Source organism: Nuphar pumila, chromosome 13 (genome assembly GCF_984573655.1).
Source record: "Nuphar pumila chromosome 13, dmNupPumi1.hap1.1, whole genome shotgun sequence".
NCBI lineage: Eukaryota > Viridiplantae > Streptophyta > Magnoliopsida > Nymphaeales > Nymphaeaceae > Nuphar > Nuphar pumila.
Genome location: NC_143261.1, coordinates 54,209,821 through 54,353,999, shown reverse-complemented (window position 1 = coordinate 54,353,999; position 144,179 = coordinate 54,209,821). Strand labels below are relative to the sequence as shown.

The following is a 144,179-nucleotide window of genomic DNA, read 5'->3' as shown; positions in this document are numbered from 1 at the left end:
TCACACCGGATATATATTTATAACATATAGCCTGTATATCTTTGGGTTTGCCACACAACTCATAGATGTGTATCTTCAATACATCATATACATTGTTAACTTGATATAAATACCATCCTTAGATGTGTTTATATGCATTTTTTTTCTTATGAGCATATCATTTACAATATATATATATATATATATATATATATATAATGTTTCACTTAGTATATCTACTTCTTACTTGACATGATCATTTTAGCTCAATTGTAACATCTCACATCCTCCTCTATATCTTGTATTTGGCTAACCAAGTGTTTTGCAGGAAATCCATGAAAATATCTATCTTCTTGGAGATTATTTCAATTTTTAATTAGATTCAAGTTGTAATCGCTAGATTTGAATAAGAATTTACATTTTCCTGTCTTAGGTAGAATGAATGAGCATTATAAATTTACAAAATTGCCTGTTTTCATGCATCTTTTCCTTTATTTTTCAAATTCTCACAAATGGTGAAACACGAATGGCACGTGCACCATTTCGTAAGAGATAATCGATCCTAAGTCGATGATCCACATCAATGGCCATAGTCAGGGTGTGGATAAAAACTTAGGATTTTTATCTTTTACGAAATAACACTGGATCCACACTGGATCCATTTTCAAAATTCATCATATTTCCTTAAATATTTCACCTTTTATCAGAGTCTAACTTAGAATTAATCCAATATATATACCAATGGCCATAGTCAGGGTATATTGAGAGTTAATTCCATTTTAAACTCTATAAAAGCACCAAATGTATTTTATTCTTTACCTGAATTTAAATATAGATTATTATATAATACATTCAATGACCATAGTCAATGATGTATTATATCTTCAATCTTGTTTTAATTCATCTAAAGAATGAAATAGCTTTTCAAAATCCAATTTCAAAAATTCTTCAAATTCATTCATCATATAGGATAGAATTGCATCATATTTTCAAAATTCTTTTTTTTAAAAAAATCCAAGTAATATTGAATATCTCTCTTCAATTTCTACTTCATCAAATTCTATCTCATCTTCAGAGTCCAATTTGACTTTGAAAATTCAAACTCATTTTATATTCAAAACTCCATTCAATTTCAAAGTTCAATTTAACTTTTGAGATTTCTTTCATCTTCTAAAATCCAAATTCAAAACTTCAAAATTCAAGGTCTAATTCAATTTTGAAATTCATTTTGTACACTCAAGATTCAAATTCTAAATTTTATTTTTCAAGTTCAATTCAAACTTGAAAGTTCTTGATTCATCTTCTAAAATTCCAAAATTCAAGTTTTCAAGTTCAAAGTCTAATTTGAATTTGAAATCCACTTATATGTTCAGAATTCAAAATCTCAAATCAAAATTCCAAGGATAGATCCTAATCTCAACTTGGATCCAGATTTCCAAGCATAAATCTCCACTCTTTGATCTCAGACTTCAGATCCAAATCTCTTTTAGGATCCAGACTCCAATTTCACTTTGGATCTCAGAATTCAGAACCAAATCCATGTTAGGATCCAGAGTCCAACTCTACATTGGATCTCAGACTTCAAAGATCCAAATCCCTCTTAGGATCCAGAACCAATTTCACCTTGGATCTCAAACTTCAGATCCAAAATCCATCTTAGGATCCGGAACCCAATTCTACTTTGGATCTTAAACTTCAGATCCAGTTCCAGGATCCAGAATTCGATCACGTATTGGATCTTAGACTTCAGATTCAAATCCACTCTAGGATCCAGAACCCAATTCTACATTTGGATCTTAGACTTCAGATCCAAGCCCATTATAGGATCCAGAACTCAAGTCCATCTGGGACTCCAAATCTCGGATCCCATTCCGTTTAGGATCCGAAATCCAATTCCAATTCTAGATTTTCATTCCATTTCCGGATCTAATCTGAATCTCTAAAATCTATTTCTATTCTTAAATACCATTTGATTTTCTCAGTCCTTTCCAATTTCAAACTTAAAAATCTAAATCCAATTCCATCTCAAGTATTCATTTCCTTTCCTAAATTCAAATTCAAATTCAAAGTCCATTTTTTTACTTTGAAACTTTATTTCCTTTTCATTTCAAAGCTTCAAGTCATTCTTTCTCATTTCTTCTTCCAATCCTGATTTACTTCAAAGACTTAGAACTTCTCTGATCTATCTCAAGTCCTAAGTTAGATGCAATTATTTCTTCACTCCTTTACCAAGTTCATCTCAGAATACTTGGAAATTTCCAAAACATTCTTTTCAAAAAGAGCATACATTTTTGCATTGCACAAGCATGATTCTTTGTGCATTCAGATCTTTTAGGATAAATTCTTAGATGATATTTAGGCAAAGCAAAAGGCATAGATTCGATCCTTGGTTCGATTACCCCTGGTAAAGGCGCCAGGAACGGTCGAACCTCGTACCGACAAGCGAATCCCGTCTCTCCATTTTTTTCCCGCAGTATTTTCAAAACGGAGGCGAGTAATTTTCTAAATATTTTCAAATCAAGGTCAAGTGAAAACCCGCAAAAAAATAATTCCTCTTCTCTCTCTCTCTCTTTGTTTTCTCTTCTCTTCTCTCTCTTTCTTTTTTTTTCTCTTCTCTCTCTCTTTTCTTTCTCCCTTCAAAAAGGAGGAAAATAGAGGTTAGAAAAGGAAGAAGAGAAGGAAGAGAGAGAAACCACAAGAGAGGAAAAATTTTGCGATGATCACAGTTTTGGCGACCGTGATGGGACACGTCTTTGTCCGGTTGGATCTATGCCTTTGCTTTGCTTTTATATAATCTAAGACTTTATTCTTCATATGTCAGCTACATTTCCATGCAAACCTTAGGAGCCTAGACTCTGTCCTAAGCTGACATCATTGCATATAGGATCTAAGTATGGTTTGGTAGGACCATATTGAGGAGATTATGTCCATGTTCACATTAGATTTAGGTTGAAATACAAACTCTCCTCAATTCTAGGGATTGAATGCAAAACAATGTATGCAAGTGTATGCTTATCTTTATTTAAATCTATCTCTTTAGGACTTGCATTAGAGACTTCTGGTTTTATTTGCATGTTGATCATGTTTTTGAAAACATCCCTACCTATATTGTCCTGGTCTTCACGTTGTTGGGCTATCTCACTGAACCATAGTTCGGGAGAGAGCCTCACAACTGGATCACTTATTTGGGTTCGCGCCCCTCTACCACGTACCTAAGGGCCATAGTCCGAGGTATATCGGTAGGTGCTCAAGGATGTTGGGAAGCCTTTACCTTAGAACCGAAGAGATATCTTATATGCCACGTACTTCGAGCTTCGGCTTGAGTATATCGGCATACCTTGATGGAAATCAGATGATCTAAATCTTAGAGTTAGGATTAAGATCCTATTTGCCATTTCAAATATTGCATATAGAGTCAGCTTTAGGGAGTGCTGTTTGCGCATCCTTGCTTGTATATCTATGATTGTATGATATTTTATATCTTCCTTATATTTTCTAAAACCCTGGGTATATATATTTCAAAAATTTTCTTTTGTTTCTAAAAAAACCAGGTGTATTTTCCCTTTTCTTCCTCTAAAAATTCTTCAAAATTCTTCTGATCCTGCCTGCAATTCTTCAAATTTTTTCTTTAAATATCCTCTTTCAAATTCTTTTGTGATAAAATAAATTTTTGTCAGGATATGTCCCTTTCAAAATTAAATATTTGTTTATCCTTTTTCAGAAAAACAATGTGGTTGTCACAAATTTTTGGGTAACAACCCAATCCCTCGTAATGGGATATTTTCATTATCATACTTTTATTTTCCTCCTTTATCATAATTTCCTCCAAAAAAAATTTTAAATATCCCATTATTACCTTCAGAGGGGACATTGACATTTCATCATGGTTCGGACGAGGACTGAAAAGGAAACAGTGCCACAGCAAAGTGACAGTGAAGGAGAGGAAATGAACTCCATCAGGTCATCCAAGCAGCAGGGCCAAGAAACAAATAGCAATGTTGATTCGGCTACATACAAGTTGTTTCAGAAAGTGATGGCAAAAATGATGTCTGAACAGGCTGAGGAAAACCCTGAGAAGATGTCTTTTAAAAGCAAAGCCAAGGGAAAAGTCAGCAAGAAGCAAGTTCAGTATGACAGCACTTCAGAGTCAGCAGAGGAGGATTCAGAGGAAGAGCAGCCGGCGTATTTTCACAATCCCTTGTATCGGTCCAAGAAAATAAACAAGAGGCATGAGTCAGCAAGCAAAGCCAAGTTTCAGATCCCAGCAGAAGATCCGATGCAGGAGCAAATGAGAGAAATGACTCGTGCGATCAAAGACTTACAAGCCCAGGACAAAGGCAAAAAGAGCTACACCGGTGCAGATTTTTATGACAGCCTAGAAGGAGAGGACAACTGGGAAGATCTTCCTCGTAAATTCATAAAATTTGATGGGACCGGCAACCCCAAGGCTCATTTGGCCACATTTTTCGCCGAGTGCAACTGATTCAGGAAGAACAATAGGGCTTTATTCTTATGCTTTCCCCGCAGTCTGGAGGGAGTTGCAACAAGATGGTATGCCGACCACATCAACCCAATTGAACTGTGAGAATTTGACAAAGTCATCAACTTGTTCATTGAAAGGTTTCTCTTCAATACTGAGGCTCCGCCTACCCTCAATCATCTTTTCAACCTAAAGCAAAATGACAATAAGAAGGCAAAAGATTTCATTCATAGATGGAGATCTACTTGCAACAGGATGAAGGATCCAATATCAGAGGGGCATGCACTCTCAATAATCTTGAACAATTTCTCTCAACCTCTGAAGGGTCTGATCTCCACTTCTCCATCTAAATCCTTCATCAAGTTAATAGAGCGAGTCGAATGGCTCGAAATGGGATTAGAGAATGGAACCTATCAGGGCCTCACCTTGGCAGGAGGCAGTCAGGATGTGAAAAAGAAAACCAACTTTACCTTTTCTACCAGTTCCTCCAACAACAATGGCAAAAACAAAAGAGGTGGCAGAAAGAACCACACTGGCGGGTCAGGCAGAGATGATTGCTTCGGTCAAAAGGATGAGATCAACAGGCAGAATAACATCACCCAGTTAGAATCAAAGCCTCAAGGGAAACCAAAGCACGACGGTTGGGGATATGACCGTGAGTTTACACCCTTAGAGCAAACACTTGAGGAAGTTCTTGAGTATATGACAACAAAAGAGATGGTTAAACTTCCCAAGGTAGCAGATCCTCCTGTGACTATGGGAAGGTTCAAGGATCAGTTCTGCAAATTTCATCGGGCGATGGGGCATGACATCGAGCACTGCTTTGTTTTAAAAAACATCGTCCAAGACTGCATTGATAAACAACTGCTGGTAGAAGATCAAGAAAAAGAGTAGCTACCGTCCTGGCCTAGCTTCCCGAACCATGTCAATATTTTTCCGCTTTCCCTCTTTTTCAGTCACCTAATAGGGGCAACTCAGTCCCAGTCTTTTGTGACCCTTGGACAACAAACTTGTAAATATTTTAGTCGTTGTTATCAATATTTCCTACCAATGAAATGCCAATTTTCTTCATATATGTTGAGATCAAATACTTCTATCCTTCGCCACGATGGGGCATTTATTTTGAAAAAGTTTATATTTTTCCCATTCTTTTCAAAATAAGGGACAATCCCAAAATATCATCATGAGAGAAATGATATTACCTATGAGGGATTTTCGAAATCATAAAAATTTTGAGAATTTCTGCAAAAACTTTTTTATGATCACCAAAAATTCAATATCTTGATTAAATCTTCTTCAAAATAAACTATCACATTGATTTTTCTTAAAATGGGTTTTTTTAAACCATTATCTTCAAAATTAACCCTCATGTTGATCTCTCATGATGATTCCTTTTCAAAAAAGGATCAGATCTCACACTGATCATTCTCCTTACAGTGAACTTTCTTCTCAAAAATGATTTTCACCTATCTTTTAAATAAACATTTTTTCCAGATCCCATATGCAGGCAGGATCAGAAAAATTCTTTTTTTCTCTTAAATCTTATAAATTTGATATTTTTTTTCCAATTTTATTCATATTTTTATCAAGTTTATATCAATTTTATCAAATTTTTATCAAGTTTATCGATATTTCCTCAATTCCATTAAAATTTTATCAAATCTTTACCCTTTCAGGTTAAGGGATAAACCTGATGCCTCTTTCCCATGAGGTATTTCCTTTATTTTTTACCCTTTCAGGTTAAGGGATAAACCTGATGCCTCTTTCCCATGAGGTATTTCCTTTATTCTTATTTTCTCCCTCAGGTTAAGGGATAAACCTGACCCTTGTTGTCCGAGGTGATCCCGCTCAGGTTAAGGGATAAACCTGACCCTCGTTGTCCGAGGTGTTCCCATTCAGGATAAGGGAAAATCTTGAGACCCCTTGTAGGAGCAATAACGCTACCTATGAGGATTCTTTTATAAATACAAGTTTCGTAAACCTTCATTTGATTTTCTAAAATTATATCAATTTTGCTTCATTTAATTTCCTTAAATTCTTTTTCCATTCAGGATAAGGGATAATCCTGAGACCCCTCGTAGGAGCAATAACGCTACCTATGAGGATTCTTTTTACAAGTTTCGTAAACCTTCATTTGATTTTCTAAAATTATATCAATTTTGCTTCATTTAATTTCCTTAAATTCTTTTCCCATTCAGGATAAGGGATAATCCTGAGACCCCTCGTAGGAGCAATAACGCTACCTATGAGAATTCTTTTGTAAATACACGTTTTGCCAATCTTTATTGATCCTTTGTAGATTCATATCAATTTTCCTTCATTTAATCTTCTTAAATTTTATGCTTTTTCCCATTCAAGGTAAGGGATAATCCTGATACCCCTCTTGGGAGCAACAATGCTACCCTGGAGAATTCTTTTTGCAAAAACAAGTTTTATCTATTCTTATTGATTTCTAAATTTATATCAATTTTTCTTTAAATTCTATTCCTTTTCTCATTCAGGATAAGGGATAATCCTGAAACCCCTCGTAGAAGCAATAACGCTACCTATGGGGATTCTTTTGTAAATACAAATTTTGTCAACCTTCATTGATTTTCTAAACTTATATCAATTTCTATTTATTAAAAATTCCTTAAATTCTTTTTTCCATCCAGGATAAGGGATAATCCTGAAACCTCTCGTAGGGGCAATAATGTTACCCATGAGAATTCTTTTTGCAAATACAAGTCTCATCAAATTGATTCTCTAAATTTGTTTTCTTAAATTCTATTCTTTCCCCTTTCAGGTTAAGGGATAAACCTGAACCTCGACATTCGAGGTATTCTTTCTTAGGACAAGGGATAATCCTGAGAAACTCATAGGAGCAACAAATGCTACTTGTGAAAGTTCTTTTACAAAGTAAATAAATTCCCTCAAAATTTTCTCCAGTGTTCATCAATATTTCATCAAAATTTTATTTTCCTTCTATCTGTTTAAATTTTATTCTTTTTCCCGCTCAGGACAAGGGGTTAATCCTGAAAATCGGACCGCATACAGCCAATTGTGCTGGTCCATCTAAATCCTAAATCATAAACCATAAATCATAAATCTGGTCATATCTCTTCTAAATTCAAGTCTCAAGTATATCCTAAAAAAAAAAAAAAAAATCTCCCTCTTCCCTTTCAGGTTAAGGGATAAATTTGAATCATTGTTTACTATATCCTAAATTCCCATCAAATGTCTATCAATTCATCAAATGTCTTTCATTATCAAGCCCTCGGGTTACCATTTTATCAATGTCTATCATCTTCAAGCCTTCAGGTCACAACTTCATCAAAGTATATCATTTTCAAACCTTCGAGTCACAATTTTATCTATATCTCAAGCCTTCGGGTTACAATCTCATTCATGTCTATCAAAATCTCAAACCTTCGAGTCACAATTTTATCTATATCTCAAGCCTTCGGGTTACAATCTCATTCATGTCTATCAAAATCTCAAACCTTCGAGTCACGATTTTATCTATATCTCAAGCCCTCGGGTTACAATCTCATTCATGTCTATCAAATCTCAAGCCTTCGGGTTACAATCTCGTTCATGTCTATCAAATCTCAAACCTTCGGGTTACAATCTCATTGCACATCTATCCTTTTCAAGCCTTCAGGTTACAAATTTGTCAATGTATATCAAAATTCAAACCTTCGGGTCACAACTCTATCAATATCAATCATTCTTACCAATCAAATCCTACTTTCGAGCTGGTCGGGCAAACAAATCCAGCTTTCGAGCTGGTCGGGCAATCAAATCCTGCTTTCGAGCTGGTCGGGCAAAAAAATCCTGCTTTCGAGCAGGTCGGTCAATCAAAATCCTGCTTTCGAGCTGGTCGGGCAAACAAATCCTGCTTTCGAGCTGGTACTTCCAAAAAATCCTGCTTTCGAGCTGGTCGGGCAAACAAATCCTGCTTTCGAGCTGGTACTTCCAAAAAATCCTGCTTTCGAGCAGGTCGGTCAATCAAAATCCTGCTTTCGAGCTGGTCGGGCAAACAAATCCTGCTTTCGAGCTGGTACTTCCAAAAAAATCCTGCTTTCGAGCTGGTCGGGCAAACAAATCCTACTTTCGAGCTGGTACTTCCAAAAAATCCTGCTTTCGAGCTGGTACTTCCAAAAAATCCTGCTTTCGAGCAGGTCGGTCAATCAAAATCCTGCTTTCTAGCTGGTCGGGCAAACAAATCCTGCTTTTGAGCTGGTACTTCCAAAAAAATCCTGCTTTCGAGCTGGTCGGGCAAACAAATCCTGCTTTCGAGCTGGTACTTCCAAAAAATCCTGCTTTCGAGCTGGTCGGTCAAGCAAATCCTGCTTTCGAGCTGGTCGGGCAATCAATCCTGCTTTCGAGCTGGTACTTCCATCAAATCCTGCTTTGGAGCTGGTAAATCCAAAAAATCCTGCTTTCGAGCTGGTCGGTCAAAACAAAAATCTAAATATTCCTTCCCAAGTCAAACTTAAGGTCGCATCAAAATCTATATTGAGTGATTATTTCACAAAGGATGCTCGAAAACCTTGCCAATTCGATAAAAATACTTGTTAATTCCAATATTCTTAAATGCACAAAAGAATTACCTTAGACTACCTCTAGTATTTCTTTCCAAAAAGGTGAAACCTTTTGCGAAAAGAGGTAAAATTCAAATCTTTTCCCTGTTTGATCAACCAAAAGGATGAAAGAAATATCCTCGGTATGATTGGCGAAAGAAATATTCGATGACATTAAAAAGCCGGAAGCGAATTGATATTGATCATAGCCATGGTGCATGTTTTAAAGACGATTTTCTGCCAATTAGGCAGTGGAAGTATCCTGAGCCATAAAAGAATCCACTTAATCCATATCTCCTTATCCAGTTTAAAGCTGCAATCAAATATCTGCAAAAGGGATCTCTCAATTGTCGCCAAGATGAAGGCGAATTAAGCGAGTAGACCCCTGGGGCCAAAGAAGATTTGGATCATCTACCGAGATGAAGGAGTTTGTGAAGGATCCTTCCAGGGAAAGTTCAGATCACCTTCGAGATGAAGGCGAGTGTGATGGACCTACCGACAAACCCTAAATGATATTTGATTTCTGCTATCATCTAAAGACCTTTGAGCCAATATCATATATAATCCCTGAGAAAAAGAAGGATCGGAACATCTCCGAGATGAAGGAGTTTGTGACGTACCCTTCTCTGAAAAAGAGAGAAAAGTCAGGACACATCCAAATGAAGGATGATGTAAAAGCCCGAAAAATCCCAAAAGAGTGCAAGGAGATCATCATGAGAAAACACTCAGATATCAAACTGCCTAAATTGCCAGAAGTCATCTTTTCTTATGCGAAATTCTTTTATCAATATCTCTTCACTACTTCCTTTTATGAAATTGAGAATATTTCTTCTCTTCTCATATCAAGGAAATGGATAGCTTCCTTAAAGAAAATCATCAGCGCTAAAATTTTGAATTTGACTCTTAAAACCGAGGAGTTAACCTCGTTGGAGGAAATACTCTAGGTAAAAGAGGGAATATCTTTACACATTTTCAAGCGTTGAAGTCAACTATAAATTTATCTTATTGGCAAAATTTTCTAGATATTCTAAAGAATGAAATAAATATTCAATAGCCATTTTGGTGCAACCTAGCGTTGTTTTCCAGAAGAGTTACCCCATTCAGTTGAAGTATCTCTCCTGTCCCATCACGGTTTCGAGAAATCCGTATGGTTGTACCCGCTCAGGTTAAGGGTCAAACCTGTACTTTCTGCGAGAGGTCATTAAATTCAAAAGCTATGCTTTAGGGAGCCCTGTTTTTCTCCTTTCGCAAACCCCTTTCGGATTTGTTCGTCCAAACTCCAAAGGTCCCATCATGGTTTCTTCGTTCGAGGATTCCATTTGGTCGTCCCCTTCAGGTTAAGGGTTAAGCCTGAACCTCGCCCCTCGAGGTTATCTTCCTTTTTCAGGTTTTGGTTAAACTTGAGTCTCGTTTCGAGGAGGTATTTTTTCTCCAATCCCATCATGGTTCTTCTCATCGAGGAATCCATGCTTTGTATATCCATCCAGAATAAGATCTCGCTTGAGCTTCATCTCATGAAGCATTCTCTCAAAATGTCCCTTCAAGGTCCTCATATATTCCTTTCCCCATCCAAGTTATCTTGATATATCTTCGTCCCATTCAGGCTAAGGGCTAAAACCTGCATCATTTCCAAGAAGCTGATCTCGCTTCACTCATGAGACTTAATCAAAATTCTTATCCTTCATCATTTTGGGATCTTCACCCAAAATCCCATCACGATTTTCTCATTTTCTACTCAGTCATATCACTTTCGAGGATTTCGTCTTCCAAAAGTCATTCACGGATAAAGACTTAAATCAGAAAAACCATGTCTTTTAAATCAAAATTCTTCCACACCCAGTTCAGATCTGCTGACTGGGGCATTTTTTTTTTCCAATTTTTTTTTTTTTCAAAATTTGGAGTGTTTTCTTTGCCACTAAGCTCGGCTTTCAACCGGCTTAGTAGCAAAGAGGGGCATCTGTGAACACCCCAAATTTTTCAAAATTTTTTAAATATTCCCTTTTTGCTCCTAAATTCATTTTTTGAGTAAATGGGTCATTTCAAATCTAAATTCCAGTTCATTTCTCAAGTTTTTTTGAAATTAAATTCATTTCACATATTTAAATTAATTTCGGATCTGGATCTATTGTCCAGATCCAAATCTGAGTCTCCTTGTTCAAATTTTAAATCAAAATTATAGAAAATACCCAAAATAGCCTTTAAATAGCTCGGATAGTCCATTCGACATCCGTTTGGATCCATCACATTGTATTTCTCGATTCGAGTGTCAAAACTCGAACATTTTCTCAAAACCTGGGTCAAAAACCCCTTTTTTCTGAAGAAATTCTCTTGAAATGGATTAAAATTCTCAGAAAAATACTTTTGAAAATATTTCTCAGAAAAATACAAAAAAATTTAGTGTTTAAAATTTTGTTTCCTTTTAATCTTAGTTTCCTACTACAAAAATACAAAAAAATGGAAAAGCAATATAAAAATAAAAAAAAATTGAGGAAGGCAAATGGTTTTAAAACTTGAAAAATGAAATATTTGTCAAAAACCTCCTTTTAACCATTTTTTAGAATAGTTCTGGAAAAGAGCCCCTTCTTGGGAATCTGAGAAAAGTTTTAACAACCATCTCTCGCACTGCCCTCTGGAAGCACCCATCCTCCACTCATCCTAAACAACCTCTATCTCCTCTGCCCGAAACCCTCCATCGCCAACAACCTTTCTAGAACCCTCCTCCACCCTCTACATAAACCACCATCCTGAAACCAAATATCCACCCGTTATCACCCCAGCACCCCTCTTTCACAGCCGTCCTCTACCCCTCCCTTTTGCCTTCATCGCATCCGTCTCTTACCTCTCCAGGTGCCTCTTCTTATTCACGACGATCAGTCCTCACCCCTCCTGGTTTTAAGCATTGTCTGGCCTTCATTTTCGAATCTGTTTTCACTATTTTCTTCATTTTTCCTCTCCCTTCCTTCTTCTTCTCGTTTCCTTGGAGTCCTTCCACCTGACTGAAGGGAGTCGACCGCTCTGAAGCATCCAGGACTACAAAATTCCTACGAATGGTAGTGGAAAGACCTCCATGGCATAACAAAAGGAGGGCTACGCCTCTCGCTTCAATCCTACAAAATCACGGTAGGTGTTCATCTCCCTTATCATTTTGGGTTTTATTTGGTTTTTCCTGTCGTCGACCCCCCTTTTTTTTGTGCAATAGCATATGTAAATTTTCGATTCCAACATTAATCCTCAGATTTATGAATTTGCTTTTTTTTTTGAGTTGCGTGGGAGTAAATTTCTGTTTGTGCCATCTTTCTAAGTTCGATTCCTTTTTGCAAATTCTACATATCAATTTTCCTCTTGTTATTTTCTATTTTGTATATTTCATATTCCTGTGGTCCTGTGAATGTTCCTTCTCCCCTTCACTATTTCTGATTTTATTTTAGTTTTCTCGTTTTGGCTTCATTTACGCACCATGGTGGTGTCGAATTGCTTGTGCAATCTCGACCCACCTATTGCAACATCAATGGAATCTATCGATTCCCACATCTTCTTTCCTTTCTATAATCTATTTCTAATTACCTCTGACTTTCGCATGTTTCGAACATTTGCTCACGATTGATATTCCGTGTCCATCTTGAATATCGGTTATGCACAATTTCTTACCCATTTCCCATTTTTTTTTTCTTCTTCTTCTCTCTCACTACTGCAAAACGCCCTGTCATTGCTTCCCATTAGCATTCAATCACCCACTAATGTCACAGTGGCTACCAATCGGTTTTCACCTCCCCATCGTCTCTCTCCTTCTCTGAATCGTCCTTTCTTCCCTCCCTTTCTCTGTTCCATCTTTCACTCAGTGGCTGAAGGGAATCGATCCATCGGGCAGTGGCACAGAGGAAGAATCTCTCTTCCCCCTAAACTGAGCTCTTTTAGTTCGTTGTTGATTTCTACATCATCTCAATTGCATCATCTCTACGATGAATGGTAGCCACATATAGCCCGATTCAGGTAGAATCTGCCAATCTTGCAAGTTTACAAGATAAAATGTTAAAGCAGGAAGGACCTAAGAACCCAAAGGCAGTCTTAAAAAGCCATGGTATTCCTCCGTTAATTGGTTAAAGGAGAAATTTGCAAAGCTCCATTCCTGGAAAAGAACAGATCATTTAGCAGAGGGAAATCAACTTTTCTTGGCAAACAGAATTTTCCCAAAAATCAAAGCTTCTTTCGATGTAGCATCAGACTCCTTGTCAATGGAAAGATCGGATGACCATAGTATGATGTTGACATGGATATTTGTAAGAAAACCCCTGCATCTCCATTTTGCATCAGGTTCCTGTTTGATTTCTTGATACTCATTATAATTTACTTACAACGTAGCATGCTCATCTGTGTTTGTATTTTTTTTTGTGGCGTATCTCATTTTCACTGATGGTATTTCTAAATTTCGATTTGTACCCATGTTGTAATACTGTCCTCATCTCTTATATCCCATGGTATGTACATATGCCTCGTGTACCTGTTCCTTATCATATATACCCTTAAATTTGGCAATCGATAGTGTATTTTCACAAGGCTTAGTGGAGAAGACATACCCCAAGCTTCCTTCATTGGTTACGTTGGCACCTAATCCATCCCAGCACCTGACTTAAGCATACAGGTAAGACCATTTGTGGAGCCCTGCATATCTGCTGTCAGTATAATATTGATTTATCTGGAAATTTCCCATCTAGACTTTATTACTAAAGTTTGTTCATTCTCTAATTAAAGGGATAATCTGTTCAACTTAGGAAGATGTATTACTGATGTAAAATAGCTTGTCAGAGTTTGTTTGTTTTGGGAATTTAGCGTCGAAATCATCTCGTTGGAAGAGTGCATGCAGGGGTAGATCAGGTAACCCCTTCATTAGGGTTGTTCCTCAGCACTCTTGCTAGACATCTTGGGGTTCGTTGGTATATCAAGCTCAGGCTTTATGCCTTGGGGTGACGGAGTGTGAAGAGACCTTCTTATAAAGACGATCCCTCATCCTTGACATAATCTAGCAAGAATACCCTTTTTGATCCAAAAGGTAAGAAACAACCTCTTTAGAGCTTCTTTTATCATCTGTCATATGGGTCTATTCCAGATAGTTGTTATTTTCGTCAAGAAAAGGTTCTCTAAAGTGTGCTTTTTTTTCCTGTACAAAGTACCTAGGCGAGTAGTGTAATATACTCAACTACTTACACTGTATTATATACATCTGCCATGTCGTGGTCATATTCACTTAGATAAGATATCTCTTTCATACTTCCACTGTCATGTTGCACATAAATTAGATCCCCTGTAAAGTGTATTATTCACCATTGCTCACTGCATCACATTCGTCACGACCACATCTCACCTACCAATTTAGTAGCTAAACTTCCAGCCCCTTTGCAGCATTACAATAGTTTCATATACATCCACTTTGCACTATCACCTTCATAATTTTCGATTCCCAGCAAGCACCTTCTGTATGTGATGATCAGCGTGTACCTGCAATCAAAATTTTTCATAAGATTGGTTGATATTTCCTGTGGGTCTGTGATATTAAGGCTATTTTTTTTCTAAAGGATCTCTTCACCAATGCAGTCTTCAGCAACAGTAGGGGTCATCGATGGATGTTCTGTTAAGCATATACATGGTAACTGTATTTAGGCAGTTATGCTATCACTAGCACATTAGCAGATACATTGGCCCTTTACATGGGATTTCACTTCCTTTTCTCCTATTGCAGCCTACCCAACATAAATATTACTACCTGAAGCCCATTTGTTGAGGATTCATCACACCGGATATATATTTATAACATATAGCCTGTATATCTTTGGGTTTGCCACACAACTCATAGATGTGTATCTTCAATACATCATATACATTGTTAACTTGATATAAATACCATCCTTAGATGTGTTTATATGCATTTTTTTTCTTATGAGCATATCATTTACAATATATATATATATATATATATATATATATATATATATATATATATATATATATATATATATATATATATATAATGTTTCACTTAGTATATCTACTTCTTACTTGACATGATCATTTTAGCTCAATTGTAACATCTCACATCCTCCTCTATATCTTGTATTTGGCTAACCAAGTGTTTTGCAGGAAATCCATGAAAATATCTATCTTCTTGGAGATTATTTCAATTTTTAATTAGATTCAAGTTGTAATCGCTAGATTTGAATAAGAATTTACATTTTCCTGTCTTAGGTAGAATGAATGAGCATTATAAATTTACAAAATTGCCTGTTTTCATGCATCTTTTCCTTTATTTTTCAAATTCTCACAAATGGTGAAACACGAATGGCACGTGCACCATTTCGTAAGAGATAATCGATCCTAAGTCGATGATCCACATCAATGGCCATAGTCAGGGTGTGGATAAAAACTTAGGATTTTTATCTTTTACGAAATAACACTGGATCCACATTGGATCCATTTTCAAAATTCATCATATTTCCTTAAATATTTCACCTTTTATCAGAGTCTAACTTAGAATTAATCCAATATATATACCAATGGCCATAGTCAGGGTATATTGAGAGTTAATTCCATTTTAAACTCTATAAAAGCACCAAATGTATTTTATTCTTTACCTGAATTTAAATATAGATTATTATATAATACATTCAATGACCATAGTCAAGGATGTATTATATCTTCAATCTTGTTTTAATTCATCTAAACAATGAAATAGCTTTTCAAAATCCAATTTCAAAAATTCTTCAAATTCATTCATCATATAGGATAGAATTGCATCATATTTTCAAAATTCTTTTTTTAAAAAAATCCAAGTAATATTGAATATCTCTCTTCAATTTCTACTTCATCAAATTCTATCTCATCTTCAGAGTCCAATTTGACTTTGAAAATTCAAACTCATTTTATATTCAAAACTCCATTCAATTTCAAAGTTCAATTTAACTTTTGAGATTTCTTTCATCTTCTAAAATCCAAATTCAAAACTTCAAAATTCAAGGTCTAATTCAATTTTGAAATTCATTTTGTACACTCAAGATTCAAATTCTAAATTTTATTTTTCAAGTTCAATTCAAACTTGGAAGTTCTTGATTCATCTTCTAAAATTTCAAAATTCAAGTTTTCAAGTTCAAAGTCTAATTTGACTTTGAAATCCACATATATGTTCAGAATTCAAAATCTCAAATCAAAATTCCGAAGATAGATCCTAATCTCAACTTGGATCCAAATTTCCAAGCATAAATCTCCACTCTTTGATCTCAGACTTCAGATCCAAATCTCTTTTAGGATCCAGACTCCAATTTCACTTTGGATCTCAGAATTCAGATCCAAATCCATGTTAGGATCCAGAGTCCAACTCTACATTGGATCTCAGACTTCAAGATCCAAATCCCTCTTAGGATCCAGAACCAATTTCACCTTGGATCTCAAACTTCAGATCCAAAATCCGTCTTTGGATCCGGAACCCAATTCTACTTCGGATCTTAGACTTCAGATCCAGTTCCAGGATCCAGAATTCGATCACGTATTGGATCTTAGACTTCAGATTCAAATCCACTCTAGGATCCAGAACCCAATTCTACATTTGGATCTTAGACTTCAGATCCAAGCCCATTATAGGATCCAGAACTCAAGTCCATCTGGGACTCCAAATCTCGGATCCCATTACGTTTAGGATCCGAAATCCAATTCCAATTCTAGATTTTCATTCCATTTCCGGATCTAATCTGAATCTCTAAAATCTATTTCTATTCTTAAATACCATTTGATTTTCTCAGTCCTTTCCAATTTCAAACTTAAAAATCTAAATCCAATTCCATCTCAAGTATTCATTTCCTTTCCTAAATTCAAATTCAAATTCAAAGTCCATTTTTTTACTTTGAAACTTCATTTCCTTTTCATTTCAAAGCTTCAAGTCATTCTTTCTCATTTCTTCTTCCAATCCTGATTTACTTCAAAGACTTAGAACTTCTCTGATCTATCTCAAGTCCTAAGTTAGATGCAATTATTTCTTCACTCCTTTACCAAGTTCATCTCAGAATACTTGGAAATTTCCAAAACATTCTTTTCAAAAAGAGCATACATTTTTGCATTGCACAAGCATGATTCTTTGTGCATTCAGATCTTTTAGGATAAATTCTTAGATGATATTTAGGCAAAGCAAAAGGCATAGATTCGATCCTTGGTTCGATTACCCCTAGTAAAGGCGCCAGGAACGGTCGAACCTCGTACCGACGAGCGAATCCCGTCTCTCCATTTTTTTCCCGCAGTATTTTCAAAACGGAGGCGAGTAATTTTCTAAATATTTTCAAATCAAGGTCAAGTGAAAACCCGCAAAAAAAGAATTCCTCTTCTCTCTCTCTTTCTTTTCTTTTCTCTTCTCTCTCTCTTTTCTTTCTCCCTTCAAAAAGGAGGAAAATAGAGGTTAGGAAAGGAAGAAGAGAAGGAAGAGAGAGAAACCACAAGAGAGGAAAAATTTTGCGATGATCACATGTGGCTGACTGACTGTTGCTCGTATCCGAGTCGTGTTGATGTGGTAGGTGTTAAATCTGTAGTGCTTGCTGTCGTTGGAATCAGATTTGCTCGTATCAGAGTCGTGTTGATGTGGTAGGCGTTAAATCTGTAGTGCTTGCTGTTGTTGGAATCAGATTTAATCAGATCTGATTAATTTTTGTTGAAGTTCAGATGTGAAATCAATTTTTGTCATCTAAAATTAATTTTTATAGTGGTGATCAGATTTATTATCTTGCTGGTGGCGTGTGTGATATATATATATATATATATATATATATATATATATATATATATATATATATTGCAAGACAAGGATTTTATTTCAGCTGGAATCTATTTCTTTACTATCAGTTTGCTCGTGATTACTTTCTGGTTATTATTATTATCCGGCTCATTAGCTAGCTACTGTTAGCAGTGAAATACCATGGCTGAAATAAAGTCCAGTGATGGTGAACAAAGGTTTGAAGTGTCTGCAGAGTACAAAGCTTTTGCTAATCCCTTCTCTTATGGGTCGTCCATAAAGCTGGACGACAATAATTATAAAAGGTGGTCGAGGACTTTTATGATGTCTGTGTCAGGACATCGTCGAAAACATATTTTGTTAAAAAAGGAACCAACAGAGAAAACTGGGAAATATGCCACACGGCAGGAAGATAATGACATTGTTATGTCTTGGATTATGAACAGTGTTCAGCCACATATTGCAGACGGCTTAATTTACTATTCTACTGCAAAGGAGATGTGGGATTCATTACGTGACACGTACTCTCAAGACAAAAATGTCAATAGAATTTTGTAAGTTGAGCAAGAGATATTTCAGTTGCAGCAGGGTAATCAGAATCTTTCCCAATATTATGCATCAGTTAAATCAACCTATAAAAGGCTCAACTCTGTTCGTCCTCCCTGCTGCACTAATCATAAAACCCATCAGGAGTAGACTATGGTGGCTCGTTTTCTATCAGGATTATCTCCAGATTACTCAGTAGCCAAGGTGCAAATGCTTACTAGCTCAGAGATCCCTACTCTAGCTGATGCCTACAACCGGTTAAGTCGTCTTGTTGTTACCCTTCCTCCGCCTCATGGAGACTCTCAGACTTCAGCTCTTGTTGTCACTGGTGGAGGAGGGCATGGTTTACCTAGTTCTTCCAGAGGCAGAGGTCGTGGAAGAGGCAGTGGAGGTCGTAGCAGGCTTCAGTGTACATATTGTGGCAAGCAAGGGCACCTTGAGGATCGTTGTTGGGATAAGAACCCTAGAAGTCGCCCTCAGAGCTCATTATCGTTCCCCAAAGCAACAACTCCGGTTGTCTCTTCCATCACTGAACCTGTGCCTACTTCTTCAACCAATACGATTACTCTCAGTCGTGCAGAATATGATCAGCTTCTTTCTCAGAGTTCTGCATTTGTGTTTGCCTCTATTGTAGTGACTGATGTGGCATGCTCTGCGGGTACTCAGTTAGATGATTGAGGTAAGATCTGGATTATTGATTCTGGCGCCTTTCAACACTTTTGTGGAGATTCACATAGTTTCTCTACACTGGTTCATACATCTTTCCCTCGTCATGTTAAATTGGCAGATGGTAGATTATCCCCAATGGTGGGGCAAGGAGATGTGCATTTTACCCCTACATTACGGATTCAATATGTTCTCCATGCTCCACAGTTTCCTAAGAATTTATTATCCGTAAGCCAGCTTACAAAAGAACTAAATTGTCGAGTTATATTTGACCCGGGTTCTTGTGTATTTCAGGATTTGCTGTCTGGGAAGAAGATTGGTGGAGGCCATGAGGAGGGAGGTGTTTATATCTTACACAACCTGTTGGAGTAGCAACTTCGTGTGTGGAATCGAGTTCTAATTCCTACCAATGGCATCTCAGATTGGGTCATCCTTCTCTTTCCAAGCTTCAAAGAGTCATTCCACAGGTCTCTCCTACAGCGTCCTTTCAGTGTGAAGCATGTCAGTTGGGCAAGCATCATCGTAGTTCTTTTTCTTTAAGTCAGAGTTGTACTAGTCAAAGTCCTTTTGATCTAATTCATGTTGATGTTTGGGGGCCTAGTCGGGTTCCTAATAGGTTTCAGTCCAAGTATTACCTTGTCATTGTTGATGACTACTCTAGAGTGTCTTGGGTCTTTTTAATAAAGGAGAGATCTGAAGTCTTGTGTATTCTCCAATCTTTTATTCTTGAAATAAATACTCAATTTGGTTCCATTGTTAAAATTGTTCGCATTGATAATGCTCTTGAATTCAAATCTAGCAAACTATTACAATTTTATCGGGATAATGGGATTTGCCCTCAATTTTCATGTGCCCATACGTCCCAGCAAAATGGGGTAGCTGAAAGAAAACACCGACACCTTTTGAAAGTAACTCGAACCCTTATGATTCAAACAAACATGCCAGCTTCTTTTTGGGGAGATGATGCCCTTCTTACTTCTTGTTACCTTATTAACAGAATGCCTTCTACTGCTCTTAATGACCAAATTCCTATCAGACAACTTTATCCTGATTGTTCTTTGTTCAAAGTTTCTTCTAAGGTATTTAGTTGTGTTTGTTTTGTGCAAAAACTTGGACCTACTAGGGACAAACTAGCTGCACAGGCAACTAAGTGTGTCTTCCTTGGGTATCCAAAAAACCAAAAAGGGTACAAATGTCTTGACCCCATTGCTCGTAAAGAGTATATCAGTGCGGATGTCACATTCTTTGAGACCATTCCTTACTTCTCGTCGTGCGCGTCTCGTGTGAATCCTGATATGTCCACATCATTTCCCTTACCCATTCCTCCCATTCCTTTGAAGTCAGTTCCTTTATTGCCTTCATTATGTTCTGATCCCTCTTCAACTCGGTTCCATGATCCTCCACTGGTGTATACTCGTCGTCAAGCCTCCTCTCGTGGCCCTTCATCGTCTTCTTCTCCTGCAGTCAGTGATTCTGATTATGTTGATGATTCTATTGCTTATCCTGATGATCGTAGAGCAGATCCTGAGATTAAAAATGATTTTCCCATAGCCCTGAGGAAAGGCATGTGTCAGTGTACTCTGCACCCAATTTCAAAGTTTGTGTCCACAGACAAGATTGGAAAGAGCATGCAAAACTTTCTATCTGCTTTATCTGCCATCTCCAGTCCTATCAATCATCAACAGGCTTTATTAGATCCTCAATGGAAACTAGCAATGCAAGAAAAAATGGACGCCTTGATTTCTCAAGGGACTTGGGAGCTTGTCGATCCTCCTTCTGATGTAGGCATTGTTGGTTGTAAGTGGGTGTACACTATTAAATATCATTTTGATGGCACTCTGGAGAGACACAAAGATCGTCTAGTCGCCAAAGGCTACACCCAAACATATGAGGTGGACTTCTTTGAGACTTTCTCTCCCGTAGCCAGAATGGGCACTATACGCTTAGTTACTTCTGTGGTTGTTCATCATGGGTGGAGTATGACTCAGCTTGATGTGAAGAATGCTTTTCTGTATGAGGATCTATCTGAGACGGTCTACATGCAACAACCGCCTGGCTTCGAACGACAGGGAGAGTGTGGCAAAGTGTGCAAACTAAAAAAGGCAATATATGGCCTAAAGCAAAGCCCGCGTGCATGGTTTCACAAATTGTTTGAGGTGATGTCTAAATTTGGTTTCCAGAGGTCACCATCAAATCATTTTTTGTTCATAAAGAATAGCTCTAAGGGTTTTGTGACTATGGTTGTTTATGTTGATATAATTTTAACTGGAGATAATGAGCAGGAGATTTCAAGCACCAAGGCATATCTGCAGAAATACTTTATTACAAAGGATCTGGGTCCTCTCAAGTACTTGTTGGGAATCGAAGTAGCAAGAAATAGAGAAGGTATGGTTCTTTCTCAGAGTAAATATGTGCTTGATCTTTTACAGGAGATAGGGATGCTTGGTGCAAAACCAGCCACTATTCCCATGAATCCTAAATTGTTCTTGTATGACGAGCAATCTGAGGCAGTTGATAGTAAGTCCTATAGGACTCTCATTGGTAAACTTCTCTATGTTACTGTAACTAGGCTTGACATATCATTTGTTGTTGGCAAATTGAGTCAATTCATGGATAAACCAAGAAAAGTTCATTGGGAGGCAGCTATGATGGTTCTTAAATACCTGAAGACATCTCCAGGAAAAGGTCTATTGTTTACAAAAGAGGCAAATCTTGATGTGGTTGCGTATACTAATGTTGATTATGCAGGGTCGGTTGATGATAGAAAGTCTACTACAGGGTTCTGTGTTTTTGTTGGTGGCAACTTAGTTTCATGGAGAAGCAAGAAACAAGCTGTAGTAGCAAGATCAAGTGTTGAGTCAGAATATAGGGTCATGGCACAAACTGCTGCTGAAATGATTTGGATAAAATCTATGCTTACCGGATTGAGCATAAAGGTTTCTCTGCCTATTAAGATGATGTGTTTCATGAGAGGACTAAGCATATTGAGATAGATTGTCATTATATTCGGGATATGGTTCAAGTGGGAAATATATCAACTTTTCATGTTTCTTTAGAAGATCAAGTAGCAGATGTTTTTACCAAACCCCTTCCTATCACAGAATTCTCAAAGTGTTGTAACAAGCTGAGCATGATTGATATCTATGCTCCAGCTTGAGGGGGAGTGTTGAGAGTTATTATCGTGAGGGGTTTATTGGGTGGTCTTGTTTATATTTTAACTTTCAATGGTCTCTAGTGTAATTTTCTTTATTGACCCTAATCACTACTTAAAGGTGATTAGGGCTAATCGTGAAGGTACTTTTCTATCTTTTCTCAAACCAAGTTTCAACATATACTTTAATTATATGTAATTTGATTTTTTTATAGTAGATTGGTGGATTTCTTTTGCCATTGGTTGTCTCCAGCTCCAGACCTTTGTTGTTCAAGTCTTAGTTCTCGCATGCATTACATTCAGTTGTGAACGTGATTGAAGTACTTTTGAAGCAGTAAAATATTATTTACTACTAATTACTAAATAATATTTGTCAGTTTGTATATATTTTAACTTTATATATATTTTTATAGATTCATACAAAGAAAAGAAACTGACTTTTGCACAAAAAGTTAAATGGTTTGTTTTTTGTGCAATATAATCATAAATTGAAACGAAGGTATGAGGAGAGAAAGAAAAAAAGGAGATCTCGACCCCATTGTCTTAAGAGAAGTCAATGATAATCTTTAAAAATGACACATCACTTACATGAGATCTTGTTGATAAGGCATCCAGAGCGTTAAGGCATAGGGTGGGGGTAAAAATACGTGTAACTAATGTCCTAAGAAAGAAAATGTTTGACAAAGGAAAGAAGGTGGTGAGGGTGGAAGAAGAAGAGGAATAAGCTAACTCTGCAAATAAAACTGAAGAAGAAGAGCAATATATCAATGAAGATGATGATAGACTTTCAAGTTCATCTAAGGATTAAATTTAAGTTGTTATTATAAACTTATTGGGTTTTTTTTACTATTTTATACTTAAATACAGTTAAAGTTAATTATGTTATGTGTGTAGATTTGTTAAATGTCTGTATGCTTATATTTTTATTTGGTGATTAATTGGTTATGTTTTAATTTTTTGCATTGGTTATCAGTTGCATGGTTTATTTATTCCATTGTTCTTTGTTTCATTTTTTAACATGGTTATCAGTTACATTATTTTACATCTTTGTAGTGATTAGATTTATTAATTCGTGTTCTAGTAAGTCGATGGAGGGAAGAGGTCTTGGAGGATGCCTCTCAAAGAAACCTGCATTGAAATATTGTACAATATTGACTTAGAGATGCCAAAGAAATAGTGAAGTGTAATTTTTGTGATTTTATAATGCATGAAGGATTGTATAGATTTAAATATCATGTTGTGGGACATATTAACTCCACTGTGAAATTATGTAAACATAGCATTCCTTCTGATATTTGTGTTGAGCTTCTTACTAGTCTTATAAAAGATGATGAGAGAAAGGCACAAGTACCTGCAACATTTGTGGGACAGAAATTGTATGAAGATGATCTGCCATCATCATCTCAAGCCACTAAAAGATGCAATAAATGAAGGAAATCGTTGAAATGAAGTTTGATACTACTGAAGAATGAAGATGACTTTTATATATAGACATATGTTTCAGAATTCTATGTTTAGTTAAATGTATTGTGTTGTTAAATGTTTTGTGTTGGACAATGTATTCAGCAGGTTATTTAATATAATTATCTTATAGTGTTTGACGACATATTTTGTTTTGTCTAATGCTTATTGTTGTTTGATTTTATGTTGTATACATATTTGTTATTAATTTTAGTAGTTTGTTTACATATTTGTATATATTTTTTTTGTTTTTTTATTTGGGGTACTGCCTAGGCTTTTTAGGGGCTCACCGCCTACGCTCCGCCTAGCGCCTATGACAACTAAGAACAAAACCACCTAAATGCACTGCAAAGTTATCAAAAAATGATGAGAAGAACGTTAAAATTGGGTGATCTAATCAATGGATTGGTCCAACCAGACACTTGCCACTTTATACTAATCTGACTCAACTTGACTCTAAAATTGATTCCCACTGGTATGGATAATCTATGGAATCAATCAGGATTGGTTAGTTGGACCCAATCTGGCCTGATTTGAGCACACCAATCTGGAATAGACACACACCAGAAAAAAAAACAAAAGAAAAAGGGTGAAGGAAAAAAGAACAGAGAAGAGTAGGCTTGATAACATGACTACCGACATGACATACAACCTAAGAAGACAACCATTTATGGCATCAGAATTTTTTAATATCAATAGGAGTCCTACCAATGATAAAATGATAATAGAATGTCGAAAGCCAGTACAATGATGGCCATGTGGAAACTGGAAAGTGATGGACGTCTTACTTTTTCTTCATTGCTTGCAGCTTGAAGCTCCAAACTATGCTTTTCCAGAAACTCACCAAAATTTGGGTCCTGGTGAAACAATGAAGCAAACATAACCTTATTAATATTTCAAGCATCCAGAAATAATGCCGTACTGAAAGAAGTATGAAGAGTTGTCTATATCACAAAAGATGCACTTGTTTTCTTTTTATGAGCAAACACAAAAGCAAAAATAAAAAACAAAAAGCACTTTTATTGCTTTAAATATGCTCTTCATACTTAAGAATACAACATTTCAAGGGTCATAACATGAAAATCTTTCTGAGCATTTGCCAGGGCAGTAAACTGGAAATATTCAGTTGAGATCTAGGTCTTAGCGAATCTGACCTATCCGGATCTAGCTTAATCAAATTTAGAGTTGGATGGATGTTATCATCGCAAAATTGTTCCCCTCCCTTGCGAAAGAGAAACGAGTTTCGCGAGTCAAACTCGACCAAAGTTTTGAAATTGGTTTTGAAAGTTACTCGCCTCCGTTTTGAAAATTTGCGGGAAAATTCCGTAGAATGGGATCCGCCTGTCGGTACGAGGTTCAACCGTTTCTGGCGCCTTTACCAGGGGTAATTGAACCAAGGATCAATTACGTGCTTTAATTTGACTCAAATAGCTAAATTATGCTCTATTTTCCTAGAATGCACAAAGAATCAGGCTTGTGCTATGAAATTTTGAAAATAATGCAAGTTTGAGAAAATATGATGTTTGCTTTGAAAAATTGAAATGCATTTGGAAAATGATTGGAAAAGTGCTTGAAATTGGAGTTTTTGGGAGAATCATTGAATTTCATTGGAAATCAGAAATTTGCATTGAAAAGTGATTTCTCAGGAAAACTTGAAAAACTGAGAAAATTGGTTTTGAGATTGGAAACTTGGAATTGCTTTTATGAGAAAATGGATTTGAGAATCTTGAGAAAATCTAAGAAATTTATTGGAAAATGACTTTTGAAATGGAAAATGAATTCTCAGGAAAACTGGAAAATATGAGAAAATCGATTTCTGAAAACTTGGGATTTTGAAATTTGAGAATTTGAAAACATAGGAAAATCTTGATTTGAACTTGGGAAATGCTTTGAAATGTCATTTGAAAACTTAGGATTTTGAGAAAATCAGATCCTGAGAAAGACTTGGAAATTCTTGAGAAAATTGAATTTTCTGAAATTGAAATTGGAAAATGAGTTTGAAAATAATGCAATTTGAATGATATGAATGAATGAATATGAATTTGAAAAGGGAATTTCATTGAGGAATTGGAAAATCCTTTTAAAACTTTGAAAAATGCAGTGCATTTTGAAGTTAGCCTAAATGTGTAGGCTGAATGTGGCTAATACGAAGATCATAAATCTTGGTTTTTTTCGTATTCTGACTATGGCCATAAATACGAATCCCACCGAGTTTATAAACTCCATAAAAGCTTGTGCACGTGCCATTCATGTAAACCATAGTGGATTTGAAATAAATGCACATGAATCATACATCAAATATCAAAATTTGCATAAATTAAACTATATGCAATGCAGCCCTATTCTAAGCAGAAAAGTAACTCTTATTCCAAATTATTACATTTGAGATTACATTGAATTGAAATAAATAAAATAAAATCTAAGTCTTCTTTCTTGAATGTTCCTGCAAAACTAGAAAACAAGGTTAGCACAAAAATGTAGGTTTTTCTGAATTTATCCGAAAATATGGGAAATTATCGGATATTATTCAGATATAAACCCAAAATCATACCCCCCCCTTTGATATAAACATAATAAATAATGAATAAATTTGGAAAATAAACATGAAAATTCGAAATTGGGGTTCAAAATGACCAAAATACCCCTGATGACCTTGAAATCAGGGTTTTATGAAAGAATTTTTATAAATTTTGGAATTTTGAAAATCAAATGAAATAAATCAAACATAATATGATAAAATATGATGATATGCATGAAATTTTGGAGAATTAGAAATTGAAATTTCGAAATTTAGGTCAAAATGACCAAAATACCCCCAATAACAAGACTATGGCCTTGAAACCAGGGTTTTCTGAAATAAATTTTGCAAAATAGAAAAATATGAAATGCAAATGAGATTAAAATTAACCCTAATATGATTCTACATGCTTATGTACATGATAAAAACCCTAAAATGGCGAAAATATCATAAAATATCAAATTTAACCTGATTTTCGCTTGATTTTCGCTTATGAATTTAAAGATAAACTAACACATGGAGCAAATGAACTTGGAATTAAACCAAATTTGGCATGGACACCTACAATAACCCTAAAAACAGAATGGAGCTCGAAAATCTAATTTTTTTGTATTTTTAAATATGGAAATTCAAATAAAAACCCTAAATTTCATGATTTTTGCCTAAAATATTAATTCTAAAGGAGATTTAGGATATCAAACTTCCATAAAACTTTCCCAAATTTTATGGGATGACAGAGGACAGTAAGTCAAACATTTTTTCCTTTTACACTTTCTGGTTTTGACCTATGGTCGGAGCTGTACTACTCCGGCAAGTCGGATCGGAATCCGGCGACTCTAGTAAATGAAGGAAACAGACAGGTTTCGGTAGAAAATGTGGTAAAAATGGCATACAGATGGGAAAATGGCTTAAATTGTGGGAAAATGTCCCTGACAAACAGAGAAAGATTTGATATTTTGTCACCATTGGGATTTGAGTTACGGTTTGGAAAAGACCACACTATTATCAGAGACCTAAATCTCTGGAATTTCTGGACATTGGAATCTGTTAGACAGAAAAGGAAAATCCTGGAAAAATAATGAAACAGATCTAAAAATTCCCAAATTTTGGGAAATGACAGGAAATTATGTTAAACAAAACTTTCATGTTGAAAGTTTTTGCAGACGGGTTACAGATTTGGCGGACTTGATGCATTAAGGTCTGTCTATACCCTGACGAAAGAAAATCGATATTTTCCCAGGGGTCTGAGAAATCCGATTTTTTTAAGAGGGAAAAACTACTTGGAAAAACATAAAAATTTCCAGATCACTAGTAGATTCAATTATGAATCCACTGTGATTTTTAGAGAATGATTCGAATCCCACACAATGGTGAATCCGAAGGTGTTTTTTCTGCTAAAGCAGGAATTGAAATTTCTGGATGACAGAAAACCCGATTTAGAATTTGATTTGTTTGATAGGGTTCCAAAACCCAAACGAACCTGGGTTTTTGGCAGAAAAACAAAGACATGTAAAACTAATTATTCTAAAATTTACAGAATTTACTGGTGCAATAACTCACATGACATAACGTATAGACTTTGTACAAAACTGAAATTCTATGGATTCTACATCAACTACTAATGAATCTATATAAAATGAATAAAATGCATAATGAAAATGCAATTTTTTAATATGAAATTATATAAAATATGAAAATCAAAACCATCACGAGGGGGTACATGAACTCTTATGTTTGATGTTGCTGTGAAAAGGGAAGATCCAGTCCATTCATTGGACAGATTCCCTACTCCATGTAGCCTTAAGCATGAAAATAAAGGAAATAAAAGAGTAAAAAAAAAAAAATGAAGATCTTACCTTGGGTTGGCTGAAGGTAAGCTATGGCAATGGTGTTGCTGCTAACTTGAAGAAGATGAAGGTTTTTCTGTCGTGAATGGAGGTGTTGTGGCTTGGAGGATGTTGCTGCTACCAAATACTCAAACGTTTGGGAGAGAGGAGAAGTGGTGCTGCCTTGTTGCCAAGAAGGGTGGCTGACGTGAAGGAAGTGGCTGAAGCTGTATGAAGGTGGCTGCAGCTTGGTGCTCCCCTTTGGTGGCTGCCTTGATGCTGGAGATGGGCTGCAATGGAGGCTGTCAAGGAAGGGAGGCTGCCTTGGTTGGGCGATGATGGAGATGCTTCAACGTGGATAGATCGGCTGGAAGTGGTGGTGCTGGAGCAAAGGTGGCTGCACCGGCTGAAGGTGGCTGTGCTGCTAGGTGTGGAGGAGGAGCCTGCTGTGGTGGCTGAAGGTTGAAGATGGTCTGCAGCTGCTAAGGAGAGAAGAAGGGAGGTGAAGAGAGAGAGAGAGTGAGATGGGGGCAGCCGTATGGCTCCCCTCTTTTCCTTTCTTTCTTTTTTTTTTAGTAACTTAGGTTTTAATAGGGCCTCTACTTAGGGTTTAATGAAAATGGGAAAGGGGGAGAGAACCCTTTACGTGAATGGCTGGGCAAGAGGGAAAAGAAGGGAGGAAGGAAGGGAAGAAGGAAAGAAGGAAGAAGGAAAAGAAGAAAGGAAAGAAAAGGGAAAAAGAAAGGAAAGAAAGAAAAGGAGGGAAAAAGGAAAAGGGAAAGAAAAAATAAAAAAAAATAAAAAAATGGAAAGTGGGGCTGGAGGTTTGGGTGACCACCTTGTGGGTCCCACCTTAGGAAGAATAAAATACTAATAAATAAAATAAAATAAACAACAAAAAATAAAGAAAAAGATAAATTTTTTTTCTTTTCTTATAAATTAAAACAAGAGAATGCAAATGGATGGGCCATCTCAGAGCGGGTCCAAATTTTGATTTTGAAATTCATTTTGACGATTAGAGGGGTAAAATAGTCTTTTTAGAAAGATTTCAGACGAAACGAGCTATTTTTGGCAGTTTTTGAAATGAGCTCAGATTTTGAAGTTCAATAGCTCGTTGCGAAGCCAATCTAGTGTAGAATTTGAAAATTTAATTTTGAAAGAAATCTAGATTGTTTTTCTCGAGAAAACATTTTCAAAATGAAACGAGCTATTTTTGGCAGTTTTTGAAATAAGCTCAGATTTTGAAGTTCAATACCCCGTTATGAAGCAAATCCATTGTAGAATTTGAAAATTTGAGTTTGAAATAAATCCAGATTGTTTTTCTCAAGAAAATATTTCCAAAATTAGAATCCCGGGGGTAAAAATGTTAATTTTGGAAACCCGAGGTTTGAAATTGATTTCTCAAAACTTTAAAAACTCAATCTGGATTGAAATTTATAAAACTGGAGTTCTGGACTTCGAAAATGAAATGAAATGTGATGAAATGTTATGAAATGCTGAGAAATGATATGAAATGATGAGAAATGACATGAAATGACATGCAAAATGCAGACCCTGAATGAAGAATTTTGGATGTTAGACCCCGATTGACAGTTGTACCAGTTCAAAAAGCATTAAAATTGATAAAATTTACAAAATAGCTCAAGAAATGGTTTTCGGGACTCTACTGGGTTAGAGTGACACTGAAAATTGAGGTTCGAGCTGGATTGAACTGAAATGAGCTAGATTGAGATGAGTTTTAGAGCTTTAGAACTCAAATGAACTCACCATGCACTGACTCAACTGACCTTTCCGACTGAATTTTCAAGAAAAGTTGCCAATTTTAGAGAAATGGTACGAAATGATCACTGGAGCGAAGTGAATTACGAACCTGAGCTGGGTTTGAGCTAAAACAAGGGTCAGTAATACTGACATGAACTAAAAATCAAAGCTTGAACACTAGCTCAATTGACTGAACTCAGTTCAATTTCAGCTGAAAGAGCTAAAATGGACTAAAATGGGCTCCTAGACACTTGGAAATGGTTTTGTACTGAAACTGGAGTGTTTGAACTTCTGGTGAGCTCAAGTTAGACTCTGGGAAACATGACTGACTGGGAATGACAGACTCGGAGACAATTGGTTTGGATTTGAGTGAGAAATGAACTCATTTCTGAAGAAATGATCCCATTTTGGCAGGAATGGTCAGAAATGAAAATGGTTTATTCATTATGAGCTCAGATGAGCTTGAGATGACTGCTATTCTAACTATCTTGAACTGACCAATGAGCTTGGTTGACTCCGACTGACTGGGGTCTGGGATGACCTAGGGGTAAAATGGTAATTTTCCTAATGAAAATGGGTAAAATGGTGATTTTCTGAAACTGACTCGGGGTTTGACTCCTACACTGACCTAACAGGGTTGGCACTACACGAGGAGGGTTGTTTGAGAATGGATGTGGAAAATTTGGGGTGTTTACAATGGAAAAGGCAATATTGAACCTGTACTCGGTTAGCTAATCAGATATATTTTATAAGGAATTGGGTTGGATTACCCTTGGATCCAGATTCAAATGAAAATCTAAAAACTGCATCCGAATCTGATTATTAATCAGATTCATTTGCTATACCGATTCAACTAATCAGATTTGTACTTTTCAGATACCTGACTCAAACGTGATCGATTAACATCCCTAGCATTAGTTCATTTTGGGTAAAACTAAGTGCATTATAATGATGAATGTGAGCCATCAATTTTTTTGTCTTCAAAATAGGAGAGAAAATTTTTAAAACAAACCCTACATGTTTATATTAGTTAGACATACCATCATGTTGAGCTTCATATCTATGGTCATTTCAAGGTCTTAATTAAGTACAAGGTCGTTCTTACCTTTTTCTTCAACCGATCTAACTTACTTTTCTGCTTCACGAGTTCCACCTGAATTGTCTTGTTCTGCTCAGATAGAGCAGTATGGTAACTTTCATCTACAGCAACAGCAATTATATTGAAAAATATCCTCTTGCGATTTTACTAAAACAAAAATTTAGGATATTTCAAACACCAAATTTCACTGTTGTAATTATGTTCCAACCTGAATTATCATCACTTCCATCTTTAACAAGATAAGAACCATTCAAATCCTGAAACCAATATCATAATTCAGAACTCTTTCATAAATAAATAAGGAATTAGAAAAAGATGAGGCCGGATTTTTAGAAGAGCATGACATTACCTCAGAAAGAAGACCATCACTTTCCGAATCTGAATCTATAACTGAATCATTGTCAACATCATTACCAAAAGTATCTGCAAAAATGTCGTCGAGCGCCTGATTTACAATACCTTCAGGATATCTGACAACAATGATGAGCATAACTATATATGAACATAAACACTTGCATTTCAAGTTAAATCGTTAATTAATTGCCTCACCTTAAGACAACTATACAAAATGGAACAAATGTATGCGCACAGATAATTCCATAATACATTGAAAGATATTACGCCCATAATCTAGCTAGAATCTCAGTAAAAAAAATTTGCTACTTTCTGAAAACTGAAAAAGCATCACTACCTCCTGAATAATCATGTCATATAAACTTGCAATATATGACTCAGACTATTTGGAAAACTCAATTGCATTTAACAATTAACCAATGGAAACAATGAAGCTCCTGAATAACATACATGAATCAGGAAAGAACTTAGTAAATTGTGAAATGCTTGACAATTAATCAGTGGGAGAAAGTGAAATTGTGTGATGCTCTCCAAAGTCGAGCATCGGTATCTTTACGATCAAGAATAATACCCACTCCACTAGAATCAACACAAAATTTTAACTGATACACTAGAAATTATTCTAAAAAGAATATCGGCATCGATTATGTCATTTAATCAACACCTAGGAAGAAGAAAATGGTTTGAATTACTCATGCAAGCAGGAATTATGTTAACAATGACCTCCTAAGGCTCCTAAGAAGCGCACCCCCAGAATCATTTTATCATTGAACATAATAGACCTTGTGAAAATTTTTAAAAAGGGAAGATAAGGGCAAATTGGCAACACACATTAGTCTTGTACTAGATTCTCTATGCTGATCCTAGTATGCTCTAAAATGCATAATAGCAGCATAGCACTAAATATTTACTCTTACAAGAACATCTCTTCTGGAAACATTGAGCTGTAATAGAGACTCGCAAATTTTTGTGTATGCATGTGTGCACATGTATGTGTGTGGGTTTTAACAAGAATATATATTGACATCAATCCGATTGCAACAGTCCCTAACAAGGCCCAAGCAATCATTTTTCTCAAGTAATAAAGAAAATAAGCACAAAAAACAGCATATAGGAATTAAGTGCATAGGATTAATTTAAGACCTCAAAAATAAAAAACAATGTCATCCTACTCTGTGTTGTCTAACTAGGGATTGGCTCTGGGAGGATTAGGCGAACACAAGTAGGGTAGGCAGTACCAGTTGACTAGGTAACCACGTATCACTTTTGACAACATAGTTTGCAACTAAACAAAAGTTAGCAGCTATCAATGGTGATTACATGTATGTAAGGATAAAACTCAAGTAATGCAGCTGTTTTTCATAAAAACATAAAATTGAATTTTGCAATAAAAGAAAACTAAGGCAATGGAAGAAGGTATAAGCACAGTCACAAATATCATGATATTTTAAAAAAATATTATGATATCTTTTCATCAGTTCTAACATTTAAAATATCACGATATTTTTCAAAATGTTGTGATAATTTAAAATTAAAATATCATAATTTATGTTTCATAAATGATTTTAAAAAACTTTGGCTAATAATCCTATTTTATCATTCACATCTCTCTCAATCTTTTTCTCCTAACTAATTAATGGCAATAAATACTGAATGTAACTTAATCCTAAGCAAGAAAGTATTTATTTCGGCCTCTGGACTCTCCCATCTTTCATTTCTTTTTCATTTTTAAAACAATGGATGAGACATATTTATTGCTTTTGGCATTTGAGTAATTTTTTTACATATTTTTAACTTCAGTTTATAAATTTTTAAAAAATTATTCATTTTGCCAAGATTTTTTCAATAAAAGTGTGGGAGAACACAGATTATCAATATATGCCATTTACCATTTAATGACAGATTTTATTTTGAAAATATAAACAGAAGGTAATAAATTAATATACCCAAGTTACACAATAGCACAGAGAAAACACAAGAATACAACCGCTACACGACAAAAATGAACAAGAAGCCACAGACAACAGAAGCAAAAGAATAAATGTTATAAAAGTTTTAGTTTGTCTCCTTTCAAAGAGGAGCTTAAGACAGTTTTCAAATGTATATAAAATGAGGCTAATTGGATGCTATTGACAACAAACAGAAAAAGCAGCCATGATCTAGGTGGGGGATTCCTTGTAAATCAACTGGAAAAAAAAGCACCTACCTATATATATATATATATATATATATATATATATATATATATATATATATATATATATATATATACAAAGAGAAGGATACATATTCTTCGTAAAATAATTGTATTGTCCTTGTAAAAATGGCACATTTTTCAAAATGTCCCCTAATTTACTTAAATCCCCTCACATCCAAAATCTTTTTCCCAGTTTTTTTAATAATATTTTTGTCCTTTTGTAAATATAGTACATTGCAAATCATGTGCGAGAATGTCACAAAAAATGTGTGAACTTTCTTTAAGTAAATATTTCTTATGTATGTCTACAAATCCAGTACGACTTTCGCATATACTTTTAAGAGGATTAAGAAGAAAATAAGGAGTGGAAGTGCTTAGACCAAGGTTGTTAAATGCGATGAGGCGAAGCGAGGCGTTGAGCCTGTGCTTCGCCTCTGAGGCGTACGCCTCTCACAACATAAGAATGACTGAATTTGTGATAACTTTTCTCCCAAATTTATTTCCAAGCATACATTGTTAAATGATAATGCCGATTGAATTTAATGCGTATTCGACTGCATCAGAACGACCTTTGTTTAATGCTCAATCAGTTTTTTTTTTATATTAGCTTTAAGCGCATCACAGCAACGCCTCAGTACCTTGAGCGTGCGCCTTGCCTCTGAGGCGTACGCTTCAGGTACTGAGGCGTACGCCTCTCACAACAGTGGTTTAGACCCATTCCTGATGCTGTCCCCATCCCCGTCTCAAAATAACTTTATTCCTATTTTAAGAGCATTAAGAAGAAAATAAGGAGAGGAAATGTTTAAGATTAGGAACATATGTATATATATGAAGATTTTATAATATATAAAGATATATTAATAATTTCATTAATGGGGATCGGTGATGGGGCGGGGGCAAGAGTAAGTCCATCCAGCCTTCATCTCTATACAAGTTTTGATTTTCACCTTCATCCCCGGTTCATTCCTCGTTTTATGTCCATCTCCAATCCAAACGGGGCAGGTTCAGTCGAATCCCATTTTTCCCCGTTCCACTGCCATCCCTAATTGTGTAGGCCTAGGTGGGGGATAATTAGGATACATGTGTGGTTGTGGGTAGGTTTGGTGTTCAAGAGGTTGATTTTGGGTTTGGGTGAGGTTCGGTTCATGGGTCGGATTTAAGTTTGGGTGGCAATGATATCAGGCTTGGAACCGGATCACAATCGAAAGAGGATATTGGATCGTCGAATTGGATTGGTATATGTCAGATATTGGATTGAGCTTTGAGGGTAAAAGGCCTAGTTAAGACCTGATCCATATCCAAAATTATATTGGGTGGTCTGAATTGGAACTAGAGCTCCATCCGAGACCAATTAGGTCTAGTTTTGGCTTGCATCTAATTATTTAGACTAAAATCAAGGTTTTGGGTCTAATCTAGAGGTATAATACCTTGGACTGGACTTACACTACCCGAAAGTAGGGCGTCTAGGGTCAAACCCGATGAAAACTGGCTATGATCTGAGGCCCAAATACCCGAAACCAAGTCCTGGGTGTTGAAATCCGTTATTGCCGTGACCCGGTTATGAGAACCGGTTCCTAGGATGAACTGGGTACCCTCCCACGAAACCCTATTCACATCAGGAACCCGTGTGAGGGGTTCCTATGAGCAGTCGGGCGCCGCTTGGGGGGCGGTGGCCCAGGGCCGTCTGTCGGTGGTTGCCCTCTGTCAGCCTACCCTATCCGGCGGCAACCCACCGAACAATGGCAATTTGACAATGGGGTGCCCCAGCACGATGGCTGCTGAGTCCATGGAGGGTCGAACGGTGAGTTGCAACCCACCGTCGAGCCCATCAGCCAGGGCGACGGGTACTTGTCAGTTCTCATCCACCGACAAGGAAGAGCTGAGTGTGTCGGGGCTGGTCCTCCAAGCGGTGATAAAGGTGGCCAAAAAGGGAGGGTGTGGAGTCGCCGTGAAGGGAGGAGCCAGAAAAGAAGGAGAGGGATGAGGCCCTCCTCTGTCATCGTTTTGTACCAAAGAGGAAGATTTGGCAGTCTCTCGAGCGTTTTCGCTGCTCATTAGTGGGATGTTACCAAGGGTCAAAACCTTTGTTTCATGGGTGTCTTCCCACGAATCACGTATAATCATCGCATGAACGCCTCAAACATAGTGTTTTTCTCCTAATTTGATTGAATTGTTCATCCCAGCATGGCAAGACTTTTGCTGATCTCCACCATAGTCGCTTTCAAGGATATTAGTTTCGTCGGCCAATCTGTTACTTTATCCTTTGCTTCAACCATGATTTCTGTCATTTTCTTTTCTTGAACACCTCATGACATTGTCACAAGATACCAACTGATGTAAATCAAGAGTGCTTGATTTTACCATAAAACTAGGTTACACTATTTATATGCACTGAAATTGAAAAAAGCAAAGAAAACTAAAAATTACATAAAACTCAAGAAAATAGCCATTTTTAATCATTCTAACTCCCCTTAATCCCTCTCTCATAACAAGTATTTATAAAAAACTAAAACCCCAACTCTACCATGAATTTTGGATAAGATTTGAAAGCAAACCCAAAACAGAAATTCAAATCTTAAATACTAACTACGGATCCAATTGAATCCTGGATCTCAATCTCATCACTTTTTCTTCTTTTTTGTTGGACTTGGATCTGATTCTGGATCCACAACTTCATCAGCCCCCAGCAAGATTGTTGTCATGGGGGCAGTAGGGACCAGCGGGTCTGCAAGGCTGTCAAGGCCATCGCTGAACAATGGCAGCCCCGCCTCAAGAATCAGTGGTTGGTTTGGCATCGAAAGGAAGCCGTTGTTGGTGCCAGTTCGTCTGGCCAAGAAAGCTCACCGATCGTCGAGTTGGTTCCCCTCCAGCAGTGGCAGGGGGAGGTGATTCCTCGTTCGCTGTGCTCATGCATTAAAGGCCAGGTGCAAAACAATTGGAGAATGGAAGAAGTATTTTTTTAAAATGGAAGGGGGGAAATCATGAGGGTGTGGGAACGGGAGGCATTCTTTTTTAAAATGGAAGGTAGATATGGTTTGGGGGCCGTTATTGCATTACTCATGGTAGTAGGTGGACATTGTTTGTATTTCGGAAACAAAGATGGAAATGTTTGAAGTCAGTTTCCTTGCACAAATTTGGCGAGGTTGTTCTTTTGATTTTATTTCCTCGATTGGCATATCAGGGGATATTTTGGTGGTTTGAAGGGAAGGTATTAGTGGTATGGTTATGGACAAAGGCCTATTTTGGATCATGGTGTATTTTGAACAGCTAAATTCAAGCATTTTTTTAATGCTCACATTAGTATATGCTCCAACTATATTTGCTTTAAAAAGAGCTTTTCAGGATGAGCTTAACTTGTTAGGGTAAAAGAGTTTTGGCAAATTGGTGCATAACTAAAAAATTTAATTTTCTACGTACCTATGAATCCAACCGAGAACAAAGATATACTAGCAGTATGCGGCAGTTTGTTGATTTTGTTGAGTTGGATATGGTGGATTTACAGATCTCGGGTGACTTTATAACTAGTCAGTCAGGAGAAGAGACCCTTGCATGCAGAAATTTGAAAGGTTCATTGTGAGTAGGGGTGGTGGGAGCGACTCCGTGATGGACGAGCCACCATGGGGCGGCGCCTATATCCATTTCGGATCACACGTCAATAATGCTCGAATGGGAGGTAAGATGGATGAGCAATCGAAGGTTCAAGTTTGAACTATGGTAGTTGAGGGACCCAAAGCTGGTTGAAAGCATAGAAGGATGGTGAGCAGGCTGTTCTTATATTCACAAAAAAATAAACCACATAAGAACTCGATTAATTGAGTGATCCAAAGGAGAAGGGGTTGTGAGATTCAAGCAGATAGAGGAACTGTGTTTAATGCAGAGGGAGATGGCAGCATGGCGGGGTGATGCACATGAGGTGGAGGGATTAAATGACAGGAAAAAGCTATTGATCGATGATATATCAGAATGAAGAGCAAGGCAGGAGATTAAATGGAAGCAAAGATCCAAAGTACATTAGATGTGTTGTGGCGATAAAAACACTAAGTTCTTTCGCTTCCTCTAGAAGAAATAACTTCACTTGGCCTTGTCAATTGGAGGGCATCTTTATGAGAATGATCAAATCTAAAGGGAGGCAACAAAATACGTTAGTGACTTTTTTTTACCTCCAATATGGGTGAGGACTCTCTTGACATAAGTGAGACCCCCATGGGTTGTTTTGATTCGAGGGTGCAAGACTTCGTGAACAGGGGTTTATTGGTAGATGAAGTCCAGCAAACAAAATGAAAACTCCTCAACAACAAGGCCCCGTAGGTGGACAGATTCCTTGTTGAATTTTTTAAGGTGGCTTGGCCAGCATGCCAGAGAGACTTTATGGCAGTGTTTAACGATCTTTATAGAAACTCATGTTTGCCAGGGAGATGGGGGTGAATCCCTCTTGGTCCTCTTTCCTAAATAACCTAGGAGATTGAGATTAAAAAGTTCAGACCAATTTCACTCTTAGGCACCCTGTTCAAAATTATAACCAGGGAGATAGCAAATTTTATGCAAATGTCCTCCCAAAATATGCAAACGGCGTTCTTTTATTTTACGATTTTCTCCCAAATATGTACTTTTGAAGCGGCACTAAAGGCAAAAGCTTTGCTAAAGGCTTTAGTGATACTTTTGAAGTGTTGCCAAATGCCCATCGTGCTTTTGGAGTGTCAGTTTTTTTCAACAAACTCTTTTTACTATAAATCACATAAGAGCACAAGCAGGAAGACATTTGGACATTCACATGTGAAGGTCAGAACATTCACAAATGTGAAAGCATGAGGACATTCGCAAATGTGTAAGAGAAAATTCATATATTTGGATATTTGAGAGGGAAGTTCACATATCAAAGGAAATTCACGTGTGAAGGGTGAAAAAGTCCTTTTACAACCGAAAAGTTGTGATTTTTGACATGGGCAGATTTTCAAAAAAAATAGTTTTTTTTTGGAAACACGTCATGTTTTGTTGTACAGTATGGACATTTTTCTATATAGAAACATATCCAATTAGTGAACTGGATTTGAATTTGATATTATTTTCTCCCATCCAAATCTGGATCTGAATCTGATCAGGTTAGATTCAATAATACCTCGACCCAACCTGAACTGACCCGATCCATTCTATTGAATGTGGATCTTATTAGCTTAAAAGGTGATCGGATATGTCTTTTACTAGTTATTGGTTTGGATTCAGATCCGGGTGAAAATGCTATACTGAATCCAAATCTGATTGTCAATTGGATGTGACTTTTTTCATCTAACCCAGCTGAGTGGGTTGGGTTTCAGTTGGATATCTGACCCAAGTCAAAACCATTGACATCCCTAACCCTCAACCAAGAAGCCTCGATGGGTTATGGATCTGGACATGAGAGTCGATACCCACGACCCAGACTAGCACACTGGGTGGGTCCAAGTTCATAGTAGGTTAGAATCTGAAAGTAAAATTTTAAACATCTAGATTGGTATATCTGTGTTGGGTCTAGAATCAATTTTTGTGTGGCAATACTTCAAAAGAAGGTTGGTAATAAGAGTTGTTCATGTAAACAAGGGGAAATAGATTGGATCCAAACAAAGCTTCAACGAAAAAGAATAATGGTCTAAACTCAACCCGATTCCAAATCCAGAAGTCTTGGAATTGTATTAATACATTATATCGGTTGCCAGCTATATTGATATATTTTTCTCTTTTTTATTCTTATGATGGTTGTACTTTGATTTTTGTTTTCTTAGTTTTATTCTTATGATGGTTGTACTTCGATTTTTGTATTCTTAGTTTTATTCTTATGACCACATGAATGCATTAGGCACGGCCGATTTATTAGAAAATGCACTTTGGATAGGGTAGTTTTCTTAATAGTGAAATTTTAACGCATTGTAAACCATTGAATTCTTAAACTCCAAGACAATCTGATTATTCACACCATTGATAAAACCTGTTCTGTACTAACCAAAACATATAGATCATATCCATATGGCTTGATTCATAAAAATATCAAGAAAAAGCTAAAGAATAGGTGATTTCTATTAGAGTATGGTATAATCTAAGATAGCCAATATTTTTCCCTTGTTTAATATTGTATGATTGAACAAGGTGGCCATGGGTTGTGTTGATTGGCTAATGTTGATAATAAATTGCGTCTACGTGTGCTCATTGGAGCTGATCTAATATTTTTTCAACTAGGTCATAGAGGCACGCCATGTTGGGTGTGTGTCTCTAGTAGGTTTGTCGATGGGTCAGGTTTGTACCAGGTACACAACTCGACCCAAACCCAAATAATATTTGGATCAATCTGAACCCAACCCAAAGAATATGCGGACTGGGTTTGGGTTATAATTTTTGCTAGGTATCCAACCTGACTTGAGTATTATATATACTTTTTTAGTACAAATATATTTCAGAAATTATGCGAGACTGGGCTTGGGATTTCATTTTTGTGAACCATCACAACTCTAACGTAACAATTTATTATATGGGCGGGTTTGGGTATACCCTGATGGGACAGGTACCTGACTCGTTGAAACCCTAGTCCCTGGTGACATGAGTGGGTATACTCAAGCAGATTGACATAGACACTGACACAAACTGACCTTATTTTATTATTTTTATGTTATTTAAGTAAAAATTATGTTTTTACTATCCAAATATCGAAAATAGTTTCAAAAAATGATTGTATTGTACCACAAAAATGATGTGTTTTTCTAAATGCCCTAAAATTGTTGAAATCCGCCCGCACTTCAAAATCGCAAATAGGCAAACGAAGTTTGCATGCTATATTGTTTCGCCCGCCGACTAAGGCAAAAACTCATTTAAATGTATATTCACATATATTTTTTTGTGATTCTCAAGTGTGCAAAATTATGTTATTTATGCATTCTTCTCTATTAATCGTAAAATCATAAATACCAAAAATCACATATTTTATACCAAAGTCATGGAAAACCATACAAACCTCCTTTCTCCTTTTTAGCTTTTTAGCTTTTCTTGTGTGTACTTTTCTTGTGTTTTATTAAATAGTTTTTGCGTGATTTACCATTTAGGGGTTTTTTGATATATATATATATATATATATATATATATATATATATATATATATATATATGTGTTGTAGAGGATTTATGTGTTTTTGCTTATTCTTTATTTAATTTTAAGTGTTTTTGTATTGGTGTAATGAGGCTAAGGTTGACTCTGTTGGTGTAATACGTATTAGTTTTTTGCCGATATAGTTAATGATGACCTCAATATTTGTTAAACTACACTAGCGTCTCATTGATGATCGTAGCTAGAGAGCTTTAGTAGTCTAAAAAATATTAGCTTTAAAGAACTCATGGCTATGTTGTCTCTTAAAATCGAATATAGTGAAGAGTTAGTTAGCCTCCAGTATACTTAAGAAACACTTAGAAGAGATGTAGAAGAAGATGTTGATAAATGCAATGATAAAAAACCTGTGGAGAATGTGCATTCATCTCATAGATTCATTTTCAAACATCAAATTGTTTCAAACAGTGAATGATGTTGATGTCCTAAACATGCAAGTCTTCCAAACAATTAATGATAGTAATGTTATACACGTGGAGGGCATGCAATTGCCTGAACCGATTAAGAATATAGATATTCGATGTGCAAACAATGCAAAACTTTTATGAACAATTAATGTATATGATTAGACAAAATATTCAGCGTTGCAGCTCAGTGCTAGTGATTATCATCGCAACAATGTGAATGACATTCAACCTTCTATAGCTAAAGACAAAGGTCGGTACACATTGAAATTTATATTTTAGATGTAAGTGTGACGATGGATGTGATATTTTTATGGTTAATTTTAAAAGTTGAAAATGCAAGATTGTTGCATGCGTGGAATCAAAGGATGAGATAATAAATTTTTATTAATTTATACGATCGAACAATCAATTAACGATGGTGTAGATGGTAGAAAATGATAATGACATATATAGTAGCAACAACTCTAATCATGACTATACCATATCTATTGAGCCAAACTCAGAAACGATAGGAGATGACCAAGACACTTATGGCTTGAGATAAATAATTGTTGCAAAAAATGATGCATTAAACATACATGGGAAGCTCAAACCTTGGTATGTTGTATTAACTATATGAGCATTTATTAAGAGGTATAATTGTTTTATGTTTTTATGCTAATGTTTAGGTTTTACTAAGTTCTCTGCAATGCCCCAAGATTTAAAACTTGAAAAAAAAACACACTTTTTTTACTCCGATTGAAAACCTCGGGCGAGTTATAAATTTGATCGATAACAATAATAAGACTAAATCCTTAACGCAGATAACATTTCTAAAATGATTCAGTTTTAGAAATCAGAGTATTTTCATTCCAAAATAAATCATAATGTCTTTACAAAAAAATAGTAGTAACAAGTACTCAATAGTCAGCTCTCGAGAAAGGAAAATGACTGATTCTCAACATCACCACAACTTTCTGCTACCGCTCCAGTAGACTATTCAGTACTTGTAATTTTGTAGAGTCAATATCCACAATCCCCCAGTAAGAATACAATAACAAAACATATTTGCATAGAAATAGACATACATCAAATTACAATTCTCATGTAAATAAGCAATTATCTGTACGAAACAAATAACTGTGACATAATAATTCAATATTATATGCAATAATTATACTTATGTATGATCATTCAATTCATGCATGACTTACCAATACAAGCGAAGTGTTCACAGTAGGCATGAATAACTTACAACTCTTCCATTTATATTTTATTTCTTAGATGATGCATGTTATACTTTACTATATGCACAATACACTTTTGTTTCTCTTTCACAATAATCTATGGGTACTACACAAACAATATCTGAATCAAAAGCTCGGCCCAAATAATACATTCAATCAATCTATGGCTTATTACCCTGGTCTTGATAATCTTTTTTTGTACTAAAGGTGGGACGACAGTGTCAAAAGAGAGCTCCCACCACCCTCAATCTGATATATCAAAATTTACTTTAAGCTAAAATAATCTTACTACCACTCTGCGACATCGGTGGCAACTATCTCCTATATTTGTGGCTGAGGAAGCAACCCTTCGTGCTTAACAATATCTCATGAAGCCAGAAGTGCTGCTTACCTTCTCATTGCAAGCCCACACGAGAATTATCACGCACACATTTCATTATTAATTCTCTTGACATACATGCTTAAACGATAAATTAATTTATTATAGATTCAATAGCCTCCAAAGAGCATAAATACGTATGATTTCATTTAACTCATCATAAGGTTTTTAATTACATATTTAAGGCACTTAATACATATCAATCAAGTTGATCGTGTACAAGGTCATGTGTCACTCATCTGAGCTTGAGTCTACCACACCACTCCCACTGCCATCACACCTCCACTATTGTCACCATCGACACCACCACCAGCCTCTTGTTGCCTCCACCATCATCCACAACCACCTTTGTTGGTTCGCCAGTCCCAGCCAACCGAACCACCCGACTACACCTTCCAACTGACATCCAAAATCTTCACCGGTTTCTGTCAATGCCAGCCTCAGCCATTGTTGTCCTGCCACCCGAACAACAGCTTTGTTGTTTTTTGTTGAACCAATGTCTGTTGTACGCAGACCTTCGGCAGCACCAGCCGGTGCCACCACCAACACACCAACCGGAGCTCAACAGAGCCTGTCGGTGCCCACTTTCACGTTTGGGGAACTGAACGTGGGTCGGTCCAGCTAACCCGCACTCAACCTAGCCAAGCTGAGTTGAGCACGAGTTTGACCTCGATGTCACCAAAAGCCATCACCTCCTTCAGCGAGGTCATTTCGCCAACCTTGACCCTATCGCTTGTGGTCGTCACCTTCGCCACAACCTTGTTCTTCACTACCATCATCGGACTGGAAACCGAGGTTAGCATACGTGTCCTCGCTCATAGTTGGATCGTCAATAAAATACGATCAATGTCATGCTAATCGAGGAGAATTCTCGAGGGCCTTTTTGAAATTTCTTTATTTCTCGTGAGACCACATGCATTACAAGGTAGGTTTATAATAACTTTAACATATATGTGTAGTTTTAGGTTTTTTGAAATGCTTGGGGTTTTCATAATTACATAGTTTATATATATATATATATATATATATATATATATATATATATATATATTCAAAAATTGTTTGTGTTGCATGCCTTTTGAGAAAATATATATTTAAGTAATATTTGTTTTTCATAAACAAGAATGTGCATATGTTAAAAAAGTATCAAAATTTTCCATATGTGAGTATTTTGAACATGTTTTCAATAAAAGACACATATATGTTCAGGTTTTACAAACATATTCTAACATATGTATTTTGGATTTTATGAATAGTTAAATACGAGTGTATTTCAAGATTTTATGAATAAATATATGTATATGGCTCATGTTTTTTGAATATGCATGTTTCTAAAATTATTACGTAGTTTTAAGCCTGTGTAAATGCTTATGATGAATGATAAAATGCATATCAAAGATGCTGCATAGTATCTATGATGAAAAGCATGTTATTCAATTGTTATTTTATGTGAGGCAAAACAGGGTGGTTCAACAAAGAGAGGAGGTTGTTCAGCAGGAGCGGCTGAGAGCAGTCACCAGGAGTCAGTGAAGGTGGCACTGGTGGGTGCCATCAGTGGCTGCCCAGTTGGTGGGAAGGAGAGAATCGGGTGACAATGGTATGGTGCAAGACGAAAATCAGGAGAGAGATGGGCAGTGGTGGTGGTGGTGGTGGACTGGTGGTGGTGGTGCTGGGTTTACACGAGAGAGGGGAGAGTGAAGGGTGAAGGGGAGCATGAGTGAAGTTTATGATACAGGTGAGAGGGAATGTAATGGGCAGAGGGGGCATGAGTAGAGTATTTATAGGAAGAAAAAAAGGAAAAAATCCAATTAGAAAGGGGGAAAACCTTTTTGATTTGAAAAAAAGTAGGGGGAAAAAACATTTTCAAAGGCAAGTGTGGAAAGAAAAACTTTAAATTAGAATTTGGTTTTGAATTTCTTTTTAGTTTTAAGTAGGAAAACAAGTGGGCTTGGATTTGGATTTTGGTGAGACCTATTTGGATCTCATTAAATCCAAATCCAACCTACTAATATATATATATATATATATATATATAATTAAATTCATTTGGGTCATAAGTGGACTTAAATCCTATTTATTTAAATGAGATTCATTTGGGTCTTAGGTGGATCCAAACAAATTTATTATACTTTAATAGGATCCATTTGAGTCACAAATGGATCTAAAATTTTATTTACTTGATGAGATCAAATTGGGTCTCCAAGTGGATCCAAAAGTCCTTTTCTTAGTGAGATCCATTTGGGTCATCTAAATATATCCAAATCTTATTTTACTTAGTAGAATTCATTTGGGTCTCTAAATAAATCTAAGACACTTTCTACTTTAAAGAAAGATCCAATTGTGTCTCAAATGGATCTAAATTTCTTCTATGCCTGATTTAAACCCCGATATAAATCAAAACCCTACCCAAATCTATTTCGGTTGACTGAAATCATTTGGAGATCCAATCCTAAATAACTTGAGATCGAGTGGATCTTATATGTTCATTCAAATAGTTCAAACTTGCGTTTGAGTTGGTTGATCCTCTTAGATCTATATTGAGGTCGAGATCCAAATACTTCATACAAAACCTCATAACTGCCCAATTAAATATCAAATAACTTCAATAAATGCCAAAATATTATCCATAAATAACTGCTAATTAATCAATCAATATTAGCTAAGTAATTTGCTAAAAAATGATATTTAATCAAAGTTAAATACCAAAATAATTCACAAAAAAAAATCTTTTATTTATTTAAAAATTTTGAGAAATTTATAAACTTTACATTATTGCTCAATGAATATTATTTCAATAAAGAGCAATTGGCAATCATTGATGTTAAGTCAATTTAGTTGTTTGAGCAACTGTGTAACAAAAGACTTAATGATATAGAACGATTTCAATGGCTATCAATATAGTCAAAAGATCGAGAAGTTGTTATCGACAAAAGGTTTAATAATCTTTAGCACTATCATAATTTTTTAAAGATCATGTGATAAGAAATAACTATAAAATAAAATTTATGAAAAACTGCAATAACAGAGTAACTGTAGTATGCATGAGAAATAACTTGCGGACTATGGTTCATTCCACTTGGAGGATCCATTGAACAAAGGTGCAGAAAACATCATTCTTTCAAGTGAAGAAGTATCAAAGTGAGCATACATGTGGTGGATCATTGGACAACGTAGTAGTGAAAAAAATATCTTTCAAGTGGATTTCAAGTGTTATTCTTGAACACTTACACGATAACCCAAAGTTAACTCTAAAAGAAATCTTAAATGACATTAGTCGCAAGGAAAGTATGAAGGTTACGTACAAACAAGCATGACATTAATGAGAAATGACTAAGGTGATCCTATATGGTTTATTCGAAGAGTTTTTCAAGATGCTTTTTGCCTATTGTCATTATTTGATGACGACTAACCGATGATCGACAATGTGCATTGAAACTGATAGACGACATAGATTTATGTACATGTTCGTATCTTTTCGTGCATGCATTGATCAGTTTTTTCATATCCAAGTGATCTCAAATCCATCGCGATTTCTCAATGGATTTGAAATCTAGTGTTTGAGAGAGATGGCAATAGAGAAAGAGGGATGGAGATAGACATGAACACTAAATTCATGAATTTCTGGCTCATCCCTGTTTGATCCTACCAGACATTCATTAATTTAGTATTACTTTTGGATATCAGATTCAAGGATTTGAGATTCCATGCTTGCAGAAAACATGAATATGGCACAGGCGTAATGCTAGGTTTAATAAGTGGATTACATTTAATTGCACCAAAATGGAACTCCCTATATGTCCTAACAATTCATGAGCTGGTGTCCTGTTGCATAGATGTAGCTAAACATGGGCAGGGGCTGGGTATCCAAATGGGTTCTCAGATACGAAGTTTAATTTGCTCTAACTGTAACAGTTCGGTTGCGCTCAAACCTGAGTGCAGTTCCTCTTAATAATATGTCAATTATACATCCAAGCGACTTTGAATGGATCATTACTAGGGGTGGCAATCGGGTCGGGTTGGCGGGTCTGATCGGCGGGTTGACGGGTCGGCATACCTCAACACGAACCCGACCCGTTTATTAAATGGGTCGGCTGTGGCAAACACGAGCCCGACCCATTTATTAAACGGGTAACCCGACACGACACGGTTAACCCGCTTAATAAATGGGTCAGGTCCAGTAAACGGGTTGGCGGATCGGGTTCGGGTAAACGGGTTGACCCGCTCGCCTAACCTGTTTATTAAACGGGTCAGCCGGGTTGGCGGGTTGGCATACCCCTAACACGAACCCGACCCGTTTAATAAACGGGTTAGGCGGGTCCCATTTGCGACACGAACCCGTTTAAGTCAAACCCGAACCCGGCTATGAAGCGGGTTGGTGGGTCCTGACAGATTTTTCCACCCCTAATCATTACCCACTTGGAGCAAGGCATATAACAAGTCCTTTTTTTATAATTAATTAAAAAAAAAAACCTCACTTTCACAAGCTCATTGGTGCAAAAACTCTAGGGCTCCGCGTAGTTGGTAGAAGTTGTCAGTACACGTCTCCTTGTGGTGGTACGTTGCATGTTCAAAATCTCAGTGGTATGTTGAATAATAACTGGTGGGAGTCGGACTAACCATAGCTTGCCTTGAGAAAAAAAAAGGTTGGAGGAGGATTATTAGCTATGTGAGCACACTTTCTGTGTACTGCTGCACCTGATCACCCTCCTATCTTTGGGATACATGCACCTATTAAAATTCATAATGTCCTGTCAGTTTGGTGAAATTTTACAAGTCGGACCTAATAGATAAATGGAGCCCTAGCGTGCTGCATAGGCCCAATCTTGAAAATGGGTAAGAATATTTCTCTAAGCTTGATTACCCAATGTGTCCAATCTACCGCAGCCAGCTGGACCCAGAGGGCCAGATATGAGCCAGCTGCTGCAATAACTCTTCATGACATACACCAAAACCATAGTCCAATAGAAGTAGAACCCTCTAGTCCATGAGACCTGACCACTGTGGTACACTCTTACAGTGAAACAAATACTTCATTTTGAGGGAATTTATACTTCTCTCTTATTAGCAAACATTTAGAACAAGCTTAATTGGGAAACTAGATTCTCCTACCCTTCATATGGTATGAACAGTACTGTTTTTTAATTTTCTAAGTTATGTTTTGCAAAATCAGCCTTTAGGAATGTATTCAGCATGTTTTACTTGATAAGAATCGATTGTTGGATCATGTTTTTCTGATAAAAAATATGATTTTATGAGTTTTAAAGTTTATAAAAGTTTTGAATCATCGATTTTCAAAACCTTATAAATACATGCTCACATAGTTAGATGATGCAAAAGTCGATTCCTACTAAACTAATCACCTGGATCACATCTAGAAGGTCATAATAGAAAAAAAAATGACAGATGAAAAAAATTTGAGAAATCAAAACTGTTCCTTCTCTCCTACCCGGGTAGGAGGAGCCCATCACCAGCTTAATTTACTGTATTTTTCTGATTCACAGAACAACGTGGAATCGTCTAACTGTTGCTGAGCAGTTATTAGATATTAAACCAACCCCTCAAAATGAAAATCTTACTGGTTGGATTCGTTACAGCACTTGCTGCTCCAGCTAATCACATCCACCAATTGCAAGATAAAGGCCGACGATTGGGCAAGGTGAGAGTTTGTACACCATTCTGACATAAATGGTCAGTTCTGCCACAATGGCTAGCTGTGAAACAAAGAAAACAATACTCCTAAGGGTGCGTTTGCAAGCACCTTGAAAGCTGTGAAAATGAATTGCAAGTACAAGAATGTGAATGACATGATTGTTTTTTCTTTTTTTTTTCACATAGGAACGGAAAACCACTCAAGAGGGGTGTAAACCCTGGTGCACCCCTTGACCCCAGGGAGCCACCAGCTTCGGCTTACGCAAGAAGAATAACGCCCGCAGGAATCGAACCCCGACTACCCGTCTGACAGTTGAGGCTGGTTCCAACCGGCATGATTGTCTTTCTTATTACACAACTTTCTCATGTTTGTAAAAGTGAGCTGTGAATCAAAATCCCAACAGCTAGGGTTTTCTATTTTGTGTCTAAGCATGCAAACAATTTGTGATATTTATCTTTTCAGTGAAACTAGTTTATTGGGTAATGTATTATTAATGGCGTGATTGCCTACAAATGCCTTTGGATGTCCTATCCCCAAGTTGTTTTGATCCAAACCGACCTCATGAATGGATTCAACATGTTCGAGATAGTGGGAACCATAGTGACAAATATGGCGAGATTTATGAAAATCTCGCGATAATATCACGAGAAATTGCCTGAAAGTTTAAAACGACAATTTCTCGCGAGATTTTGAAAATCTTGTAAGATTTATGAAAAAACATAAATACTATGATTTAAAAGTGATATTTACGTTTTAAACGGCTATTTATCATGAAAAAAATGTGTATTTTTATTTTTAAATATTTTTATTAATATTTTATTATAAAAAATATTTTTTTTATTTTTGTATTGCCAAGATTTTGCCGAAAAAAAATGTGAGATTTATGAAAAATTTTCAATTTCTCATGAGTTTTTGAAAAACGAAAAATTGCCCTATCACTATATATGGTGGGAACCAGTTTTTGGATCATGTTCCCAAGAAAGTAATGCACATTGTAAGCCATTGATTTTTGAAGCTTATAAAAACCTGCTTGCATGTTCCCACTAAACAAATACATAACTCACATCTGAAGGTTGTTTTCATGAAAAAACGATCAAAAAATAAATAAAAAAATTGATAAAAGGGGCTTTTGTATAGTTAATGGAGACAGTAGCAAATGCAGACCCTAGTTTAATACATAACAATACCTTGTTCTCCTGAAAATCTGGGTTAGTATGGTAACTTTGACACAAAAATAATTGCGACCCACCTCACATGAACTGGCTTTAGGGATGGCATTAAAGTTCAAACATTAATTCTAACACTAAACAGAAGGTGCTTGCAAGGGAAGATCTTTCCATTTTTTTCATGGACGAAAATGACCTTGATCCAACAACGGTAGTAAACGGGTTGGATATAAAACCACAGTTTCCTTGAACCCAGATGGACCATGTAAGAAGTGAACTGAATTTTGTATGGATTTGGATCAGGTGGAAAACTCCATATTGCTTATTACATGGGCCAAATACTTGATGGACCCACATGGATCTTGAACTGGTGGTACTTGCTGATCAGCTTATATGTGCATCTGGATCTGATTCTACCATCATCGACTGACTTCTTAGTTGGAATATATCAATCCAGACAGTATCTAAAGAAAATGGATACTAGACAACTCGGTCCACAATCCGTGCGTATATCTCACAGTCATACTCTACATTAGCCTCGGAAGCATGGAATTTTGAAACTTGTAGATTTTTTCATGGATACGCGATTCAGCATTATTGATGAGCTTATGAGTTCCAGTTGAACTCACCAAAGTTCTGCATCAGGCTCCATAGCCATTGTTGTCAGGCGCCTTCAAGCAAACTCAACTAAGCTCTAAGCTGATTTGAGTTGGTCTCGATCCAGATTAGACCTACCCGATCCCCGCCCTACTTATGGAGATGGTTATGGATCCAAATCCTGATCCCACAAAGTTCAGTGTAGAATTCAAACTTTTAGCATTGCCATTTTAGCGGGTCTATCTGATGTTACACATAAAAGAAGCGCTCTATTTTTTTTTTTTTTAAGCCCTCTGTTTTTCAAATTTAGATAATGAAAATCTTGTACATGCTCTTGATATTATGAATATTCTTAACTTTAATTTTAGCATAGCTCAATTGATTAAAGAGACGAAAAAGAACCCATAAAGTTGATCACATTTTACAAACACAAAGCTATTTTTGGGTGCAAAAAGTCATTTTCTCTTTTTAAATTGAATATTAAAATATACTTTGTCACTGTTTTAGAAAAGTGTTTGGCCTTTTGTTTTCTTTCAAAATAAAAGATTTAAATTATATTTAAAAATAATCATATTTTTTAAAAATGTCATTACTTTTGAAGGTATTTTGTTCAATTCAATCAGTTAAATGCTCGTGATATTAATATAATTAGCTTAAAGTTGTATAAATGCTCTTTAAATGAGTTTATACTATTCAGATTCCTGGGCTTGGGGCCTAGGATCAAGCAAGGTCATATCCAAAACCGAGACAAATAGGGAAAACACACAATCACAATAAAACCCAACAAAAAAGTAAACAACCACAAGACAAGGATTTACATGGTTTGAGAAAACCACCTGCATCCACAAGGGAAATACTAATAGCTTTAATTACAAATATCAAGTAGTGCACAAATACAAGGGAAAGCCAAAATAAAGAAAAGACCATCAAACCAATTATATCTTGAAACTCAGGCATCTTTAATCACCAAAGAACACACTGATGCATGCACTTCAATAACCGATCCATTAAACTCGTTCACCATGTTGGATCTATCTTCACCCTCTATACTCGAGAGATCATATTCTCTCAAACACAAGAAAAGCCCAAGAGAGTTACACCATCATTCTCTCTCAAAGCCCCAAGAGAATAATACGTACCACCTTCTCCTCCTCCAAGAGAAAACCTTTCTCTCCTCATTTAATGCTCCAAAAGAAAGCAACTCGCTATCTTTCTTTCTTTTTTTTCCTTTCCCTTAACACCCAATAAATTTTTTTATTTTTATCTTTTCAAACTTACCTTTATGGGTTACCAAAAGTTTACTCAGGAGTCCTATGTCTAATTTTACTGGCCTCTTTAAGCTCCATAACATTCTTCACCATGGCTTGAATTCTCTTTGATCAACTCTGAATGAACACCCCCTTTCTTTGGGGTTTGAGCAATCTAACTCGTAAAATGAACCAAGTTCAGCCAAGCCTTTAAACTTTACTTATTTCATTGTTTTTGCTCATTTTGCCCATAATAGATTCAACAAATTGAACATATTTGTCATATGCTGAAGTCATCTTTGCTATCAAAGTGCTCCACCATAAAGTGAACAGTACTCGTCATCTTTGAGGTCACCTCAAATCATTTTTCAAACCGCAACTCTAATATCACTTGTTGAGATTTTAGGAGCTTTATATATACATCGAAACCACCTTTGGCCGAGACGAATAAAGAACACACACAAACACAATAACCCCAATAAAAAAGTATACAATCACAAAACACAAAGATTTACATAGTTCGACAAAACTGCCTACATCCACAATGAGAATACTAAATGCCTTTATTACCAAAATCAAGTAGTGCACAAATACAAGAGAAAGCCAAAATAAACAAGAGAGCATCAAACCAACTATACTTTGAAACTCGATCGTCTTCAATCACCAAAGAGTATATCGATGCATGTAGTTTGATTATTGATCCATGGAATCTGTTCACCATTTTGAATCTATACTCAAGATAAAGCATATTCTCTCAGACCTAAGAGAGGTCCAAGATTGAACTTATCTTTCAACACCAAGAAAAACCAACAACCAAGAGAGCTACCTCTCTCTCGCCCTCTCCCTCTCTTTCCCCCACTTCTCTCAAACTCCCAATAGAACCATAATAACTTCCTTCTCCTCCTGTAAGAGAGAACCTTCTTCTCTCTCATCATCTAATTCTCCAAAAGATAGCAAACCAGTCTCTTTCCTTTTTCTTAAACACCAAAAGAATTTTCATATTCTTCCCTTTCTAAACATATCGTTATGGGTTACCAAAAGCTTACCTTAAGGAGAAGTCCTATATGGCAATCGAGTCCCACACAATAACCGGTTCAAACCACATAACTCAACATACACCAACCAAGACAAGCCAAGCACCCTTTCTTTGTGTTCAGCTTGGTAAGTTACATAAGCAGCTAGTGGCTACAAGCAAGGTTGTCAATAATGGGTCAGATCTACTGTGTAAGAGCGAATTCATGTTCGACTCTAAGGTGTATAAGGTACAGAACTGAGCCTGATTGGACTCAACATATGCAAATTCATACCTGGGTTCGGATGTGGTGCGTAGGTATAACATAAGCCAGAACTTAGAAAGTATTAACTTAAAAAAAGTCACATCGAAAAAGATGTGGATGTCAATGGCAACAAAAGATGGTATAAGCGATTGAGAGAGAGAGATTATTGGTTATAATAATATTTTGTAAGCTCGTAAATTATGCATATTATTGGTTACAAAAAACGTTTCATTTCATATGGACCCATACAACAATAAGCTTGACATTAGCATCAATGGTCCAAATCCACAAGTTGGAACAAAACATACAACTGTGCTCCAGTTAAATCCACCACCATGATGCTGCCCTGATCTGGGTCAGACCTGTCTTGGATAAAAAAAAACCTGAATGAGTCCTTGTGTTGCATCGGATCAGACTGGATTTGGACCTAGTCTTACAAATTCTGTCCAATTTAGGCTATGGGCGTAGATGACACATTCCTAAAAGAAAAATACATAAATATTGTTGTCAGCCCATGGTATTGATCCTTGTGATCAAATATTTTCGGTTGCATTTACGTTATAGATAACGAGTCGAATGAATCATGGGTGTAGTTTTTTTATGCATGTGAATACACAATTGAGACACTAATACAATGACATACCCAAAGTTAAAGTACAATTAACAGCTATCTCAAATAAGCACACAAAGCTACACAATATGTTCTCCCATACATGGCTAAATTGTCAGGTTGAATTTTACACAAAACACTACGAAAAACTTTTAACATAAATTTGGAATATCACTAGGTCAACTTTGGTAAAGCACAGCCAAAGCACTCACGAGACAAAAGTATAATTATTTTCTTAAAAAGATTCAGGAGCAAAGGGAAGATGCATACAAGTATGCAACTAAGGTCATAAAAGAAAAACATTAGGCTAACATATACTTTTCAACTAGAATGTACAAGCGCTTAACCTCTAATATAGTAAAGAGATTTAATGCGAGGATTCTCACAATACATGACAAGTCACTAAATCCTCTTATTGAAAAACTTTATCTCATGATGATGAAACTTTTTGAAAACCAAAAGAATAATACCCATAACATGTGTGGTGCCTAAAGTAAAAAAAAGTTGGACGATGGTAAGAAAGAAGCACGAAATCTATGTGTTCAAGTAGTGCATTGCCTTCATCGTCGATACAAAGCCTACAATCACTCTCACAATTGCAATGTTTATCTTAAAAAACAAACATGCTCTTGTAGAGAGTAACAGGTTAGCGAGATTTTGTGCAAACATATAATCACGTGCATTTTGTACGAAGACAAGTTATCAGAAGATTACTATGATAAGTTCTACACTATTAAATCGTATCAAGCTGCATATAATACTTATTCATTTTTTCTAATGACGGATAATATCTCACATCACTCCTCCAAACCTTATTCCAGTCTTACCACCTAAAGCGCATCCTAAAACAAGATACCTTAAGAAGAAACAAAAAACAGAACACAAAAATGTTGGGTAATACAAGTGCAATCATTTTTGATGAAATTGGCCACAACCGGCGAAAGCACAAATAACATTATATTAGAGTACAGATGGTTTACAAAATCTGTATTTATTAGAAGTTGTTTTATGAATTCTTTCTTTGTATTTACAATCTTTTTTAATTAATTATTCCAATGTCTTATATCTTTTATGTATATAAGGAGTTCACAATGAATAATTATAAACCAAAAAAAAACATGGTAGTAGAAAGCAGTTCAAACCCCGTCACCAACCCCAAACAAGGAAGCAATTGCGTTAATTATACAACACATTGACCATAATTATAAAGTGAAAATTGCCCAACTTCTGATAATTATTTGGTGCAATGAACTTTACACAATTTGGCTTTGAGGATACAACTGAGCTTGGCCTGCTCATGGAGTCTAATCTACAACGTGTTGTCCAACTAAACTGCCTGGCACAAATCACTTTAGATAGCACCTTTAATAAAATGAAAGGGACTCACACTAGGTTAAAAAATGATAGAGAGAGAGAGAGAGATGGATAACAGGAATAAAAGATAGGCTTCAGTTATTATAGACTCGATCCCAATAGCCAATAATTGAGTCAAACGGCATCTACGGCCTAAAAAGGAAATTAAATGGTCTAAACAATACTAAAAAACCTAAAAACATCTACAGAGGAGGTGACTAGTCAAACGATCAAATGAGAGGAAACAACTAGGCCAATCAATCTTGCATGAAGTACATATCCTTATGTTAAAATCGATGTGAATCGGCTGATATGAATTGAATCTCCTAATTGGAAACAGCAACACTTAAAAAGTCACTTGCTCATGCACAGATATCTTGATAAATTAGATCAGTCAATATCAAGCATGCACTAAACCTTTCAATGAATTGCCGTTTATCCAGATCTCCAGTGGAATTATTTCATCATATAAGCCCTCAAAACTTCGTCAGCATGTACAGGATTTAGATGACAAACTAAATAAAACTAATCCAGTTATTATCATTCAATATTAAACAATAATGAAAAACACGACGGTTAAAAAGGTATACGGAATGCACACTCATGTTCTATGTTTCTTCTTCTTACTCAGAGAATTTAAATTCAAGTTTCTTTTCCCTTTGCCTGACCTTTTCATTCCACTTACAAGCTCTGTAACTTCAATAGAATTTGAAGCCGGCTCTTCCAAAATGCTGTAATACGAAGTTGACAACCACCAGAGTAAGATGAATTTATTCAGCAAAAATTCTAGTTGGCAAGCAGAGAATTGCCTTTTTTTATATTTTTTGAGAGGAAACCCGAGTTCAGGTGGTGGGGCCCGGTAGAGATTGATGCTCTGCCGTATGGCCCACTCCCAAGCACATAAAATCCCTCCAGGGAGCTTGATGCTTGGGCTTAAAGCAAGGGATGCACACCCTGGGTATCACAGTTACAAATCTCATTCTCAGGTTAAAAAAGTGAGTTTTCCTCAGGAAAATCTCTGTAAGTTGAAAATTTATACATTCATTACTAATATAGAGCAATTCTAGGGTGCTCCCGGAGCATCTACTAGAAATCATATTTGTAGGTTGCATCTTCTCAATCAGATCTTATAGATGTACTTAAAACAGTGTATTTGATAGGAATCATGTTTTGGATCATGTTCAAAATAGGCTTTTTTAGTCATAAAATTTTGGTACCTTGTGAGCCATTGATTTTTGAAGATCTTAAAAAAAACTACATGTATGACATATTCACATGATCCAAACATTTTTTTCCACTAAATAAAAACTGTAGATCATATCTATAGGGTCTGATCAACGAAAAAAGCACTCAGATTTTGAAAATTTGAAGCTTCTACTAGGTGGCAGTAGGTGATCGGGGAACACCCTATCATTATTAATATAGAGTAATGCTCCGGGAACACCTACTCCCTCCTACTAGAAAGCAAAGTTGTAGATCATATCTATAGGGTCTGATCAACGAAAAAAACACTCAGATTCTGAAAATTTGAAGCTTCTATTAGGTGAGAGTAGGTGCTCTGGGAGCACCTTATATATATATATATATATATATATATAGAGAGAGAGAGAGAGAGAGAGATTTTGAAAATGAGGTAAGGGGCGTTTACAAAAATACTATACAACATAGGTTACTTTGAGCAATGGGGTGAAGGGCATTTACAAAATACCATATAATATAAGGTAGTTTCAGCAATGGGGTGAAGGAAGTTTAAATGATACGCAACATATAACACAGTTTCCCTTTAAAAAAATATGCATAAGTTGTTTAGAGTCTAATCGGCTACTTGAATAGTACCATACCAAATGTGTAGGGGAGGGAAGGCCCTCTCAGCTGCTATATAAAACGAGGGTGCCTCCCCTTCATTTAGTGAAAAGCCATTGCCATCGGTAGTCAGCATTCAATGCTGCCTGACATGCGCCATTCAATGCCAGCTCAGCTCAGCATTGAATGATTGCTGACAAAAAAAAAGTTCACACCATCAAAAGAAGCGGCATGATTTTTTTGTATATTTCAAAATCTTACAAAAAATCGTGAGGGTTTTAGCAGTATTTTTAAAATATCGCATTTTTTTTGGGTATATATCGTTTTGTGATTATATTGAAGCCTTTGTGAGCCAAGCAGAGAATTAATTAATTATTGGAGATTTCTAACAAAAATCCATCTATTACCTTGATTTCTTCTCAGCTTTTTTAGAAAGAGATCCCTCAACAATCCTTGCATGATACTTATGGAAAGGAGCACTCACTTTTCTCTTTTCATCCTAGAGATATTAGAACAGTTGGTGAGAGAAGATGGCTAGTAAACACAAAAAAAAAAGAGAAACACTAGCACACCTGGAGAAAAGATTCAAGTGATGCTTGGTCATTTGGAGAAAAAGCAATCTCATCCCTTTTTTTCTGTATAAATTCTATGTTCTGCTCAACCTATATCATAGGAAAAAGAAAAAGGTGAGAGAATTGCCAAATTAATTTGATACTTGAATGCTGAAGAGCACAGAAGATGGCAAGTCTTTAATTACAAGAAAAGCTCATTTTCATACTCTCCCGTAATTTAAGCTTGAATGAAAAAGAAAAAAGCAGACATCATCTCTTTTCATGAATATTTGATGTCAGATTATGATATCCAGAAACTTCAAGAGCATGATATTAATAAAAAAAAAATATGTGAAGATGATATGTCCATCACGAAATCCACTACTAGTGCATCCTGCTTACAAAGTTTGCATCTGTAGAATACCATTATATACTACAATATGAAACAGTCCTAAAATATTCACTGATGTCAACTAAAAACCAAGACTATGTTTTAGTTTAATTTTCTTTTCCTTATTTCATCAATTAGTTTAACATTGGTCACAAAGAGCACAACAGAGGATGTTTCAAAAATCATCCTGCTACTTTCATTTGGACATTATTTTGGGTGTTGCATGGAATCTGGTCCAGTCTAGGAAATGTCGCAGATAGCTGAAGTGTAAGTGCATATCACAAACACCAAAAGGGATTTGTTTTAATTTTATCAGCAACAAATACTTAAAATGATTTTGGGTAAGATGCTGGGAGCTGGCCCTGCAGCAGAGTGTGCATTTGGCCAACGGAGTGGGATTGAGGAGTGATGCTAATCCCACATCTCAAGATCAAAACCAACCATGTGCCTGTGTGCAAGCTGATGCAAGCGGTTGTAATGAAGTATGTGGAATTACAAAAGCAAAGTGCAAAAGCACATAAGTGGACAATTACAAAGAAGATAGACAAGCACAAAAGTGCATAGACAAAAGTCCACTAAAGGACAATACAAAGAGTCAATTAAAAATAAAATATTATTGAAAATGTGCTTTGGGAAGCCATGAAAAAATATAGGGGGAACACTCCCCTATTTATATACAAATACAAGAGGGAGACCATTTCGAGCTCCCTTTCATAGAGACGTTGGGGAGCTCCCTCGGTCATATTTTTTTACTGTTGGGGCCCCTATCGACTCTATAGAGTGGGGCCCAATGACATGATAAAATAGAAATAAAAAAAGAAAATGACGACAAAAATAAGAAAACGAAAACATAGTTGTTTCTAATAAACAACTATAATTACATACAAAAAGACAAAAATGCCCTTATTGGGCAAACTGTTTTTATATATCTATATATATATATATATATATATATATATACACTCCCCTTCAAACTTTACGAGAAAATAATCGAAAGTTTGCTGAGAAAGAGAAATCGAGGAGCAGAAAGAGCTTTGATGAAGAAATTTGTCAACTGGTACGGCAACATAATAGTTCCTCTTAGATATTCATCACAAACATAGTGACAATCCATCTTAATATGTTTGATTCGCTCATGGAAGGTATGGTTGCTCGCAATGTAGATTACACTCTTATTGTCAAAACACTCTTCGAAGGTGTTGAGATGATGATTTCCATATCACTGAGAAGACTTTTAAGCTACACAAGCTCCATTGTTGTCATAGTCATTACCTGATATTCGGCTTCAGCTGAAGATAAAGATATTTTTTGTCGTTTCTTACACCTCCAATAGATCAACGAATCTCTTTAAAAAATACAAAAACCTATCATTTAGGTTACCACCCCGGATAATTAGATCTAAAGATGATGAAGAGGACAAAAAAAAAGCTCTTTTGAAACGGTGTTTTTAATGTATCACACAATCCTCATAATTGCTGCCATGTGCAATGTGGTAGGGGCATGTTAAAACTGACTTGCTGCATGAACACATGGGTGATATTAGGTTGGGTGATAGAGAGATAAGTGAGAGATCCAATCAATTGATAATATGAAATAGAATCTTCAAGCAATACACTATCTTCAAGTCTTAATTTTGTATTTATGACTTTTGAGGTTTCCACCTTTTTATCGAAAATTTTTGACCTAGCACATATGTTAGCAGCTAATTTTATTTGAGAGAGAATATATCCTCTGAGAGAATAGGCAACCTCAATTCCTAAAAAGTATCTCAAAAAAACCAAGTCAAACATATCAAAAGTTTTCTTTAAAATTGATTTAATTTCAATAACACCTTCTTTGTCATTTCCTGTGATGATCATATTATCAACATATAAAAAAAGAATCACAATTGTAATATTTGTTTTCTTGACAAAGAGAGTAGTGTCAATATAACAAGAGATAAATCCTAAATTAATCAAAACATTACTAAATTTATCATACCAATCCTTAGGAGCTTGTTTAAGACCATACAAGGCCTTTTAAAGTTTTAATTTTTTTTTTATTTAAACTAACCCCTGGAGGGGGTTTCATGTAAACTTTCTCACTAAAGATCTCTATTTAATAAGACATTTTTAATATTTAATTGGAAAGTAGACCATTTTTTAATAGAGACAATGACAATGAGAGCTCGAACACTAATAATTTTTGCCACGAGAGCAAAGGTTTCCTCATAATCTATTACATATTCTTGGGCATACCTTTTGACGACTAACCTTGCTTTATATCTTTCTAATGATTCGTCACTTTTGGTTTTGACTTTAAATACTCATCTACGTCCTATAGGTTTCTTGTCTAAAGGAGGATCAACTATTTCCCATGTGTTGGCTTTTCTAAGAGTATTAAGTTATATTTCCATTGTTTCATTCCAATGAGGGTATTGTTTAGCATCATTATATTGAGATGATTCATAATAAGAGTGAATAATTATTAAACATGCTCTAAAGTTTAGAGAAAATGAGTCATATGATACAAATCTACCTGGAGCACTAGAGATTCAATTTGATCTCTTAAGTTAAGATTCATCTAAAGGTATATTTTAAGAGAACCTGCCAAGGGCACATGAGTGATTACCTTAACCCCGTCTAGTATACACATGCATATCATTTGATATATTTTCATTCAAACTTTCATGTTGATGTCTATCAACAATCAGATGTTCAACACTACAGTTATTGTCAAAAGAATTAAATACCTCAACAGAGTTAAACTTATCATGTCTTGGCAATAGATCAAATACAAATGATTAATCAAATTCTTATTTATGTTCTTTGCTATCAAACTCATTTTCATTTTCAAGAAAGGTGACATATTTTGAAACATAGAGTTTGTTATTTATTGAATCAAAACATCGGTACTTTTTTTATTTTCTCTATAGCCCAAAAAAGCACATTTAATGGCTTTTGAGGATAGTTTATTATTTTTATGAGTAAGCACATAACACTTACAACTAAAAAATTTTAGTCTTTTAAAATCATCAGTCATTTTAAAAAGTTTTTCAAATGGAGAAACATTTTGCAACGAAAACAAAGGAATTCTATTTATTAAGTATCTTGAGGTTAAAACGATTTCGGCCCAAATTTTTTTAGGAATATCTCTTGAAATTAAAAGAGTCCTAGTGGTTTTGATTATATGTCTGTTTTCTTTCTGCTAATCCATTTTGTCGCAGAGTTCTAAGCCAAGATCTCTGATGACAAATTTTATTTTGTTTCAAGTAGTTTTGAAAAATATTTGACATGTACTGTTAAAATATGTTGTACATATATATATTTATATATATAGATCACGACACATACACATATATATATTAATTATATATATGTCTATGTGTCTATCTACATATATAAATATATATATATTTATATCTTTTGTAAATAGACCCATATAGGGGTAAAACAGTCTTTTTACTTCTTATCGCATATTGTATTTTTTCTCTTTTTCTTTTATTTCCTTTTTTTCTTTCTTTTTTATTTTCTTTATTTTTTCCTTTTCCTCCTTGGAATGGGCCCCACCTAGGGGGACGTTGGAGCATCCAACGGTCATATTTATGACCGTTGGAAGGGCTCCAACGTCCCTCTAGGAGCCCTTCCAAGGCCTCCTCTTTTGTCTATAAATAAAGGGGTTTCTCCCCATTGTAATGCATGCTTCTTTGAAGCCTTTTGAGTGGAATATATATTTTTCCTCTTCTTTTGGGTGCCTTACCACTTTAAGTGGTTGTGTTGTTCTTTTGCCCATTAGTGGCTATTTGTGTATGTGCGTGCTCTCTTGTTTTTGCTCTTGGAGACTTCATCCGGCACTTCATTACATGGTATCAGAGCCTTGGTTGATAAAGCTTCATCGGATCTTCTTTTGACAAGTAATATCCTTCTCTTTAGTGCATTTATATTCCTCTTCTACAAATGGCCAACAAGGATGCAAAAATCGACCTCTCATTCAAATTGGATGGGACCAATTATCGCATGTGGGCGGCCGCCATGGAAAACAATCTCAAAGGTAAAAAACTTTGGGGTTATGTATGTGGAACCATTCCGGAACCACAATTGAAGTTGACTAAGTTTGAAGGTAATGAGGAAAAAGCTTTGAACGAAGAGGAAAAAGAGAAGGCTATTCTTGACTACTCTTCTAAATTAGAAGATTGGGAAAGTGAGCATGCTAAAATTTTAGCATGGTTCATGAACAATGTTGAATTAAAGATTTGTGCAAATCTCGCCAAATTCAAGAAGGCTAATGAAGCTTGGTTCTTTATGAAAGGCATGTACACTCAAAGAGACCTTGCTAGGCATTTCTTCCTACAAGAAAAGGTAAGAGCTACTAAACAAGGTGATATGAGTATTAGGGACTACTATAGTGCCCTATCCTCTTTATGGGATGAACTTGTCCTTCTCGAACCCCAATGGGAGGGTAGTGCTATTGCTATGAGGCAAGAGCAAATGGAAAAAGAAAGATTTTTCCAATTTATTCATGGGCTTCGCCCCGAATTTGAGCAACTTAGAGGATCCCTTCTCCATAGGGCCTCTACTCCTCTAAGTGATATTTTGGCCGACTTATGTCAAGAAGAGACTCGTTTAGCATTAAAACGAGATGTTGATGAAGTTCATGCCGTATCTAGACCCGGCAACAATGTAAGGCCATACAAACCACCTCATTTCTTCAAAAATAATGGTGGTGGAGGAAGGAAAATCATTTGCCATAATTGTAATGAACCGGGCCATATTCGTCCGGATTGCCCAAGATTTAAAAAGAAGGTGGCCTCCGTTGGTGAAGTTCCTCCAAATGAAGACTCAAAGAAAGATGGTGACATAAAAGAGTCTCTTGCTCATCTTACCGAAACTCTTCAACAATTCATGAAGATGAGTTCCTCTCAGTTTTCTTCTACACCATCCACTTCCGGCGCCGCTATCTCCTCCTTCCCAGGTATGACCTCTTGGATTCTTGATTCGGGTGCCTCCTTTCATATGACTCCGAATGCATCACTCTTATCAAAAACAAGTCTCAACAAATTTAAATCTTTTGTCTCCACTGCCGATGGAACATCCTTGGATGTTGAAGGCATTGGGAATCTTGAGAAAATTTATAATGAAAACAAAGAATTTTTTGTTCCCAAAATTCGAATTATTCCAAAACTTAATTTAAATCTATTTTCCGTTTCCCAAATTACCGATTTTGAATGTAATGTCACTTTTTCACCTACCCATTGCTATGTGCAGGATCTCCGGTCCGGGAAGCGGATTGGGCAAGGCCATAGAAGAGGGGATCTTTATTATATGGATTTTTTGTCATTGCCAACCAAATCATTTTGTAATCATGTTCAATCCAAAGATATTGAGACTTGGCATAAAAGACTTGGACATCCTAGTGTTTCTAAATTGTATCTCTTTCCTTTTTTGGAAAAATTTTGTAATACAAATACATTCACATGCAATGATTGTATCCTTGGAAAAATTCATTCGCTTCCGTATTCTCATAGTAATTTTGTGTCAAAAAGACCTTTTGAACTTGTGCATTCCGATGTATGGGGACCGGCACCCGTTCTGTCCAAGGGAGGCTACTCTTACTATGTTAGTTTTGTTGATGACTTTACTAGATATACATGGGTATACATTATTAAAAATAAATCCGATGTCTTTAATAATTTTAAAGAATTTCATATTCTTATTCAAAACCAATTTCAAAACAATATAGCTATATTTAGATCCGACTCTGGAGGAGAATACATGTCTAAAGATTTTCAAAATTATTTCAAAACAAATGGAATTTTGCATCAACGATCTTGTCCTAAAACCCCACAACAAAATGGTCTTGCGGAAAGAAAACATAGACATTTAATTGAAACTACAAGAACACTTCTTGTTTCTAAAAATGTTCCTAAAAACTTTTGGGCCGAAGCTCTTCTTACCGCAACATATTTAATCAATCGTATGCCCTCTGCTTCTTTAAAAAATGTATCACCTTTTGAAAAAATATTCAAAATTACTCCAGATTTTAATAGATTAAGGATATTTGGATGTAAATGTTTTGTGCTTGTTCAAGGACAAGATAAACTATCACCTAAAGCTATTGAATGTGCATTCATTGGATATGGTGAAAATCAAAAAGGTTATAGATGCTATGACACTCGAAATAATAAACTCTATATATCAAGAAATGTAAATTTTCTTGAAGAACAAAATGGATTTGATGTTCACACATCTAGAGAAAACCTTGACTATTCCTTCCTATTTGATCTTGCTCCTAGAATTGAAACACCAGATGCAAGTACTTGCGATAATACTTGTGATGGCATCTCCCATCATAATGATATACTTCAGCATGGTAATGATTCTCAAGTTGAGAATCTTAATGAAATGAATGTATATACCCGGCGGTCAGGAATTGAACATCAACCTGCTCTTGAAAGATATTCTCAAGATCTCTCATTAGAAGAACCTATTAATGCACCTAGGAGATCTTCTCGTAATAGTAGACCTCCACAAAAATTTGTATCTTATGAATCTTTCTCACCTAATTATAGGGCTTGTCTCATGTTAATTCATTCATATCATGAGCCTACTTCCTTTAAAGAAGCTAAAGATCATCCACATTGGATTGAAGCAATGAAAGTTGAATTAGAGGCTCTTAACAAAGCTCAAACTTGGAGTATTATTCCCCAACCATCAGGAAAAAAGGCAATTGGGTGTAGATGGGTATATAAAGTTAAAACCAAGTGTGATGGATCTCTTGAGAGATACAAGGCTCGTTTGGTTGCAAAAGGCTATGCCCAAGAATATGGAATTGATTATGAGGAAACCTTTGCTCCCGTAGCTAGGATGACTAGTGTGAGAACTTTAATTGCCTTAGCCTCCATTAAACAATGGCCTATTTATCAACTTGACGTTAAAAACGCTTTTTTAAATGGAAATTTATATGAAGAAGTGCTTATGGATCCTCCGCCAGGTCTTGAAATTGGTAAAGGAAATATTCTAAAGTTAAATAAAGCTCTCTATGGTCTTAAACAAGCACCTAAAGCTTGGTATGATCTTTTTAGCAAAGTAGTTCTTGATAATGGTTTCTCCTCATGTTATACTGATACTGCTTTGTTTGTTAAAAATTCTAATGACCACATTACAATTCTGTTATTATATGTTGATGACATGATTATCACAGGTAATGATAAGAGAGGTATTAACCTTATTAAGAATATTCTCAAAGAAAATTTTGATATGTCTGATCTTGGTTATCTAAGATATTTTTTAGGAATTGAAGTTGCATACTCTCCCAAAGGGTATGTCCTCTCTCAGATGAAGCTTGCCTCCGACATTATTGACAGATCTGGACTGACTGATGACAAGAAGGTGGAGACGCCAGAAATAATCAATGCCAAGATGAGAGCTAGTGATGGCACTCCTTTAGCTGATCCCACACCTTATCGTCAATTGATTGGGTCGCTCACATACTTATCCATCACTAGGCCCGATATTTCTCATGCAGTTCATAGTGCAAGTCAATTTCAGACTGCTCCCTCCACCATTCACATGGCTGCTGTCATGAGAATTATCAGATATCTGAAAGGCACCATAACAAAAGGATTATTCTTACCCTCTTCTTCACCTCTTACTTTACTTGCTTATACTGACTCTGATTGGGGTGGTAACCCCGATGATCGTATTTCTACCATAGGGTATTGTGTGTTTCTTGGAGAGTCACTTATCTCTTGGAGGTGTAAGAAGCAACAGAAAGTTTCACTCTCTTCTACTGAAGCAGAGTATCGTGCGATGGCCACTACCACCACGGAGATCGTATGGTTAAGAAGTTTGCTTAAAGATATGGGAGTCTCATTCTCAACTCCCTCAAAGCTGTGCTGCGACAACAAGAGCTCTATCTACATTGCCAGCAATCACACCTTTCATGAAAGAACAAAGCACATTGAGATGGATTGCCATTATGTTCGTGATGAGTTCCTACGAGGCACCATTCAATTGCCTTATGTTCCAACCGAGTACCAGTTGGCGGACTTCTTCACCAAAGCCTTGCCATCGCCTCGTTTCTTCTTTCTCCTTAGCAAACTCTCGGTGATCTCACCGTGTGTTTGAGGGGGGGTGTTAAAATATGTTGTACATATATATATTTATATATATAGATCACGACACATACACATATATATATTAATTATATATATGTCTATGTGTCTATCTACATATATAAATATATATATATTTATATCTTTTGTAAATAGACCCATATAGGGGTAAAACAGTCTTTTTACTTCTTATCGCATATTGTATTTTTTCTCTTTTTCTTTTATTTCCTTTTTTTCTTTCTTTTTTATTTTCTTTATTTTTTTCCTTTTCCTCCTTGGAATGGGCCCCACCTAGGGGGACGTTGGAGCATCCAACGGTCATATTTATGACCGTTGGAAGGGCTCCAACGTCCCTCTAGGAGCCCTTCCAAGGCCTCCTCTTTTGTCTATAAATAAAGGGGTTTCTCCCCATTGTAATGCATGCTTCTTTGAAGCCTTTTGAGTGGAATATATATTTTTCCTCTTCTTTTGGGTGCCTTACCACTTTAAGTGGTTGTGTTGTTCTTTTGCCCATTAGTGGCTATTTGTGTATGTGCGTGCTCTCTTGTTTTTGCTCTTCGAGACTTCATCCGGCACTTCATTACATGTACTCCCCTCTCAAATCTGATCTAAGAATAGAAGGTTGCTAAAAAATTGATTTTTAACCATTATATGAAATTTCTTAAAAAAGGAGAACACATTGGATTTATGATTCAGAAAATAAATCCATCGGTATCTAATAAAATCATCAACAAAAATAACATAATAAGAGTAACCTTTTTTTATATGACGGTTGAAGGATCTCATACATCTGAATGCACTAATTCAAAAGGCCGAGTAGAAATAAAGGTTCTACGAGGAAAGGGAATGATTTTCATTTTTTCAAAAATGTAATCTTTACAAGATATATATTTTTCATTACATATATTTTCCAAAAAAGAAAAAGAGACATCTTTGAAAAATGTAATCTTTACAAGAGATGTCTATTTCCAGTGCACATACTCTTTTTGCAGCAATACTCTGAATGTGACATGTTGAAGTATGCTTTTGTCTGATTGTACTTGATATTGATTATGAAGTTAATTTACATGAATTAGCTTGCAATGGTGGAATTCGATCATTTTATGTTTGTCTGCTTCAGCGTAGTTTATGTTTAGGATTGACATGGCTGTAAGGTTGCCTTCAGTTTAGAGCTTATGAAAAAATTGTGTGTTCTTTTTGTTTTTGAAAAAAAACAGATGATGATCACTTTAGGTTTTGTGTATTCTCAAGCTGCTAGGCAATTTTATTGAAGAAGTCAATTGGTTTTTCTTGATTTCTGGTACCCAAATCATCTTTTTTACTTGGCATGTTTCAAAAGAATTGTTAAACAAATGTTCTTGTCTGTATCTTCTGGGTTAAATTTAGTCATGTTAGTACCAATCAGAGTGTTCCTTGGGCGAATCAATGACAATTCCAAAGGTTCAGCAAAATTTAGCCTATATTTTATTTGCTCCATCATTGGATATCTTCTTCTTTTTCTGTCTTTTTTTATAGGCAAGCTAGGGGATAACCCCATGGAATTCAAACCACCCCTCAGTTATGATTACGATAGTGCAACTTTTTTGCTTATTAAACTAATGAGAATTTCTGATCAGCTACATAATATTTCTCTCTAGAAGCATGCGATGTGTAACTTGTGGTTATCTACTTTCCTTCTCATTGTGACAGATCAGTCAATTATGCAACTCTTGTGACGGTCCAACTCTCCATAATGGCCTCTCATATGGTGAACATATGCTTTCTATCTCATGATTGATGAACATTCACTTGGGAAATCTTTTACTGAATCTTCATAGTATTATTCCTTATCTACCTTCATGCTGATGGTTTGCATATGTTTCCACAATGCAGGCTGGTTTGGGGCTTTCTGATACTGATTCATGGTTCATGCTTGAGACAATTGCAGAAAAAAATAATATTGGTTATAAGCAGTTTGTAAGTTGCTGCCCTTTCTTTCAACCATTCAACAGCAACAAACGTCTTAGTTTTTATTTTGCTCTATTTTTTCCCTGAATTTTTTCGTGGATCAACAAGTCAAAGCAGAAATACTGAGGTCATGTCTATCTTAATTATTTCTTAATTTGAATATTTATTTATTTCCTCTGTCAAATTCCAAATTGTCTTGTTTGAAACTTCTATATCTTCTTGAGAAAATCATTTGTATCCTGGGTATTGTTGGTGGTTACTTTGAAACCTACATTATTACCTAGCTAGTTTCACATGCAAAGATCTTTAAAGTTCATATATTGTGCTTTAAAATTCAGATATTGCTCTATGTTGATCATGACTCCAAATTGTGGAACTAAGTTGAACATAAATTAAATAAGTTAACCAGGGTCTTTATTGCTTAATGTCTTGGTTCCAAGTTGTGGACCTGAAGCCCATGAATACATGGCAGGTCCGAATAAGATCTATTTGGTTGATTTTGAGTATTTTTTACAGAAGTTTATACCGATAGCCAAGTCACAAACGTAATTGAATTTGATGCACTTTCTTGCTTTCACATTTAGACTAGGAAAAATAGTATACAGTTGCTCATGCTGGCTCATGGTTTAGAACAAGTTGGCCATCCATAATAATAATAATAATAATAACACTAATAGCAATAATTTGTATGAAATTGGAGAAATGAATGGACTTTATGTCATGCAAACCGGTAATCAAATATAGAAGAAAACAAAGATGAAATCCCATTAAGCATATTATTGGGAATAAAATTTGGAAGCTAATTTATTAGGATTAAGTTATTAACTCATGTTAGATTTATTTTTTCAAGTTTTTGCTGACACTGAATTGATGATTCTAATACTCGTTATTCATGAGTTGGTTCTAATGGCTGTTATATTGACATTCATGTTTCAGATTAAACTCAGGGGATTGTTATCTCTTATACAACAACTGCGAACTGGGTATTGGGGACCTTCACCTACAAAAGCTCAGGCAGTATCATCTTTTGGAGCACCATCTCCACACTCCCAGGATGTGACTGATGAAAGTCAACAACCTGCTGAGGCTTCTGGGGTTGGACGAAGCTGGGTTCATAGCATGTTTAGTCGGGAAGCTTCCACAAGGTCAAGTTCTTTCCGTGTGCGCAAGTGGACATCTGACAGCGGTTCTTTAGGTAATTGCTTTTCTGTGTTGGACTAGCAACAAATTCTGTTAAATTTTTTCTTCTGGAGGTAGGATGTAGCTTGTTCTTATTTAAATTTCAGGTTCAAATGAGAGCTCTAAATCGGCTGTGCCTTCTAGTAAGCCAGAGCCTGCTACAGGGCAAAAGAAAATTCAATCAAGTGTGCGTATACTAAGGGGCCACAGGGGTGCTGTTACTGCTCTGCATTGTGTAACAAGGAGGGATGTCTGGGACCTGGTGGGTGATCGTGAAGATGCAGGTTTTTTCATTAGTGGAAGCACTGACTGCTTGGTAAGTCGTCTTTTCTTCACATTGCAGAGATTGAGTTTTGTTTTTTGGTGTGAGGGGGGGGGGTGTGAGGCCATGCTGCACACTTTGTTCAAACTTGACTGAAGTAACATCCATATAGTTAATCTTTCTATTCACTTGACTAGTCAATCAAAGATTTCTAGTTTGTGAGCAATGTCTACATGCTAAACTTTCTATCAAATATTTACAAAAAAATTGGTCCGTGTGGCTTGTCCTTGTGACTATGTAACATTATTTTTCATTCTCCAAAATGAATGTTGCGTCCTCAAACATGAATGCTTATCCAATCATTAATTAATATTGACAAGCTTAGTCTGTTCGAACTTACTCATATTAATGCAGTAAGGATCTTTGGTGCCTTTTGGTAAGCTATTAATTTCTTTTCTTGTTAGAACCATGTTCATGTTGCTGATTTTAGGATTTTTCCAAAGTGAAGATAACATGTCACCCCAGCTCTGTGGGTTGGCTTAAGACATTCAAGATGATTGAGAATTTCGATACCTAAGGTGTGCATCCCTTGCCACAAGGTTGAAGCCAATGGGAAACTATCCGGGTGGGCAGGGAAGAGTACTCTGTAATGAAACAAGAGTGCACAAATGCAATGCCAACAAAGGGCTATACAAGTGCACAAATATAATATGGTCTCCAATGGATCAATAACAATCTCCTAAAAGAGACAAAAATGTGAAATCCACAATATCACAAGAGCACAAAGCTCACAAGAGCATAACAAAAAAAATATTGTATTAATACTTCACCAAATGCTATAGAAAAACATGAGAATACAAGGGGAGGTGAGGCTCTATTCATAACGACTAGTTGGACTCGCTTCCAACAGTCATATTGACTGTACATATTAAATAAACAAAAAATAAAAAAGATTTTTCAGTCCCTAATGGAATGTACTAAAATACATTTTATGAAATGACCAAAATACTCTTGACATACGTATATTGTATAAATATACGTATATCAGTCAGGTATGAATATATACATAATATTTTAACACTCTCCCTCAAACTTACGATGAAATCACCGAAAGTTTGCTAAGAAGATACAAAAATCTTGGTAAATGAAGAGCTTTGGTGAAGAAGTTCGCAATTTGAAACTCGTACTGAACATATGACAAAGTAATCGTTCATTTCAAATATTCTTCTCGAACATAGTGACAATCCATCTCAATATGTTTTGTTCACTCATGAAATGTGTGATTGCTGACTATATATATGACGCTTTTGTTATCACAACATAGTTTTGGAGGTTTTAAAACATCAATACCCATATCTGAAAGTAATGATCTCATCCACACGACCTCGGTGGTTGTTGTAGCCATCGCCCTGTACTCAGCTTTTGTGGAAGATAAAGACACTTTCTGTTGTTTTTTGCATAGTCAAGAAATGAAGGAATCACCTACAAACACACAAAAACCTATAGTTGAGTAATGGTTTTTGGGATCTCCTTGTAAGGAAACGGCTTTGAATATATTAGGTTCAATAATGAACCAATACACATGCACATGAAGTGCGAATATACCCACTAAAAGGGGAAAACATAAGCACATAATGTGCTAACACATAAACCCACAAAGGGGCAAAAATGCCTATAAGGCATAAGTTAATATTATTGAAGATAGGAAGGGTGTAACACCCATTACATGGAGCAAAGGCTCCTCCAAAGGAGTGAGTAAATTACAAGGGGGAGACCCCTATTTATAACACAAGAGAGGAGCCACATAGGGGGCTCCCAAAGGAGTCATTGGGAGCCCCCAACGGTCACATTTGTGACCGTTGGGGGCTCCCCAACGACTCTTTGGGGAGCCTCCCTAGGTGGCGCAAACCACAAAAATGAAAAAATAAAAAAAGAAAAAGAAAAAGAAAATTACAAACACATTCCAAATGGAATATGCATAAAAAAGGGGAAATGACTAAACTACTCCTATGCCTAATAATAGAGAAATATATATTTTATATATATAATTAGGAAGATACATATGCATATATACCATATATGTATATGTATCATCCTTTATATATATAAAATATATATAAGATTACAAAGATTGAATGATACATTTTAACACTCCTCCCCAGTCAGAATCAGTATAAGCAATAAGATTTAAAGATGATGAAGATGATAAGAAAAACCCTTTAGATATAGTTTTCTTGATGTATTGAACTATTCTTAATACGACACTCATGTGAATCGATGTGGGCGTATGTTGAAACTGACTTGCAGTGTGTACTGCATGTGTAATGTCTGGCCTGGTAATAGACAAGTACATTAATAATCCGATAAGTTGCTTATAAGGAGTTGAATCATCTAATAACCAGCTGCAAACTTGATTTGAGACAAAATGTACCCTCTTGGCGAGTATGCAATTTCAATTCCTAAAAAATATCTCAAAAAACCAATGTTAGTCATATCAAAAGATTTTTTAAGCATAATTTTAATTTCTTCAATTTCCTTCTGATCATTCCCAGTGATAATCATATCATCAACATACAAAAGGAGAATAATAAGTGAGGTACCTGTAGATTTTACAAAAACAGCAGTGTCAGTGTAACAAGATTTAAATCCAAGGTTCAACACAGTACCACTAAAACAATCGTACCATGCTTTGGGGGCTTGTTTAAGCCCATATAAAGCTTTTTGAAGACGAAGAACCATACCATTTTCAATAGTCTGACAAGAAAGAGGATTTATGTACACTTCTTCATTTAAATTTCCATTTAAGAAAGCATTCTTAATGTCTAACTGATATATAGGCCATTTTCTAATGGATGCTACTGAAACTAGAGCTGGTCATGCGAGCTACTTTGGCAAATGTTGTTAAATTATGTAATCGAATCTTGTAATCCAATATATATTTTATATATATAATGTAATACATACACATATATATAATATGTATATGTATCTACCTATTATATATATAAAATATATATTTATTTATTATTAGCTGTAGGGGTAGTTTAGTCTTTTCACACATTTTATGCATATTCAATTCTTGAATATGCTTTTTGTAATTTTCTTTTTCTTTTCTTTATTTTTCCCATTTTTCTTTTTTTTCTTTTCAATGTACTCAAGTACCTTGGGGGGCCACCACTAGTCGTTGGGCCCCTCCAACGACTATGTGGGAGCCACTCCAAGTGTCTTTCCTTGCCCTATATAAAGGGCCTCCCTCTATTATATTGAAGCATGCTTTGGGTCAAAGCCCAAGTGATTAATAAAGTGTTTTTATTCTTTTTATGCCTTTGTGTATTTGTGAGATTTAGTGGGTTGTGCTTTTATGCACAAGTGTTCTAAGAGTTCTTATTGTGCATGTGTGCACGTGTTTATCATCAAGAATATTAAGGTCTTGATCATAGTATCTTGTTGAAGATACTTTTACAAATGTTTTCTCATAATCTATTCCATATTTCTGAGAGTATCCTTTTGCAACTAATCTTGCTTTATATCTTTTTAGGGACCCATCACTTTTTGTTTTGATTTTAAAGACCCATCTACACCCTATTGTCTTATTTTCCTTGTGAAAAGGTTGAATTGCCCAAGTATGAGCCTTGTGTAATGCATTTAATTCTATTTTCATAGCTTCAACCCATTCTTTTATGTTTTTAGTTTCTTTGTAGTTAGATGGTTCATGATAGGAATGAATTGCTAGAAGACAAGCCTTATAGTTTGGAGAAAAGGATTTATAAGAGACAAATCTATTTGGAGGCTTATGTATTCGTTCAAATCTTCTGACATTAGTTTCTTCAACATTTGTTAATTGATTATACCTTTTAAAAGCACATGGATGCTCCCCATTATCTCATCTAGAGTATTGTAAGAGATCATGAATTGGTTATCTTTCTTCACTTGAGTCGTTAATAGACTTAAAATTATCAATGTCATTATCATCAATACTTTCATTGTTTGATTTAGGTAACAAATCAAATAAGTAGTCATAATCGGATTCTTCCTTAGGTTTTTCAAAATCAAATTCATTTTCATTTTCATGAAAAATAACATTTCTAGAGGCATACAGTTTATCATTTATTTGATCATAACATCGATAGCCTTTTTTATTTTCGGTATATCCAAGAAAAACACATTTTATAGCTTTAGGAGAGAGTTTGTTATATTTTTCAAGAAGCACAAACCATTTACATCCAAATACTCTTAGTCTTTTCAAATCAGGAGAAATTTTAAAAAGTTTTTCAATAGGAGATTTGTTTTCCAATGCTTGAGAAGGCATTCTATTTATTATATATAAGGGTGGCTTCGGGCCAAAATTTTCTTGGAATTTCTTTTGAAATAAGTAGGGTCCTAGTAGTTTCAATAATGTGACAATGCTTTCTTTCAAAAATACCATTTTCTTGGAGGGTCCTAGCATAAGATCTTTGATGTACAACACCATGAGTTTTTAGATATATTTGAAATTCATTTGAAAGAAACTCTCCCCATGAGTTAGAGCGAAAGACTTTAATATTTGTTTCAAATTGATTTTTAACAAGATTATGAAAGTTTTTAAAACACGAAAAGACTTCGGATTTGAGTTTAAGGAAGTATATCCAAGTGTGTCTACTAAAATCATCTATGAATGTAACATGATATGAATAACCACCTTTTGACATAACGGGAGCGGGACCCCATACATCCGAATGCACTAATTCAAAATTTTCATTAGTCAAGGAGGTTCTAGATCCAAAAGGCATCATTTGCATTTTTTCAAGGATACAATCTTCACATACAAAATCTTTATCTTTACAAAAAAAATTCAAAAATGAAAAATGAGATAATTTCAATATACTTGGGTGTCTTAATCTTTTATGCCAAAGATTTAAATTATATGTCTTTGACATGATTACAAAAAGAGTTTTTGGGTAAACATAAAGAATCCATATAGTAAAGATCTTCTCGTCTATGGCCTTGCCCAATCAGCTTCCCTGACTGGAGATCCTGCACTCAACAAGCCTTAGATGAGAAGAATACTTTATACTCATAATCGAAAATTTGAGAAACTGAAAAAAGATTTAAGTCTAATTTTGGAATAACCCTCACATTTGGAACAAAGAAGTTTTTTGAAATATTGTTGAGGTTTCCTATACTTTTAACTTTTAAAGAAGTACCATCGACAGTTGATACACATGAAAAATATGAATTAGTGCAATCAGATAATAGACTCATTATGAGTCATGTGAAAAGAGGCACCCAAATCCAAAATTCAAGAAGACTTACCTGGAGGAGAAGAGGAGATGACGGAGCCGGACGTAGAAATAGTGACTTAAAGAATTTGTGAGACGACCTCTGCTATTTGGGCAATTGTCAAATCATTGAAGTTGTCCCCTTTCTTTGATTCTTGCGGGTCTTTACTTATGGCGGTCACTTTCTTGAACTTTGGACAATTCGGTCTTATATGCCCCAATTCCTTACAATGATGAGAAATGATTTTACCTTTGTATCCTTCTCCATTGAATTTTCTTTCAAAGTGAGGTGGTTTATATGTTTTTACAAAATTTTCGGGTCTTGATACGACAAAAACCTCATCATTAGACTTGTGCATTCCAAGTCTTGTTTTTTCTTAGCAAATTTGAGCAAGGGACTCACTTATAGAAGGAATTGAAGTCCTATGAAGCAAGGAGGACCTAACTTGCTCAAATTCCGGTCGGAGACCATAAATAAAAGAGAAAAGATTTTATATTTCTACTTGTGATCTTCTAATCTCAATAGCTGAACCTTCCCATTTTGGTTCTAACATGGCTAGTTTATCCCAAATAGGAGATAAAATACAATAAAAGTCTCTTACACTTTTATCTCCTTGTTTGGTATTACGTACCTTGTCTTGAAGATAATATAGCCTAACCATATCTTTTTGGATGAAGGTGCTCTTTAGAAAAATCCATGCATCACGTGCCCTTTTAAATTTGATGACGTTGGTTGCTAGCTTCCCAATCTTTCAACTTGTTTTGATATTATTGCAAAGCTTTTTCTTTTTCTTGTTCGGATAAAGATTTGACTTGATCTCTTTCTCTTGTCAGTTTGAATTGGGGTTCATTAGTGGTTCCACTAACAAAACCCCATAGCTTTTTACCTTTGATGTGATTCTCTATAGCGGTTACCCACATCAAATAATTGTTTTCGTTTAGCTTGTAGGAGATAACGAAGGCGGAATCTCTTTCTCCCATAATGAAGAATTCTTGTATAGATGAAATGGGTGAGAATTAAAGGTTAAAGAGCACCATCACTAGAAGGATAATTCTTTCACTACTTTCGGGGCCAAGCTCTGATACCATGTAATGAAACAAGAGTGCACAAATACAATGCCAACAAAGGGCTACACAAGTGCACAAATATAATATGGTCTCTAATGGACCGATAATAATCTCATAAAAGAGATACACAAAAATATGAAATATACAATATCACAAAAGCACAAAGCTCACAAGAACATGACAAAAAATATATTGTATTAATACTTCACCAAATGCTATAGAAAGCATGAGAATACAAGGGGAGGTGAGGCTCTATTTATAGAGCCTCACATGCTCTAAGGGAGGCAGTCCAACAATCGTTGGACTGCCGACTGTTGGACTGCCTCCAACGGTCATATTTATGACCATTGGGGGCAGTTCTGCCAACTACTAGTTGGACTGTCCTCCAACAGTCATATTGACTGTACATATTAAATAAACAAAAAATAAAGAATAAAAAAGACTTTTCAGTCCCTAATGGACTGTACTAAAATACATTTTATGAAATAACCAAAGTACCCCTGATATACGTATATTGTATAAATATACATATATCAGTCAGGTATGAATATATACACAGTATTTTAACATACTCATGGGGTTTTACACCACTGACATCGAAACAAGCCACAGTCAACGTGGCACCTCTCATCCTGTAATGGGATGTCCAAACGAGAGCGGTGGTTTCTCCTCGTTATAAACAAGAAAACAGTAAATGATACCCTGGACTAATAGGAGTTTGGAATTATTTGGTATTATGCTATAATCCTTTTTTTGTATCTTTTTTCTTTTTGAAAGAATTATTTTTCATTGTTATGTTTGTGTGTGAAGTGTGTCCTTTGTCCTCGTTTTCTTGTTATGATATTAGAGTTCCAGGATCATATATCTCAATTAGTGTTGATACCATCTCTTTTGCTTTTATAAATTTAGCATCAATGAGGAGACTAATGGCTAAAACAAGATCAGGGATTTCATGAATTCAACACTTTCTCACAATGGATATAGAGAGACAAATGATAGTTTTGGTCCAACTAAAAAATAAATGATCAGGGACTGTCCATGTTGGGCAATTATGTTGTCCTTCTGATAGCAGTCCTTCTATGCAGGACCTATGAACTATTGATGCACAAACTAAGGGTGTGCAGTGCTGCTTGGCTAATCTAAAACTTGCAGTAAAATGCATATTGAAGTGGCAGAAGGTGATGAGGCTGGTTGTGCACAGAGGAGCACACATTGTAATACGACCCACCGTTCACTCACACTGCACCTGGCATGACCCGGTTCATTGTGCATGGTGCGCTCGGCTGTCCAAGCCTTGGGCCCTTTCTTATTTTCTTTGTTTTGAGGGTGTATTGGGCTTTGAGGTTTGGAGTTGCACTTTAGTGAGGTTGGTGATCCATATCCAGCTTGTGGCTTATAAATAAGCCAAGTGGATGATGACTTGCATTATTGAATGAATTGAATCTTGCTTCCCACTCCAATTTCCCTATCTTCTGTCAAATCCTTTCTTCCCACAAATTCTCCTCTCCACTACCTTTGATTTTTTTTCCTCTGATCTCTTTTCTGACTCAGCCTTTCATAGTCCGGCGAAGGCGAGCAGCTACATGACACACTCAGCCTGTGCTTACAGCTTGACGAAGGAGCACGATTCCTGGCCAATCCTCACCTGATTTCGGAGATCATCTTCTTAGGTGACTCTCTACTGGTTCAGAGCTCGATCAGAGCCCAAACCACCGAGTTATCTTCGATTGGCAATCAGATCACGGCGAACCAATCACAGGCCACACCGAGTTCTTGTGCTAGCCGATTGCCGCCGATTAAGACTCAACATTACTCTAGGCCATCGCTAATGAACTTGCAGGTGCTCAGGCAGCAGATCATCCCTTAGGCTATGTAGTCAAAAGCACTAGGTGATGACTAGTCGGTACCCCAATTAAAATATAAAAGTATAAAAATATACATAAAAACATGTTTAATTCTTTTAGTAATAAGATGTTTTCATCACATAAGTACAAAAGTATGTTAAAGTAGGTTATATATATGTACATATATACAGTTGTAATTTGTATTGCCCTTCAAGGGAATTTTTGTCATTTACCCTCATGTAATAGTACTGTTCACTAGGGAAAAAATTTCACTTTTTTATTTTTATTTTTTATCTTTTTGTTGTTTAAGTCTTTTAGTGAAAAGAGCATAGGCTCTATGGTCAAATGACCATAGAGTCATTGGGGGCTCCCCAACAGTCACATTTGTGACCGTTGGGAGTTCCCAACGACTCTATTGAGAGCTCCCCAATAGAGTCCCATGCTCTCTTTTTTGTATAAATAGGGATTGAGCCGTTCTCTTGTATTGCCATGCTTTGTTTAAGCATTTCTATTCAACAAAGGTAATATTTTTTACTTTTGTTTTCATTTTCTAGACTCTTTGAAGTCTTTGTATGCACTTTTGTGCTTGCATTGTGCTTTCTTGGAATTGTGTATGTGCATATGCATTTTGTGTTGTAATTCTGCATATTTCATTACATAGTACACATGCTTTCACAAAATATATTAATGTACATAATACACAGCCATGATATACATATATATATAACTGTAGACACAAATATTCAATTATTCATAACATATTCAATATAATCAACAAAATATGCTTTCAGCTTTTCACAGAAGCACAATAACACATACATTTATAAATAACATTTTACATAATCCATAATACTAAACATGCTTTTATGCTTTTAGAGAAAAATTCATCAAAAACAAAGTAACACATAAAAGACACAATCAATTAAAATTGTGTTTCAACGTTTCATAGAAAAAATCCAAAAACAAAGTAACACACACCCACATATATAATCAATACATATAATTACCTAAGCATGTTTTCATCATTTCACAGGACAAATCACACACACACACACACACGTATATAATTATATATATACAAAAAAATAACAGAATATATATAATAATAATAAATAGCTGAAGTGCCATCATGCCTAGGCGGGACAGCTTAGTCGTTGACTAGGCGCCCTACTCGGTGCCTAGTAAAAAAAATTGGTACCCTTTAATACCCACCTAGGAATTACAAAGCTTAGGCATTCTACTTACGCCTCGGCCAACTAGGCGGACTAGTCGGTGGCCAGTTGAAATTTTTGACTACATAGCCCTTAGGTGTTTGGAGGATCATTCCGGCCAACCTCTACCAAAGTTATTGCCGTCGAATGCCTCAGAGCTCTCAGATTGTGTGACTGACTTACCTACATGCTTACTACATGCCAATCTCGACTAGTGAGCACACATCCAGCCATTCTGATCGATCATCAACAATCTTTTCGACGTTCCTTGTCTCACTCACTCCCTGACACTCAGATCTAATGTTCTTTGGTAATTGTGCCAAGTGAAATTTCTCGATTGATTACCTGGTTGTAGTGGTTCATCCACTCCCATGACTCTCGACCCATGTGTGTGCAGACTAATAGTCAATCCTATCGATTTAGCCAACCAGAGAGTTTTTTAGTGACTTTCTCCTGTGCATTTGATGTAGATAACACAAATCCCTCGCTCGCTTTGCTCTCTCAGTTCCTTTTTGATCGGTCGCTTTGCTCCCTCTTTTAAGCAAGAAAAGACAACTTAAATCATCATCAAACTATTTCTGGCATCAAATTCTGGTAGGAGTGCCAGTGAAAATTTTGAAATGAAGATAGCAATGACTGCACATGTGTGCCTACTTGTGTCGAATTTGTGTTTACTATGTTTTGCATCTCATCAACCTGGTATCAAATCAAAATATCATCCTAAGAATGCCAATCCTAGCACTGTGGTGATTTAGGGACCTTTGGAGCTTGGAGAAGGCTAGATGATTGGGCTTGTTTTGGAGATTGCACCCATTCCATGCTTGAATTGATGCAAATAGATATATGACAAGACCAAAAAACCTATGCGCACCATGTCTAGCATATTGGGTTTTGGCTCAATTGACGAAGCAAATGGTTGTGTTCAATGCACAAAAGAGATCTCCAGAAGTGGATCAAGTTGGAAGTGCTCAAAGACCAGGTGATCATGGGGTATCAGTGCTTGGAACTCTACCTAAACTGGCCATAATGGATGAAACCAGCAATAGTACTACATTGCTGCAAGGTGAGGTATGAATTCCCTTCATTTTCTGGCGAGGATCCCTAGAATTTGATATACAAAGCCAATCAGTATTTTGCATGCCAAAATCATTCCCTTGGAGAACCATTTGGAGATGGCAGTTCATTATTATTTTTAAGAAACTCCTCCCTCACATAGTGATAATCCATTTCAATGTGCTTTATTCTTTCATGGAATGTGTGGTTTCTGGTGATGTATATAACACTTGTTTTCTCATAGCACAATTTTGAAGCACCCATCATGTGAACTCCCATGTCTGCAAGTAACCTTCTCAACCAAATAACTTCTATGGTGGTGGTGGCTGCCATGATTCTATACTCAACTTCACTAAACAATATAAAAACACCTTCACGAGATCGACAAGTCACTTAAATAAACATAAAAAGTTATGGTTGAGTGCCTATTGTTAAGATGTACTCCCTAATTAAAATCAATATAAGCAATTAGATCTAAGGAATAAGATAAAGGCAAAAAGAGGCCTCTAAAAAATGAGGTTTTAATATATCTAATAATCTTTAATACGACACTCATTTAGACTGAAGTTGAGGCATGTTGCAATTGTAACGCCCCAAAATCCCGAATTTGTAAACTTTTTAAGAAAAATTTAAAACTTTTCACTCAATCCTTTTTCAGAGTTTAAAACGGTAGTTCAACGGAAAATGGTGTTTGAAATAACAAGTCAACGGACCTTGGGCGCATTATAGGCAAACTTTTCTTTACGCAATTTGTATCTCCATATAAGCATTGAAACCACATAGATTCAAAATAAGGTTTTTGATAATTAAAGTTTATACAAAAGACAAATTTCAAAAGAAGCCCTTATACAAAATTACAAAACGTGCTCAGGAGAGAAACAACAGAGAAAGAGTGAGATCTTGATATCAATACATTATCGCGTCATCGCCTGCCGTATCGACCTAATCATCACATGTACCCTATAAAACAGGTCAGACTTATAAAAATCTAGTAGGTGCATAAATATCAAAATTCAGAACAAGACTAACCTATACGTTGTTCCTTTTGTGATGTGAAGTTCAGAATAAGTAACATGAGCATGGTAATCTTGTTTCGATAATTAACCGTCCTGAGGGTACGCAAAAAAAAATGTAAAAACAACTAAGACTACCCAAAGGTTTGTTATTCTATGTATTTTGATACCCCAGACAACTAGTTGAGTCCGCTCCTAAAGGGATGACTAATGACCAAGAGAGAACTTCCCAGAGGCCACTTGTTTAAGGGGATACATTCAAACTTCTGCAGAAGTCATTGGGATCTACCACCTAGGATAATTTTTGGTAGCCCAGTCTCCTAACTCCGATGACTAGGGACACCAAGACATTGCTACTCGAGGAGCGTAATTGTTAACAACTTGTTAATAAGAGTTTTTGTATTATCCTATCCTCTCCCTTTATAGAACCAAAGAATAAATGGATATGTCAGGTTTTATTTTATCTGAAAACTCATTCAATATGCTCTGGTCTTTTAAACCACATCGAGCATCTGGCCTGTGAAGGCGATCATCACCATTTATGTGATTTTTTTTAATCATCGTGCATTGTCACACTACGAGGTTATTATAAACCTCCTGTCCAATCATCATAGTACTAACATGCCATGCATGTTTGATAGTACCACTACGATGAGAAGGATATCGATCCCTCGAAAAGAAACCCCAACATTATTTAGAAATTTTAAAGTTTCGTACTTTAGGCCCGAGAAATATCCGAGTAATTTCGGATACCAAAAAGGAATGAACGTACATACCACCTAGGGTTACATAGTCAATGCCTTTCTGTTATGCTGGTTTGAGGAGAAAACTCAGTTGCAAATACGCAAACGCCAAATGCTTATTTTGCTTTTCGAGACGGTGAGCATTGCGAGCTTGAAATCTCGCATGCAAAATCTTTTTTTTTTTAAATATAGACTCGACAAGGCTACACAAATCTGCGTCTTTAAATACATACACGCATGGTCTAAAGTAGAGAGGAGGACGCAAACCTGCATACTTTATAAAGTTATATATATATAATACATATATATTAAAGCATAAGCCTGTGCACATTACAGCGCGGTGACAAAGTAAATGACATAAAGGAAGGCCCGATGTGTGAAACCACACATCGAGCTAAGTAAATTACGTAAGCCATGCCTGGTGTATGAAACCGTGCATTAGGCTAAATAAATTGCGTAAGCGATGCCCGATGTACGAAACCATATATCGAGCTAAATAAATTGCGGAAGCGATGCTCGGTGTACGAAACCGTACATCGGGCTAAGTAAATTGCTTAAGCAGGAGCCTGTGCACATTACAGTGCAGCGACAAAGTAAATGGCGTAATTTAAATGGAAAAGAATACACAAAACTACGTCATTGAGTTAAAAGCATATATATATATATATATATATATAATATAATATAATACATATAAGTTAGAAGTATTCTGTCATTTGTTCTCATATGCAACTTTTCCCTACCTCAGAGATGGTACGAATCTCTGACGATTCCGAGCGTAGGTTCTTAAAGGTCTGTGCCTTAGTAAGTGTGTCTCATCCGTTGTGCCGAATGGTGCATTGAAAATGGTTTTTATCATGTTGCAAATAGAATGATGTAACAAACTTAATTTAACAGAATAAGAGACGTTTGTGTCACACGGGTTGAACCCGAACCTAATTCGAGTTGGCCGGGTTGAGCCAGGCTAGGTCGACTACATAGTTGGGCACATTTTTTAACTGAGTCGGTCTTGATCCCTAATAAACTAGGGACTGAGCTAAACTCGGTTGGGCCCGAGCTTCGCTTGGTTCTGACCGAGCCCAAGGCAACACCAGTTGTTGCGGCCCCGTGTGAGGGGCAACGATCATAAGAAAGAGGGGGCAGGGCAGCTCGGTGCTTGCCCCCCTCTCTCCTGGCGAGCCAGAGTCACCGTCGTTGGTGGCTCTGGGTTGCCGGCGAGAGAAAAAAACAGGGAGGTGGGTTGCGGCTTCAGCCGCCCCACCTAGTCGGCAAGGGAAGAAGGAGAAGAGGAGAGAGTGCTCGGCACCCTCCCTCCTGGCGAGCCTATTATCAAGCTTATCTCCATGACTCCAAAAACTTTATCTTCCCCTAGGCATCTTGGGATTTTTTCCCTCTTCCTATCTCTTTTTCCTTTTTCTTCTTCCTTTTCCTCCTTTCCTTTTCTTCTTTCTTCCTTCTCTTTCCACTTTCTTTTCTTTTCTCTTTCTCCCTTTCCTTTCCTTTTCTTCCCTTCCTTTCTTCTCTTCTTTTCCTTTGTTCTTGCTACAGTCAACCCTTTCTCTCATCTCTTCATGTACCTAAAAGGGCTCTTAATATTTTTGGTTGTTCCAGATTTACCCTTAAATTCTTTTTTAAACCCATGCTTAACATTTTTTTTCTCTTTGACCCTTTAAAACATTTTAAAACCCTAGAGTTTTAAAGTTTGAAAATCTTGAAACTGCCCTTCCTTCACGAGCCCACCCATAATGGCACTTGATTTGGGGATTTTCTCAAATCTCACCCAAAGTTCAGAATGTTTTTCAAATCATGCTGTTTTTATTAATAGGAATTAGTTGTAATTTTTCTGTTTTTAAACCCTTTATTTTTTATATTTTCTGAAAGCAAAAAGTTTTGAAAAAAACCAAATGTATGAATTCATCAATTTGATTTGTTTTTTGAATGAAATCAAACAAGATTTGGATGCTTAGGTTGCTTTTTTTCAAATATTTTAGAGATTTTTCCAAATTTTTATCTCTAAAAAAATGTTTTTTTCCGAATTGAAAAGGGGAAAACCGGCAGTGTTTCCTATAGCAATATATATCACAATAAATATTTTTTGCCGATATTTTCAAAATGTTGTCGATATCAGTGACCTCCTTTACAAACTATATATGCTCTTGTGAAAGTATCTTCAACAAGATACTTTAGTTGATAACGCAATAACTTTGAGAATAAATGTGCGAACATACACACAACAAGAACACTTGTGCACAACAAGCACAACACACGGAATCACAAATGTGCAAATGCACTCATAAGATTCATAAACCACTAAAAGGTTGGGATATAATCCCAAAACCCTTAAAGAAATACAAGAGGAGCTGCCCATATTTATAGGGCTTTTAGGAGGCCTTGGGAGGGGCTCCACATAGTCGTTGGAGCCCCTCTAACGGTCACAAATGTGACCGTTGGAGGGGTCCAACGACTAGCGGGTTGGGCCCCTCCCAATGCAAGTACAATGCATTAAATGAAAAAGGAAAAATAAAAAAGAAAAAAAGGTAAAAATACAAAATCATATTCACGAAAATGAATATGTGTAAAATACCTAAACTACCCTTACCTAAGCTACCCTTAGCAATATATATATTATATATATATAGGTAGATACATATACATATGTAATATATGTATATGTATCACCTTATATATACGAAATTACAACATATTTTAACACCCCCCCTCAAACTTAGGGCAAGATGACCGATAGTTTGCCAAGAAGGAAGTTGAATCGCGGAGCGCCCAAGGCTTTAGTAAAGAAGTCTGTCAACTGATATTCGGACGTGACATAAGGAAGATCAATGACTCCTTTGAGATATGCTTCACGAACATAGTGACAGTCCATTTCGATGTGTTTAGTCCGCTCATGAAAGTGTGATTTTTCGCAATGTAAATTGCACTCTTGTTGTCACAACAAAGCTTAGTGAGCCCTTCTATTGTAATCCCCATGTCTTCTAGCAATTGATGAATCCAAACAATCTCCATGGTAGTAGTTGCCATGGCACGATATTCAGTTTCTGTGGAGGAGAGTGACACCTTTTGTTGCTTCTTGCATCTCCACGATATTAGTGAGTCTCCTAAGAATACACAAAAACCAGTGGTGGAGTGACGGTTATTTGGGTCACCTCCCCAATCTGAGTCAGTATAAACAATTAATTTTAAGTCAGAAGAAGAGGACAGAAAAACTCCCTTATTTAGAGTACCCTTTATGTATCTTACGACTCGTAAGATGGCACTCATGTGAACGGATGTAGGCGCATGCTGAAACTGACTTGCAGTATGGACTGCATGGGATATATCTGGTCTGGTAATACTAAGATACATCAATGATCCTACAAGCTGTCTGTAGGGTGTAGGATCCAAAAGGGGAACCCCATCATCAATTTTCATCTTTGCTCCTACTACCGCAAGAGTTTCACAAAGCTTCGCATCTGTAATACCTGACCTGTCAATGATCTCAGAAGCAAGCTTAGTTTGAGATAAGAAATATCCTCTAAGAAAGTATGCTACTTCAATTCTCAAAAAATAAGTTAGAAAACCCAAGTCAGACATTTCAAATTTATCTTTTAAGATAGATTTTATACTTATAACCCCGTTAGAGTCACTCCCAGTGATGAGCATGTCATCAACATACAGAAGTAAAATTACAATCCCTGCATTGGATTTTCTAACAAATAGAGCAGTGTCAGTAAAACAAGAGGAAAAACCATTCTCAATCATTACAGAGTTAAATCTATCATACCAAGCCTTGGGGGCTTGTTTTAGGCCATAGAGTGCTTTTTTAAGACGAAACACCTTTCCCTTAGGAGTCTTCATTCCAGGAGGAGCATCCTTATAGACTTCTTCGCTTAAATCGCCATTTAAAAAAGCATTTTTAACATCCATTTGATAGATGTTCCATTTGTTGATAGAGGCAACGGTTATAAGGCATCAGACAATGACCATACGAGCTACAGGAGCAAAAGTTTCTTCATAGTCAATACCATATTCTTGACTATATCCTTTTGCAACCAAGCGAGCTTTATACCTTTCAAGGGATCCATCACTTTTAGTTTTTACTTCAAAAACCCATCTGCACCCTATTGTTTTCTTGCCTTTAGGAAGATTTTGAAACTCCCAAGTTTTGGCTCTTCTCAGAGCCTCAAGTTCATTGTCCATTGCATTAATCCATTCAGGGCACTTTCGTGCTTCTTCAAAATTTCTAGGTTCTATATAGGAGTGGATGGCACTAAGGCAAGCTCTATATCTTGGTGAAAAAGAGTCATAGGAAATGAACCTAGAAGGAGGCCTTCTACTTCTTTCGGTTCTACGAGGAATCACTTCATTCTGAGAGGCACTGGGACTGACATCATTATATCTGTCAAGAGCACTCCTAAAGTTGTTTTGATCTCTGTGAGTGTAGGTGATAGGGTCTCTAGGTAATTCTTCATCAATAGGTTGATGTCACGAAGGAGGCAAGGAGATGTTTTCCTCGGTTTCAAATTCATTTGTGTTACTTTGATCTGACTCATTATCACTAGTATCATCGTCTTTATTCAGTAAATCAAATAAAAAGGAATAATCCATATTTTCATTATGAGGGTCACAACATTCAAATCCACTAATATTTTCCAAAAAACTCACATTTCTGGAAACATACAATTTATCACTTTTGATATCATAACAATGAAACCCCTTTTGGGTTTCAGAATAGCCAAGAAAGGCACAAGGAATGGCTTTAGGAGAAAGTTTGTCATTCTTATCAGTAAGAACAAAACATTTACACCCAAAGACCCTTAACCTGCTATAGTCAGGTTCCTTATCGTACAATTTTTCAAAGGGAGAAATTTTGTTTAAATTTTTCGATGGGAGTCTGTTTATGAGATAGACAGAAGTAAGGGCTGCCTCAGCCCAGAGATTTTTTGGAATGTTTTGAGAAATGAGTAAAGTCCTAGTTGTTTCAATGATGTGCCTGTGCTTTCGTTCGGCTAACCCATTTTGTTGAGGGGTTTTCGGACAAGATTTTTGGTGAAGAATACCAAAATTTTTAAGATAACTTTTAAACTCATTTGAAAGGTATTCTCCTCCAGAGTCGGACCTAAAGATTTTCAAACATCCATTGAATTGATTTGAAATCATTATATGAAAACTTTTAAAAGTTGAGAAAACTTCATGTTTATGTTTAAGAAAATAAATCCAATAAAACCTAGTGTAGTCATCCACAAAGATCACATAATATGAAAATCCTCCTTTTGACATTACCGGAGCCGGTCCCCATACATCGGAATGGACAATTTCAAATGGTTTTGTAGTAAACATGGATCTTTGAGGAAAAGGCAAACATTTCATTTTCCCAAGAATGCATTCATTATACAAAAAGTCACTTTTACGAAGATGTTTAACAAAAGGCAAATAAGAGATTTTAACAATATTGGGATGACCCAATCTCTTATGCCATACATGAATATCTTTGTTTTGGACGACGTTGCAAAATTGACTCTTGGGAACTTGAAGAAAATCTACGTAGTAGAGGTCTCCTCTTCTAGAGCCTTCCCCAATCAATCTCCCGGACTGGCGATCCTGTATCCAACATTTATTAGAAGAGAATTTTATATCGCAACCATGGTCCGAGAGTTGGGAGACGGAAAGAAGATTTAAATTAAGGTTTGGGATAAAACGAATTTTTGGAACAAAGAAGTCTTGTTTTTCAAAATTACCTATCCCTTTAATCTCAAGAGATGTTCCGTCCGCGGTTGAGACAAAGGATGGAAAAAAAATATTTAGAAAAATTTGAAAGAGAGCAAGAGCTAGAGGTCATGTGAAAGGATGCCCCGGAATCTAAAAGCCAAGATGTCTTACCGGGGGAAGAGGATGACATAGCGACTCCGGAAGTACCTCCTTTGAGAAGAGGTTGTAGTGCTTCTACAATTTGTTGAAGAGAAAGAGACTCACTTGATGAAGAAGGTCGTTCTTCAACTTGGGATGCCATAGCCGTTGCAATCAATTTCTTTCATTTAGGACACAAAGGTTTGATATGTCCGGGTTCTTTACAATAGTAGCAATTCACTTTGCTATAGTCTCTTTTGCCATACCGATCATTACCTCCTTGACCTTGATTCTTAAAATGAGGAGGTCTATAGGACTTCATGTTATTTCCCGGTCTTGATACAACATTAGCCATTTCACCATCTTCTTGAGTAGAGGAAGTAACAAGAATGCTAGAATTATTTTTACCAATCCCCATACGGGTTTCTTCACCACTTAGCTTGGTGATAACATCTTCAAGTGAGGGGGATGTGAAAGCAGAGAGAAGAGAGGACCGAACTTGTTCAAATTCGGGTCTAAGGCCATTTAAAAAGTTGAAGAACCGGTCTTCTTCAAGTTGTTTGTGCCTTAATTCGATTGCCTCTCCACTCCATTTAGGTTCAAGAATTGCGAGCTCGTCCCAAATAGAAGATAATTCGGCAAAGTACTCCCGAATGGTCATGTCATTTTGTTGGAGGGTCAAAGCCCTCTTTTGGAGAAAGTACTTGTGGGATAAATCTCTTGAAGTGTACATTTTCTCAAGATATACCCAAGCTTCAGAAGCCTTTTTAAATTTGATGATATTGGCGTTTATCTTGGTCTCAACGGATGAGAAAATCCAAGATAAGATCTTGAAGTTCTTCATTTCCCAATCATCATGTTTTTTAGAATACTCTTCAAGGGCCTTTTGTCTTTCATCCCCTTCAAGGATCTTAATATCCCCTCCTTCAATAACGGTAATTTTGGGTTCTGGTTCCGGTATGGATCCATGAATGTAACCCCAAAGCCCCTTTCCTTTAATATGGGCTTCCATATTACCGGCCCAAACATGATAGTTTGAGCCATTAAGCTTAAACCCAAGAGAAAAATGAGAGTCTTTTTTGCCCATTAGAGAGGAAAGAAGCCAAGGAATAATACGTACCTCAATTACTTTTCGTGTCTTCCTTGACAAGAGAGGCTCCTAAAATATTGCTCGAAGAAGGTGATCCTCTTTGATTTCAAAAAACCTGAAGGCACACTTTTCAAGGAATGCAAGAGAGGGCGAATCGCAATTCTTCTTTTTCAACGAGGCTCTGATACCATGTGAAAGTATCTTCAACAAGATACTTTAATTGATAACGCAATAACTTTGAGAATAAATGTGCGAACATACACACAACAAGAACACTTGTGCACAACAAGCACAACACACGGAATCACAAATGTGCAAATGCACTCATAAGATTCATAAACCACTAAAAGGTTGGACTATAATCCCAAAACCCTTAAAGAAATACAAGAGGAGCTGCCCATATTTATAGGGCTTTTAGGAGGCCTTGGGAGGGGCTCCACATAGTCGTTGGAGCCCCTCCAATGGTCACAAATGTGACCGTTGGAGGGGTCCAACGACTAGTGGGTTGGGCCCCTCCCAATGCAAGTACAATGCATTAAATGAAAAAAGAAAAATAAAAAATAAAAAAAGGTAAAAATACAAAATCATATTCACGAAAATGAATGTGTAAAATACCTAAACTACCCTTACCTAAGCTACCCTTAGCAATATATATTATATATATATATATAGGTAGATACATATACATATGTAATATATGTATATGTATCACCTTATATATATAAAATATATATACGAAATTACAACATATTTTAACAGCTCTCAGCCCCATGCAATCCCAAATTGGACCCAAAACTATACCCCACTCATAGACTCAATGACAATTTACATTGGCTGTTCAAGGCCTTATCAATAACGACTGCTAACACCTTCCAGGTTCACATGCATTACAAGAATGGGTGTAATTCTCTCCTAGATGGAACCAAACTTCGACATAGATAGGTTAGGTCTTAGTCCATTTACAGGTGAATTAATCTGGTTAAGTCCAAGAGAGATCTAATTTTGTCCCAGTAGTATCCAGCTGTCTTAAGCTCACATCTAGTGGATCTAGATCAGATAGCAAGATGGATCCTTGCAGGAGGGGAGTAGATAAGATGCCGCATTGGTTTCTTAGATCCAATGTGTACGTGGATGAAGTTTGGTTGGTTTAGGTTGCTGGCTCAGGTGGGACAAACTCTGGTGATATCTATGTGTGGATTGAACTCCTGGTGGGTTGTGAGATCTAGATGGGTTGAATTTCTGAATAAAATGGGGAAAAAATATTTTATAAATTCAGAACTACCCTTATATTTTCAAGAAATTTTATTTTCAGGACAATAGATAATATAGAGAATCAACTAATGCTGCTTTGGAGGCACAAGGAGCAAATGAGTGTGTTTGGATCTGGTACAAAAATAGAATATATATTTTTGTTGGAGTAACTGCTACTATTGTCTGGTCTGAGCTAGATTTAAATGGCTTTGCGGTAATTTATCTTTTTTACTCCTGTGTTGAAGTGTTGAAGTTTTTTTCAATCATTGGTTATTCTATAATATGTTTTTGTTGCATTCCCTTCTGCTTCAAATATACTAATGTGACTAATTTGACTACTTTTAGATATTTTGTTTCTTATAGTATCTTATTGTTCATTCTTTACCCTCTTGAAGGTTAAAATTTGGGATCCAAGTCTTCGTGGTTCGGAGCTCAAGGCAACCCTGAAAGGCCACACCAAGTATGTAATATATGGCATTTACGTTTAACATGTATATTTGTTAAAACTGCTGTTAGAAAGACGTGCAGGATTCATCTGCATGGGCCTGCTTTTCATAGAAAGTGGCACTTTCTGTGGTGCCCAGAATGGTGGCACAAGGGTGTCATAAAATTGGGCTGTGGAAAACACATCCTGGGCTTCTCCATTCAAGTGGATATTATGATCAGTGGGGTGGAGATTGGACTCTGTTTTTATGGCATGCTCATGTGAAAAATGGCTTTAATAATTCAAATGCTGCCATGTGCTCACAAGTAATAGAGAACCATGTCCAAACAAGATCCTCATCTAACAGATCCCTTTTTGTTTTCTTTAATAAACTGTTTAGGGCAATTGCATTGTTGAGAAAGTGTAACATAATGGTAGCATATGTATTACTATTATTACTATTTTTGTGCTGCCCTATTCTTTTTGTACATAAATTGTTTATTAATGGCATTTCTGTATTTTAGTAGGAGTTGGTGGTTATTTCTTGTCTTGTAGTGCTACCACAAGGGTGTCGACCTTTTTAGAGATGCAACTCTCTTTTTGCTTGATAACGAAGTTGGACATTCTTCTTCTATCCTGTTTCTCTTTTCTCCATTTTGAAACCCTAATGGATGTAGTCTCTTGAATATGGTATCAGAGCCATACCAAGAGCAAAGGAGTTGAAGACTGTGTCTTAGAGGGGAAGAAGACTTCGTTCATCTCAGTTCCACTAGCCTCGCCAGAAATTGTTGACATCAGCATTGTCCATACGGAAATTTAGATTTGAGTCATCTGAACCCATAATTTGGTCGATCTTGATTTTAGAAAGTCTCTAAATCAAGAATCGTGTTCGTCGGAGATGCGGTTAATTTTATATGCAATTTTCTTTGATTTTCTGAAAAGGGCGTGAACAGTGACCTGTTTCGATGATTTGATTCATTCTGATCTGTTAGGGGGGTTTAGATGCTTTGGGTTTGATGCATAAGGGTCATTTTTGGCTAAGCTTTCCATTGGAGGTCTACTGAGCAGATGATTTGGTGTTTTTTATGCTCTCAATGCATTTTTAAAGGGTTCCTAAGTGATGGTAATAGTGTTGAGGCTCTATTACCTATTGCCAGTGTTGTTAAAAGCGCACCTTGAGGCGCAAAAGGCGCGCCTCAATGCGCCAGCCTAAGGTGTGAAGAAGAGGCAGAATAAGTTATATAATTAGTTTCTAAGTTATATAATTAGTTTCTCAATTATATAATTAGTTTCTCAGTTATATAATCAGTTTCTCAGTTACATTATATTTTGCTGCTAATCCTGTTATGTTATGTAGTTTTTTTTAAAGCTATATAATTAGTTTCTAAGTTATATAATTAGTTTCTCAGTTATATAATCAGTTTCTTAGTTACTTTTTTATAGTTTTTTTAATTAGTTTTTTTAATCCTGTTATGCTGTGTAGTTTTTTTCACAGCTATATAATTTGTTTCTAAATTATATAATTAGTTTCTCAGTTATATAATCAATTTCTTAGTTACATTATATTTTGCTACTAATCCTGTAAGAACTCAAAAAAAAAATTAGCTTGGATTTGGGTCGGATCCGGACCCGAACCCGACCCGGACCCAAATGGGGGCACCGCCTCCCTCGCACTTTCTAAAGACAGCGAGAAAGGGGGGGTTTCAAATACGAAACCCCTTCCCCTCTCTTGCACTATCGTTCTCTTCTCCCCCCGACTCTCTCTCTCTCGTCGGCGATGCCTCCGTACCCGACCTCGCATCTGTCGAGTAGTGGCCACCGACGGCCCCCTCCTTCCGGCAAGCTCTGTTCCGACGAGTTCCTCCTTTCGACAGCCTCCGACGCCGCCACCTGCGACCCCCCTCCGACGTCGACGCTGCCGCCGTCGACGACCACCAGGTACGCCCCTCTCTCCCCCTCTTTCGTTTGCCACTCTCTCTCTCCTCTCTACTTCTCCCATCTTTTCTCTCCCTCACCTCTCTGTGTGGCCACGGGAGGGGTCAAACCCCCCTCCCTGTGCCCCCTTTTAGCAGGGGAGGGGCATGACCCCTCCCTGCTCTCTGCTACGGCAGGGGAGGGGCCGAGCTCCTCCTCCCTGCTTCCGGTTCCTCTAAGAAACCGACAGGGGCCTTGGCCCCTATCTCGTTTCCCTGTTTATCATGCCGACCGGGGGCCTTTGGCCCCTGCCTCCGCTTCCAAGAGCCGCAGGGGGGTTGTTGGCCCCTGCGCCTCTTTCCTTTTGTTAATTTCCTTGGCAGGGGCCATAGGGCCCTGCCCCTTTTTGATGTTCCGGCAGGGGCCATCGGCCCTTGCCCTATTTATTTCAGTAGGGGCTGAAGGCCCCTGCCCTTTTCATTGATCTAGCAAGGGCCGAAGGCCCCTGCCCCTTTTTCTGTTCTAGAAGGGGCCATCGGCCCCTGCCCCTTTTTTTCGATTCCCCTAATTAGGTGCGCAGGGGAGGGTTTGACCCTCCCTGCCTTTGTCTATCGTAGGGAGGGGCTCGAACCCTCCCTGCCTTCGATCTTCGCAGGGGAGGGCTCGACCCTCCCTGCCTTCGCAGTATGCAGGAGGGGCCGAGCCCCTCCCTGCTTACTGGTACAGTAGGGGAGGGGGCCGACCCCCTCCCTGCTACCTGTTATGGCAGGGGAAGGGTTCGAGCCTCTCCCTACTCCCTCTTCTCGAGCGTCAGGCAAGGGATTTGCCCCCTGCTTGTTTACGTGCTCGACCGGCAGGGGCCAAGCCCCTGCCTCTTGGTGTATTCGGCAAGCAGGGGCGAAGCCTCCTGCCTCCTCCTACTTTGTGCTAACGGGTGGGGGCTTGGCCCCCTGTCTCTTTGCTCTTATGGCAAGCATGGCGACACCTCGGCCTCCCTCGTTGCCTTCATAAGGTAGGGGCACAACCCTGCCTCCCCGTTGTTCGCTGACAGCATGTCAGCAGGGGCTCGTGGCCTTGCCCCTGCTCTTTGCGCTTATAGCAGGTGCACATGTGCACGATGCCCCTACCTCTGCTTCCCTTACGTCAGGACGACGTCAGTGCCCCTGACTTCCTGTTTTGGTATTAGCTTGCTAAGATCGCTACTTTTGCAGCTCGTACGACGGATCCCGCTCGCGCTCCGCGACCCGAGCCGCCAATCGCGTACATCCGCGGACGACAACAAGCTTGCAACTCTCAAAGGTAGGGGAAGATTCCACAGAAGACTTGGACAATTGAATTGAGTTCAATTAACTAAAAAGGACAATTAAATGAATATATATGCATATATATATCATATATATTTATATAAGTACGCATTTAACTCAAGGACGCGGTTTCGCGATCCTTGTCCTTTACTTTGCCGCCGTGCATCATGCAAAGGTTCTGCGTTGCACTCCTGCTTACGGTCTTTACTTTGCCGTTGTGCCGGGGGTTTGCGTTGCACTTCTGCTTACCGCCTTTACTTTGTCGTCGCGCTTTGCGCCTAGGCTTTTGCCTTTGCATATGTGTTGGTATTACCTTGTTGTTGCAGATGACGTGCAGGTTCTTGATCTTGGCGTATGCCTTAAAGGCATCCTCGTGGAGGATGCAAGGGGCATTTACCCCTCTTCCTCTTGCGACAAGAGTTCAGTCGGGAGCGAGCGTCACATCCTCGTCTAAGGAGAGGGATACCTCACAAGGATCCTGGCTCTTCGTGTGTGCAGTCCTGCAGAGTCGACTTGAGATTTCAGGGAGCTGTGCAAAAGCATCAAAGACTGCTCCAAATCGAAGCATTTGGAAGGATGTGACTTGCTGGTTCTGCTCGCCTTTTTGGCATATCTCGGGTAATCCCGAATTAGGGGTTCGAGCGAACTTCTTAGCGGGTGTTGTGTTGAGAAACCTGTGTCCCGTCTATCGAGGCCGGTATCGAGTCATGCGAGACATGTAGATACCCCAATAGTGGATGCGATTCGAGATAATCACATGCATAATGTTGGCACAAGGTACTGCTGTTTCAAAAGATAAAGTAAAGTTGATAAACTTTACATCTTTGTGAAACACTCTTGTTGAGGCTTCTATTGAGGAGTTATACCCTCTTCATCCTAGAGTACTTGTAGTCGTGCACGACACGTCTAATACTACGATGATCGGATGAGACGGTCGTGCGACCTCGAACAACGCTAAATTCAAAATATTGTAATCACATAAATGGCCTCACATTCGCCTTCACAGGCAAGATGCTCGAGTGGTTTAAATATCACAACATAGAATGAGTTGTTAGTTAAGCAACCCCTAACGTATCTATTCACTTCTTGGTGTCTGTCAAGGGAGAGGACAGAGCGGTACAAACTCCAATGGACAGGTTGTTAACAACCACCCTACGGGCAACGATCCAGCCTCCCCAGTCATTGGAGTTACGGGAAAGGGGCTACACAAGTTAGCTCAACACTTCTGCAGAAGTTGGATGCGTTCGTGGCACAGCCTCCTTTGGGGAATCCTCTCTCGGCTAAAGTCGTCCCTTTGGAGCGAACTCAACTAGCTATTCGGGTTATTGAAAATACATATAATAACAGATGCCCGAACTAGTCTCAGTTGGTTCTACGTTTTGCCTGCGCATACCCGCAGGTTCGTAATTATCGAAACATAAGGTCTGTTCACACTGGTCGTTGAGTCGTGAGCTTTGCTTGCACTACTGCTTCACTTGCACTACTGCTTCGCTTGCACTACGGATTCGCTTGCACTACTGATTCACTTGCACTACTAATTCGCTTGCTTACTCGATAGTTCAGTATGCTACTCGTTGAACTGTGCACGTCTGTCAAGGCGTTACTCTAGCTGGTTAAACTGCTTACGCAGTTTTTGCGGAGTAATAAGGAGTTTCTCATACTAATTAAATGCTTATAATAATAGCATTATACCAGTTGCTACATATTAGCATGTGACTTGCTTTATCCCTTGGTCGAACTGTTTGGTGCTTATTGTAGCATAGCACTTGTTGGCTTGCATCTCTTATGATTGATGTGATTGCATACAGCTCGTAATCTACGAACTGGTGGCAACTAGGATTGATGTGGCCGCTTGTCTTATAAGCTGCTTACATATTGTGATATAACTGTTGTCGTATGATTGCTTATAAATGGCTTGTGATGTAATGGTTTATGCCTTACGATTAATTTAATTACTTGTTGATGGACTGAGTCATTTTATGATAATTATATGTTTTACGAGTATTGTTATGATTGCTTGTCTTATTCAGTTGTTTTGTTTGGCTGACGGGTAGAGTTAGTTACCCTTCGCCCATAGAATCAACTGAATTGCCATATTTGCGCGTTCTCATGTGTCGTTTACACATGCTTTGAGGGTCTATTTGAGGATTGCAATATTCCTTGTGGCAATTGTTAAAACATATGTAATAATACCATAATACCCGATAGGGGTATTATGGTCATTTCACAAAGTACCCCATAGGGGTACTTATTTTGTTTCTCGTATTTCACTATTTTTTATTTTTCTTTTTATTTTTATTGTTGTATTTTTTGGATACCGAAAAGGGGCCCCACAATGGAGTCGTTGGGGCCCCCAACGGTCACATATGTGACCGTTGGGGGCTCCCAACGACTCTATTGGGAGCCCCTTTGGTCTCCTCTTCTTATAAATAGGGGGAACCCCCCATGTATGTAGTATTGCTCTTGAGAGCTCCTCTTCAATAATAGTGATATTATTTTTCATGTGTGTAGCCTTTTTATAAGGCCCTTTGTATATCCCTTAGTGGATTTTCTCTCTTGTGCTTGTTGCATTTGTCCGTGTGGGACATAGTGAATGCTTTAGCATTCTTGGTTTCTTCCGCTTATTTCATTACATGGTATCAGAGCCATAAGATCTTCTAAAGGTAAAATCTTGTCTCTCTCTACTTCCTTTCTTTCTCACATCTTCCTTGTGTAGCAATGGAAGTCAAGATCGATCTATCATTCAAACTCAATGGAAAAAATTACATGATGTGGGCATCCGCAATGGAGAATAATCTCAAAGGCAAGAAGCTTTGGGGTTATGTAATGGGAACCGTTCCGGAACCCCAACTTAAGCTCACAAAGATGGAAGGAGATCAAGAGAAAGCACTTGAAGGCGATGCTCGTCTCAAGGCCATTGAAGATTATAATCATCAAATGGAAGATTGGGAGAGCAACCATGCAAAAATCCTTGCATGGTTTATGAATAATGTCGAACTTAAGGTATGTGCAAATATTGCAAAATTCCGCCGGGCAAATGAAGCTTGGTTTTTTATGAAGGGTATGTTTACCCAAAAAGATCTTGCAAGAGCTTATTTCTTGCAAGAAAAAGTAAGAACCACAAAACAAGGCGACATGAGCATACAAGATTACTATAGTGCTCTAAATCCTTTGTGGGATGAATTGGCTCTTTTAGAGCCTAAATGGGTATCTATGGAGGATGTGGTTCTAAGACAAAAACAAATGGAACAAGATAGATTGTTTCAATTTTTATTTGGGCTTCGTCCCGAATTTGAACAAGTGAGATCCTCACTTCTCCATAGATCCACGTTTCCTCCCTTAGAAGAAGCTATTGCCGAGATTACTCAAGAAGAGACTAGGCATAGCATGGGTAAAAGCATAGAGGAAGTTCTTGCCGTATCTAAACCCGGCAATCATGTTAAAACATACAAACCACCTCATTTTGGTAAGCAAGGGAGTGGTGGAAGAAAAATGATTATATGTCACCATTGTTATGAGCCGGGACATATTAAACCCGTTTGCCCAAAGCTAAATGGGGCATTCAAGCCAAAGGTGGCTTCCGTTGAAGAATCCACCACCAAAGAAGATGACGGCAAGAACGGGGATCTCAAAGACACTCTTGGACAAATCTCCTTGGCTCTTCAACAAATCTTAAAGGTCACTTCTTCCACCTCCGGTGCCGCCATTGCCTCATCATCACCTCCCGGTACGTACTCTTGGATTTTAGATTCCGGAGCTTCTTTTCACATGACCCCTCATGAAAATGCATTAACCAATGTGCACACCAATTCAAAAATGTCTTGTGTCTCTACGGCCGATGGAACTTTTCTCAAAATAAATGGTGTTGGAACTCTTGATTCTAAAAATGCTCAAAATTTCCTTGTTCCAAAAGTTAGAATAGTTCCAAAACTAAATCTTAACCTCTTTTCCGTTTCTCAAATAGCCGACCATGGATGTGAAATATCTTTCTCATCCCAAGGGTGCTTTGTGCAGGATCTCCGGTCCGGGAAGCGGATTGGGCAAGGCCATAGGAAGGGAGACCTTTATTTTATGGATAATTTAATGCTTCCAAATACCTCATTTTGTACTTATGTCCAAGACAAAAATATTGAAACTTGGCATAAAAGGCTTGGACATCCAAGTTACTCTAAAATGTATCTTTTTCCTTTTGGACACAAGTTTTGTAAAGAAAAAGATATCAATTGCAAAGATTGCATTTTTGGCAAAATGAAGTCTACTCCTTTTTCTATTAGATCCTTTGTGACAACAAGACCTTTTGAATTGGTGCATTCCGATGTTTGGGGGCCATCTCCGGTTCTATCTAAAGGTGGTTATTCATATTATGTTACTTTTATTGATGATTATACTAGATATGTATGGATTTATTTTCTTAACTTTAAATCGGAAGTTTTTAACTTCTTTAAAGAATTCCATGCAAAAATTCAAAATCAATTTCAAAGTCAAATATCCATTCTTAGATCCGATTCGGGTGGAGAATACTTATCAAATGATTTTCAAGCATATCTAAAACAACATGGCATTTGTCATCAAAAATCTTGCCCAAGAACTCCTCAACAAAACGGTCTAGCGGAAAGAAAACATAGGCATATTTTGGAAACCACTAGATCCTTACTCATTTCTAAAAATATTCCTAAAAATTTTTGGGCCGAAGCCGTGTTAACCTCCACCTATTTAATCAATAGGATGCCATCTTCAAAATTGAATAATATCTCCCCTTATGAAAAACTTTTTAATATGACACCCGACTACAATCGTCTTCGGATTTTTGGGTGTAAATGCTTTGTTCTTTTACATAAAAGAGATAAATTGTCACCTAAAGCAATAGAATGTGTATTTTTAGGATATGGTGAAAATAAAAAAGGCTATAGATGCTTTGATCATAAAAACAATAAGTTATTTGTCTCCAAAGATGTAACCTTTCTAGAAGATGAAAATGGATTTGACATATTGGAAAAATCAAATGAAATTGATTATATGTTTATCAATGATCTTTTAGAAGATTCAAATGATGACTCTTTGAGTCATCCGGAAATTTTAGAAAATACTCATGATTCTCATGATGATGATGTATCACCAACTAATGGTGACAATCTCCAAGTATACACTCGGCGTGAGGAAGCCCAACCTATTAGTGCTTTAGAAAAATTCTTGCGGCTTAATGAACCCCTAGAAGAAACCTCCCTTAGGCGTTCTTCTAGAGAATCAATTCCACCTAACAGGTTTGTCTCATATGAAACTCTTTCACCTAAATATAGAGCTTGTCTAATAGCCTTGCATTCTTACTATGAACCCTCCCATTATAATCAAGCAAAAAGTATACCTCATTGGGTTGAAGCAATGAAAGTTGAACTAGATGCTTTAAATAAAGCTAAAACTTGGGAAATAGTTCACCTTCCTCCAAATAAGAAAGCTATAGGATGTCGATGGGTCTACAAAGTCAAAACAAAAAGTGATGGTTCCCTAGAGCGCTATAAAGCTAGATTAGTTGCTAAGGGATACTCACAAGAATATGGCATCGATTATGAGGAGACTTTTGCTCCCGTGGCTCGCATGACAAGCGTTAGAACTTTAATTGCGGTAGCATCATCTAAGAAATGGCCTATATTCCAATTAGATGTTAAAAATGCCTTTCTTAATGGTCAGTTGAATGAAGAAGTATATATGGATCCTCCGCCGGGAATCAGTGTTAACCAAGGTCAAACCCTTCGGTTATTAAAAGCCTTATATGGTCTTAAACAAGCCCCTAAGGCTTGGTATGATAGATTTAGTGCTATCATGTTACAATTGGGATTTCGCTCATGTTATACTGACACTGCTCTTTTTGTTAAAAATGCAGGTAATAGTATCATCATCCTTCTGCTTTATGTTGATGATATGATCATCACTGGCAATGATGAAAGCGGTATTCTTAAAGTTAAAAATATGTTAAAACATAATTTTGATATGTCTGATCTGGGTTTTCTCAGGTACTTTCTTGGCATAGAAGTTGCATACTCTCCTCGAGGGTATATACTGTCACAGATGAAGCTTGCTGCAGACATATGCTCCAAATCTGGGATTTCAGATGATAAAAAGGTGGAGACTCCCGAGGTTATCAATGCTAAACTACGACTGGAGGATGGAGTTCTGCTGGACGATCCTACGCCCTACAGGCAACTCATAGGCTCCCTCACCTATCTGACTATCACCAGGCCCGATATTGCTCATGCTGTGCACTCTGCAAGCCAATTTCAGCATGCTCCTACATCTGTGCATATGAGTGCTGTGCTCCGGATCATTCGATATATTAAAAATACTTTGACTAAAGGGCTATTCCTATCCTCAATCTCTTCCTTAGATTTACTAGCTTATACTGATGCTGACTGGGGAGGAAACCCAAATGATCGAATCTCAACTACTGGCTTTTGTGTATTCCTAGGAGATTCGCTAATTGCTTGGAGGTGCAAGAAACAGCAGAAAGTCTCATTGTCTTCTACTGAAGCAGAATACAGGGCTATGGCAACCACTACAATGGAGTTGGTGTGGCTTCGAAGTCTTCTTCAAGATATGGGAGTCGAAATTACCGGGGCTTCGAAGCTTTGTTGCGACAACAAAAGTGCTATCTACATTGCCAGCAACCACACTTTCCATGAGAGGACGAAACATATTGAAATGGATTGTCATTATGTACGTGATGAATATCTTCGTGGGACAGTAACACTGCCATATGTCACTTCAGAATATCAACTTGCTGATTTCTTCACCAAAGCCCTGCCTGCTCCTCGCTTCTTGTTCCTCCTTGGCAAACTTTCGGTCATTCCCCCGTAAAGTTTGAGGGGGAGTGTTAAAACATATGTAATAATACCATAATACCCGATAGGGGTATTATGGTCATTTCACAAAGTACCCCATAGGGGTACTTATTTTGTTTCTCGTATTTCACTATTTTTTATTTTTATTTTTATTTTTATTGTTGTATTTTTTGGATACCGAAAAGGGGCCCCACAATGGAGTCGTTGGGGCCCCCAACGGTCACATATGTGACCGTTGGGGGCTCCCAACGACTCTATTGGGAGCCCCTTTGGTCTCCTCTTCTTATAAATAGGGGGAACCCCCCATGTATGTAGTATTGCTCTTGAGAGCTCCTCTTCAATAATAGTGATATTATTTTTCATGTGTGTAGCCTTTTTATAAGGCCCTTTGTATATCCCTTAGTGGATTTTCTCTCTTGTGCTTGTTGCATTTGTCCGTGTGGGACATAGTGAATGCTTTAGCATTCTTGGTTTCTTCCGCTTATTTCATTACAGCAATAACACGATGCGTAGGATTATATGCTTCTATGTGAAGTGATACGATGCATGTATCACTGAGTGGGGTGTATGTCGAGCACCTGATCTCCAAAGGATTATCTGCGAGGTCATGTATGATCAAGACCACGTACCCGGCTAGAGTGGTAAATTCTCTGTGAGGATGTACACTGTCCACGAACGGGTAGCCGCAAAGACGGTGAACTCCTGTGAGGAAGTGTATGGTCAAAGACCAGGTATACCATCTAGGGCGGAATTCCTTGTGAGGTTATACATTTCCCAGACCAGGTGATCCGGCATTGATCTTGTCGTTTGTATTAGTGGCTATTGAGCCCGAGAGCGGTCATTTGTGTTGATGCGTGTATCACAATGATTTTCATTGGATATGGCATTTGTTGGGGACCGACTTCCCAAAGGTTTCGCTGTGGGGTATGTATGATCAAGATCAGGTGACCCGGCTAGAGCGGTAAAATCTTTGTGAGGATGTACACTGTCCACGAACGGGTAGCCGCAAAGACGGTGAACTCCTGTGAGGAAGTGTATGGTCCAAGACCAAGTATACCCTCTAGGGCGGTAATTCCTTGTCAGGTCGTTTATCTCCCAGACCGAGCGATCCGAAGTGGATCTTGTGTTTTTGCTTACCATAGAAAGTTATGGTGAGCTGTGACGATCTTCTGAGATTGTTTGTGATAGCCAACTATGAATTCATAGTTTCGACTTTCTGTTTTAGCATGATTACATGCTTGACTCAGGTGTGAGAATCAGATCGTTAGCGATTTGAGTTAGTGATCATGTTTTGGACCTTCTACGGAAGGGTGAGCTTTTCTGAGAAGGTATGACGCCTTAGTGCATCATAACCGGTGATGGTTAACAGCGTAAGACTTTGAGAGATGAGGATAGATTAAGGTCGTTCAGGACAAAGCGTTGGTTAGAAGTAGTGAGTGACAAACTATGTCCTGGTGGTGATTAGATGCAGAGACCTCGTTCTAGGAACGATGACAAGCTTGTTACGTAGTAGTTCACAGCTTACGATCAAATGGATCGTATGCTGCGTTGGTCAGTTGCACTTCTTACTTGCATTGAACTGCTTACTTGCGTTGAACTGCTTACTGTTTGCACTGCTTACGCGCTTGCACTGCTGATTCGCTTGTACTACTTACGTATTTGCACTATTCACCTGCTTGCATTGCTTACCTGTTTAACTGCCTATCTGCTTTAAACTGCGTAGCCTACTGAATTAAATGTACTTAATTCAGTTTCCTGTTAATCTCTCTTGTGCACCTACTAGTTTTTCGTGAAACTAACCCATTTTATGGGTACAGGTGATGATTAGGTACTCTACGGGTGATGACGCGATTGCAAGATGGCTTCAAGACTTCTTCTTCCTGTTCTTAGCTCGCGTTCTGGACGCTATGGGTTTGTATCGGATTTTCCTTGGGATATCCGAATCTTGTGAGTTTTGGTTCTTTAAGCTAACGTGCCCAAAGTTGTCAGCTTGCCTTATGATTTATCAAAGAAAAATCTTTCGCTGATTTCATAAACAAACTCTGAAGGAAAGAAATATTTCTAGTCTCTTGCCTGTTTTTCTGAAAAGGTTTGCAAGTTTGAAATTTGGGGCGTTACAAATCCTGTTATGCTATGTAGTTTTTTTCAAAGCTATATAATTTATTTCTAAGTTATATAATTAGTTTTTCAATTATATAATCAGTTTCTCAGTTATGTAATCAGTTTCTTAGTTACATTATATTTTGCTGCTAATCCTGTTATGTTACGTAGTTTTTTTCAAAGCTATATAATTTATTTCTAAGTTATATAATTAGTTTCTTGGTTATATAATCAGTTTCTTAGTTACTTTTTTTATAGTTTTTAATCATTTTTTTTAATCCTGTTATGCTGAGTAGTTTATTTCACAACTATATAATTTGTTTCTAAGTTATATAATTAGTTTCTCAATTATATAATCAGTTTCTCAGTTACTTTTACATATTAATCTCATATTTTTTAGTATTTATTTGAGATTTTCTATTTCTTATTGGTTGTTGCTTTATAATAAAGTATTTATTTATTTATTTGTATTTTTAGATATTTTTATAGTTTTTTTTAAGTTTTCAAAAATAATTTTTGAGGCTTACGCGTTACGCCTCGAGGCTTACGCTTCTGTCTCAGTTTTTGGTGGAGTGCCTCGCTACTCCTCAACGCTTTTCACAACATTGCCTATTGCATATTATGTTTCTGTGCATCACTTGATTGCTGAGTGTTAAATCTGGTAGAGATTGACTATCTTTGAAGGTTTATTTGAATCTTGAAGTGTGTTGAGAGTATTTTCTTGCAAAAATCGTGTGGTTATGTATTTCGGTGGTATGCTTTGTGCATAAGTGATTGATATTTTGCATTGAGGTAGCAGCTGCTTATTGAAGTGCTCTCTTCTTTCACGTATACTTTTTTTTTTTTTAAAGAAATAATGTTGGGGGTTACCCTGAGAATATATTAAAAGAATAAGAAATTACAAATGATCACCCAAAGAGGGTAGCCAATCCAGTGGTTTGTCTTTCCAGAGCAAGTTATTATAATTCTGAAGCAAGACAAGAACATAGTCCATGTTTAGAAGAGGACCCTTGAACACGACATCCTCATAGGCAAAGCAGCTTGATGCAGGGCGGGACCTTATTGGATCCATCGTGCCACCTGATCCACCACTAAGGGCAGATGATCGGACCCACGTGTCCGATCCCATCGCAGGTACGGAACCACGATGCAGGGATGTACCCTTGTGCACCTACTCCAGGCGTGGTCCAGTTCGAACATCACAGAGCCAGCAGCCGATTGAAGCCAACCCGGATTGCGATTTGGGTCCAAGGTTGGACCCGCGACCCGGGTCCAGCAACAGTCTTTAAAAAAACCCTCTCCTAGGGTTTCGTGGGGACAAATTACAGATTTCTCTAGCAGCAGCCTTATTGTTCAGCAGTTTCTGTTTCTTTGCCTTTTACCCATTGTTTTATTCCTTATTGCATTTGTTTACGTAATTTTATCATTCAGCCTCTTGTCTTTTGTTTATTGAATCATTATTGCAAATAAAAGAAAACAGACCCACTGTTTTCCAGTGGGTATTCCTCTCCATTTTTGGGCATCGTTCGACCTTAAAAGTTGGGTCATTACAATCAGTCGACTGGTGTCACGCTACCAGCATCTCCACTGCATCAGAGTGGTATCAGAGCCAGTGCCTTTCCCCTCGTTCGTAAGATGGCTTCGGAGGTGAGCGGCGATCCGGCGACGGTGATCGAGCAGGAGGATGCCGACAACGCAGATCCGATGCTGCAGATGATGGAAATGATGACGAGGATGCAAGAGAACGTGTTGCGTATCAGCCGGGACGTGGCCAGAATATCACGACGACTTGATGGGGTCGAAAATAGGGTTGCGAGGATCGAATCACCGACGACGACACCTACGCCTTCTACACAGCGAATGGATCCGATTAGGGGCGGCAACACTGTCGTCCTCGTTGAAGCGGTGACTGACGATCCAGCCCAACCAAGTGTTCAGACTGCCGCACCACCAGAAAACGCAGGGAGGGAGATGCGCAGGTACGCCGACCTCGTGTCGCCCCACCCCGAGGTACCGATGATGCCTTGTGGCGAGGTAACCACTCGGTTGGGAGAAGAGGGGGGTTCGAGTGGCAATTTGGGTGCACCTGCCTGGCACCGACCCACGCAGCAGGGGCTGCAGGTCAGGCACGGCACGCGTGGCCCGAGCATGATGCCGGACCAGACTGAAGCGGGGCTCCCCAACCGTAGTTTGGGTGCGCCTGCCTGGCACCGACCCACGCAGCAGGGGCTGCAGTGTGGGCACGGCCCGCGTGGCCCGGCCATGCCACCTGGTCAGGTAGCCAGCGCACCAGACTTAGCCCGGGCTGGGGAGGGTTTGTCGACCTTCCCAGCACCTGCGCGCGGGGGTAATATCGCAACCCACCCGCAGGTTCGGGGGGCTGATTTTGTTTGGATTGGGCCTGACCTCTTAGGGTCCGGTCAAGACCCTATGCTAATTGGGTTCGGACCCGGTTATCGAGGACCACCCTTTGGGTTCTCGGGAGCGGGTCCGGGTCTCACACCCTCCTATCTAGCCTACCCAGTTGGGTTCGGTTCGCAGTTTCCTACGAATCCGACCCAAGCCGTTAATTTTGAACCCCAAAATGGATCCTATACCGACCCAAACTTGTATCGGACCCGGGCGGAGCTCCAGTTTGATTTTGAGTCGGGTCAAAACCAGACCCATAATCGTATGGATCGTGGATTGAGTTCAAACCACGCCTCTTACCCCCACAACTCAATTCCTGATCCAACTTATCCAAATCTGGGTCCGACGAATAATTTAGGATTAGGCTCAATCCATATCTAGTCGGGCGAATCATCTCAGTCCTATACCAACCCAACTAGATACTCGAACCCAAACCAACCCATTAATCCATTACTGATCCAAACCCAGGTCCAACACCCTTGTCATGACCCAAACCCGTTTTGCCCCGTTCCTACCCACGTAGAGCCCGAGATCCAACAAACCTGGCCGCCTTTAGTAGGCCCCCCTTACATCTCGATGCAACAACGGCAGCCATAGATGGCCCCCACCCGCGGGCTAGCCAGGCCGCGGCAGATTCAACAGGGACCGGCGCGACCTGAGCGCCAACCACCCATGGGTAGAGTTCGACAGCATCCAGGCGAGCTGTACGGGAAGACGACATTTTCTGGAACGAGTATCTTGCAGGAATGGTAGAGGCTCGTCAGCAGAGAGCACCGGAGCACCCCTCCACTTATGGGGTGAAGCTGGATCTTCCAAAGTTTGCATGGTGGTTCAATACAGAGCAGTTCTTCGACTGGTCTTATGTCGTGCAGTTCTTTTTCGACTACTACACAGTCGCTGAGCACTGTCGTGTCTCCCTAGCGTCTACTCGGCTGAGAGGCTTAGCACAGACATGGTGGGTGGAGTTGCAGCGGTTGAGAGAGTGGCAGGGACTCGAGCGCGTACAGTCGTGGGAGATGCAGAGATTGATGCAGTCAAAATTCGTGCCTTCAGATCATGCTGAGAGAGCCTACAAGGAGTACCTGACCCTGCGTTAAGGCACCCGAACTGTGGCAGAATACACTGCAGAGTCCCTGCGTGTGAAGATCGAGGAAACTGCCCGCCAACAGGTCACGAGGTACATTTTTGGTCTCCGTCCTGCTATCTCTGATGATTTTAGTTGTATCACTGTCGAAACATTAGATCAGGCAAGCAATTATGCCATGAATGTCGAGGAAAAGCTGAAAAGGAGGCAAGAATATAGGACCTCCCGTAGTGAACCATCCAGTCGATCTAAGTCGAGTTTCCCAACCAGGGGAGCAAGCTCCCCTAGAAAGGAGGACTCAAAGCCTAGAGCAGACCCTAACAAACCTGACCAGTCAGGACCAACCTTCCATAACCGATCTAAAGCCAAACCTAGTGAGTCGACCATTCGTTGTTTTAGGTGTAAGGAGTTAGGACATGTTGCATCTAAGTGTCACACCGTGAGCAAGAACACCCATCTTGTTGAAGGTATTGTGGAGTCAGCATCCGAAAGTGAGAGTGAGTCTTTGGTTGAGGATGAGGATGAGAGAGAAATCGTAGAGTTCGACGGCAACGTCGAAAATTTATTGTCCATCCGTCATGTTCTGACTGCACCCCGTGAGTCGACCCCTTCGAAATGGTTGCGGAACAACATTTTTAGAACTAGGTGCAACTGTGAGGGTTACGCGTGTGACGTTATTATCGACACCGGTGCTTGTGAGAATATGATGTCCGAGGGCGTTGTTTCTACCTTGAACCTGAACACCAAGAAATTGTTCCAACCATACAAGATGGTGTGGTTCAAGAAAGGGAACGAGGTTCCCATCACCCAACATTGTTTAGTTCGATTCTCTATGGGGGAGCATTACCACGACGAGGTATGGTGTGATGTAGCCCCCATGAGTGCGTATCACATTCTTTTGGGTCACCCTTGGCAGTTTGATCGCAAAACCATTCACGATGGGCGCAAGAACACATATTCTTTCCTTTTTAAGGGTCATAAGATTGTCCTTCTCCCTATCAAGGAGACCGGTTTTCCCACCGTGGATAAGCCTGAGCGGGTTCTCAGGCTCGTGGGCCTCTCGTACCGGCCTTTCTTGGACCATTGTCAGGAAGATGGCTATTGTTATGCCCTAGTGGCAAAGTCGTTGATGAGCTCGTTTGAGGCCATTTCTGCGGACGTTGCCCCTCTTATAGAGGATTTTCGCGACATTGTGCGAGATGACTTGCCTGATGGATTACCTTCGACGAGGGTAGTCCAACACGCCATTGATTTTGTGTCGGGATCGAGTCTCCCCAACCTCCCCGCCTATCGCATGAACCCTTTTGAGCATGCTGAGTTATTGAGGCAGGTTCAAGAGTTACTAAAAAAGGGGTTTATTCGCGAGAGCTTAGCCCTTGTGCAGTACCTGCCCTGCTCACTCCTAAGAAAGATGGGTCCATGCGTATGTGTGTTGATAGTCGTGCGATCAATCACATCACGGTCAAATACCGTTTTCCCATTTCCCATCTGGATGATATGTTTGATATGTTATCTGGTGCTTCCATTTTCTCTAAAACCAATTTAAAAAGCGGGTATCACCAGATTCATATACGGGAGGGGGATGAGTGGAAAACGACATTCAAGACACGTGATGGGCTGTATGAGTGGTTAGTCATGCCGCTTGGGTTATCCAATGCCCCAATTACTTTCATGAACATGATGACCCAAGTGTTGCGTCCGTGTATAGGGAAGTTTGTCGTTGTCTATTTTGATGATATTTTGATTTATAGTTCGTCTTTGTCCGATCACTTAAGTCACCTGCGTCAGGTCTTAGAAATTTTGAGGAGAGAGAACTTGTATGTCAATGCGAAAAAGTGTGAGTTTATGACGTCTAGTGTCGTATTCTTAGGTTTTATTGTGTCATCTGAAGGAGTTAAGGCAGATCCCGCAAAAGTTCATGCGATTGTCGATTGGCCTACCCCAAAGACTATAGGAGAGATCCGTAGTTTCCACGGGTTAGCTACTTTTTACCGACGTTTCGTGAGAAACTTTAGCACCCTCATGGCCCCTATCACAAAGTGCCTAAAGTGTACTAGTTTCCATTGGACGTCTGCTGCTGGAAAAGCTTTTACGATCATCAAAGAAAGGATGACTAGTGCTCCTATCTTAGCTCTCCCTGATTTCAATACAATCTTTGAGGTTTGAGTGCGATGCCTCTAAAGTGGGAATTGGCACCGTCCTGAGTCAGAACCACTGACTTGTTGCTTTCTTTAGTGAGAAGTTGACTCAGGCCAGGTGCCAGTATTCCACTTATGATGTGGAGTTCTATGCCATGATACAAGCCCTTCGTCATTGGAGGCATTATCTCATTTATAAAGAGTTTGTCTTGTACACGGATCATGAGACATTGAAATACCTGAATAGTCGGAAGACGCTAAGTGCTTGTCATGCCAAGTGGGTCAGCTTTCTGCAAGAGTACACCTTCACGATTCGTCATCAATCGGGTACTGAACAAGGTGGCTGGCGCTCTTAGTAGGAAAAATGACCTTCTGATGACTATGTCAGTGCAGGTTATTGAGTTTGAACAGTGCAAAGAGTTATACCTGACAGACCCTGATTTCCAGCAAGTCTGGGAAGGGTGTATCTCCTCGGATCGCACCATCGACCATCGTTTTAGTATTCATAATGGTTATCTTTTTCGTGGGAACAAGTTATGTGTGCCTAATTTTTCCCTAAGGCTTCAGTTGATTTCCGAGTTACATGAGGGAGGGTTAGCTGGGCATTTTAGACATGATAAGATGTTCACTCTATTAGATGAACGATACTTTTGGCCCAAAATGCGCAAAGACGTTGTCAAGTTCATTCAAGGTTGTCATGTGTGTCAAATGTCTAAGGGTCATCGTCAGAATAGTGGTCTGTATACTCCGTTACCCATCCCTGAGCGACCGTGGGAGCACGTATCCATGGACTTTATCGTGGGCCTTCCCAGAACTCCACGTCGTTTTGATTCAGTTCTAGTCGTTGTTGACCGGTTCTCCAAAATGACTATTTTCGTCCCGTGTAAACGAACCACTGACGCCTCACTAGTAGCTTCCTACTACTTTAAGGACGTCGCCCGTTTCCATGGGTTACCTCGCACGATCACCTCCGATTGTGACACGCGTTTTATGAGCCATTTTTGGGAATCATTATGGGTTTTATTGAAGACCAAGCTTCAGTTCAGTAGTGCATATCACCCTCAAACAGACGGCCAAACCGAAGTTGTCAACCGCACCTTAGGAAACCTGTTATGGAGTCTAGTGGGGGAGAATGTCAAAACTTGGGACTTTGTATTGCCTCAAGCCAAATTCGCATATAACAATTCTATTAACCGGTCAACAGGAAAATCCCTGTTCCAAGTGGTTTATGGTCGGTCACCCACCCATGTCGTTGACCTAGCCCCTGTGTTCGATATCCCAGACCTGGCCCCAGACGCATTTGATGCCATAGAATATATGCGTGATATCCACAGACAGGTCTGAGCCAAACTTGTTGAAAGCTATGAGGCCTACAAAGCTCTCATAGATCAAAATCGCCGCGATGTCCAGTTTCAAGTCCGTCAGCTAGTTTGGGTGTACTTGCGTCCCGAGCATTTTCCCGTAGGCACCTGTGGCAAGTTGAGTCCTAAGAAGTATGGACCTTTTAAGGTCCTACGACGATTGAGTTTGAATGCCTACCTCCTTGAGCTGCCTGACGATTGGCATATTTCGCCTATTTTCAACATGTCTGATCTATATGCTTACTGTGGAGACAACAAGTCGTCAGAGCCGACTTCTTCCCAACCAGGGGAGAATGATGCAGGGCGAGACCTGATTGGATCCATCGTGCCACCCGATCCACCACTAAGGGCAGACGATCGGACCCACGTGTCCGATCCCATCGCAGGTACGGAGCCACGATGCAGGGATGTACCCTTGCGCACCTACTCCAAGCGTGGTCCAGTTCGAACATCACAGAGCCAACAGTCGATTGAAGCCGACCCGGATTGCGATTTGGGTCCAAGGCTAGACCCGCGACCCGGGTCCAGCAACAGTCTTTAAAAAAACCCTCTCCTAGGGTTTCGTGGGGACAGATTACAGATTTCTCTAGCAACAGCCTTATTGTTCAGCAGTTTCCGTTTCTTTGCCTTTTACCCATTGTTTTATTCCTTATTGCATTTGTTTACGTAACTTTATCATTCAGCCTCCTGTCTTTTGTTTATTGAATCATTATTGCAAATAAAAGAAAACAGACCCACTGATTTCCAGTGGGTCCTCTCCATTTTTGGGCATCGTTCGACCTTAAAAGTTTGGTCATTACAATCAGTCGACTGGTGTCACGCTGCCAGCATCTCCACTGCATCACAGCTAGTTAATGCATGACCTTGAATTGATGAACATCGCCCTTCAGCAGCACCCCTAACGGTTCTGCACCAATGCAGATTATTTGAGATCACACACCTTCGATCTATGCTGGAGAAACGGTTGTGAAGTTGGACAGTCTTCCTCAATGAAGGACGAGTTTGATGCTCGCTTTATTCCCCCAACCAAATGAATCTGTCTCTAGAGTAAACAACAAAACAAAGGAGATGACAGTCTGTAAAGCCCACGAGAAAAAAAGGGACCTGGGTCGGATCCGACTCGGACCCGCCAACCTGTTAGGGTTAAAAACCGCAGGGGCAAGGGTTTCTTTTAAACCCTCTCCCCCCCCCCCCCACACCGCAGTTACGCCCCTTTCCCCTCTCGTCGAACAGGTTTCCCGTTTTGCACCCCCCCCCCCCATGCCTTTAAGAGCACGCAGGGGTGAGGGAGGAGCCCTCATCTGTGCGCTCTTCCTCCTCTTCTCTCTCTCGTCTTCCCCCCCTCATTCCCGGCATGCGAACGAGCTCGACGTGACAACCGCCACCCTATGTCACAGGGACTCGGCAAAACATATGCCGCACCCGCGTCGACGCGACGCGGGTGCGCGTGCGGGTGCGGCACCGGGTGCGGTCAACACGACCCTGGGTGCGGTCAACGCACCCAGGGTCATTTTTGTCCACGATTTGGGCGTAAAAAAAAAAAAATTTCCCCGATGAAAAGGAGGATTAGGGTAAATTTTTTTTTTTGCCCTAATCTCTCCTCTCTCTCCCCCTGAGCTCGAGCTCTCTCCCAGCTCCGCCGCCCCAACTCCTCCTCTCGGCTCATCCTCTCCTTTCGCAGGTACCCTCTCTCACTCTCTTCTTGGGTCGGCAGGGGAGGGGCTGAGCCCCCCCTGCTCCCTCATTTTTCGGCACAGGAGGGGTTTTTTTTGGGTCGACAGGGGAGGGGCTGAGCCCCTCCCCCATGTGTTGTTTTTTTTGGGTCGACAGGGGCCCTCCCCCATGTGTTGTTTATTTTGGGTCGACAGGGGAGGGGCCGAGCCCCTCCCCCATGTGTTGTTTATTTTGGGTCGACAGGGGAGGGGCTCGGCCCCTCCCCCATGTGTTGTTTTTTTGGGTCGACAAGGGAGGGGCCGAGCCGCTCCCCCATGTGTTGTTTATTTTGGGTCGACAGGGGAGGGGCCGAGCCCCTCCCCCATGTGTTGTTTATTTTGGGTCGACAGGGGAGGGGCTCGGCCCCTCCCCCATGTGTTGTTTTTTTTTGGGTCGACAGGGGAGGGGCCGAGCCCCTCCCCCATGTGTTGTTTATTTTGGGTCGACAGGGGAGGGGCTCAGCCCCTCCCCCATGTGTTGTTTTTTTTGGGTCGACAGGGGAGGGGCCGAGCCCCTCCCCCATGTGTTGTTTTTTTTGGGTCGACAGGGGAGGGCCGAGCCCCTCCCCCATGTGTTGTTTTTTTTGGGTCGACAGGGAGGGGCCGAGCCCCTCCCCCATCTGTTGTTTTTTTTGGGGTTGACAGGGGAGGGGCCGAGCCCCTCCCCCATATATTTTTTTTTTTTGGGTCGACAGGGGAGGGGCCGAGCCCCTCCCCCATCTGTTTTTTTTTTTGGGTCGGCAGGGTAGGGGCTGAGCCCCCCCCCCCCCCCCCCCCCCTGCTCCCTCTGTTTTCAGCAGGGGAGGGGCCGAGCCCCTCTTGCTCTCGCTCTCTTGTTGGGTTGGCAGGGGAGGGGCCGAGCCCCCCTCGCTCTCGCTCTCTTGTTGGGTTGGCAGGGGAGGGGCTGAGCCCCCCCTTGTCCCTGTGTTTTCAAATTGATTTGAAAATTGTAATGTATTTTTTTTTTGTGTTTTCAGGATAAAAATGACGGACAAAGGGAAAGGACTTGCGTCATCCTCATCCCAACATGCGAGTTCTGCTGCTAGTTTTGCTGATAGTTGCAGTGAGATTGATGATGTGGGGCCACTATGGGTACATGTAGATAAACTCGCAAAAACTGGAGAAGGAGGTGGTGGAAACAAGAGATTTCGATGCAAGCTCTGCGAAAGAGATTTTGTTGGGTCTTACACAAGAGTGAAGGCTCATTTGTTGAAGATACCAAGATATGGCATTTCAGCTTGCAGAAAAGTTGATGAGGCAATGCGAAGACAATACAAGAAAATACAAGAAGAATATGAGAAGAGAAAGGCAATGGCTGATTCTTCTGCAGTCAGTGTGCCATTTGCAAGCCACCAAGAAGATGCTGAAAAAAAAAGAAAAGTCAATGTAGGAGGTAGAGGAACGATACAAGCAGCATTCAATACATATGGAAGAGAAGAATTGAATAGAAAAGTTGGGAGGTATTTTTATTCTGGTTCACTCCCATTTAATGCGGTTAGAAATCCTTATTGGAAGGATTTAGTAACATCCTTGGCAAATTGTAATTTGAGTGGTTATGTGCCTCCAAGTTCAGAAAAAATACAAACCACACTTCTTGCAGAAGAGAGGGCAAATGTGGAGAGGTTGCTAGAAATTAAAAAATATTCATGGGAGCAAAATGGAGTTTCCATTGTGTCTGATGAATGGACAGATATTCAAAGGCGTCCATTAATCAATTTCATTGCTTGTTCGCTTAGTGGCCCAATATTCTTGAAAGCAGTTGATGCATCTGGGGAATATAAAAATGCAGAGTATTTGAAGGGATTGTTTATAGAAGTGATAAAAGAAGTGGGTGATCAGAAAGTGGTACAAATCATTACAGACAACGCTCTAGTTTGTAAAAGTGCAGCGTTGAGTTTGGAGAGTGAGTACCTTCATATTTTTTGGACTCCCTGTGTAGCACACAGCTTAAATCTAGCCCTAAAGAACATATGCAACCCCAAAGAAGAAGAAAATTCACAAGCATATGCTTTATGTTCATGGATTTAAGATTTAGAAAGAAATGTCAAAAGCATTAGGAATTTTGTTGTTAACCACCATCGTGCTAATGCTATATTTAATAGGCATTCTGATTTGAAATTGTTGAAGGTCGCTGAAACACGTTTTGCGTCCATCATTGTGATGATGAAGAGGATTAAAAGAGTGAAGAATGCTTTGATTAACATGGTGACTGATGAAAATTGGACATTCTATCGTGTTGATGATGATATGAAGGCTCAAGAAATTAAGAAATTCATTCTTGATGATGAGTTTTGGGACAGAGTGGTATACTTCCTTCAATTTACGCAACCTATTTGGGAAATGTTAAGAGAAGTTGATAAGAATAAGCCCATGCTTCACAGAGTTTATGAAATGTGGGATAATATGATTGAAAAAATACAAGTTATAGTTTTCATGCATGAAGGAAAAAATCCTGCATTGGATGATTCAGATTTTTTTAATCATATTCATTCAATTTTAGTCAGAAGATGGGATAAGAGCAACACTCCTTTGCATTGCATGACACATTCTCTTAATCCAAAATATTATGCAAATAAGTGGCGGGCTGGTGGTATTGGTCGTGTCCCTCCAAATTTAGACCCAGAGCTATCAAGACATAGAAATATGTGTATGACAAGACTTTTTCCAGAAGCATATCTTCTACATCAAGTCACACAAGAGTTTGGAAAATTTTCATCTTCGAGATTATATGCACCAGCATTATTCGCGAGAGAAGAAGATAATATAGATCCTATCACATGGTGGTCAACATTTGGATCAGAAACACCTCTTCTGCAACGTCTTGCATTAAGATTGCTATCGCAGCCTGCTAGTTCATCTTGTTGTGAAAGAAATTGGAGCACATATTCTCAAATCTACAACATGAAGAGAAACAAACTCACCAGCAAGCGTGCAGAGGATTTAGTATATGTTCATTCAAATCTTCGATTACTTTCGCGAAGCAATGATGAATACAGGTACTAATGTGCTCTCTTAGTTATTTGATTATTTCTTAGTTTTCATTTAAATATACTTGTATTGTATTTATCATTTTCAAATTGGGTTTATAATGCAGACAAGGAACATCCAAATTTTGGGATGTAAACCCAGAAGAGTGTGACTTCGAGGGAGAACATGAATTCAACGTAACAAACATGGAATTAGTTGAGCCCAGTATTCCTTCTAATGATGCATTTGATGATGAAGAAGAAAATTATTAGCATCCATTACTTCATCAGGATATACTTTGGTATGTAATTTAGTTCTTTTATGCAATACTTATTTGATTGATATTTAGGTCGATTTATGTAATTGCTTTACTTATTTGATTGATAATTTGATATTTAGGTTGATATATTGCATGCATGATGAATCATATTATGAGTTTATGACAATGTTTACTGTTAAATGTTAAATTGTTAAAACTTTAAAATCTTATATATATATATATAATTTTTTTTTTTACATTTTTGCCCCTGCCGCACCCCCGCACCCGGGTTTTTTGGAAGTGCCGAATCCCCGCACCCACACCCGCACCCATGTGACATAGCCGCCACCCCTCCCCCTCCCCCCCTCACAGGTAAGCCCTCTGTCTTCTTCTTTCTACTTCTTCTTCTTCCTTCTCTGCGTTCGTCGGAAGGCCGGTGGCCCCTGCCGTACCTTCCCCTCTCCCTCTGTATACTGGGAAGTCGACGGTCCCTGTCGTGCCTTTCCCCCCTCCCTCTGTCTGCTGGGAAGTCGGCGCCCCCCTAGCGTGCTCTCTCTCTCTCTCTCTCTTTGCCTGTGTTCGTCGGGAGGCCGACGGCCCCCCTATAACGCCCCAAAATTTTTAACCTTAATTATAGTTCAAATATTGAAATTTCGAGACCGATTTTTTTTATAAGTATAAGTAAATCAGATCTTATAATACAGAAACAATTTTTAAAAACGATTAAGACTTTGTGCGCGGTTATACTAAAGATAACAATCAAATCAAAATGTACGGGGTATATACATTTCAAACCACGTACAATATAAGACTGAAATATGAAGAGTTTTAATTTCATTTCAAATCAGAGTATGAAAAAAATACTTCAGTCTCTACATGATCAAGTACTTAAAACGAAAAGATCATGAATACCAAGATCACAAGGTAAGAGTGGACCCTCGAGGATGCACTTCGACCAACCCTTCGCTCTAACTACTCATCATACTTTACCTGCATTACTTGTCCTGCATTAAACAGGGTCAGACTCACTAAAGTATGGTAAAGCAACCAAAACTCAAACTTAAAGAAAACATATCAAGCATTTAAAGGTAAAGATATATTATTCATCAATCGTCAAGTGATAGACAAGATAACGTCCTATGAGTCATTTATTTCAAGCATTCGAACATAAAGCATTTAAAAGCATTTCATCACTTAATATTCTATTCAACCTTAACTCACGTAATAAAGCATAATCTATATGCATCTAAGACATTCAGATCATTGCATCATTTTCATATGCATTCATAATTCTTACAAACAATAAGTCAAATCACATTTGACCATTCCAACATGAAACACACGCACATACCTTATAAGTAATATAGTTAGATATTCATGATACACATCAATCATGATACACAGGTGCGATATATTTACTCAGAGAATCATAATGCAATCATTTGCAATGAAACTATGTAGGTGTGATGTATCGTTTACCTAATAAGTCAAAACTAGTCATTTGTAGGCGTGATGTGTCATTCATATATACGCTAACATAAGTGTCACAATCATAATCTCATATCAAGATCTAAAATTAATAAGGATCTGATTATCATATCTGAGTTCAATATATAATCATGCTATAATAGAAAAGTCAAATCTATAGATTCATAATTGACTATCTCAATCAACTCAGAAGATTATCACAATTCATCATAACATTTCATTTATTCATAATAAAGATTTACAAAATTCACGCCGGATCACCTGGTCTGGGAAATATACAACCTCACAAGGAGTTACCGCCCTAGACGGATGGTCTGCCTGGTCTTGGACAATGCACTTCCTCACAGGAATATGCCGTCTTCGTGGGCTACCCACTCTTGGACAATGCACTTCCTCACAGAGACTTACCGCTCTAGCCAGATTACTTAATATGATCATGCACACCCTCACAGAGAATCCTTTGGGAACAGTTCTTCAACGGGTGCCATATCCAATGAAAACTATTGTGATACATGCATCAATACAATTGACCACTCTCAGGGTCAATAGCCATCAACACGGGCATAAGCATGTATACAATCAAAGCATCACATCATACATCACTTCATATGGCATTAAAATTATAAAATCATAAAATCACACATTTAACCAATAAGGCTTCATGAACCAAAGTTCACTATTGAACTTAAACATTTATCGTATGCATTCATAATTTCATTTCACGTGACATTTCAATCATATCATACAAAAGCATATTATCCTACGCATCATATCATCGCCACAAAGAACATTGCACTTCGTAAATTGAACTTTGAATCATGCGTAAACAAAATATGAGTTCTATGCATGCATACGTGAACATGCACATTTCATAATACGAAGCAACTAAACCTCAACATACATAACTCCTAAGTAGTTCGAGATTTGCACACACGATAAAAGTCATATGCATTTTTCACCACATGAATCGTTATATCACCTTAGATATAATTGTGTAAGGGTTGGTCAAAATCTCATTGACCATCCTACCATACATCATACACATATATTTCTCAAGCAAACAAGACATACAAGTTTAAAATAATTTATAGCATTCGCATGCATTCTTCCATACAAGAATAAATGAGTCCATCGTATGATAAGACAATATATATAACATTTACATTATGCATCGAACACGACTTATACATATCCATAGTAGTTATATATGCACCATGTATCAAATTCATACAAACACACAAAGCAACATAGTATGCGCAAACCAAAGTATGATGACACATATTGCATATATATTATACATTCATAAGTGCACGGGTATTCAAACTAAACACACTCTATATTCCGCTAACTACAATCATGACAAGCATGATCTCCGAATTACAATCACAAGAGTCCTAGATATTCATAACTAAGTGAAGTGTGTGAGCATAACTTATATTTGCAATTCATTTAAATATTCAATGCAACGACATCATGCTTACACAATTAGTGCCTAAACATGCTCTCTACAAGTTCAATTAAGGTATTTTACCTTAATAATGTGAAGAACAATGAATCGAAACTCAAAAGACCGAGGAGTTTCGAAGTCCGCAAAGACTGCTACCCAAGCAATACAACGAACCTTTCGTGTACGATCGTAAATGCCAAAAACTCAAAAAATGCCAATTATAACAAAATTATCCAAAAATAGCAAATTACCCTATAAATCATTACCAAGAGTCAAATAACACACAAATACACTCCAATAATTTTCATGGGCATTGAAGTGGCGAGGAGCAGTGAGGGTGTAGTTCTGTCTCAACGGAAGTATGTTCTTGATTTATTAAAAGATACAGGAATGTTGGGAGCTAAACCAACAAATATTTCCATGGATCACAAAGTTCATTTATTGGATGAGGGGTCAAAACCTGTTGATAGCAAGAGTTATCGTTCACTGGTGGGAAAGTTATTATATGTGACAGTGACTAGACCTGATATTGCTTTGGCTGTAAGCAAGGTTAGCCAATTCGTGGACAAACCGACTGAGGTACACTGGAATGCTACAATGATGATACTCAGGTACTTAAAATCTTCTTCTGGAAAAGGGTTATTATTCAAAAAAGGGGGTACCCTGAAAGTAGTTGTTTACTCTGATGCTGATTATGCTGGGTCTGTAGATGATAGGAAATCTACCACAGGATTCTGTGTATTTGTGGGAGGTAACCTAATTTCTTGGAGAAGCAAACCGTGGTTGCTAGGTTGAGTGCCGAATCAAAATATAGGGCTATGGCCCAAACGGCAGCTGAATTAATGTGGGTTCGAACTGTGTTGACCGATCTTCAAGTGAAGATTTCATCATCTATGGTGCTGATGTGTGATAACAAGGCAGCTACATATACAGTCAATAATAAGGTATTTCATGAGAAGACAAAACATATTGAAGTATGGTTCAAGGTGGACATATCTCTACCAAGCATGTAATATCTGAGGATCAAGTTGCAGATATTTTTACAAAGCCTCTTGCCAGGCCCAGTTTCTCAAAATGTTGTGGCAAGCTGAGCATGATTGATATCTATGCTCCAGCTTGAGGGGGAGTGTTAAGATAAGTCGACCACTCTAAAGTAAACTTTATTTATTCTTAAAGTTGTTTTTGGTAATTTATAAATAATGAAGGACTCTAATGTAAATTTGCTCTCTTGGCTGATCTCTATTTAAACTAAAGGAGATTAGACCTAATTAAGTTTCTAAGTTCTTTCTTTCTCACGTTTCTGAGTATTTTTCTGAGTTTTTCCATTCTACAACTTTGAATGGGTTTACATGCACCACACCATCATTGATACCCAATTAAGCATGTTGTATGCTATGTCACACAGACTCTTCTAACAGGGCACTGCACCTGCGTCGCACCCGCACCCATGCGGGTGTGACACTTTGACACAACTTCCTTTGTGTTTGGTGAAGTCAACCACACTGAAGTCCATTTCTATCCAAAAGTAGATTCAATTAACCCTAATCAAGTCCATTTTTATCTATATTATGTATATAAATACATAAATGCACACAAATACACGTAGTGTTAACTTAAAACTGTTACAAATTATATATATATATATATATATATATATATATATATATATATATATCCTCCCCGCATCACCGCACCCAAGTTTTTTTAAAGTGCAGCATCGCCGCATCCGCACTCGTATCCGCAGCTGCATCCGCACCCGCACCCGTATCCGCAGCTGCATCCGCACCCGCACCTATGTGACATAGGTTGTATGCCTTCTTTAAATGTGCCTGGTGATTTTACATGCAAAGTAAATTTGATATACTTTACATTCAAACAAAATTCCATTCTAAAAAACAATTCAAACCAAATTCGCCACCCCCCACTTATTTATATGAAAGATCCATATTTTAAATGAATATACTCTTTAAATAAAATTTAAAACCTTGACTCATCCGAATCAAGTTTGGCCGATCCAAGACCAAGTCCCGAGAATGCCAACCATGGCCATCAGACATCTTGATTCACTAGTTCCTAAAAGTAACTTGAGACAGAATTCAAGAATAATTTGTATATCTAGTATGCAAAAATAAACATTGTAATTCTAATTTCTCAATTTTCAGGTTTCTCTCATTGGCTTATCATTAATAATGAGTCAAATCTAAACTATCTTGACATGAAATAGAAAGATGGATTATCATTAATAACGAGTCAAATCTAAACTATCTTGACATGAAATAGGAAGATGTATCTTGGTACTTGTTAGAAAAAGTCGGTTTCTTATAACAATAATGGGTATATGCAAATATTCTGATGGAGCCACACAATAACAGAATCACAGCTGTGCACTTTTCCCTTGGTATAGATAATAAAGCCCTCATTTTGTTTTGCCCAGTCGTTAGACTATTTCTGATATTTATCATTGAATTTAAGTTTCTTCTAAAATGTCTAAAGCATTTCGAGAATTCTCCATTTTGGATTTCGATGCTTAATTATTCTCGGTCCTTATATGTTCACTTTTGGTAGGACTATTCGTGCATTAAGTTCAGATAGAGGTAAAGTGGTTTCAGGTTCTGATGATCAATCCGTTATAGTTTGGGACAAGCAAACCTATCAGCTTCTAGAAGAACTGAAGGGCCACGATGCACAGGTTTGATCTCTAAAAAAATTTCAGTTCAAATGTAACCTATGCTTGAACATGCCTTTCATGCTTTCTGGATAAAATTTGTGGTTAGGCAATGGATTGGTCATATAATAATATATGGGTTTGCAAGATCATTGTGTTACATTAGCTTGCATGTAAAGTTTTCTCTATCATATTGTGTTTCTAGAAATCTAGGGGCCTGGACTATTTTATTATCATCCTTGTTCTTCCAACTATGTTCTCTATTTCAAAATATATTTCTTAAGTTGCTTCCTAAAGCAAAAACTTGTGAAAATATTGTAGAGAAGATAAGTGAGAAGCAATACATATGCAACAACTGATTGATGAATTTGAAATAAAATGACAAAAAATATAGAAACACAATGTTTCTTCATAATATGAATTGGCAAATTTCTTTACCAAACCTCTTGCAGCTCCTAGATTTCACTTTCTCTTGGACAAACTTTTGGTTATCCAACCATAAGTTTGAGGGGAAGTGTTAAATAATGTATAATTTTATTTTATTTTTAGTATTTATTGTACATGTATTTTTCTCTTTTTATTTTTATCTTTTTTGGACACTTTTAGGTTGTATTTGACTAGTCAACAGTTGACTAAGTCAGGAGCATTCCCCCCTCTTGACTGTATGATTAGTGTGTGATTCACAATCAATAAAATCATTTTTGTTCTCTTGTTGTTGAATACCCTTTTTTGGGTATTTTGTGTATGAACCTTTCTTGGTTCTTGTGAGTGTTCTTCTTTGATACTTTGGTTGGAGCTTTTTAAGTATTCATTGTTGGTAATCTAGGAGCTCATCTTCTTATAGTTCGTACATTTTCTTTGAGATAGTATAAATGAGACATATCCTTTTGGATGAATATGCTCTTTAGAAATGCCCATGCATCACATGCTTTTTTGAACTTAATAAAGTTGGTGGTGATCTTGAACTCCATGCTATTCATAAACCATGAGAGAATTTATGCATTGGTCGCCTCCCAATCCTCCATCTTCTCTTGATATTCTTTTAAGGATTTTTCCTTTTCTTCATCAGAGAGGGCTTTCACTTGATCCCCTTCTTTTTGTGTGAGCTTCAATTGAGGTTCGATAGTGGTTCCACTAATGAATACCCATAGTTTCTTCCCTTTAATGTAGTTTTTTGTAGTGGTTGACCACATTAAGTAGTTAGACTCATAAAGTTTGAATGAGATGACTTAAGATACCCTCTCGGCAATGATCACGATCTACGTAGGAGCGATGACTTGAATATGATTACCAACAAGAGAGCTCAAACAATACAAGTTTTAAGTTACAAGAGCCTGATACTATGAAATGAAATGACAAAAATATAGAAACACAAGCACAATAGGAAATATGCCAAGTATAACGAATCAAGAGCCTTCAATTACGAACAAAGTATCCACCAAAGATCCAAATGGACAAGCACAAAAGTGGCCACTAAGGGTACACTCACAAGACCCACAAAGGGCACACACAAGAAGGCTCAAAATGTAAAAAATATATATTTTATTGATCACACAAAACACAAGAAGCATTACAAATAGTGAGGGGGTTCACCCCTTTTTATATACACCAAAGAGCTCTAAATAGAGACGTTGGAGCTAGTCCTACGGCTCTATTTCTAGTCGTTGGACTAGCTTCAACGACTAGTCAAACTAGTCAACTTTATGTTGACTAGTTTAAAAGGAACAAAATTAAATAAAGAAAAAAATAAAGGTATTTAGAACAATAATATACATATATATACATATATAATACATCTATATATACATATTTTATATATATATATATATATATACATTATATGTATATACAATTTAACACTCTCCCTCAAATTTACGATAAAATGACAGAAAGTTTGCCTAAAGGGAAGTGAAATCTAGGAGCAGTGAGAGGTTTGGTGAAGAAATTTGCCAACTAATACTCTGATATAACATAGGGCAGATCAGTATTGCCATGTAGATATTCCTCTCGTACATAGTGGCATTCTATCTCGATATGTTTAATTGCATTCATGAAATGTATAGTTGCTAGCAATGTAGATCGTACTTTTGTTGTTCGAGCACATTCATGAGGCTTCGATTACTTGAACTCCCATATCAGCCATCAATTTTTTGAGTCAGACCACCTCCATCGTTGTGGTAGCCATAACCTAGTATTCAGCTTCAGTTGATGAGTGAAACCTGCTCTTTTTGGCACCGTCACGAAATTAGAGATTCACCTAAAAAGACATAAAAACCCATAGTTGAGTGTCTGTTATTGGGATCACCTCTCCAGTCAGCATCAGTATAAGTAATTAAATATAATGTAGATGAAGCAGACAAGTGGCCTCGAGAAAGAGTAGTCTTAATCACTATCACTAATTTTGCTGATATATTAAAAATATTGTAATATTATCGGCTATTTCAAGGTAGTCGATAATATCAGGAATATATCGTGATATTTTCAAAATATTTCCAAAGATAAAATATCGCGATATTTAAATATATATATATATATATATTAAGTTTGCATTTCCTATTTTTTTATATTTTAAAACCTTCAAAACATATTTCTTTATATTTTTGAAAAAAATAATAATGCAAAACTTATTATTTTCTTAGCTTTTTTGTTGTTATTTATATTTTTTCTAATTTTTTAAACTCCCGAGATTTTCCCATGTTTTTGAGATTTATCAACTTTTGAAAATCTCTTCGAGAAATACCCTCACCGATAAATTACCTTTAACGATACAGGTGACTATTGTCTTAATATATCTAATAATACGCAAAATCAATCTCTTCTCTTCCATAGTTAGTTCTTCTAGAGTTTCTACTATGCAAGGAACACCTCCTCTATGAAGAAGAGTCGATTTAATCTCTTCAAATTCGAGTTTAAGCTCATTTACAAAAGTATAAAAGTGTTTCGAGTTGATTTTTTTTTCACGGAGCTCTATGCCAAGTGGACAATGCCACTTAGGCTCTAGACAAGCTAATTCATCCCAAGAGAGAGAAAGAGCATTGTAGTATTCTCTTATGCTCATATCTCCTTGAGTCATGATCCTCACTTTCTTTTGGAGGTTACATATATGAGCTACATCTCTTAGAGAATATATATCTTGGAGATATTTTCAAGCATAACTAGCAAATTCAAACTTTGCTAAACTAGAACTTTTTTTTTATTTCAACCCATCCCATGATTTTGGAATGACCAATCTTCCACCCCTTCCATCTCTTTTCGTAGTCGGCAATGACTTTATTCATTTCTTCTCCTTGAAGTGCAACTTTTTTTCCATTTTCATTCCTGGTATGCACACACTTTGGTTCTTTCTCGGATCTGTCCACAAAGCCCCATAGAACCTTTTTCCAAATTTGATGCTTAACTATGGATGCCCAGATCACGTAGTTTTTCGTTGAGTCTCACTGGCATGGTGACAATCATTTCTCGTTCATCCTGTAAGTTTTTCTCTTGTACCTGTCTTGTGAGAAAGAGAAGAGAAGAAGAAAAGAGAGGCTACGGCTGTCACGATTTCAATTAAAGAAATCGTGACCTAAACATGTATTTAAGCTTATATTACACTATGGGTCAGGTCTGGTATATATATCCAGACCTGATAACTAAAATACATCTTTACATACATGGACGGTGACATGGATCGGGTCGGATCCTGCACCTTTTTCACCCCTCCTCAAGTTGATCATGGTTTTGGACCATGAACAACTTGCTTTTAAGCATCCAAAAGCGATCCTTGGTTAACCCTTTTGTAAATATGTCTGCAACCTGTCTTTCAGTACTGACAAACTCAGGTTCAATCTCTTTTTCTTCAACTTTCTGTCTCACAAAGTGTTGGTCGATCTCAATGTGTTTGGAACGACTGTGATGTACTGGATTGAATGACATATTGATAGCACTTTGATTGTCACAGAGCAAGGTAGTGTGGCAGATCTTTTCTCCTACTTCAGTTAGAAGATGCCTGATCCATGTGACTTCGGCAGTGGCAGCAGCCATGGATCTATATTCAGCCTCAGTGCTTGATCTAGCGATAGCTTTTTGTTTTCTACTGCTCCAAGAGACTAAATTTCTTCCAATGAAGGCACAATATCCTGATGTAGATCTTCTTTCGTCGGGATCTCCTGCCCAGTCTGCATCACAATATACAGTAATTTCGTGCTCGCTTTGGCCATGAGACTGTGGTAAATATATCAATCCATCCCCAATAGTCCCTTTCAGATATCTAAGGATCCTCTTGACCGCTTCCATATGTCCAGTACGTGGCGCATGCATAAATTGAGACACTTGATTGACTGAATAAACAATATCATGTCTAGTGAATGTGAGGTATTGTAACATTCCTATTATGCTGCGATACCTGGTGGAGTCATCACACAGATCTCCATCATGAGCATTAAGTTTTTGATGAAGTACACTCGGAGTTCCTAGAGGTTTGCAGTCTTTCATGCTTGTCTTGCTGAGAACATCTACGGTGTACTTGTGTTGAGTGAGTGTCAATCCATGAGCCTGGTTGTCAACTTCTACACCAAGGAAATAGCGTAGAACTCTAAGGTCTTTCATTTTGAACCTTTGACCTAATAAGTCTTTTATTTCTTGAATGTGGTCCGCAAAGTTTCCTGTGATGATAATATCATCGACATAAATTAATAATAGAGTGGTCACAGACTGACTTTTAAAGATAAATAATGAGTGGTCCAGTATGGAACGTGAAAATCCATGTTTCTGAATCTCAGATGAGAAGCTATCAAACCAAGAGCGAGATGCTTGCTTCAGGCCGTAGATGGCTCTTTTTAACCTGCATACATGGGTTTTACAATTTTGTTCTTGATATCCAGGGGGTTGTTCCATGTATACCTCCTCCTTCAAATCCCCATGTAAGAATGCATTTTTAACATCAAGCTGACTAAACTTCCATCCATGTTCAACAGTCAGGGAAATGATAATTCGAATCGTTCCCATTCTTACAACCGGACTAAAAGTCTCATCATAGTCTTGCTCTGCTTCTTGAGTGAATCCTTTTGCTACAAGCCTTGCTTTATATCGTTCAATGGTTCCATCTGGCTTGTACTTGATTTTGTAGACCCATTTGCATCCGACAACATTTTTGTCAGGTGGTCTGGGAACAACTTCTCATGTTCCACATTCATGCAAGGCTTGCATTTCATCATTCATGGCTTCTACCCATTTCATAGAAGTTGCTGCCTGATAATACATGATGGGCTCTTCATCCTTACTGATGGCAGTTAAAAACAATTGAAAATCCAAGGAGAAGTTGTTATAACTAACCCACCTGTCAATAGGATGCCGTATGCGGTTTGATTTTCTGACTGCGAGGGTATGAGAAGGAGTAGGATTGGCGGTTGAGACCTGATCTAAATGACTTGATGTTGTCGGTCTCTGTCTGGAATAGACAATGCCTTTGTATCTGCCCGGTACTTCCTCTGCATTCTGTGACCCTGACTTCCCAATGTTCTCAAAAACCTCTTCTTCTTGTTGCACGCAATCTGAGGAACATGTTTCATTGGAGCCAGCAAAAAGTTCTGAGCTTAGCCAAGGATGGTAAATTTCAGTTGGCATACTCGTTGTGTTAGCTCCGTGATCAAAATTTTGTTCATCAAAGACAACATTTCTTGAGGTTCTGATACGTTTGTTGGTGGGATCATAACACCTATACCCTTTGTAGTCATCTGCATATCCCACAAATCTGCACTTTTGAGCTTTGTCTTGAAACTTGTTTCTCAGTGACTGATCGATATGCACATAGCAAACACATCCAAAAACACGCAGATCATAATAACTAGGATAAGTTCCAAAAAGACAGTGATAAGGAGACTTATTTTCCAGAATAACCATAGGCAGTCTGTTTATCACATGCACGACAGAATGGAAGGCTTCTGTCCATAAGTTGATGGGAAGATTACTGTCATGAAGCATACTCATGGCACTTTCAACGATATGCCTGTGTTTTCGTTCAGCAATTCCATTTTGTTGAGGGGTGTGAGGACAGGACACCCTTCTTCCTATTCCATTACTTTGGAGAAAAGATATAAAATCACGGGATGAGAATTCCCCACCTCCATCACATTGGAAAAATTGAATGGACTCAGAAAATTGATTTTTGACAAGGGAAAAAAAATTTTGAAACAAAGAGAAGACTTCCGACTTATTTTTTTATGAAATATATCCAAGTGTATCGAGTATAGCTATCAACAAAGATTAGATAGTATTTGCTCCCAGATCCAGAGGCAATTGGGGCTGGTCCCCATACATCAGAACAGATTATCTCAAAAGGTTTTGAAGCTCTCTTATTAATGGAATGAAAAGGCAATACATGACTCTTGTAGGAAAGACAACTGGAACATTTGTGACTGTTCTCATCCCTATTTAGACTTTCTTTTGGAATGAGATTATTAGATACAAGTTTCTCAATGAAATGACCCCCACAATGTCCTAATCGACTATGCCATAAGAATGGCTTATTACATTCAGAAATACTAAAAACATTAGCAGAAGAGGATGAACACGACTCTAATGAAGGCTCTGAATTCAGGTGGACAGGGCGGACAGTATGACAAGGAGCTTCTTCAAAGACATACATATTGCCTCGTCTCTTTCCTTCAACGAATGTTTCCCTCGTGCGAAGGTCCTTGACCTGCACAGAGAAGGGAGTAAATTCAACTGAAGCATTATTATCATCAATAAGTTTGGAGACAGAGACAATATTTTTCTTAATGTCAGGAGCATGAAGAACGTCAGAAAGAGTAAGAGTGGAATGTGACATGGGAATGACAGTTTTTCCAACATGAGAAACAGGATGGTGGGATCCATCTCCAGTGACAATCTTACTTTTTCCAAAATAAGGAATGGGGTTAGAAATCTTACCTGCATCACCTGTTACATGAGTCGCTGCCCCTGAGTCGACAAACCTGGTGCCTTCATCGCTCTGCTTCAATTTCAACTCTGACAAGGCAGATATCAACAAATCTTTAATCTCTTCACTGCTTGAGAACTTCCTTTTGTTTTCTGTTTGTGGACCCTTTCCTTTATTCTCTGGATTATGCCAACAATTCGCCTTGATATGCCCCTTTTTATTACAAAGGAAGCAGGTAGGAATGGATCTTGACCCCTGCGCATGAGCTAACATATTTGGAGTGGGAAGCAAACCACGCCCTTCGTGTCCACTTCGTCCTTGTCCTCCTCGTCCGCGTCCTCTACCATAAGACACCCCTGTGGCAAAAACTTCTTGAGAATTTGTGTGAACATGAGATTCCTCAGAGAACCCTTTCAGAGTCATCTCATACTGAATTAATTTTGCTCGCAACTCATCAAAGGTAGGAAGAGCAGGGAGACATAATAGGGAAGTGACGATCATGTTGTAGTCGGATCCCAATCCACTCAGAGTTTGTTGTACCATATCGCTGTCATTCACCGCGCATCCTATAACCGCAAGTTGATCTGTGATAGTCTTCATCTTGTTCAGATATTCCATGATGGTCATGGAATTTTTTCTCAACATCTGGAATTCCCTCTTGAGGAAAACCATTCTCGCCTGCGAAACTTGTGAATATGTTTGAACCAATTTTTCCCAAAGTTGCAGAGCAGTACAGTTGTCGGGGATGACAACAAGGACCTCTTGGGACAAGGTGGAAGTGATGTATGCAACCACTGATTGATCTTTCCTTTCCCAGTTGAGGTAGTCAACATTCTTGACATACACAATTGAACTTACTCCTTTGTCGTCTTTTTCTTCTCTCGTAACAAATTCGAGTGAGACGGGAGTGGTTCCATCAAGGTGACCTAAGAGACCTTGACTCCTTATAAATGGAATAATTTGCCTCTTCCAAATCAAGAAGTTTGAGGTAGTTAACTTTTCAGAAACGAGTTGAGTGAGAAAACTTGAGGAAAGATTGGAAGAAGAGGAATGAAGATCCATGAAAAAAGAATTTTAACAGGAAAGTATTCACGAAGTGCCCAGTCTACAGCCAGAGAGATTTGTTGATCGCCCTTTTTTTTTTTTTGCGGCTGTGCAACTTTCGAGAAACTAGTGATCAGAAATTTTCGGATTCAAAAGGAGAACCAGATCCAAAAATTATATTTATGGGGTTTATGATTAACACGATAACAAGTTCTGAACAACTCACGTTGAACTGAATTTAAACTTGACTGTGTTTTCAGACAGAACACAAATGAGTATGATATCAACAAAGGATGGGATATACGAATATCAGATTGATAACAAGGAGGAATGGCCTGCAGCCACTAGATGGATTAGATGTAGATCAGAAATCTGATATAAAAAAAATTGGACAGTATATAAAAGGGAAACTAATCAGAGACTTAATATATCAGATTTGATGCAATCTCACGCACATATCTGAATATTTCGGTTCAAGTGAGAAAATAAGAATATGCAGAGGTGGAGTATTTCAGACGAAGAAGAAGATGGGTCGGTTTTGGGGATTCAGGTGAAACAAGGGATTCACGTGAATACAGAAGGTGAAGTGATTCAGATCTGGTGCAAAACCACAACCAGATCTAAATGTTCCAGATGAAGAAGCAGATGGGTTGATTTTAGGGATTCACGTGAAACGTGAATCCTTCCAAAAAAACAAAGAGAAGAGGTGGAAGGAATAAGAACCTTTCTTGATTGAAATAGTCAGGTCGCACCTTTTTGGAAGCCACTTCAAACCCTACGTGGATCTTGGCTCTGATACCATGTAAGTTTTTCTCTTGTACCTGTCTTGTGAGAAAGAGAAGAGAAGAAGAAAAGAGAGGTTGCGTCTGTCACGATTTCAATTAAAGAAATCGTGACCTAAACATGTATTTAAGCTTATATTACACTATGGGTCGGGTCTGGTATATATATCCAGACTCGATAACTAAAATACATCTTTACATACATGGACGGTGACATGGATCGAGTCAGATCCTGCACCTTTTTCACATCCTCCGTAGATACAAGAAGAGAAAGAGAGAAAAAGATAGAGAGATAGAAAGGGAAAAGAAGAGAATGAAAGTGGAGTTCTTTTGGGCACCACGAGTCCATGATCACACGATCGACGATCTTACGTCTACACGAACAAGCTTTACCACGATTAAAATTGCAATGGCTTTGATACCATGTAATGAGATCAAGAGGTCTCCACACACCTCAAACAAGAGGCAAATACAAACCCACAAAAGGGGCACAAGCACAATAGCCACTTAGGGGCTGAAAGGAATACACACAACATAAAAATATAATCTTTATTCAATATCAAATGCATAGAAAATCATGCTAAACAAAGGGGCTCAAGGCCCATATTTATACACAAGAGGAGAGTGAGGAGCTCTCAAAATATAGTTGTTGGGAGCTCCCAACGGTTATAAAATGCCCTTGACAATATAACAAATGCCAAAAAGGCCAAAATAAAGATAAAAATAAAAGAAATAAAAAAGCAGTTCCCCTATTGGGTTGTTCCTATTACAAGTGTCAAAAAACCAAAATACCCCCGAAGGGTAAAACATATTACATGCACAGTATATATATAAGTAACACGTACATTATAACAGTGCCTAGCCCTTTATGGCTTTTTGTATCTTGCTCATTAGTGGCTTCTTACATGTGTGGTTGTGCACTCTTTTTAGCCCTTTGTGACATCTCTTTTTTGTACTTGTGTTTCATTACATTGCTACGTGAACTCCCGGGTCTTCTAGCAATTGTCTCAACCATACTAGTTCAAAAGTCGTAGTAGCCATGGCACGATATTCAGCTTCGGTAGAAGATAGGGACACCTTTTGCTGCTTTTTGCATTTTAAGGATATCAAATAATCACTTACAATACACAAAATCCAATGGTTAAGCATCGATCATTCACATCTCGTCCCCAACTAGAGTCACAATATGCAATAACATCTAACGGAGAGGAAGATAATAAAAACATAGCATGATTAATAGTATTTTTAACATATTTAACTATCCTCATTACAACACTCATGTATTTTAGTGGGGGGTGTTGGAATTGACTAGCAACATGAATAACATGTGCAATATCAGGACAAGTAATAGAAAGGTAAGTTAAGCCCTCAATCATTTGACGATATAGAGTTGGATCATTCAGAGGTTCTCCATCATCTTTCTTTATTTTTGCATTGATGACCTCTGGCGTATCAACTTGCTTATCTTCAATAAGCCCTGATCTTTCTATTATCTCTGTTGCATACTTAGTCTGAGATAAAAAATACTCGTGGGGTGAATAAGCTATTTTAATTCTAAGAAAATGACAAAGAAAACGAAGATTTGTCGTATCATAATTGGCCTTGAGAACATCTTTGATATGACTAACTCTATGTTTATCACCTCATTAAATGATCATATCGTCCACATAGAGGACTAAAATAACTATACCTGCATCAAAAGACTTAACAAACAATGCAGTATCAGTGTAACAAGATTTAAAGCCTAGTTGAATTATCACATTGCTAAAACGATCATATCAAACCTTAAGGGCTTGTTTCAAACTATACAAAAGCTTTCGCAAGCAAAAAACTTTTTCATGTGTCAACCCTAATCCGGGGGAAGGTTCCATATAGACTTTTTCATTAAGGCTTTCATTAAAAATACATTTTCAACATCTATTTGAAAGATAGGCCATTTTCTAATAGACGTTATAGTAATGAGAGTTCTAACTTTGATCATCCCAGCTACTGGGGCAAAGGTTTCTTCATAATGTATTTCATATTTTTTACTGTACCCTTTAGCCACTAACCTAGCCTTGTATCTTTATAATGTTTCATCACTCTTGGTTTTAATTTTGTAAACCTATCTACATCTTATAATTTTCTTTCCTATAGGTAAAGATTGAATCTCCCAAGTTTTTTATTTTTCTAAGGCTTCTAATTCACTATTTATAGTTTTAATCCACTCTTGATGATTTTTATCTTCATTATAGGAAGATGGTTCTACGTAGGAATGAATGGTCATAAGACTTGCTCTATAGTTATGTTCAAATGATTCATAAGAAACAAACCTACTAGGTGGTTTAGATATCCTCATAGATAACACTAGATTGGTCTATGTTTTGACTTTGGGAATACCTTTCTAATGCACGTAGAGGATGGTTCTCAATACGATGAGTATAAACTTGCATTTAATTGTGAGGTTCAACTATATTATTTAGAATATTATTGTTATTTTCATGTGCATCATAAGTATCATCATTGTCACTCGTGCATACCATGAATATCTTTGTTATCATTCATATTATCATCAACAATATCATTAACATTATCATGCTCTTTAACTAAATGAAACAAGAATGAGTACTCACAAGGTTTCTCGGACATAATTTTATCAAAGGAATTTTCCTTTTCAAGAAAAGTCACATTTCTTGAAACATAGAGTTTGTCCTTTTCAATATCATTTTTGGTTTTCGACATAACCTACGAAAGGAATGACTTTGGCGGAAAACTTATCGTTTTTGTTAGTAAGGACAAAACATTTACAACCAAAGATTCTCAATATTTTATAATCAGGAGAAATTTTAAACTATTTTTTCATAAAAAAATATTTTTGAGAATGCTTGAAGGTATTTTATTAATTAAATAGATTGAATTTTTTTTGGAATATTTTTTAATATGGGAAGAGTCCTAGTTGTTTCAATAATGTGCCAATTTCCTTTCGGCTAAACCATTTTGTTGTGGGGGTATATGGGCAAGATTTTTGGTAAATAATTTCATGATCGTCAAGATAATCTTTGAAATCATTTAATAAGAATTCTCCTCTGGAATCAGATCTAATAATTTTAATAGTAACTTTAAATTGATTTTTGGCATAACTATAAATTTTTTAAAAACAGTCAAATTCTTCATATTTAAGTCTAAGAAAATAAATCCATGTGTGTCTACTATAATCATCCACAAATATGACATAATATGATACTCCTCCTTTAGACATAATCGGTGTCGGTCCCCATACATCCGAAAGTATTAACTCAAATAGTTCTTTAGAGATAAAATGACTAGGTCAAAAAAGTAAAGATTTCATTTTTTTCAAGAATACAATCTTCACAAACCAAGTCTTTTCCATTACAATTTTCAAGAAAATGAAGCAAATACAATTTTGACATGCTTGGATGTCCTAATCTCCTATGTCAATTTTCTATGCCCTTCTTTTCAACAAAATTACAAAAAACTTGATTAGATAATTTTAAATTCTCCATGTAGTAGAGATCCTCTTCTATGGCCTCGCCTAGTCGGCTTCTCAGACCGGAGATCTTGCACCAAGTAACCACTAGATGAAAAAAAGATGCTACATCCATGGTTGACAATTTGTGAAACGGATAAGAGATTTATATTCAGTCGGCCCTGCCTTTTCCCTAGAAGAGATGAGCCGTTACTGGTCCAACCATGGTCATTCATTGGTTGACCTCATGTCAAGAACTCGTGTCCATCCATGGTGGTACTGGAATTACATTAGGAAAAGAAAGAATAGAAATTTAATGATGATTTAATGAAGTTGCAACAATAGGACACTGCTGCACAGAGCATCATAAACTAAATAGAGCATTTTTTTGAGAAAAAAGTAGAGAAAACTAGATGTTAAGAGTCACTTTGCATGCCGTCTATCTTACGCAGGTTATGACTGTATATGTAGTTGTGGATAGAGCAGATAAATGCCTCAAAGCCTTCAAAATATCTTGAATCTTTCAAGTTGATGGATATGATGGGGTGGGCTCTGTCCACTAATATGACGAACTGAGATTGCATCTTGGATGTACTTTTGTGTATGTTAATTTTGGTCTTCTCATTTCAGGTCAGTTGTGTGAAGATGCTTTCAGGGGAGCGTGTCCTTACGGCTTCACATGATGGTTGTGTAAAGATGTGGGATGTCAGGACAGATACTTGTGTCGCTACAGTTGGTCGTTGCTCAAGTGCAGTACTTTGCATGGAATATGATGATTCTACAGGAATACTGGCTGCTGCTGGAAGAGATCCGTATGTAACCAGACAATATACATGCTTTTGTAATATATCTTGATTTTATTTAGGTGCACATTCTCTGTCATCATCATCATCATCATCATAAAACCTTCTCCCAACTAAATGGGTCTGCTTCCTGAGTCATGTTTCTCCATTCTTTTTTTTCCAAGTGCTACAACCTCAGTCAGCTTACAATTTTTCATATCACCTTTTACTGCTTCCTTTCAATCTTCCAATGGTCTTCTTTTCCTAATTTATTATGCTTATGTTTTTCAAGCTTTCTTCATGGTGTCATAGTCAGTCTCTGCATATGTCCAAACCATCTTTTATAGAATGCACTCTGATATGTACACATTTTTATGTCAATTTTAATTTGAATTAATGATGTACAAGGGTTGCAAATATTTGGGATATCCGGGCTGGAAGGCAGATGCAAAAACTTGTGGGGCATACAAAATGGATCCGGTAAACTCACTGAAATATTAATTATATTCTATACTAGCTAGGTTCCTTTTGAAATAATATTGACTTCTTACCCAAACATGCAGGTCACTTAGAATGGTAGGAGACACTGTAATTACTGGTAGTGATGACTGGACTGCTAGAATGTGGTCAGTTTCTCGTGCGACATGTGATGCTGTATTGTCATGCCACGCAGGCCCTATTTTATGTGTCGAATACACACCATCAGACAAAGGCATAATTACTGGTGGGTGATTTTGTTCTTTTACTAAGCATTTTAAAGAGAATATACTCATGCATATAATATTTGTGAACCTAGGACAATGTGACTGAATGACTATTTTATTGTATACAGGTTCTACTGATGGATTACTGCGCTTTTGGGAAAATGAAGAAGGTAAGCCTTTTTTTTTGGTCTGTATATTGGTATACAGCATAATCTCATATATTGATTTCATTTCACAATATGTTGGTTGAGAAAGAAGTTTATTTAGATGAATGCTTCAGAGAATGTTTAGTTTTAAAATATGATTTCTGCAACTAGATAACGTGCTCTGATCCATGGTAACTTTAGGATCCCCCAGTGTCTTTGGAGCTCTTTTCCAAACACACACAAGGGTGGGGGGAGGAAGGTGGTTGTTGAGGTTTGTGGTTTCTTTGTTCTCTAACTTTTGAACTTTAGGTTATGTTGTAATCATAATGTTCATCCGCTTTTGATGCTAATAACAACCTTCTAAGGTTATCAGGATAATGTACTGCACTGGAGTATTTAGTACAGGTTAACAGCTGAGACATGACCTGGGGTAGGTTAAAGCATGGCTTGGCTCATCCCCTATTTGTCCTTTTAAAGTTTCTCTTGGGCGATATTCATGCTTAGTTATTAGATGAGCCATCGAAGAAGGCAAGTTGAGGTTGAAACAATCCTGTTTCATACAAGTTTGAATTTTTGATAATTTGGAATCAGTTGGATCTTCCTATTTCTGCCACTAGTTTTGCTAGCTTGTTCAACAAAGTAGGCTGGATTTTGTTCCTAGGTTAACAAGCTTCGAAGCCTGACTGATTCACTGAGTTTAATAAGCTAAAGTTGTTGGACTTGATCTTGGCATACTTTGAGCTCAAAGTCACCAAATAATTTGATATTCTCAATTTATTGTGTTTTTTGAGGACTTCTTTAAAACATGTACTCAAAATGTAACAAAGGCTTGCACCTCATGGGTTGAGGTGCATGCCTCAATGAGAATTATGCTTTGGCCCTACGCTTCGAGGCATGAAGCATACTCCTCGCCCTGAGGCGTACACTTCATGTCTCAAACCATAGGTACTTAACAACATTGCATGTACTCAAGAACATCACATAAATTCATATTTTATTAAAATGAAAATATCATGATATTTTCCTTAAAAATCAATTTTTTGTTTTTCTTGGTCACCTTTTTTTTATTCAAAGTATTTGAGGATTTTCGTGATATTCAGAAGGCTTGATTGCATGAAAGATAAGTCTTTTTTTAAACTAACTTTTTACATATTTATGCAGGAGGAATACGATGTGTGAAGAATGTGACTATTCATTCTGCTTCCATCCTTTCTATTAATGCTGGAGAGCATTGGATTGGCATTGGTGCTGCAGATAATTCCATGTCTCTCTTCCATCGGCCTCAAGAAAGATTTGGCAGTTTCTCTGGCCCTGGATCCAAGATGGCAGGATGGCAATTGTATAGGACTCCACAACGAACTGTTGCTATGGTATTGTTTCTCTCCTGCGTACTTTGTTTTTATCATGTCAAGTAGCCGATCTTTTGTTCTTCTATTATAGATTTGCAATTTTTGTTGTTCACGTTTCTTGAATGATACTTTCCGTCCCAGAAGACATGAATTTTCATGATACATGGGATTGTTTGTGTCATCTTACGCCTTGAAATGATGGCATGTGGATGTTTTCTTGAACCCGTAAGCTATTGATTCACACAGAGCTTTGTATTGCTTCATTATTACTTGTCAATCAAACTCCCCTTGTTACTCTTACCACATGCATGTTCCTCATATTCATTTCATTTTATTTAATTGTATTATTTTGTCTAGACCAATCACAATTTACAAGTTTTTCATCATCATGAAGTGGGTTCTTGTGACTGATTCTGACACTTGCTGTACTTGGGTAGTATGCTAATACATTCCAACTATAAAAGTCACATATAAAAGGGAAGCTGTGAAATAAGCAGTGTCAGTATTCACAGATGTGCAGATGGAACTTGGTTCATGATTCATGCATAGATGACCTGGGGTTTCTTTTAAAGTGTTTTCCAGTTAGATTGATATACTAAGTTTCTTTTCTTATTGATGTTTTATGCTTCTACTATGCAGGTCCGATGTGTTGCATCTGACCTTGACCGGAAGAAGATATGCAGTGGAGGCCGCAATGGACTTCTCCGGCTTTGGGAAGCTACTATCAACATATAAGTGTATCTTGGTGATTGTTGGTAACTTGTGTGTATGTGTTGGAGAGAGAGAGCGCGAGAGTTTTGTAGGCGTTACAAGTTGCAAAATGGTAAACATGTATTTCAATGGTCGTGCCTTTTTCGTACCCCATATATCTCTAAATGTTTTTCCATCTATAAAGAGCTTGCTTTTCTTTTTTTATTTTTGGCTCACGGAAAAAAACCCATCACCAGCCGGACATTGGTAGGCTTCTTGTTGGTAAAGCCTTTGAGGTCCTCCTTGCCACTGGGGAGTACACTCAGCTTTGACCTTGTAGCAAGGGTCGTTCCCTGTGGATTTCGAGTTCATGATAAGTGGCTCCTACTAGATGAGGTGAGTCCTTGTGGGCATTGCTTTGCAAATGAGAGTCTACCATAAAAACTTGGCCCTACTAAAAAGTGCCTCAAGGCCTGAGCTGGGTGTACTTATCCCTAGTTAGCAAGGGAGACCTGGGATTTTTACACCAATGAGCTTCGAGTGAGTAGGTGGTTTTATCCGATTATGCAGAACCTCAATGGTTTTGGCTTGTTAGAGAGAGAGAGAGAGAGAGAGAGAGAGAGAGAGAGAGAGAGGTTTCCAAGTTCATGAGAAAAATGTTTCTAGTGCAGCTGTCACCAGGTTCATAAAGCAACTTGAAGACCTGGCTTTGTAATGTAAGAAGCCTTAACTGCAAAGTCACAGATCGATCCACAGATGCAATTTTTCTTGTGCTGAATTTTCAGCTACTGAAAGTCAGGTAAATAATATAAGACATTTGAATGAGGTATGTCCAAAATTTCCCTTTGCAAATCCTATTAAGTGCAAACTATGGTCCGAATAAATCATTTAAAATTTATTAAGAAAATTAAAAAAATGCATAAAAACTAAAATAGCCTGGTTTGTTCGCCAGAAATAGGCATTAAAAATGAAAAGTATTGTGATAAAATCATGATATTTTCATTAGACTCATAATAGATGGTATTTTGAAAATGCCACTATATTTTACCTGCTCAAGACAATGACTAAATTATGGTGTTTTTTGGTGATATTGTCGACATCTATCACTACAAGTACAACAAATAGCCGCAACAACAGGGCAAGCAGTATCTTCCATAACGCAGGACCAAGACTGAATTCCCCATGGCACTAGATGGTTAGGTGAAAACATAGTTAGCAATACGTGAAATGGCAAAAAATTGTTAAATAATAATATGTTATTTGAAAGGTTTCGCATTAAGAAAAAACAGCCAAAAAAATGAGTTGCAAAAAACTCAGTAAACAATACATAGGGTGTCATTTGGTTTTCATTTTATAGAAGAGGATAAAAAAACAAACACATATAAAAGTCTTTTCCTTGAGAAACAAGTTAGGATATAGACTGAGATTCAAATGAAAAAATCATCGTGTTCCCAATCCAAAATCCAATTAAATTAAGATCTAGAATTGAGCTTTTAGTATTCTAAATGCTTCTCTCAAAATGACTGTTTTTTGCCAATTTTTGAAAAAGGAGTTTCAGTTTTGTTTTTTTCATTTTCAAAGTTTTGTCGAAAAAGACATTGTAAACTGAGTTTCTAACAATACTAATAAGGTGGAATGAGACCTGGTATGTGAAGATTTTCCGTGTTTAAAGGCCTTTTGTTTTGTCATCTAGCTGGTTGGCAATTTTTAAGGTTGAGGTTCATATATGTTGCACTTTTCTTGCAACATGTACCTCCCATCGTGGGTGGTGAGAGGGCATATGTGAAACCTCTATTCAGCCATCTTTTATCTCTTCCCTTTGCTGAGTTTCTTGTTCTGCCCTTTCACCTCCCACACTCTAACTTTCTACCTCAGCATTGACATCCTCCCCTTGTTGAGATTTTTCATCTGCCCTCTCACCACCCACACTCTGACTCTCCACCTCGGTATTGACCTCTTTATTTGCTTGAGACGGATCTTCTTCTTTCTCCACCATCTCTTCCTTAGCCTCTTCCCTTTGATGAGGTTCCTCCTCCGCCCTCTATACCCTCATGGTGCCTACCCTCTCCTTCTCCCTCTCATCATTGTCATTGCAAGTAGCTTTGTCTCTTGCTTCTTATAGTTGGAGCTAATGGTTAGCAATGATCGGAGAATCAAAAGTCATGGGCACCATAAATTTCTTACCCATTGACTAATTACCAACACCTCATCTTTAAATGCTTCATGGATGAGAGATTTGATATTCGACACAAACTCAACAACCTTTTTGTTGTTAGTTTTTTTCTTACATATCACTCAAGTTTCACTGCTTTTTGAGGTTGCTTATTTGATCGTTGTAATCTCGAATTCATCTTATCAATGCTGCATTTTTTGCGAATTACATTAGAAATCCATGCTCTTGGTTATGAAGCAGGTTTCCTATTTATCTAAAAATCAACCTTTTGTTATATAGAAATATATGAATCATCAACCATTAGGTATTTTTTCTAAAAAGATCAGTATTCAAGAGAGCACAACTTTAATATACTATACAAGGTTTATGGTAGAAAGAATAATTTCACGGCCTTTTTACCACATGTACATATCCTACTTGTTTCTTTGATTGACCAGTAGGTGTTGATGTCATCATGACACTTTCTTCATTTGCCATGTTTATAATACAAGATAAACAATTTTTTACACAACCAAATTTGAAGACAAAAGTAAAAATATGGGCAAAAGAGGCTCACATGAAATTGTATTAAAAAACATATAATAGATTATTGAAAATACAATAATAACTTGAGAATCATGTTATTGTTGCCTCGTCATCTTTATAATGCAAGATAAATAATTTCTTACACAACAAAATTTGAGGATAGAGACTTACCACATTAAGAAAAAAAGCAGGCAAAGGAGAATCATATGAAATTGAATTAAAAAAATTAAATAGGTTGTTGAATAGGTAAAAATAACTTGATAATCATGTCATTGTTTCACAAAATAATTGATCATGTCATTGTTTCTCAAAATGACTGATTCAACTGTTAGGAGTGAAACTTGTCCTTACTGAAATTTTTTGTCATTAATAATGTGCCAGAAGGTAAAAATCTTGACGATGATGTGTCATTGTGTGACAGAGCTTAGGCAAGAACAATCCTTTCACACCGAAAAAACTCGCACAGGTTGGAGATGACAAAACCCTCGCAAAGAAACCCTAATGTTATACAAATTTTTTTTTTCAAATGTGAAACACAACTTTTATTTGTGGGGGCCAAGAGATTCACGCAAAGGTAATGAGAATATTTGTGAACCTGAAAAGTTTGCATGTTGAATATGTGAATGTTTAGTAGATCCACAAGTGAGGTCAGAAGCTTCGCATATACAAAGGAGGTTCGCATGTCGTATCCACAAATGTCATTAGGATGTCTACAAATGTATGACGCAAACATGTTGAACTAGAACAAAAAAATATGCAAAGATAACGGCATTCACAAAATAACTTTAAGACATTCACATGTTAAATAGATTTGCTTTGCATTAATAGGAGTTTCACATATAATGTTTGTAAGTGTTAGACTTTTGCGAATGTTGAACTTTCATAAATAATATTAAGAGGAGGTTAGCTTCATACCTTTGCAAATATACATCCTGACTTTATGCAAATTTTTAGTTAAAGAAAGTTTGCATGGCATCTGCAAGAAAGTCAAGACTTTCACAAATGTATGAAGCGAACCTGCTAATGTCAAACTTTTAAATTCTAGAAGGTTTGTATCGGGCTTGCGAATATCAGAAGATCAATGCATTTTAGATGTGAATCTTTTGTGTTTGGATTCAAGTTAGCATGTTCGCAAATATTTTATTTGAATCTCCTTGTTTTTGAAATGTTGCAACCTTTGAATGACGTATATATCTACCGTGCAAACATCAGTAGGTTCAATTGTGCAAAGGATAAAAATGTCATAAAAAGTGAAAAACATAAATTTTGGACATGGGGAGGATTTCAGAAAATTTATAGGCATTTCCAAAACGAAAAATGATTGTACTGTACGACAAAAATGATGTGTTTTTCCTAAAAACCTTATAATTTACCAAAATTCTCCCGATGACCAAACCGACAAATAGCCAACTTCAGTAGGACCCTTTTACCCTTCGCATGTGTGAAACTCACGAAGTTCGTGCGATATATCACTCCACTCGTCGAGTATCGTAAATTCCCACTTAAAAGGAGGTTCACAGAATTTTTTTGCAAACATCACAAAGTTCACATAATAATATTTGTGAACATCATTTTAAGCCCAAACCTCGAAACTTTGCAAATACCTAACTAAGTTTGCATATATAATACAAATTTTGCATAAAAAATATGCAAACTTTTTATTAAATTGAACCTCATAACCTCATAAATATCCATCTTAATCTGCATATACCTCACAAAGTTTGCATAAAAATATATGCAAAGTTAATCTAAACCACGTAACTTCACAAATATAGGACTAAAGTCGCATATATGTAGAGAACTTCCTAAAATTGAAACCTTTCGAAACTTGCGGGATCCGCATGAAAATAATATATTCATACAACTTCATTTCCTCTAAATGTAGTCATACATATATTCATTTTATTCATTTAAAAATGAACTTGTTCATACATATATATTCATTCCAATCATTAAAAAATGAACCTGTTTATACATATATTTATTTCATTCATTAAAAAATGAGCATATTACAAACATTCACAGTACATGGCTCAATGTTAGAGGGTTTGATGGACTATGTCGCACGTGATCATTAATTGATGAAATCGAGAAAGGCTCAACATTGGGGGGTTAGTTCTTTGGATTCTTAATGCTAGCCTGTTTACTATTTTTCTTTGTAGACCCTCTCTTCTCTCGAGCAAATGATTGAGGCAAAACTGCCTTCTCTGCAATTCGACTCTTGAGCCTATGAATCCTGCAATCTGACTCTTGGCATGCACATGTTTATTCAAGCGCTCATTTTTAGTCAAACATAGCTCTACATAATATTTTAGCTTCGATCTTTAACTTCTTAATATTAGTCTATATTATTTTTGTCTGTAGACCCTCTCTTCTCTTGAGCAAATGATTGAGGTAAAACTATCTCCTCTGTGACACTCTCTACAACTGGGGCCTACTCTTGTTGCTGAGGATCATCAACATCATTTACCACCTTAGTATCTCCACATCCTATCTTTTCCAAAATCTTCTCTACCTCAACCATGACATTCTCCTTATGTTATTCCAAAATATCCTCCACCATCACTTTTTAAAGACGAAAACAAACCCTAAAATGTGAATCATTGTTTTTTTACTATCGAAGCATCATTTTAAAAATTGAAGTGTCAATTAATGCTTGTAGGGACTCGCAAAAAAATGAAGAGATTCACATTTAAATCTTCAGTAAATTTGTGAATCTCTTGTTCAATACTTGTAAATTTTTGACATGTTTCAGTTAAAGAAAGTTTATAGATACATTTGTGCAAACTTCATTCTATATATTCAAATTTTGTGAAAATATATGTGAAGTTAAACTGAACCATGTAACTTTGCAAATACTAGACGAAGTTTATGTTACGACAATGAAGTTGTATATGACATTTCCAGAACTAGATTTTGATGATGAACAAATGAATCAACTATATTTTAGCTAAGGCAATGAAGAAAGATTAGAAGAATTGAAGAATTCAATAAAGAATCTTTGAAGACAAATATGCAAATATAAATTTCATTAAATGTCTCAGATTCTTGTAAGAGCCTTACTTAGAGTGCATATTTCAATTACATTTCATCTAAAAAGTCTTAAGAAAAGCTTTTCTAAAAGAACCCTTCATGAAAATCGTTTTAGAAAACTCTTCACTTAATTTTTCATGTTTATTAGTCGACCAACAGACTCACTAGTCGACCAACTTTTTTGCCCCAAATTTTCAAAGCAAAAACGTCAACTTTCTGAATTAGACGACTAATCGACTCTTAGTCGACCAGACATAATGTTTGTTTTTAGAAAAATTTAGCAAGAGTCAACTAAAAGGTTTTTCAGTCTACTGATGATTTCATCAGTCGACTAACTTTTCTTTAGTCGACTAAGTTTCAAACTCCAGATTTTAAAATGATTCTGTTAAACACAGTAGTCAACCAACGATAACTGTTTGTCTGCTAATATTTGATTCCAGTTGATTAACTATTGTTTCAGTCGACTAATATAGTTGTTTTCTTGTAACTTTTAAAAAGTGTGTCTTTTCATTTTTCAAACGAATTGATCGTTTAAAAGTGACTGTTTTGACATCCTTTCATACCCTCAACGTATGAAATGTTTCAACTATAAATATGAGTGCATTTCACACTCAAAAACATCGAATTACATTGAATTACAAAGATCGAATTCTTTGTTTTTCACTTCTATTCATTTAAGTATTCATTTTCTCACTCACTTGATATTTTCACTCAAATTCTTTTGAGAGATAGTGAATTCGTGAGTTGAGTATTTCAACAACCTCAAAAGCTAATTGCATTTCATCTGCATTTATAAGAAATGCTCGTAGGTTGATTGTAAGTTTGCTTACTTATATTTTTCTGTAAAAGAAAATGACTCCTTGGTTTAAAGAAGTTGTTTACTTTCAGTAGTGTTGTTACTGAAAGTGGGACCGGATTTGGTCTGTATGTTTTTGTAGTGACACAAGGTTGATAGTGGAAATCTCAAGCAGGTTTTGCTTGGGGACTTGATGTAGGTCAGAAAGATCGAACCAGGATAAAATCTTGTGTTCTTTGTGTGATTGCTGTGTGAATTTTAAAATCCTTCAAAATTCGAAAGACGTTATTAAAAAACACTATTCACCCCCTCTAGTGCTCGTTGTCTCGATCCTACAATACTTTCATTTGATATCAGAGCAAGTTTGCTATATCATGATTTTACCATCATCTAGCATGGCAACAACATTGTCTTCTCAGCACAAAGAAAGATGCTCCTCAGTTCGTCCTCCTCTCTTTGACGGAACGAATTATGACTATTAGAAAGTAAGAATGAAAATATTCTTACAATCTATGGATCTCAAAATTTGGAGAGTTGTTTCAGAAAAGTACCATGCACCATCAACTGATTTCAGCCTATGGACCGATGAAGCAAAGAAGACTGCTTCACTCAACGCCAAAGTTATGAATGTATTATATTGTGTCATTGACAAGGTAGAGTTTAATCGCATCTCTTAATGTTCTACAATAAATAAAATTTGGCATACTCTTCTCCTTACTCATGAAAGTACATCAAAGGTAAATGAATCTAAAATTGCCTCTTTAGTTCATAAGTTTGAGTTATTTAAAATAAAGCAAAATGAGTCAATTTTTGACATGATAACTAGAATAAACGATATTACTAACACTCTAAAATCTCTCGAAAAAAAATATTCGCAAGTTGATTTAGTTAGAAAAATCTTAAGGTGTTTAACTCCTGAATGAGAGAGAAAAACCACAACAATAGAGAAAACAAATTATTTAAACACCCTTTCTCTTGAAGATTTGGTTGGCAACTTAATGACATATGAAGTCCAACTTCGTGATAGACAAGAAAAAGAACCCAAGAAAAAATCTTTTGCTTTCAAGGCCACTTCTGACTCTGAAGATTTAGAAGAAGATGAAGATATTGCCTTCATCACTAGGCAATTCAAAAGATTCATAAAAAAGGTAAGATTTCAAAGAAAGGTAAAGAAAACTGATTCTTCCAATGCTAGTGAAGTCAAGTGCTTTAACTGCAAAAAGGCAGGACATATCAAGAAAGATTGTCATCTTCTCAAAATCAAGACTAAAGACCAATTCAAGAAGAAAAAGACATTTCAAGCAAGTTGGGATGAAAGTGACTCTTCTTCTGATGAAGAATCAAATGAAGAAGTCGCCAACAAATGTTTTGTATCACATGAAGACTCGGTAAGTCAATTTGATTATGATGACTTATTAGAAGCTTTTAATGATTTATATACTAAATTTAAGAGTCTAAGTTCTAAAAATAAAGAGTTGAAAACTGAAAATTTAACTTTTGACTCTAAAAACAAAGTGTTACTTCAAGAGATAGAAGATCTCGAGAAGGAAAACTCTTGTCAAGCATCTGAGATGAAAGAAATTGGAATTAGAACCAATGTCTTATAAGAAGAAATATCAAGTCTGAAATAAAAATCAAATGATCTTCTTTCTATAGTGGCTAAGTTCACTAATGGCCAAGAAAATCTAAAAAGACTTATTGGTTTTAAAAAATGCTCGGTTAATAAAACCGGATTGGGATATAGTTTCTTTGATACTCAAAATAGACCAAATTATGTGGTAAAGAATCAAAGTAAAAATTCTCAATCATTGGTTCAAAGAACTCAATTTTCTAGTCATAATAGAAATGTATCTAATCATGGTACTTATAAAGCTTATAAGCCTAGACATTATTAGTCTAGAAATGATAAATCTTTTTATAGAAAGAATATTTATTCTCAAAGGAAACCAAAATACAAATAGATATGAGTTCCTAAGACTAACGCTCATAGACTCAAAAATAAAAAGGGGTCAAATGCTTTGTCTTCCAATTTTGTTGTAGGTACACAAAATAAGAAGCAAATGAATCTTGGACAACGATTGTTCCAAACATATGACTGGAAGGCCGAAGTTATTTTCCACCTTCTAAAGTAAGGATGGAGGAACCATCACCTTTGATGACAATAACAAGGAAAAAGTAACCAGTATTGGTAACATTGATAATCCAAAAATTCTCTTAATAGAAAATGTTCTTTTAGTAGATATTTTAATGCATAATTTATTATCCATTAGTCAATTATGTAATAAAGGTTTTCTCGTTTCTTTTGAACATGATTTATACTTAATTTCTGATTTTCGTTCTAAAAAGATCATTTTTAAAGGTAAAAGAAGGAATAATGTATATAAACTTTATCTAGATAAGTTACCCACTTTTAATGAAAAATGTCTTATTTCTTTAAATGAAATTCAATGGTTATGGCACAAGAGACTTAGACATGTTAACTTTAAATTAATTTCTAAGTTATCCAAAAATGATCTTGTTAGAGGCCTACCTAGAATACCATATAAGAAGGATCACTTATGTGATGCTTGCCAAATGGGTAAACAAATCAAGAGTTCTTTCAAAGTAAAAGATATAATTTCAACAAAGTGTCATCTTGAACTTTTACATTTAGATCTATTTGGATCATCTAGAATTCAAAGTTTGAATGGT

At 37.4% G+C, this 144,179-nt stretch overlaps 1 protein-coding gene and 1 long non-coding RNA gene across 2 annotated transcripts; one reads left to right on the top strand and one right to left on the bottom strand.

Annotated features, from left to right (window-relative positions):
- Nucleotides 1-30,839: 30,839 nt before the first annotated feature.
- LOC149818433 (uncharacterized) lies at nt 30,840-31,283 on the bottom strand. The gene is made up of 3 exons (XR_016427392.1): nt 31,163-31,283; nt 31,022-31,070; nt 30,840-30,914 (listed from the first exon to the last, which is right to left on the bottom strand). It is a non-coding gene; the product is annotated as an uncharacterized LOC149818433 (long non-coding RNA).
- A 12,809-nt stretch (nt 31,284-44,092) lies between these two features.
- On the top strand, nt 44,093-135,135 carry LOC149818432 (DENN domain and WD repeat-containing protein SCD1-like). Its single transcript, XM_089986216.1, has 13 exons — nt 44,093-44,199; nt 66,925-66,982; nt 67,108-67,191; nt 68,119-68,368; nt 68,469-68,677; nt 89,391-89,455; nt 119,001-119,124; nt 131,921-132,102; nt 132,481-132,552; nt 132,636-132,796; nt 132,905-132,946; nt 134,084-134,292; nt 134,911-135,135. Exons 1-13 carry the CDS (start codon nt 44,093-44,095, stop codon nt 135,004-135,006), a joined length of 1,659 nt encoding a protein of 552 aa, XP_089842342.1. The 3' UTR covers nt 135,007-135,135.
- The last annotated feature ends 9,044 nt before the right edge of the window (nt 135,136-144,179 follow it).

Bases quoted from the DNA above. Each gene is read 5' to 3' on its own strand.
- LOC149818432 (XM_089986216.1), top strand. From the start codon at position 44,093: ATGGTATGGTGCAAGACGAAAATCAGGAGAGAGATGGGCAGTGGTGGT. The intron at 132,797-132,904 runs GTGGGTGATTTT...TATTGTATACAG, and splicing joins AGACAAAGGCATAATTACTG to GTTCTACTGATGGATTACTG. The intron at 132,947-134,083 runs GTAAGCCTTTTT...ATATTTATGCAG, and splicing joins CTTTTGGGAAAATGAAGAAG to GAGGAATACGATGTGTGAAG.